This window comes from Calonectris borealis, chromosome 22, assembly GCF_964195595.1.
Source record: "Calonectris borealis chromosome 22, bCalBor7.hap1.2, whole genome shotgun sequence".
In the NCBI taxonomy this organism is placed as follows: domain Eukaryota; kingdom Metazoa; phylum Chordata; class Aves; order Procellariiformes; family Procellariidae; genus Calonectris; species Calonectris borealis.
This window is the reverse complement of record NC_134333.1, coordinates 7,847,691-7,989,113: the sequence shown is the minus strand read 5'-3', so window position 1 is coordinate 7,989,113 and position 141,423 is coordinate 7,847,691. Positions and strand designations below refer to the sequence as shown.

Genomic DNA, 141,423 nt, shown 5'->3' with positions numbered 1-141,423 from the left:
GCAACAACCAGAAGCAACCGTGGATCCCACGCAGCGATGGCAACCCCCGGAAAAACGAGAGTCCCTTCGGGATCGTTTGCTACCACCGACTAACTGAAGATCCTTAGAAGATGCGAGAAAGAAATCTATATTCTCCCAGCGCAGCATCCTCCCCATCCCTTCCCCCTTTGCCCTCTGGGCTTTGGTTTCCTCCATTATTCTGTTTGTTTGTTTTGCAGCCTCCCATAAGGGCCCCTGTGCGGGGACGGCGGTGGCTGGGATGTGGGAACCCAACCCCTCCATAGATCCAGCATCTGCTCCCGCTCCGGCACCTGGAACGCGCAAGGTTTATTCTAACGGGGGATAAAAGGGGCTAAAAAGGGATAAAAAAAAAAGACTGAGAAGCATTAAATGAGTGATAGGTTAATAACAAAAAAAGACAAATGTGACCCGTATCAGGGTGGGATCTTTCACATCATATCCTGGAAAAATATAATGATGTTAAAGGGTTTTTGGCACCCGGATCCCAAAAGCTTGGACCGAGCCGAAGTGGCTTTCTTAGAGCACTTTAGAAAGTGTTAAACAAGCCAGTGATTGCACACCAGCAGGGTCGTGTTTATACTCGGATTACAAGCACTTAACACCTTCTGGTTGTCTTTGCAAAGCGAGTCAAAGAGCAGAGCTCTGCTCCGGACCCCACGAAAGGCAGGGGAACCTGCCGGGAGAAAGCAGCTCGCAGGAGCTCTTTTCCCTTTATTTAATTCCCCCGGGGAAAGCAGGGCCAGGGCTTGCTGGAGAGGACGAGGAGATGCTGCTCTCCCCGAGCCGCCGGCCTCGCACCGAGAAGGCGTTGAGCCGAATCGATTCTGTCCCCGTATCCCGTTTGCGGCTCCCCCCGTCGTCGGGACAGCTGGAGGGGCTCTGCCACCCGAGCGGGGTCCGGTGGGCTCCTCTGCCCGCGAGCTGCTCCCACCTGCCCGCGTGGCATCGCAATTAGCTGCGGCGGTAACGGCTGTGATGTCAGAGTGGGAGGATTATGACTTCAAAAAGAAGAATAAGCAGGAGGAACAAATGACATCCTTCTCCCGACACGAGGGATGCCCAAATGTGTGGGTAACGCTGCTAATTAAGGAACAGAGAAGGCGCTGGCAGCGCTCCCGGCCACCGATGCTGCAGTCTGCCGGGGGCTGAGGTCACCCCAGCGACAGCCCCAGCTTTGGGCAAGGACCATCCAGTGCCGGGGCCTCCAGGCATCCCTCGGGATGCCCAGCCAGCCTCCGGGCATGGCTTCAGGCTGGATCCAACAACCAGCAGTTCTCACGGGGTCTCTGGAAGCAGAGAGCACCCAGAGACACCCAATTAACAGGGCAAAGTCATCAGCCGAGAGCCCCACAGCCCACCTTGCTCTATCAGCCACCAGCCCCACGTGTACCAAAGGGAAAATTCGCAGCCCCGCAGCCAAGGGCAGAGCCCAAACAACAGCCTCCTCTTAATTAACTTGAGCTCGGCCTCAGCCTCTCCTCCAGGAGCCTTTCCACAAGCGTGAAGCACAGCCAAGCCTCCGAGCACTCATGTAAACACTCGGTTCCTCCAGAAAAAGCCAGTAACTCATGTGACCCACACTATTTATTTTTGTAAGCCCATTTCTCCTACCCTGGCACTGCAGATTCTGCTTTTTAGACCGACTTTCTCTTGGAGACCAACAGGCACGAACCCTTGGTGCTTAACCTCGCCGGCTGGGGACAGTCTGCCTCTGCGGGTGAGATGCTGAACACGGAGGGATGGGAATCCTATAAATACCCTCAATTATTCCCTATTCCCTTGCTGCATCTTTCCAGCAGCCCTGCCTCCTGCATGCCTTCCCCTGCCCCGTTATTTGCTTCTCCCTCCGGGTCCCGACCTCCCGAAGGCGTTGGGGCTCCCATCCTCCCGCGGTCAGGAGACTCGGGGGGGCTTCGGAGGAGACCCGGGCGTTTCGCCGCCAAACGTGTGTTATTCTTGGCCCCGTCGGTGAAGGCAGGAGGGGAATCTGCCGCCCGCGGAGAGCGAGGCTTGGGGGCCAGGCTGATGGCAGGAGCAGACGCTGGGAACCAAACAGACTGAAATTACAGATCATCTGGCCGGGAGCAGCCGCAGCCACCCGGGCACGGTGGCCAAACGTCAGCCCGGCTTGCCCGAGCGCTCCCGCAACGCGCGCCGCTTCAGCGGGGCCAGAGCGGGACCCTGCAACCAAAATCCCTCCTACCTCCCCCATCTCGCTGGGTTTCCTCCGCACGTCCCCACCACCCCACGGAGCAGCTCAGCACCGGGGTGCGGGCACCTTTGCTCTCTCCCCCATCGCTCTCCGAATGGGCCATGAGACCGAAGCGGTCGCTGCCAGGTTGCTGGGAACAAGCTGGGTTCTGTCAGCAGAGCCTGGGGACGAGCAGGCTCTTCACCCCTCCTTCTCCTGGCAAACACTCGGCTCCCGTCAGGAATCATTCAGCAAAAAGGCAGGGCTGTCCCTGGACACTTCTCTTGTAAAATGATATCAAGAGGAACCTCACGCCCGTTATTCCGGGGTGGTGGCGTGTTCGACCCTGTAAACACCAGCGATCCCACTTTGCAAACCCTCCTTCTCCCAAACCCCCCCATCGCCTGGGGGGGGTCCGGGAAGCCGCAACGGCAGAAGTGTGGGGAGGGATCCGTCCCCACGTGGTCGGCATCACCCGGCTGCGGGCGATGCGGGGGCACTCGCCTTGGGGGGGGTATTTCCAGACCCACCTATTCCCAGACGCTCTGGGGAAGGGAAGAGTGGAAAGCACCTCTCTCTCCCCCTCATTTTTCGGCTGGGAAGGAAATGGTTGCATGTGCTCAGCCACAGCAGGAGCCAAGCCCTGATATTTGGCTCAGCGAGAAGGTCACGAGAGGCGACCCGCTCGCCTTCCCCCAGCCAAGGGAGGCTGAAAGCCCGGGCTCCAGCCAGACACACGCAGGGGGTCGAGCCATGCAAGACCCCCGCCCCCGAGCCGAGTTGCCCACCGAGCCCCACGCCGCACGTGGGGGCACACGGGGGGCCGGGGGAGCTGCCGGCGGTGGCCACGATCCTGAGCAACAAGGGGTGGCACCCCTCGGCCGGCCAAAACGCCAGGCATCTGGCTTCGCTTCCCGCTGAGGAGCTCCAGACTGAGCAAAGACAGAAAATAAAGGATAAAGCCATCAATTGAGGCGGGCAGCTCGCCCCGGCCCTCGCCCCTCGGCGCAGGGGCACGGCCAGCCCTTGACTCACATCTCCAAACGCTTCAAAGGGCTCTTTGTCTCCCACCAGGGAGGGGGGCAGAGGCGTTAGCCCACCCGTGGGGATGCTGCGAGCCCCGGGGATGCCACCAGCACCCAGGGATGCTCTGCTCTTCCCTCTGCAACGGGGTGGTGAAGCCTCGAGGCAGCTCCGCTTGCCCACACCAGCCTTAAACCCCTTCGGAGGGGGCTTGAGCCTGTTGCCCGTGCACGGGAAACACGTGCGCTCCCCGGCATTAAGCTAATATCGCAATCTTTTCGCCCCCCGCATTTGGGGCGCCAGCTGTGCAGCCCAGCCCCCCCCGAGCCAGCTCGCTCCAGCCGCAGACTTGGGAGCTGATCCCTCCAAAGGAACCTGCCGCTCTCACAGTCTCAGCCTGTGATTTATTTAATCGATCTTTGGATAAAGTCCTACATATATTTCCAGTTTCCCTGGGAGGTTTGGATTTTTTTTTTTTTTTTCCCCCTCCTTTTTCCCCCCCCCACTTTGGCATCAGCTGTGCTCTCCCTGCAGGGACCGAGAGGAGGGGGGAGCAGGGAATCGGATTGCAACCTTCACACATTTCCAGGCTTTTGGAGCCGTGTTTCCCACCAAGAAAGCTGGAAACCTCAAGCTGTCAGGCCACCTAAACAGAAACACATGGTCGCAGCTCAGCTTGCCAGCCAGCAACGTAAAAGCGAGGAATCAAAGCGAGGGAGGAATGCAAGGGGGGACCCGCGGGAGCGGGTTAGGCAGAGCCAGCGCGGGGCAGCCAGCCGGGGACACGGGCAATTGGGTGGTTCTCGCAAAGAAGAGGAGATGAAAGATGTTCAGAGCTGGAAAAGAGAAGAGGAATTTGAAACCTCCGGGCAGAGAGGATAGGGAGGCCGGACAAGCCTGGGGAGCCCTGCCCGAGGGGATGGGGAAGAGCGCGGCTGAGTTACACCCGCTGCGAGCAGGCGGAAATTCATTGAAATTTCCATCGAAACAGGAGCTCCGACTCGCATGTGGGCTGTGCAGCTAAACACGCCATTCCAGGGAAAAAAAAAAATCCCAGAGAAGCACTTAAAATATTTGCATTAAATACTCAACAAGCCTATCAGGATTAATAGCATTACAGTAAATTCCAGACAAATTAATAACCATTAGGCCATCACGTAAAAGCACTCCTGGAGCTCGCTGGCCTAAGCCTCACCGTAAATCACTTTGCTATCAGTAGCCAATCCTCCCTTCACAAACCAAGAGCTCCTTTTGCCAGCAGTGCCTCACGATACAAATAAAACCATCCAGACGGCATCATGTGTCGGCACCCCAGGACCCCACAGCCTGACAGCAAGGTGCACCTTCATGTTATCACAAATAAAAGCCACCAAGGCTCCCCCCAAAAATTGCACATCCCTTTTTTTGACTTATAGTATTTTTTGCCATCCAAAACCACCAGGGTAAAAGGTTTTCAGGAGCTCAGCTCTTACCTACTTGCTGTTACGTATAGGGCAAAGCTTTCAGAAAGGTGCCCAGGGAGGAAGGGGGATGCTTTGGGGTTAATGCAGCACGGGGGAGGATGCATCTGATTTCCAGCTGCCGTAAATTCGCTGCATGATCTTCCCCAATTAATCCAGCACCCTGGCTCAGTTCCCTCCTCTTTCCCACCCAGCAAAGCAATTTTGCATCCAGGGATTTGCAGCCGGGTTGTCCCGTCGGCTGCGCCCAGCTGGCCCCGGACCCCGTCTCACGCGCCCGCCCCAGCCCGTCAGGCGTGGAAAGGGAGAGGGAGGCATTGTCTGTACTGCTGCCATCGCCGGTACAAACCCCTTCAGCCTCAGCTCCCAAAAGTAGAAAAGATGAGAAAAAAGCTTCCCAAAACCATAAAAGATGAGCAGAAGTGGGTGCCGGGCGTGGATGGGGAGAATGAACATCTCCAAAGCAATTACATCAGCAGGTCTCCCAACCAGCTTTGAAAACGTTGACCTCTACCACATTCAATCCCTGAGATTAATTACCCGGGTTAATCACAGCTGTAATAACGGCCTTAGTCAGCATTACGACACTCTCTCATCCTGCGGGTCTGCTGCTTACCTGGAAAAATGATCCCTGGCTTTTCCCTGCCCATTCAACAGGACTGAAGTTCCTACCTTCCTGGAAGGCTTTTTTTTTCCAGCCAAGATTTATCTATTTTTTTCATGCAATCGTGGTTTTCACCCTGCCCTCCTGCTGCCGTTGGGTGCAAGGAGGCACCCGTGGGTAGCTCATCACCCGTGAAAACTGCCGCTATTCTCCCAAAAGGAGCTAGCGGAGGCTTTTTCTTTCGGCGGAGCTGGTGTTTCGCCCCGGCCGCGTGGAGCAAAGCAACCACCAAGCCCCTATTTCCCACCTAAGGGCTGGCCGACACTCAGACAGATGTTCTCTATAAATAACAAAATAAGGAGCACACACGCTGCAGAAATAGGGAAAGCAAATCCAATTAGGTTGGAAAAATTCTTCGCCAGGCTTGCAAAAGGTCTGTGGTTAATCATCTCGCAGGGTGCATCTCTATTAAAATAATAGACAGATTTGGGGTCCTAATTTACTCCTTCGGAGTAAAACCTGCCTGTGAGGACAGGGAAGTGCATCCCCATCCCTATTTCTTTGTCAGCTTTAGAAACAATAATGGGAAAATCTGAGCCAAAAAAAAAAGGATTTACCAAGGGAAGAAGGGAAAGAGAGCTTTGGAGTTTGCTTGATTTCCTATAATAATGATTGATTTTTCTCCCGCTGCTTTCTCAGATTTTGGCTCGGGATCTGGGGCTCCCCAGGGAACCAGACTGCGGGGTAGGTTTCACTTAAATGGACAATTTGTTGCTTTAACTTGCTAAAACCTCAAAAGCCACAACAGGGCTCGGCTGTACAAGCTGTTTCTTTCCTGTCTCAGGTCAAGCGACAGCCGGCAGCCCGGCCCCTGCCAGGTTAGCCGGGAAGCCACGATGCCGGCGGTGGCTTACGCTTTCAAAGAGCCCCCCGGTGATTTTCGGTGTTTGAGGTGGGCCAGCTCAAGACCTCTTGAAAGCAGCCCCAATTCCCCGGCACAAAAGCTTTTTAATCTGGCAGCAAAAGCCTAGCTGAGGTGCAGCGGTGGGATGCATAAGTGAAGAAAATTCAGCCTCCAGACATGGTTTTTGGTCCTAAATCAGAGCAAAAATTATCCAGCAACTGGTTGGAACGAAATTAAAAAAAAAATAATAAAAAAAAAAGACAAGAAATCTTCTCATGAAGTCATTCAACTGAGGCTGGAAATTGTCCTCAAGGGTCGGCTCTGCCGATGAGGACGACAAAGCCGAGCCGTGGGTTTCTGTCCCCACTCCAAGGGCTCCTTATGCATTTTGCATTAAGTAGTAATGGGATAAAATGCATAAACAGGCGCTGGCAGAGGAAGGAAAGCCAGGGCTCCCTCTCCCTGGGGTGCGCGGCTCCACCGGCCGGGGAGGCACCGTCTGCAACCGCAGCTTTCGGCAAGAGGTGGTCGCCGTGGGGAGCTGTGCCCTGACCCCCGGCACTCGCCCGCGGATGAAGGACACGTGTGAATCCTCCACCAGCAGGAAAGAGGACCGGGATTTGGTCTTCCCCAGCCCGGAGAAGGACCGTAAGCCACCTCCCAGGGACACCAATAGTCCCCACGACCTTTATACGCTCCAGTTTTGGGTGCTTCTCCCAAGGCTCTTGCCAGTCTGGGTTGTCACCCTTAAGCAAGCATCCCCCAACGCCCGCTGAGGCTCATCTTTGACATCGGTTAGTTGGGAGGAAAAAAACAATCTTGCATTCACTGGGAGACTTTCTGATCTAATAAATCCTCCTTCCTCCCTAGCTCCCATGAATCGCTGCCTTTGCTGCTGCTAGAGCTCGAGGCGATCGGACAGAGGCTGCTCGTCGCTTCGTCCCATGAATTAGAGCATCAATGGACCCAGAGCCTCAGCTGCTTCAAACTGGCCCTGATCCATGAGCTGCTCTATGCTGTCTGGGATCCGGCCATTGCAGTAATTAGGAAAGCCGCATCGTTATCCGAAGCACGGTTTTCCAAGAGCAAATCCATCTGGGTTATTCCCTGGGGAGTCTGAGCTTGTCAACACAAGCTCGCACAACGCGTCGCGCTCTGCCCCCTCCCGCGACAGCAAGCGCCAGGTTTGGCTGCGAGAAAGGGGTTCGGAGAGAGCAAACGGACTGGTTTGGGGGTAAAACGGGCAATATCAGACCAAAAAAGCAATGCTGAGAATGGTGCTGCAGCCTCTTTGCTCCTTAAAAGCCGCTTTTCCCCCCCCCCGACCTTCCAGCCTTCTCAAGCAGAGCAGGAAGGCTTAAAACCCAGTGAACTGAAAAGCAGAGCCTGAAGAAAGGCAGAAATTCCCCCAAAGCCCTTGAACAAGCAAAGCTGCGATGCCGCGGCCCCGGAGGGCAGGGAAGTCGCTCATCAATCACGGCCCCGTCCAGCCCCGTCCACCCCCCAGGAGCCGGGACCCGCTGCCCCCACGGCCCCGTCCCCTCCTCGGGGACAAGGCTGGGCTGGAAGTGCAGGTGTCGAGGGGGAGGTTTGCAGCTTTTTGGCTGGATTTGTTGCTTTTCGGCAGGGATAAGGCAGCTGGAGGGTCAGGGGGTGAGCGGAGCCGGGGGGGCGGTGGGGCACATGCAATCGCTGCGGTGTTTTCACTTGGGGTTCCAGGAGGTGCCTTATTTTGGGGAAGAAGCCAAGTGCAACCCTGGGCTACGTCTGAGGACACGGCTCTGGGTTGAACACACACATCCAAACCCATCTGCTCTCAGCCTGCGTCTCTCACAAGGACGAGTCCACAGGACCCTACTTTTGAACCGAAAACACTTTGTGCCCTGGGCTGATCCCCCCGGGAGCCCCCCGATGCCAGGTCACAGCAATGGCAAAGGGGACTGGGGGGGAAAGGCTCAGGTCAGCCTTTCCATCGCTGCTGAGACGGCTGGGGGATGAAGATCAGTGTCACGATGGAAAGAAGGGGCTGAGAAGGCAAAACCCCCCGGGAAAGCGCAGGGTCTCAGCCGCACGTCACCCCACGGGGAGCCCCCGAACGCAGAGGCGAGGGCAGGACCGGAGCCGATGCTGCTCCGGCCCCACAGCACGCAGAGAGCAGCACAGAGATGTCGCTTAAAAACAGACGTGCAATGCAACGCCTGGTCACCTCCTTTTTTTAAAGCACTGAGCACCTGCCCCATTTGCCCCCCTCCTCCTGCACGTCCCCCCAGCCCACGTGCTGCTCAACCCAACGGCCAAATCCCCCACAAATCCTCCGATCAAGCCCAAAACACCTGGCCCAGGCGTCTTTCTATGGGCAACCCGATCCCCGGGACGGAAAGCAGCTCCGCTCCCGAGCCCACCGGGACGGGAGGGCTGCGCTCAGCCAGCGCCGGCCGCCCCCGGCTTGGACCCGACCCAGGTTGCTGATGGAGTGCGAGCGCTGGAAACGCAGCCGCCGAATACCTGCCCTCCGCCTCGCCTGCTGGCCCTTCGCCACCCTCCCCTTCGCACGGGCTGCGAAAAAAATACATTTTTAATTATGACGAGGAAATTTTGGGGTCATTAGCCAAGTCTGCGAGAGAGCCCAGCCACCCCCCAGGACCGTCAGCTGCCACCGCGCGTCGCAAAAACGCATTTCCGTGTAATTAAGTTAGCGAAGCCATTTGAAGTCTCGCTGAGCGCCCAGGCAGAGCACGATCGATGCTGAACAGCAGCGGGGAGCCCCGGGAATGGGATGGGTGGCCCCGCTATGTGCAGCACCATGCACCCCACTGATGCTGGCAGAACAGGTACTCCCGGGTGGTGTATCCCCCCCCACGGCAGCGATGGGCAAGGTGGGATATAGAGGCAGGTATTTCTTCTCAGATCAGGCAATGCAGCTGAAAAAAATAATCAGATCAGGTTTAGGGCACGAGAGCCCTTTAGAGGAGCTGCCTCTGCCGGTCTCCTAGAAGAAATTACCTCTCCCAAGAAACCCCGCTGCGCTCGGGCAGATGTAAAACATTAGGAAAAGGGCCCCTCGCCTTGATTTTTTTCCTGCTCTGACATGAGGTGAAGCTGCAGCCCCGGAGCCAGCGGGTGGGCTGGGAGCCCTGCGGCGTCCCGGGCTCCCCGTCCTGGAGGGCTCGTCCCCCCCAAGAGCACGGAGAGTCTCAGCAAGGGAGAGGGGGGAAGAAGGGTTTTGAGATGAGGCTGGAAAAGTCCGGGGAGGGGGGGTTATGGCCCAGCCTGCAGGTGAGAAGCTCTGCGAGAAACAGTAATGGGGCAGCATGGAAAACGGGGCCGGTGCCGGAGCCCTGGTTGCCTGCTGGACTGCTCAGAGAGAGCAGCTTAAATATTTCCAGGAAAAGAAAAAGGAAAGGAAAAAAAAAAAAAACCCAAACTAAAAAAGAGAAGTTTTTTCCCTCCTTCTCTGAATTTTTCAGGGGAAAAAAAAAATAATCCCCTTTCCAATCCCTTTTCACCAGTTCTCATCCCAAAACACCCTCCCTGCTTCCTTATCCCTTATCCCTTTGTTATGACAACAAAGCAAAATTTTCCGTGGGGAAAAGAAACCCCACCACTTGTCCTGCCCACTCCCGCATTAAGAAATATTAATCATTAGTATTATTACACGGCTCCTAGACAGGGCTTATCTCCCCTCCGCAGCCAGCCCAGGGAAGCAGAGAGGCACCAACGCCCGACACAGGGACGAGCACGGGCAGCGCAGAGGGGGACAGGACCGAGCGGGGAAGGTTCGTCTAAAGCAGCTCTTATCCAGAGATGAGCTGCGGGGGGAAAGGGAGGTTTCGGAGGCGAGAGAAATGAGAATCCCTGCCTGCACGCGCTCGGGAAGAGGCAGCTGAGAAGTTCAACCATCTTCCTCCAAAACGTGCCTGAGAAATTAAGATTTTTCTAGCAAAGCTGTGTTAATTCAAGGGACCTGGCGGGGGCATCTCCTTCCCCCGCTGTTAGATACACACCGGTCGTCTTTCCAAACCTCTCCCTGCAAACGTCAGGTATTTACAGCACATTTAAAACGCGAGGTGAGATCCCGGAATAAATCCCTTGACTCCAGTAGCTACGACTTAAATATCAGCCGACATGCGAGGCCGGGGAAAAGCACCCATCCTAATGCAGCGGAGCTGCAGACAGTCGCTCTTTTGGGGCCAAAGCAGAGCTTTGAGCCTCTGAGATTTGCTGCTAAGAGGTTTTTTCTTCTCCTTGCAGCTCCAGCAACGAAGTGTAAAGATTTCGGCCTCTTCTCTGTCCAGACTAAAATAGCACGGAGGGCATTTTGCACGCGGAGATCTTTTTTTTCCTATCCTTTCAAAGGCATGCAAACAAGTCAGTCCCAGCCAGAGGCATCGCAGCATTTTTAGTGATCATTTTAATTTCATTCAGCGCTGCCCTGCTCCGAGAAACGGGGCAAGAAACCCTGACGGCTGCAAGCCGTGCAGTTTTTGTGCCAATAGATTGTATCGTGTTTATATTGCCTTTTCACAATGATAGGATGTAAATATGGGACATGACCCGGTAAAATGTTACTGGGACGTGAACCCTTTTCATCTCCAATTTATCATTTCACATCTGCCCTGGAAAGCCGGTGGCATTGCTGTTTGCTGAGCCCAGCAGAAATGAGCTGCTAATCCCCGTCCTGCTCTGAAGGAAGGAGATGCTGCCTGAGGTGCGAGCCATCACCTCCACCAGCGATGCATCCAGCAGAACGCCCTGCATCGCCTGAACGGGCAGGATAAATGACTTTTTTTTCCCCTGAGGTTTGTGGTTTGGAGGCACTGGGGTTGTATCGGCCGCCTGCACATGCTCTGCTGTCCTATGGGAGGATTTGCAGGTAAAATGAAAGCCTTGCTTTGAGAAAAATCCTGCGCTCTACACCCAAAACGCAGGGGAGGGCCGCTCGTGGCTCCAAACCCCATCTCCGCACAAACACTCCTTTGGCACGGCTTTGTTTTCCCCGGGATTATTTCTTTTCCCAGAGAGACTCCAGTTGCCTCTTCAGTTATTTTTAATGAAATGATATTCAGCCTCGGAGGGTGGGAAGGGAAATCGGAGCCACCCGTCCCCGGCAGGGGGGGAAACCCGCTGGGCCCCTCAGCACCCTCGGGGCAGCCAGCCGTAACGCCCCTCTCCCACACCCCGGACCAGCGGGGACCCTCTTCCAAACCCCCCCGGAGCAGAAGCAAACAATTTCTTTACTCTCCCCATTTGGCCTGAGAAAACCAAATGAGCCAAAACAGAGAAACCCGAAGGAGACTGGGATGAAAAATCATCAAAACCCTCCATAGCGCAGCAAAACAGGTCCCACTCGTCCTTGCCGGGTCCCCAACTTTCCCAGGATAAACATGATTTTTGCTTGCAGAACGGTGTTTTAAAGGTTTCCTAGGTTATTCAATTTTCACCCATGATCTGGGCCATAAATTACACCGTGATGGGGAAGGTGGGTTTGGGCAGCATCTGCCGCTCCCAGGCCAGCAGGTTTTGGGGTTCGCTGCCCTTGCAGCCCCGGCAGCGGTGGGTGCACCCAGAAAGCAGGCGATGCCCGGAGCGGCTCCCTGCTACCCTCTGCAGTCGCACGGCAGAAGGGCTCGCTCGGCTCGTAGCCTCCTCTGCCTCCCGCCTGGCCCCTTGCAAAGGCAGGAGTGACCCCCAGACCTTCCCCAGCCCATCCTCCTCCTCCCCACCGGGGCGTACCCCACATCGCATCACCCCCAGATGCAGCGGTGCATCCCCAATCGCATCCGTATCGCGAGATATTGGGCTCCAGCTTCACCTAAACCCCCAGGTTTGCTCTATTTTTAGGCAATGCCTTGCCAGACCGTCTCCCCTGGCACTTTAGGAAAACCCCGTTGCCTGCAGGTATCCGCAAGAGAAAAAGGAGATGGGGAGGGACCTTTTAATTTGTTTTCCCACTTAAAAATCCAAACAGGCTCCCGCAGCCTCAGCCAAGAGGTCTCGGCACTTGGCGAACGCGCTGCGATTAGGTGTCACCTTTTGGAAATTATTATTCTTCATTACTGGAAAAGGGAGGGGAAAGACCCGTGTGCAGGGCTGGGAACAGGGTGGGGAGCTGGAGCAGTGCAAGAAGCAGGATTTAGAGATAATTTTCCCAGGAGCAACATTATTTTATATTTTAGTATCCAACAAAGTAGCCTGATGTGTTCCAAAGGCAAAACCAACCTGCTCTTTGGAGGTACCCAGTTTACCAGCCCCAGCAAGACGGATCGTACCTGGCTGGGAGGGTTCAGCTGGATCCGGAGAAGGGCTGAGCACAGCCAGAGACGGGGCCGTCGGCTCCCAACCTCCCGGCTGGCAGCTGAATTCCGACGAGGGTTTTAGGAGAACTTTTCCCAGGACAGTGCTGGAGCCCAGAGCACGAACATCACTTTCACGTACATTTATAAAAAAAACGGAGCTGCATTATACATGAAGAGCAGCAGATGCATGCACACAGAGTGGTACTTTGTGAGGGGAAACCTGCTTGTCTTGCGTATGCAGCGGAGATATCAGCATAGACGCAGCTGACTGGCACCCAGGAACCTGCTTTCTCCCCCCAGCTTTCCTCCTGGGCCCCTAAACTCAAATCAATCTGGAATAATTATACTTACCAGCCTGGAGAAATCTTTTGCTACCTGCTAAGGAAAGGCTCTGTGAGAGCAAGGTACGAATTAACCACGTTTCATGTATTTCTGGGTGCCAACAGCATCCACCTGCTCCCTCCGCATGAGCCCAGCTGCGGAGGGCAGAGCTCATCCAGCAGCTCCTGGAGAGGAGGCAGGAGAGAGAGCACTGAACCGTGGCTCCGTGGAGCTGAGCTGAAATCTCACCGCTGTGGCCAACTAACCTTGGGGTGTTGGGCTGCAAAATAAAAATAAGGATGGCAGCCTCTTTCCCAGAGTAACTAGAAGGGGAAAGGGCTGCACCGGGGCATACACAGGCTGTGTATCCCTCTTAATCAACACCTGAATTAATTATCTTCCTCCCCTACAGCTGTCAGGCATTTGAAGGCTTGGGTTCCCACTCCCACTATGCTCCCTTGCTGCTTTTAAGTCTCTGCATAAGCCAGACTCCCTGACCTCTCGATCTCTGCTGTCTCTCCCAGAGCATCTTCACTCTCAGGGTTGTTGGGTTTTTTTTGGTCTTTGCCACTCATGTTCTTGACAGCGCCGCTTTACATGCGGCTGCTCCAGCTTTGCAAGAGCAGCACCGTGGGTTTAGGGGGGCATCGGACCCGCCGGGCAGCTCCATCCTGCCACATCCCTTCTCCTCCACAGCATGAGAGAGCCGAGCCCTTTCCCTTTGGCGATGAACGTTCCAGATGCCTGTCTGGCATCCTGCAAAAGCCACCGGGACCCCACAGCACGTGTCTCCCGTGTAGCTAAGCTGCCTCTGCGTACGTGGATGTTTGCAGCATGTTACCGGAGGAAGACGCCCAGCAGCACCCCGCCACAGACAACCGCAAACCCCTCTTCCTCGCCATTACTGCTAGTGATGCTGCCAACAGCCCGCTTCCCCCCCACCATCGCACACCTGCACCTCAGGTCACTGCAACCTTTCTGCTTAAAATATATTTCCCCCTCCCCGGCCTTTTTTGTCTTTCTAATCTCCTTCTAGCCTTCGTCCTGCTGAGGTTGATAACGCCTTGTTAAAAAATGCTTCCAAAAATAAGATCCGTTAATAGAAAGCTGCCTGGGTAAACGGGAGGTGCTGGCCGGAGCCTCTCCCCTCCCCATCTCACTCCCCCCCGTCCTTTCTGTGATTTCTCGGCAGAGCTGGGCCCCCCCAGCATCCCCAGGCTGAGCCCATCTTCCCAGCACAGGGTCCCACTAGAGGGCAATAGAAACCCAGGAAAGGAAACGCGGAGCTGGGCTGAGCAGCGCAGGGGAGAAAGGGCCTGGCAGCACCGCCGAGGCTTCCTTCGATTTAGCTTGCAGATAAATCACACCTAAAAAAAGAGGCCGCGTCCTCCGTCTCCCCCCAAATCAGCCCCTGCTCGCTGCAATGGCAAGAACATCCCCCCCAGAGAGCCGGATCCCCCGGACCTGGGAAAAAAGGTTTCCCAAAGCGCTCGAAACACCTGGGTAATGTTTGATTTTGGAAATCTGCACAATCTGAGGGTGCATTTTTGCAGCAGCCCCTGGAGCCCCGGCTGGGGTGGCCGGACCGTCATGCGAGGTGCTGCACAAAGACATGCAGCTGTAATGGCACCCCAGGAGCGTGTCTCGCCCACTGGGAGAAGCCTGGGCAGGACAAGGAGGAAGGAGCAATTTTGGTGACTGGATCTTCCATTATTGCAAAACCCAGCAGAATAAACTTGCAAAGCCCACTCTGGCACCCACCAGCTGGAGCTGCGGCTTCGGAGCAGCCAAGCCGAGCAAAGCCAGAGCCAAAAGCTCAGCACCAACTCACCCATCCTCATCAGCCGCCCAGCGAGAGGCCGGGACGCCCCTTCCAACCCCACCACCATCCCGGCCTGGGACCATCCCAGGGAAAAAGCAGCAGGGACAAGAGTTTTCTTTACATGTACTGAAAGTATCACCCCGTCTTTCCATTACCTCCTCCCACCCCAATCCCATCCAATTTTACAGCACCGGGAACATATTTGCCAGTGTTTAAAAGGAAACCTGTCCCTAAATGCCGGCCCAGGACTCGCCTGGATGGTTTTATTTCCACCATTTCTGCACGGGAGGTGCAGGAGCCCACTTTTACTGAGTGGGCCCCTCAGATGGGCCACGCGGGCTGGGACACATCCTTGGGCTGGACTGGGGGACACATCCCCACCGCTCTCCCGGGAAGGTGGAAGCACCAGCCCCATGCTCACCACGCACGGGCTATTTAAGTAGCTCTGGAGGGAGCCATCGCAGCACAAGACGAGCTAGAGCAGCTCCTAAATCAGTCCTTCTTTATGCCACTCCAGTCCCCAGCTCCCTCCAAACACCAGGAAACCCAGAAAGTCACATTAAATCATTTTTATCCCTTGTTCTTCTTCCTCGTCCTGAGCTGCGCTGACCTCAGTTCAGCCTCGCTGAGTTGCAAGGAGCCAAATCGGAGCCACAGAGCTGCTCCCTAAAAGCATTTCACCACCCAGAACCAGCATGGGAATAGGTGGGATGCATCCAGCACGGCGGGGGGGGTGGCATGGACCCGAGCCCACGCGGCACAGACACCCCTGGAAGGCTGTGCAGGAGATGCAGTGCTTGGAGTGATTGAAAAGCAGGTGATGGCACAGGCATTTGGAAGTTTTATGAAGATCTTTTATCGAAATCACAGTAGTTAGAGACGTGCAGCCTATTAAAGGTATCCAGCACGCCGCTGGGGCCAGGACAGCATTAGTGCCACCGTATATCCTCCAACGCTGTGTTCCTTCTGGTTTTAGGAGGCCCCAGGGTCCTTCCAGCACTGCTCTTTGGATGAATATTCTGGAGCTTAATAGCCCTGGCTACCAGGAAGCTTTTTTTGAGGGATTTGTCACTCCTTTGCTCCCTTCGGTGCAGGTCGGCCAGGGGAACCGGGCTCGCAGGGCTCCTCGCCCTCCCTTGGCATTAAGGAGGTGTCTTGTCTTCCCCTGCCCCAAAATGCCACCGCTCCAGGGGAGCAAGTGCCACCAACACCGAGCAGGTTGCTCAATAGCGAGTAAAAAGCGACTGAACCCCCGAGGTAACTCCCATGGCATCTGTCCGAGATGGTATTTCCAACCCGCTTCAGATTTCCAACAAACCCAGGAGGCGACAGGCACCTTCGATGCAGGCAGCGGGCAGCAGCCACCGCACCGATTTGTCACCCACCTTCCTCCCCTTCCCCAAAACTGCAAGAGAAACCTTTCTGTCCAGATCCCAGCACCGCAATCGCAGTCAAAAGCTGGACCAGTTTGCTGCGCAGATGGGAGCGCTAGCAGGGCATTCGGTGAGAGCATCCTGCATCTCACGACGTGCTCTTTCCCCCGTAGTTTGTTCATCTTTAGCATCGCTGCAAGATCTGGCTTTCCAAAGTGGCTCAGGAAAAGGGGGAATACAGAAAGGATACAGAGAGGAAGGTAAAGTGATGTAAAGAAGAGGAATCGTCGCCTAGGGGTTGAGAAAATACCGGGTTTAATTCTAATCCTGTCCCTGGCAAGTTACTTCTCGGTACTGCAACTTCTGCTGCTGAAAGATGGGAAGAGGACAACTGCTGCCTTCAGTGGGACAAAACCCACAACGAGCAAATCTGTCTTTCTGCAATAGCAAACCAGGGGTTTCTGTTTCCTTTTCAAGCGCAATGCTGCCTGCCATCCCTTTACTTCTTGATAATATAAAAATCAAACTGCCTGGCTTGGGGGAACAGGATCTGCATTTCCTTGTTCCTTTTATGATTTCCCAAGTTGAAGAGGAGCAATGCCCTGGCACAGCTACAATTCGCCATCTCCCCGCTCTGCCATGCAGAGGGAAGGGGGGAATGTTATTGCCTAGACTTACACACGCATGTCCATAAACACAAAATCACAAACAAATTCAAAATAAACTTCCTACCCGGCCTGCGCCTCTTGCAAAGGAGATGCTGGACCTTCCAGGGAGGAGGGAAATGCTCCACATCCATTTCAAGTAGGTAGAAGGGGCCACACGCAGACCCCGAAATCAAAAAAACCCTGGAAATATTACAATTCTCTCTATTTTTAATGATTTTAATGGTGGGGAGGGAAAGAAGACTGCACAGCCACACGGCCATGCAATGGGGGAGGAAGCATCACGGCAGCAGCCAGTATTAGAGGAACAAAAATTAAACCTCCCCAATAAATCCAGGCCCAAAGAGTCTCCCCTCGCCTCATCCATCCCCTCCCAAAGGGCACGTACCCGCAGACCGGCCCTGCAGCCCCCCGGGCGGGGACCAGTAGGAGAAGAAGCCTTTTGCCTTTTCCTGATGGCGGGACTGGAGGGAACAGGATGGGGAAGAGCTGAGCCCCGGGGCAGAGGGTAATGCCACGACCCTGCCTGTTCCCCCGGTGCGAGATAAAGCAGTTTATAAGGACAGAGCGGTGACCCCGGTGGCTCCCCCCACCCCAGTTCGCTCCCTTCGTGCCAGTTCTCCACCACCAGCCTGGGATGCTCCTCTCTGGGGATGGATGGGGACTCCTTTGCACCACGGCTCCCCAGCCCCCTCCTTCAGTGCACCCACACGCCCTGCCAGAGCCCGCTGAGTCCCCCCCGGACCCCCCATCAGTCCCTGGGGACCCCCCAGCCCGGGCTGGTTCGCCTGGGTTGCAGGCAGCAAAGGGTTACGCTCGGAGGTGCCGCTCTGCTCCCAGCACCTGGCGGGGGAGGGAGCGAGGAGGGGATGGAGCGGAGTTTCATTGAGTCTCCAACAAGGCAGCGAGGAGCAGGCAGGGGAGCAGGCAGAGGCAGAGGCAGCAGGCAGGGGGAGCAGGCAGCGAGGAGCGGGCAGGGGCAGCAGGCAGAGGCAGAGGCAGCAGGCAGGGGGAGCAGGCAGGGGGGAGCAGGCAGGGGGGAGCAGGCAGAGGCAGGGGGGAGCAGGCGGGGGGGGGGGGCAGGTGCAGCCGCTGCCGGTCCGGCAGAGCGGGGTGGGAGCTGCCGGAGCCACCATGGGCCGGGGGGGGCTCCTAGGAACCGGCTTATAAAGGGGGACCCCCCCTTCCCCTCGCTGAGGTCCCTCGCTTAAAAAGAAGGGAGGGAGAGAAAAAAAAACAAACCCAAAACAACAAACCCTGCCCAAACCCTCTCTAAATTTGAGATAACGGCGAAGGCGGGCGGCACCGGCTGGAAAATGCATCTTCCTCGGAGCTGCATCGTCTTCCTCATCCAGGGGAGCATCTCTCTGCTGGTGAGCGCTGGGGATGGGGAAGGGGGGGCTGCAGGGGACGGGGGTTGGGGGTCGGGCTGTCAAAGGGCCAGGGGGGGTTGACAGCCAGGAACATTTCCCACATCAATTTGTCCATCCCTCCCCCCACCCCCCATCCCCTGAAAAAATCAAGCATCCCAAAACTTCTCTTATTTTGCAGCAGGTAGCGGGTGGGCAGTGGGCAGGGTGGGCTCACGGGCAGGGCTGGTGATAAAGGTACCTCCTGATCACCCTAAAAATCTGCAGCCCCCCCACCCAAGCAGAGCAGTCCTGGTAGAGCTGCCAGGGGCAGCCCCCCGCACCCCCCGGCTGGGGCCGACCTCGACCTCCGCTTCCCCGCTGCCTTCTCTGCCAGGCACCCCAGGGATCACGGTGGGCGTTTGCTGGGCAGCCCAGCACCGAGGGCGATGGGGCTGCAGAATCCACCTCCCACCCGGGCACCCTCCCAGCCCGCTGGGTGCCCACAGCCTGGCAGCAAGCTTATTTTGGGGTCCACAGCTGGTGGCAGGCAGAGCCCGCCGTGCTGGCAGGAGGAGAGTTTGCAGAGGAGCCCGTGCATGGCTGTTAGAGGTGAAGGGCATCCCCCCGGGGTGAGAACTCACCTCTGCACTTTGCTCATCCCTCGTGCTGCCCCGCTGTTCCCAGCTCCGTGTCTCTACCGGACCATGGCACGGTTTGGAGGTCAGAAGAGGGGTCCGTGGGACGTGCTGTCAGCAGCGAGACCGGTGCAAAGGCGATGAGGCCGGCACCCTCGTCGCAGGTGTGCATCCCCCCCCGTAGCACCCTCTCCCTGGCATCTGCAGAGACCCCCGGGTGCAAGTGCTCTGCCCTGACAGAGGTGCCACTGCCAGGCTGCACCAGCAATGAGCAAAATGCACCCGTCCCGGCTCCTTTCACCCATTCCCTGAGCAACCATGAGAGGAGAATGAGAGCAGGGAAAAATTGCTACCAGAAGGGAAATACGGACTACAGAGAGAAATAGAGAGGAAGGGCAAGAGAAAAAGGAAATACGGAAAGCAAGGATGGGAAAGAGGATGGCTGGGTCACTTTTGGAGAAGTGGGGTGACTCTGGAAAGCAAGACTGGGCAAGGGGGGGCAGGCACCCATCACCCATCTCTCACTCTACCATCGCTATATTCAGGTGATCTGTGGCCAAGAAGAACCAGGGAAAGGTGCAGAGGAACGTGAACCCAAGACCCAGGAGAGCGCTCAAGTGCAGAAGACGAGAGGGCTGCTCTCTCCAAAGTCCCTGTTAACTCCAACCTTACTGCAGAACATGACCCTCCTGGAGCTGGTCAGCAGCTCACGGGAGTTATGGGATATCCTGGATAACCTGTCCGAGCAGCACCATGCTCCACACCCCAGAGGACAGAGGGACTTGGGGCCAGCCTCAGGCAAGCTTAAAAAAATTTTTGGCTGGGGAGATTTCTATTCCAATATCAAGACAGTGAAGTTGAACCTCTTGATCACCGGAAAGGTGGTTGATCACGGCAACGGCACAGTCAACGTCTTCTTCCGACACAACTCTACCGGGCAAGGGAACATCTCTGTCAGCCTCGTCCCCCCCACCAAGGCAGTGGAGTTTGACCTGGAGCAACAGATCTTCATCGAGGCCAAAGAATCCAAAATCTTCAACTGCCGTGTGGAGTACGAGAAAGTGGATCGAGCCAAGAAGACCACACTCTGCACTTACGACCCATCTAAGACCTGCTACCACGAGCACACCCAAAGTCACGTCTCCTGGGTCTGCTCGAAGCCCTTCAAAGTCATCTGCATCTACATCACCTTCTACAGCATAGACTACAGGCTGGTGCAGAAAGTGTGTCCCGACTACAACTATCACAGCGACGTACCCTACTACCCCTCGGGATGACGCGCTCTGCCCATCGCAGGATGCCCCGGTGACGAGCGGGTGCTGGGGGGGGGCGGGGGGAGGGACGGGGACGGTTTTGTTAGCGGGGGCGGGAGCACGGCGGTCCCTAGAAACCAGAAGCAAGGAAGGAAGAGGAGGATTTTCCATTTTCCCCAAAAGCGCCAATGTCAAGAGGAGGAATTTTAGGCTATGGGGTACCAGCATCGCTAAACCTGGCCTGGATCCGTGGTCTTTAGAGACTGGTACGTGAAGGCAGGGTCTGAATCTAGGCTACAGAAAATAGGACATAAACCACAATCAGGACTTGGGTTTCTCAGTGCAATAATGGATTTGCCTGGATCTGGGCCACATGGTCCTAAAAGGTTGGTGACCAGGCAAAGAGGACTCCAGAAGCAGGCTTACACAGCCTGGAGCCAGGGGAAGACCTCAGGGGGGAGAAAGGCACCCGATGCCCTCCATGGCTCTAAGACGTCCATGGGCAGCCACATCATCTCCTCCGCGTCAGAGTTCTGCAGCGGCGGGAGCTGGAGCTGAGTTTTCCCATGTCGGGATGCAAAGGGCTGCCAGGATGGAAACGGGGAGCCGGGATGGGTGGGAGGGCAGGGAGGGACCTTCCCAGGGAGCCACCCCACCGGGGCTCACAGCGGGCACCACGGCACAGGGGGGTTTCAGGGACTTGAAACTGTGGATCCGCAGGTAGAGAAATCCTGGTGGAATCTGTTGACACAATATACGATTCATGCGTTTCCTGACACGGTGCGATTCATGCGTTTCCCCTTCATCTCATCGTGCTTCGTATCGCTGCCGGCTCCCCAGCGCCCGCTCCCACCCTCGCCCAGCCACATTCAGCTCCAAGCGCTGCCGTTCCTCGGTGCAAAGGTGTGCGCCTGCGTGCCTACGTGCGGGTGAACTGGAGCTCTGACTGTAGCATTTAATTTACTTTGAAGGAAAAAAAAAAAAAACCACAACAACGCTGTCCTCGAGAGAGAATAAAGTTTTCACGGTGGCACTGAGGCAGGTCAAGTGTTTTTACTGAGAGCAGTCTCAGTCTCCTTAGGGGAGAAGGAAAATAAACTGGTGGGGTTGTGAAGGAGGCACAAGGCATCACCTCGCCCGGTGCCCAAATTCGGCTCCGATCAGATGCAGCTGAACTTGCCCCTTCCAGTAACCAGGCGTTGGGTCCAGCTTTGGGGTCTGCCGGGACTCGGACTTTCACCCAGATGCTTGGTTGCTACTGCTCGTGCACGGGCTCATTCTGCACCACTGATGGGTATTCCCAACCTCCTCCCCTTCCCCATACATCCATCCAAACTTCAGGCTCCCACTTATTGGGCACATTCCTACAGAGAAGATCAAAAAGCAGCTTCCCCCCTCCAGCCCTTCATTTTGCCCCAAAACTCCCCATATCCAGAGCACCAGGGCAGCTCCAAAAAATCCCCTTAGGCCAACAAAACCCCAGCAGAGTTACGCGGCAGGTATTACCATGAGAGCAGGTTTTACGCTTCAGCCTTCACAAGTCAAATTCCTGCTCTACAGCTTGGAGAGAGGTTTGCTGGCTGCTGGCGAAGTTTCATTACGTGCACTTTTACATCTAGATAGAGGCCAGTTCCAAAACACATCGAGCAAAGAAAGCCTTTTAGCGCAATAATCAATGGGAAGACTTTTACTCCGAGAACAGAAAGTTTAAAATGCTTTGAGAGCACAGTTTCAGAAAATAACAGGAGCAATATTTGATATTGGGGGGGGGGGAACCCCCACCACGAGCTATCTCACAAAAGTATGTTCCCCAAGGGTTCACGCTTGCTTGAAGGAAGAAACACAAAAAGACACGTTAAACCCCTTTCTGCCAGCACAGACAAACCAAACAAAACCACCACACACAGAAGTTGCTCATTTGGAGAAATTTCAGACAATTGCCATTTGAAGAAACAGAGCAGAGAGCGGGAGCAGAGAACCGGGCTACAAAGGATGCACCATTCTCAAAAGTGATGTGGCAGCCGCAGTTACTAGGAGACCAGGACGGGCCATTATTCGGGCTTGGGAGAAGAGGATTCCTGCTAGCGGAGTCACAACCCGTGCTCAGAAAAGAAGGATTTCACTGAGCTGGATGGCAAACAATACAAGAGAAAAAAAAAAAAAAATCCCCACACCCTAAATCCGCCTGCCCTTAACACCCCGCTCCCCCCCTGCTACGATGAGATGCAAGAGAGAGCCTTTGCACCAACTCATTTGGTAGAATTTCCCTCGTTAGAGACTAAGTCAAGGTGTGCTTGAATGCATTCACTTATAGTTATGATTATTTGCTTTGTGGGGTTGCTCAAGCTGTGTTGCACGGTGGAGGCTGGCCACGGAGCTGTTTCTGCTTCTTGAGCGGAGGAGTTAAATCCCTGCGACTGCCTCTGCTGCAATATTACACAAGGAACCAAGGTTTAATTTCTTTCCCCATTAGTAGATGGACATAAAATAGATTTGGGGGTGGGGGAAGCTAAAATTTATCCAAATGAAGTTCCATGAGTTGCAAACTTCATTACAAATGAAGCAGCGTGTAATGACTATGGAAAACAGACTTCAAAAATCCTCTGTGACACCAGGGCTCAGCAAAATGCCACAGAAGTATTCACAGGCATTTTTGCAATTAGAGCCTATCTCCATTTATAAAACGCAGCCCCTATCATCTCTGATAACTCAGTGGATGGCCAATCTCTTTGTCTCCAAAGCAGGGAAAGCCCTGATGGGAACTACTTACTGCTGTCATCTACAACTACACACTGAATGTCCTCCATCTCCAGTAATTAGCTCTCTTTAGTTTGTTAATATTTTTTCCTCTTCCCCACAAAATCCTCCTAATTTAAATTTCATGAGTCTCCCAGCCGAGCTAACCTGTGCTTCTGCACATTCAGACACCGGCTTCCCAGAACAGCCTGCTCCACCCTCCCACCAAAGTCAATCAGCAGCCCCCAGCCAGTAATTACACTCATTACGGCTGGTGGGGACCAGTTGATCCGGGCTCCCCAGCACCAGGATTAGATGAGTCAGAAAAAAATCAGGAGCCGATGGATTTGCTGCGGGAATACAACCACCCCAACATCTCCCCAGTCCTGACACCGCTCTCTGCCCCCGGGTGGTGGATCCCATCGCTTCTGCCTCCTCTGGTTTTAAGGACTGAAGTGATGAGACTTCTACCATCTTCCTTAAAATGCTCTTTAATGTTTGAGTAATCCTCCCGTTTTCTCAACTCTGCGCAGTCCAAGTGCTCCTTTGTTAATTTTGCCCTACATAGTAAAAAATAATTTGGTATAATCAACCTCAAATAAACCTAAATCTCTCTCTCTGTAGGTTACTGGGACCTCTTCTCCCTTTGTAATCTTCCAGTCAATCAGAATTTGTCTTTCTACTGATTCCTATTTACCATATCCACAAAAACCCAGCAGTGGCCTCAGATTCAAATGAGACTCTCACGGAGCTATCACCTCCAAAATGTGCTAATGCATTACTCCAGGATTTCGGAAAGGACAAATCTCACAGGAAGGTACGATTTCATGCAAGGATAGCACAACCGGGCCCTCCTCACCGCTATGACAGCTTCAAGGCATCAATTTTCCTCAACTTGGGGTCAATCAGGTTTTTTTCCAAACACAAACATTTGTAGCAAGTCCCAGCCAGATGCCAAGACATCGAACAAGAAGGAAATTTGTTCATGAAAAGCCTCCGGACAAACTAACGAGCAATAAAAGGTTATTGTCACAAGAGCCCTACTTGATGTAAGAACTTCTTTAAAGGTATCAACATTGCAGAGGTGCCAACCTTTGAGGTTTTCACCAGAATTTGGCAAGATTTGGAGCCGTTCCCAGAGCGGCAGCTATCAGAGCCACTTGGTTACTCACGAACTTCAGCTTCCAGAAAAACAAATAATCACAAAAAACCCCAAGAAAATGGGATTTCTAGAGGCTTAGGTGTCACAACGCTAATATAAACCTCAGTTTGTGTTAGATTTCACGATTTCTACACCAAGCTCACTTTACGGTCCACCTCAGGTTTTGTTTTCCCAAGTTTTTAGGCTGGCGATAGCGAAGTTCCTGCAGCTGGGCGAGTGTCTGATGTTTTGCTTGGAGGGCATTGGAAGCTCAAAGCATTTACATCGTTGTTGCTCCTGTTTTTTGCGTCCCCCCCGAGCTCCCCGGTCGCCGGCGATGTCGCAGCTCCCGTAACATCACTTGCCGGGACAAGCCTGGCCCTTTTGTTCCTAAACCAAACGGCCAAGGTTGAGCCTCACGGAGGGAATCCTGCCCCAAGTGCTTTCACAACACAAATAAACACATTTTACGGTTTCATGCCCAAACTATCAAATGGCCGATAGAGCCTTCGCTGAGCTTTAGCTCAGACGGGCTAGGGCTGCTGTGTATGTGCAATGCTGCATCTTCATAGAGATTATTAGACTTTAATGAGGTCTAGTGAGTCAGCCAAGCCTTTATGCTCGTAATCCCCCATTTCAATAGCCATAGGTAGCTCCTGGGTGCATTAATGTTGCTGGTTCTCCTGCTCTTCTGGGTGCGTAAAAGCAACTTTGGATCCGATTTTGTTGTTAGGGCTAGGGCCAGGCCAGGCTCACGCTGAACACAGAGCGACGGCGCTTGCCCGAGAGCTCAGGACGGGTCAATTGGCAAAGCCGGGGCAGCGCGGGTGCCCGGGGTCCCGCTCCAGCCCACGGCCCCCCCCACCTTCCCCGGGGAGCCGATGCGCCTTTCAAGTCATCTTGAAGTCTCTTCACCACCGCTCTGTCGTCTCTTCTTTTCTAAGGGAAGAGTTTTTCCTCTTCGCAGACCACGTTTCGCGGTGCCAACGCAAGCTGTGCTAAGGACAGACATCTCGTTCTCCAAGCGGTTCGAGAATCTTAATTCCTGGGCATAAATCCTGATTGTGCTATTGGCTTTTCTGATAAACTTAACCAAGTTATTCCAGGCCTTTGTCTAGTCTGCCTTATCTCTCTTTATAAAGATAATATTCATTTGCCTTCTGGGGATGGAGTGAGACTGCACAATCGTCAAGCACTCTGGAAATCCTCCACTGAAAGGGGAGGCAAGCAGAAATGATTATTCATGAAATCCCCAGTGTTATGACTTGTTATTACACGCAGTAGACTAAAAAGGCAAGTGGGCTGAATGCATCATGTATTTGATCTAAGAATTATTACAGTTTTGCCAATTAGACCCAGAACCCAAATACAACCGCTTCCCTCCTCCTCCTCCCGCTCCCCTGCCAGAGCTTAGCACCAGCTGCCGTTTCATAAACACCAACATTTCCCCATCTTCCTGTGCTTTCAACAAACTCCAAAAGCAGCAGGTCTCTGATTGTTTTCCCTCCAATTAATGGCAGAGTGCACTGCTCTCCCAGAAAGAAGCCGCAACGCGTAATGTCACATCATGGCAACAACCGCTCGCCCATCAGCGGCTTTTTCCTGCCCGAGAGGGAGCCGTGCCGAGCGGGTGGGTGAGGAAAGCACCCCTTGGCATCCCACCCCCCAAACCCTCACCTACCTGAGAGCATCAAACACCGCTTCGGCTGGAGGGACGGGGCTGGAGGGTTAAGCAACCGGGCTGCTTTGCTGTTCAGTGCACCGGTGGCAGGACGGCATCCAGCCAAGCGCCGGAGGAATAGGGCAATCTGCTCCCTTAGGGGAGCTCAGCTCGTACACGCTGTTCTGCAGAATAAGGCCTGAACCTCCTGGTGGGAAGGAAGGATTTACTTTTGCCTGAGAGGTTTCCAGACCTACCAGAGCACCCATCTGCTACCCAAATGTCTCGTTTCCTAAAGGCTTGTGCCCAAAGAGTAGGAGGGAGATGCGATGCAGTAACCCCTTCTCCTCCAGTCCCCCTAAGGTCACCGCTCACGGTGTGGTTTGGTGTTTGCTGTGCTGGAGCCTATCTGTTACCATCCAGATCGTGGTGAGGGTTTCCTCCCATGTCTTGTTAGATTGCAAACAAAGAGAAAAGAAGAGCTGAGTACCAGAATAGTGATTTTTTTAAAAATAGAAATACTCCCATTTAAGTGCTGTACGGGTAATTCAGACTCACTTGGGTTGCACAGAATTATCCAAGAGCGTTGGGGTGCGAGGGTGGCTGCAATCACAGCTCTCAGCTCCGTGTGTGCGCAAGGAGCAGGGTTGAATTAGCATTTGTCGCCCAAAGAGCCCTTCCCTGTGCCCCTGGGGCCAGGCAGAGCTGGGCCAGTTGGTGTCACAGAGTTGGAGTCACAGCCCTGAGCCTGGGCAGGAGCCCTCCCTACGAGCGGAGTCGGGCATTAACCAGCATCAAAGGCTGCAGGAAAAATCTGGGCGAGATGGGAGTTGAGCAGATCGTGGAGGAGAACAGTGTCTGTCTGATGCTCACACACAGACGGTCCCGAACGCCTGAACAAAACGGATGGGGGGAGGAAGAGATTTTAGGGGAACATTGGTCCAAAATCTCTCTGACATGGCTCCCAGCGGAGCTGCCCGAGCCATCGCTGCGTGTCCGTCCCTGTCCTCTCCCTTCAGGACGAAGGATATGCAACTTCAGCGCTCGCACAGCTTTGCAAACCACCCCCTGCCTTCTAAAAACAATAAAATAAAATTTTAAAAATCCTGAATAAACGCACCAAAACCCACAGAGGCACAAAGCAACCTCCCCCTAACAAAAGCACCTCAAAGCCAGCCCTCGCCTCCTGCCAAGCCTTTCGGGGAGCCTCGGCGGCTCCGTTCCCAGCTGAACTAGCATCTGGTTGCTCGCGAGGGTCTGAACCGCACTGTCAGTGTCTGCAGGAGACTGCCAAGTCCCCCGGGACGAGGGGCCGCATCGCCTCGTAGGCTGGTACGCGGCGTCAAGCACGCTGTCAGCGCTCAATAGATCGTTACAGCAGCATCCGCAGGCGCTTCAGCAGGTGAAGCGGCTAAATAAAGGGAGAGGGGGAAGTTACGGGGGATGGAAAGCACAAGAAAGAGAACAAGAATTCAGACCTTAAAAAAAAAAACAAACCACAAAAAAAAAAAGGCTGTCAAGAGGCAGCAAGAGGACAGGAATGGAAAACTTGTCCAGCTCTTTCAAATCCCACCAGACCCTAACTCCTCTGCAGAGAATTCCCAACTCAAACCGCTTCAAACCCCACACCTGCTTGCACTAAAAAATATGCTAAATAATTCAGTTTTTACTCGTGTGCTCTCGAGCTGCAGAATCCTCCCGGCTCCTGTAGCTTTGTGTGGTATTTTAGGGGGAAGGCACAAACCGGCTGGGATTGAGGGAGGGGAGGTCGGTGTGTCACCCCACCACCCCGATCTGGGACAGCAGAACTCTGGTTTCTGGTGCTGCTGCTCTTTGCGGAGCGGAGCCCGTGTCAGCGTGACGGCTGCGACACACGGGGAATAGAGATGTGCCACGTACAGGATAAAGGCAGGGAGAAGGGAGGGCTGGTGTGTTTTCCACCTGCCAGGCTTTTCTGATCTGTGGCAGATGTCTCTCCGCTTTCAAACTGCATCAAGAAGCGTCCGCTTTCATCTAGCCTCCTCATTGGGAAATTTTCCCGTAAGGGGAAAAAAAAAAATTAGCTTCTGCGGTCTACTCAAAGCACCGCGCCGTCAAGGACGCACGCCTGCATCTTTGGCATGTGTCTGTAGGACTTCACGCCGGACAAGCAGCTCTCCTGCTCCCCCCACTTCTGCTAATCCTTCTGGAGGACTGACGGCGTCACGCCTGCCCGGGTCCCCACGGTGCACTGAGAAGACCATGGGGTGATCACCGACGCCGTATGCTCCTCCTGAAAGCTCCCCACGCACTCAACAGGGACACGTACTACCTCCTACACTACCTCCCAATCCTTCCATCAAGGAAAATTGCTTTACGAGCAGCGAAAAATCCAGTTTTCTTGCTCCGAAACACATCTGGGGGAGAAAGACGAACGCCCAGGAGCAAGTCACCGCGGATGGGATGCAGCTGGCTCGGTCACCGCTGTCACCCCCCACAGTCACCCACCTCCTCTCCCCGCCTCCGTGTCACGTCTCAATCCAAGCTACGCGCGTTGGGTACCTGCTTCACGCGCTGCTGACACGGACTCGTCCCCCAGTTGCAAAAAGGCACCTACATTCACGTGCACGTTTTTCCGCCAGAATTTTAAAGCATCCTAACGCAGTTCCATGAGACTGAAGCTACTGGAGGAAAAGTAGAAAGACAATTATAAACTAAATGAGAATTTCAGCAGGTTCCTTGGCTGAAACCACCTCCTGGCAAGGGTCCCGTTCAGAGACCAGTGCTATGGGCACAGCAGCCCGAACTAGAAGGAAATCCTTAGTTTCAGACACAGGGGGTCTTAAATTTTAAGTTTTGTTCAGAAAACTACAATCCCAACAACAAAACCAGTGAAGATACGGCATCTGAAAGGAGATTCCTCAATGGACTCTCTGCATGCGTGTGGGACTGACGGTTAAATAAAGAAGTGAAGACAGCCCATGGTGGAGCAGCCCAGCAGCCTACCGTGTCTGCAAATCAGTTTGAGGATACACTGGTGCTTTATAAACCTTTCGAAATTGCAGCCTGAAGACACTGATTTTAACTACTATGTTCTCTCTTCTTGCCTTCAATATTAGACATCGTCCCACTGAGACGGTGATCAGATGCTGAGATACCCAATACAGTCTTTTCGTTACTGTTGCTGCCGTCTACCTCCAAGTGCTTAAAAATGTTTGCACCCAGCTCAAATTGGCATTTTTTTCAGCTATCAGAGGACGCATAACTATTCTTGCATTTATTGTTATCCCAAGAGCAAGTGCTGCTTACCTTGCAGATTTTGTTTTGATCTCCTCAGCCCACTGGATGCTTTGGCACTTTGTCATGGGAAGACAGATATTTGCTTATACCGTTGGTGGCCAGCTCTGTGTTTGCAGCCTCTGTTATAGCAAACATGGTATCTTAATTAAGGGACTTGTTGGCTTGCTGAACTCAGACAGATGGGATCTTAATTCAATTAGTATACTTTAATTACCTAATATAGTAGGGCTTTAAAAAAAATGGACACAAGCGAAAGGTTTTCTGAGCAGCTATCAATCGTATCATATACTTATCAATGACAGGCAGTAAATGCTGTTCAGTTGTTTCCTTCCACTACTCTTCTTCCTCACCCCTAAAACCAGCTGAATTTCATCTGCAGTTTTGGAAATTTTGCCTGATCTCTCCCCTTACGTATTGAAAATAAACAGAAGCAAGTTCTGAAGTGGCAACACACACGACTACATCAGTTGGAAAACAGGACACCTGCATGTTAACCCACATCCTCCCAACATCTCAAGCTACAGCAAGTAACCTGAAGAAGACCCACGTACTTTTGCTTTACAGATTATAATCTGCCAGTTAATGCCAGTAAAGAGGTCTGAACCCAATTTAAAAATAATCTTGTCTTGGGACACAAGGATGTGCCAGATTATTTCTTCTGGTCTCTTTAAAAGTCTTTTCTCTCCAAGAAAAGCCCTACATAAATAAATCATAGTTGGGGTCCAGTATCTATATATCTCTATGGCTGATCTGAGAAAACAAGGACAAACTCGTGGTTAACAGGTGCTGATGGAAGAAATCTCCCCACAGCTACTATTTTGTGAAAACTTCTCATTTTGAGGTCTGTTTCTATTACACAGGGTTGTTTGTGTCTAGGGATAGAATTGAATTTTGGAAAAACATCCCTCTTCATCTGGTTGGAAGAGGGCTAGTTCATCCCCAAAGCACCAGAAAAGCATAAGCAGGTCTCAGAAGACACAACTTCCCATTTACATTTTTATGAGCAAAAAGGTGGGCTTGGCATTCTCGTGAATTTTTAATTTCTATTTTGGGAATGAAGCTTGGAAAACAGGTGGAAACAGCACTTAAAATTGCTTAAAACTCTTTGACCACAAGATGTGACATTACAGCATGCTTGCAACATCCAATAAACCTTTGAAAACAAGGTACTGGCCCAATTTTTTCTTGGCAGCTCTCTAGCCATGCATCCATCGCCAAGAACAGCATGAGCAGAGGGAGTGGCAATGCAAGCGTCCCCAGATCTCCCATGCTAACAAACGAGGAATAAACATGAAGACCCAGTCTAGGCACGGCTGTCTGCTGAGACTGCCAACGGTGGGAGCCCTGAGTGTCAAAACTGACTGTGCTCTGAGACCCCTGTCTTTAATAGACCTCTGTCTAGCAAAGAAAAGCATTTCTGGTAAGATACCGAGAGCCAAAAGATAGCAAAGGTTGGCAGTTTTGGGCTGGTTTGTTGTTGGTTTTTTTTAAACAACTAAAGAGCTCTGAAAAGTAAGGTCTTACTGTACGCATTATCTATACTTAAACACAGCCTACCTATTTTCCAATGCATCAAGCTCTCCTCCCACCGTTTCTAAAGCCCATTCTCTCCTCCTTACATTGCCATTTTACAGAAGCACCCATACGCTTTTTGTATAGTGCCAATCCATAGCCAGAGGTTTAAAATACTAGGGGGAAGGTAATAACAGTATTTTAAGTATCTAGTGACTGCTCACCAACAGGAAGGGTCTGCTGACGTCAAAACCCTGCGAAGTTCCTCTCCACGTGCTGCAGGCAAAGAGCACGGTGCTGAGCAGCACGAGGCGCCAGCGCTGGGGGCAGGAGGGGAAACACGAATGGAGCCACCAGTCCAAACAGCTGCGGCTTTTAAATCCACAGCGTTTCGTCTCCGTGACGCTGCTCGTCAGCTGCTGCTGAACTGACACTGCAAATATCTACCCGCACCTATCAACCACTGTACCATCACAGCCGGCAGAGGAGTGCCAAAGAAGAGTAGTGCTGGTTCATGGGCATCAGGTAAAAGGCATTTGTTCAATTTAATTTTGGAAAACCACGCTGCCAAAGAATATACAGACAAGATTTAAAAAGCAAACTGCTCATCAGTATAACAAAAACACCACTTACATCCTACAGCCCAGCTCCACGCCACGCTAAAGCACCCGCAATTATAACCTCACAGAATTATGCGTTTTAGAAGTCCCAGCAGCCCTGGAATGAGATGGAGTTATTGCTGTGGTGCTGAAAGGAAGGAAAAGGCTTATCTAAACATTTACCGTATGTGAAATGCCCCTCTTTTTCCCTCGCCTTTTGAAGCTTCAGCACCTAGAAATAAATCTAGCTCATTAAAGAGTATTTCATAGTTCAGTTTTGTTTACAGGCTCCAGCTAAGTAATGCTTGCTACCTAATTCAGGTTTTACCATCTGGCACATCACATTAGAAATCAAATCTGCAAGGTGGTTTATTTTTTATTATTTCTTTTCTTTTCTTTTTTTTTTTTTAATTCAGGAGAATCTGAGTTAGGAGCGACATCACACTGGGCAGAGGAGAATAAAGAAAAGGCATTTTAATTTCACCTCCTCTAGACAGAGGAATTATTACAACCCATCAGAGTATCTCCTGCTCATTTATGTCTAAATGTTTTACAGTCGCAAGCGGTGACTGCAAGCGATGGAGTTACCGCCTGCCCCTCAGCAGAGCCATCGCAAAGGGCACGTTCAGCACGTGAACCCATTTCCCGGCAGCCCACATCGGCAGAAGCAAGCATGCAACGAATTACTTGTATCTCAGCTGCAGAGAGGTATAGCCAGTTGGACAAGATGATTGTTGTAGGTCCCTTCCAACTGAAAATATTCTATTCTATTCTATTCTGTCCTGTCCTGTCCTAAGACAGACTAACTTTGAGGTTGCTGTTGGGTGAACACACCATTACAGAACACCGTTATTTCAATAAGCACACCGAGACAGCGAGGCACAATAATTATCTTGCTCGAGTTTGCCGTCTCCTTGCTGTACAGCACACAGGATAAAAGCCAATCTCCCCAAATCCACAAACACAGACAATACAAAGAGAAAAATTCCAGTCTGCCAGCTCTCTCATCGCTGGCCACAAAAAGCACCGGCCAGTTGTCCTTGCAAGAGGGGTGAAACCCCTGACGAGCCTGCAACAGCCACCGGAGCTGGCTGCGAGCTGTAACCTGGCCACAGACTAAAAACTCAACATCCTGTTTAGCTATTTCTGTCGAGTGTTTTGTTGTTTGGCAAAAATTCAATAATAAGCAATAATTTTGCCAACACCACCCGCCTAGAGGAGTGAAAAAAGTTAGTGGGAAAGAAAGGAAGCGCGGACCAACTGCAATGCAGCAACAACCGGAATCAACAGTGGGAAACTCTCCTCCTAATGCAAAATAAAAAAGCAACCAAAACCTTGTAGTCCTACCGTAAGATTGAGGTAAGTAGGCGTGAACAGGCAAAAAGGACCCACCCCAGCTACCAGATGCAACAATCTTAAGAGTTATCACTTATACTGCTTCATCTTACCACGCTAAGATAAAAAAGCAGATAAAAAGCACTCCAGCTATCGCATTAGACGCGGCAGCGAGGAACACGTTTGCAGACATCCACGCAAAGACGTCACTCCGCAGGATGCCACGCTATTAAATAACAAGGACCAGCACACCCACCTCCCCCCGCCTTGGAACCAGATCCCTGTTTGACGAAGTGCTTTCTCTAGTAGGTTTTAAATGACTCAAAATGCTCAGGGATAACCTCCGCGTCTGCCGGGAGCCTTCCGGAAGAAATGGAATGACAGTTTGAAAATGGTTTTCATTTGTTCGTTTTCATCCCATTACTCCTAGATGCGCAACCTCTGGCTATTTCAAGGCTCAGAAAGCTTCATTAGCAGCTCGGTACAAACATCTGAAGAGTTCTTGTCCTCAACACTGCTCCCCAGTGGCAAGAGTCAACGATTTTCTCTTCAATCCCTGCTTGGTTTCCCAAAGAGCTCAAAGTAACCTTCCTGCATTCGGATTAGAGAAAAATAGTCCAGCATAACACAGGACATCATTTCTCTTCTGGAGGGCTGGGTAAAGTGTTCCAGTTCCCATCCCGTTTATCATCCACCATCTCGATTAACTACTTTTTTTTTTTTGGCCATTGATGCTTTTCAATTATTCAAAAGAGAAGCCCTACATTTTATACCTCTCCTGCCTGTGATTTTTCATAATTTGATGGAATAATTGCAATCCTCTCTCCATCCCTTCCCAATTTACTCCATCAATTAACACACTTCCTCAAGTGATTTTAATAATTCAGTCTTAGAGACAAAGTCTAATGTATCAAGTAGGAGCAAGATGCAAAATCCAAACCCAAACTTAACCCAAAACTCAGCTGATGTTTCTTGCCTGCGCTCTGCCCAAGAAACTTCAACTGGGTTAAAAGGCCACCTCCTACGCTGAACCGCTCCTACTTCATTTATCACATGTATTTTCCAAAAGCCTTCCAGGTCACTGCAATTTATCTCCCCAACTATTTCATGGGCTGTCATTTTTTTTTTCCCCCTGCTGTCTCCCAGCTTTTGCCCGTTGCCTTCCTGTGCAGCTCAAGCTGGCACTCGCCTGCTGTGCCCCCTCTTGCTGTGCACCCATCAGCACCACCAGCAGCAGTTTTAAAGTTAACTTTAAACGTAACATAGACAAGAAACTGGAATTGCCAAGGCAAAATTTGCTGCAGCATGAGTCTGGAATTGCAGCCAGAGATCCAAGTGGGCAGCAGGTCAGAAAAAAAAAATGCACCCTCTGTAATTAAATGTCTTTGTATTAGATTAACCAAAAAAAAGTCATTAGAAATAAATGAGTTAAGTAATTCTGCAACACAAGTTAATTGGCAGTCATGAGAGAAAGAAAAACTGCATGGACCAAGCTGACTGAACAAGATAATTATTTTAGCAAAGCCTTTTGCAAAATAAATGGCACGGAAGTTGAGAAACCTTCTGAAATGAAGTTTTTTAAAAAAAAAAATCTTTGGCTCCTTCAAGGAAGTGGAGGGGGAAAAAAAGAAGGGGAAAAAAAAAAAAAAAAAGAGAAAGGAGAGAGACGGTATTGTGTCCTTAACAGCAGTTTGAGAACCAGAACAAAGCCAGGGAGAGTTTCAAAGCACAGCAGCTCTTCCCACTCTGCTGTTTGTTCTGCTCATAAGCAGACAAGCTGTTTCCTTTCATCTGGAAAAACTCACGCAGTAAGAAAAATACCTCAATAGAATCGGAGTCTGTAATAACAAAGCCCAAGGGGCAGCCAGAAAGAAATCTTTTGGACAGTAAAAAATACGTGGTGTTCGGATCCTCAGAGAGAGATGACTGTGTCTGGGTGCAGGGCATATGTACATCCTACTGCTGCCGGAGGAGGTCAGGGGATTCACTGAGGTATTTCTCCTTCCCGTCTCTCCTCCCCACACCCAGATGAAGGCTGCAACCCTCGTAGGTCAGCAAAAAGCAAGCAGAGGAAGCAGGAGCAAGGAGGTAATAGGGAGAAGGAAGCACATGAAAGACTTCACACAGCGATGAAATGTCTCTCTGTACACCCTCGAGGAGGGGGAAGAGAAGGAATTAGAAGCACGAGCGCAGGGTCCAACCTAAATTCTGAATCTGGACCTGTGGTAGCTACGCTGTGGTTCAGAAGACCCAGTAAAAACGTCTCTCCGAAATACTGTTTTGATAAATATGCCATCTCCTTGTGGAATTCAAATCTCCAACTGTTCAACTGGCATGGACATCTCTGCAGTAACAACACATGCCACAGATTGTGAGTTAACTTGAATTACATTTCAGATCTGGGGAGGGGAGGATGTCAGTGGGAGGTTTATGAACAGTATGCTCTAGCTCTGATGTTGTTACAACCAGATGGCTTCAGCTGTATCATTTACAATAAAAAACAAACAACAAAAAAAAGTGAAGTTGACAAATAAATCATTAATTCACCTGCAACTGGAACAATCTGCACAAGTCGCCTCCTTCGCGGATCTCATTTCAGACTGTCCATGACAGCGTATTCTGCCACCGCGCCTGGCTCCGCAGGAAGGGCTGGGACAGACAAGCCCCAGAACAGATTATTTTCCTGCAGGTATCTCCCCATCCTCCGGGGAAAGAGGCTGCCAAATCTGTAAAGCTTTCCTGTAAGTACCTCCCCAAAAAAGGCCGAGGACAGGCGATGTGAACACCCGTTTACTTTTGTCTAGGCACCTCTGCTTCCTAGGGCAAGGCTGAGCCAGGGCCACTCCTCAAACAGTTGGTCACTCCAACGTGACAAGGATACAAGGTCTCGTTCAGGTTTCAGTATTTCAGTAAACAATGCAGTTACTGCAGTGTAATTAGACATCGCTGTGCCACACAGACAACTTCTGCAATTACCTGGCAATAAACTTTTCATGTCTGTAAGCAATTATAAGCTAGAAATGCTGGGTTTGAGTTCTGACAGGGTAGTGGGGAGAATCTCGTTATGACTAAATGCTTTGCTTACCTAAAAGAAACACACGCTAAATCCAATATAAAAGGAATTAGTGGCATTTGAGCAATAGATGTAATAAGGGAATTTGTGAACCACGTAAAAGGAAGGCTTTACTATACAGATGGTTGTGTGTTTATGATGAGAGCCTTGGTGGGGGAACACAAAAAGGGGCAGGGACCCTCTCATGAGTCACCATTTGATAAAAATAGACAGCAGATAGATTAAACACATGAGTGTATGAACGGAATTCGCCTTCACACAAGGGACAAGAGGCTGTGAGAGAAAGTATGATAACAGAATGAAAAATCGGAAACAACAGATACCTAATCTATTTTCTAGACAAAACACAGTTATTCCCCATAATCCGTTACGTGCCCTACATGACCATCTTAAGGTCAGACCAATTTGCCACTGCCCTGGCACTGCGTATTTCAATCTAACCTGCCCGGAGATTTGGGGCTAATGATGACATTAATGGATGGTGTCTATCCTACCCAGACATCCTGCGTTGCACCTTAATGTTGTAAAACAGATGGCTTATTACACTCTTCTCCCTTCCCACGTGGAAACAGGTAACAGGTAAAAGGAAGGACCACGGGTCAGCTTCACACAGCTATTATTAAAACCAATGCGCTCTAGTATTTTGGTAATACCTGCTATGAGAAATAACACAGGTTTGCATTGCAATTTTGTGTGCAACATTCCTTAATAAAGGAATCTGAGTTCCAAGAACAGCATGTCGCTATCAGTATATGGCAGCAGACTGAAACTGAACCTTTTGGGAGCCGGTTTCAAACTGGGAAGTCTTAAAAATGAAACAAACAAAAAGAAGACAACAGATACCACAAGTACAAAATAGTAATTATTTATATTTTCAAAAAGAAAAAAAAAAAGTTACCAGCTATTTTGAAACTTCTTCCCTGTAAGAAGAGTGACTAATAGAAAGGAACAGGACTGGCTCCTATACAGTCGGCAAGTCAGGTACAAACAGTTGTTAAGAATCATTTAGCAACTCAGGACAGGGACTTTTGACGCAGCGTTCATGAACAATAAAATTTCTCCTTTTTTTTTTTTTAAAAAAGGGGGAGGAGGGAAATAAAGCAGGGAAAAATGCCAAAAACATTTCCCACAATATCTAAAAACAGTAACCGTTGTTCTTATCAGACAGCACGCTCCAGATCAAGGATTTTCTAGTCCTTTCAAAACCAATACAGACTTGCCAAAGGCTGCCTTCAGTCTATTCACACCCTCTAGAACACACAGCCTTTCACTGTCCCCTTTCACTTCAACCTGTCATTTTATAAAAGGTGTTTTTTTTCTTTTTTTTTTTTTTTTTTTTTTCAATTAACATACAAGTGCTACTAACAGAGAAACTGATCTTCTTGTTGCTGGATGGCAATAAGGAGTTACACAAACGTCCAGTTTTTAGCTCAGCTGGAAGGACTTAAATTCTCTTTTTTTTGATATAAATACTACTGGAGCTCCCATCAGGTACTTCCTTTCCAGAACCTCACTGGAAATTCTTTTTAACCCTCCAACGCTCTCCAAAGCTAAAATGTCCTCTTGCTCCAGGCATCTGACGATTTGTTCTGTGCTGCCAGACGCAGAGACGTCATTTTCCCCAGTACCACTGCTGGGTTATTCCGACTTGGGTCGGTGCCTAAACCGAACCCTGTACTTAATTGACTCAGCCAAGTCGAAGGGAACACACAGACGATGCAGCGACAGGGATTCGTTAGGTTGAACAGCCCCAGAGCCCCAGGCCCACCCTCCCCCCTCTCCCCAAGTTACTTGGTGCTGTTTTAAAAAGTCTGGGTGTCACGAAGCAGTCTCTTCCCCCCAACAACAGAGTAAAAGCTCCACAGATTTCGCTGTCTACCTGGTGGTCAAGGTTACAGCAGCATCAGCTGATGCTGCTTCCAGAAAAACATGGGGTGGTGTGACAGACAGGACTTTAGGATTGCTTCAGTCGCTTACGTGGGGGTCCCAGAAAGGGACACTGTGCAGAGGCCAAAGAGCGATACGCCTCAGCCACCAAATGGGGATGCGATACTACCATAGACTTCCAGCCTGATGTCTCCATGACGTCAGAAGCATGACTAGAAATAAGAGAGAATAAATCTGAAGTTACCAGCTGGCGATAAAAAGGATTAACTAAACAGATTCTTTCCACATACCTGAGAAACCTGACATTTTTAATGCACTGTTTTAGGATCACTCTGGATGTATGTCAGATATCTTTTGTGAAGATTGCAAGCTTTGGCTCCACTGGCACTATTGTATGCTGGACAGTCCTTCAACTTAAGGATGAAAAGCTCAAACATACATGATCCTAGGTGGAGGACAGCAGGAACACAACGCTCATCTACCCTGACTACTCAGCACAGAAGCATTTTGAATCAATATAGAAAGTACCGAGAAAAACTGTATTAACTGACAAATAGGACTAAAAATGCTTCTAGACATCAAAGTAACTGGTAGTCATTTTACGTCTACTGAAAGATCTGTTGTATTACGAGTTGCAAGTAGTCCCTCACTATCAGGGACTACCTATATTCTACTACCTAAAAGTTCTTGTGATCTTAGGAAGAGATCCGTAATAGCTCAGAGAGACAGCCCTGCTGTACACTCTGAACAGTCCCAGCAGGACAAGACTAACCTGCCCTTAGGGCAATGCCACTTCTGGGATGCCAGATAAATGAAGGACCACAATGGGAGAACCAAAAAAAGAAAAAAAAAAAGAGGAGAATCTCCCCCGCATGCGATAGTTCACAAGTTGTGAACCCTATTGCTAATGAACAACAGTTTCCTCTAGATTTGTTGCATCCTGGAACAAAAGTAAACTCACTAGTTAATGAAGTCCACTGCTTGAGTTTTCAGTTGATCAGCACTATGTAGGTCAGCTAGAATGAGGATCTCAGCTGCATTTTCCACAGACAGGTTACTGCACAGGGCATCCTCACACATCACCTTCAGACGTTCTAGAGCATACTGCAAAATACAAGCCAAAGTACAGTTACAAAGAAGAAAACACCTCATCAGGCCTTACTTGTGCTCCTTCACTCTTCAGTAACAAACTACTCTATTATGCTGAACAGACCTCTTTACTTTGCTATACGCATCTGAACTGTACTCAAAGAAGTAGTGACCAGCAAAAAAAAGGAGAATCATGACGTGCCCACCCTGAGAAAAGCAATGGAGAGGAAACATACCCACCATAACTCTCATCCCGGCCTTCTTGTGTTACAGGCTTACTGGTGCTGTGTTCATGCTTTGAAATGAGAATTTCAGGTCACCTGTAATACTTACTATCTCAGTTACTTCAAGGCACAGAATGCTAAAGCCAAATCTTTATTCTCACTCTCTTACTGAGTGACAGTATTACCTGGGTTCAGTGGGAAGACCTATCTAACAGTGAATGCTCCATAGGTGTTCCAGTGATGTTTAGGCAGTTTTCACTCAATTTCTTTGCCATTAATGACCTGCACATTAAGATCAGCCTTGCTCAAGTACATGCTACTAGTTTAATACTACAAGGTTAAACAAATGCCCCTGACTTCTTGCGACTATCCAGCTGGAAATGAAACATCACAGCATGTCTGTAATGCCCTGGCAAAAGCCCTATTCTAACTTCACAATCTCAATCTAAGAGTTTCTACCATTCAATTGTGCATTTGCCTCAACATTTTTTAGATCCACATTGGGCCATGCCAATGGTTTGCAAAATTCAAAGGATATGCTTAGAAGAGTGCTGTCTAATAAATTTCACACCCTGCTTTCTGCAGCACTTCAGTCAGTATTGAAACGTGCAGACACAGCCAAGATTTTCAAAAGCAACACAGTGGTCTTGGGCAGACTTCAAAAAGGTCAATACTCAAAAAACTGTAAGCCGCTCGTTATCAAGAAATGAAACCAAACCCCAAACCTCAGTCTTTTAGAATATCATAGCTGGGAACTGTGAGACTGAGATACTTCTGCAAATCTTGGTATGTGTGATCTGATTATGGGGTTTGCGGCTCTTTGGATGAAACAAACAATATTTCTGAATAGTTCTGAACATTCTAGATCCCATGATTACGTTTCACAGGGATCAGGAGAGCAGTCAATTCTAATGCAGTTTGTATATGAGTAATAACATTAGCACTACATGAATTGTCCTAAAGATTAAACACAGTTAAGTTTTCTTCACATTATGACTTCAAATTGAGTGACATTTCTTTAAAAAAAAAAAAAAAATCTTTAAGATTGTTGATTTTTTTTTATCTGACAGATAACTGCATTTGAGAGTATCCTTCATATTGTTCATAACGCTTTTTGGGACAACTCAGAGACGACATGGTATGCAAGTTCTTCAGTATGTGAGGCCGCATTCGGAAAAGATACCAGGTTTGTAAGGACTGCTCTGTCAACCTGAACAGAGAGCTAGTAACAAGCTCATTTGCATGACGACGGGAGCACTTGCCAAATGATAAGCACTATTACTATAAATTGATTTTATATTCTGATTGAGATTTTCATCCCATTATGATTCAATTTAAATGAATAATTTCAGATTATAAAAACATTTTTTCACTTAAGATTCGGTGATAATAACTACTTCAATTGAGGCATGGCACTCATAACCAGGACAGTTTTCTCCCACCAGAACATCTGAGAAGGCAAATCAAATTTATTTGCTTAATCTGTATCAATAACTAAAACAGTTTCAAGTGAGGGGCAAGCCATTAGTTTATATTATTGTCTGTCAGTAGCTTAAAATGCAGCAAACGAAGCTTAAAATTATTCCTTTTGTAAATTGAATATTCTCCTCCACGCATGTACAATTTTTATTTTGATTTTCACTACAAATAGCTCAGCTTCTAATTACATAGTTGGGCAAAAGTAGCCATTCTGGTCTCTCAGGTACCAAGATTTCCCCTTCCCCCCTTTCTTAATTACACTTTAAAAAACTACCCTACCTAATAGCATACTTACCCAAGAGGCTGAAATAGTATCTCCTGGGTTGAGAAGACGTGCTTTGTTTTGGTTTTGGTCTAATTACATATTTTCCCCAAGAGACAGGAGGAACTCAGAAGAAGCTGTTTCAGTCTCTTGAGTAAATATTAGATGTTTTATGTGCTTTCATGAAAGATTTTTTATTTCTGCTTTTAAAAGACACACAATGAGTTTAAAAGGAAAAAAACCTACATTAAAAGCCAGGAAACTCAAAGTTAAAGCCTACTCTGTCCTTAATGTACTGCTTCTTACTTAGACTTGTCTCAGTTAAAGATGGTATGTGAGCTCTCAATCAATACTCTTTAAATATTGAATAAAATATGTGGCAATGATTATAATCAGGCCAAGAATCTCCTTGCATTATTTCCCATTTTAATTCTAGTTGCAGTGGCCTAATAATGGCATATGGAGCATTTCACCTCTAAAATCAGCATTTTTGATGAAGCCCAGGTCCGCAGCGACAGGGAATTTGATGGCCGTGTGGTGGTTGCGTGGAACAAGGTTACATGCATCCACATCTTAAAATCCACCACCCTAACTGGCACCCACAAGAGAATCCAAGGACTGAAGAAGCATGGAGACTGAACTACGCTCTCACCCCTAGAGGTGGTCCCTCCAGGTCAGAGTTGAGGCACATTGGCAGGGCAGTGTGGAGAATCTTGCACTGCTGCTACCCGTGCTGAACCTGTTCGATGGATAAATTCAGGACTTTAGTCTCCAGTGCTGTCAAACTGGCATCTTTCACCAGCACTAAGTTCACTTTTAAGAGAAAAAAGAAAAAGGAAATAAAATTTTGGTTATATATTACGAATTTTCACTGGTTAATACGGCTCACTGGCCAGCAGAGCACTCTCTTCTGTCCTTGGTGCTGCAAAGGGAAGGAGGCAGCGGCTGGCTGGCTGGCAAGGCCACAGCGCTGCGCCTGCTACACGGGGACTACCAGCAGCCTTCCAGTCAGACCATCCCCGACACCTCCCTGGCAAGGACCCTGCAAAACCACAGACGGGTTAGGCAATAGGGCTTCCTCCAGTGCACCCCTTCTCTCCATAAACGGCAGGGACTGCCACTGCAAAAAGAAAATAAACAACAGGACCTTCCCACTCTTGGCTATCCATCACTTTAGAGCATCTCTTGAGGCTGCTGCTACCAGGCAGACCAGAAGGAGAAGCAGGCCCTGTTTGCCAAGACAGAACGCTACTTTTGAGATCTGGTAATAATCACACTAAAAAAAAAATTATCGCCAGGTCCACCTTGAAATTTTCTTCTCTCCCCCAGCTCTTACGCTAGATTATGCTGAATAGAGATGTCTTCTGAAATTTTAAGAAAATGCTTAAAAATGTGCAGTAGAGACAGAAATTCCTGATTGTTATACGTTAAGATATGTATCTATACAGCTATAGGTATCTTATATGTATATCCTATCTTATAGGTATCTTATACCACATCCAGGTTTACCTATAAGCCACAACCAATTCAAAGAAACTGCCCAGCCACAACGATCACATGAAAAGCTTACTGCAGCAATCTCCGGGGAGCATTGTGTAAAGCAAGGCGCGTGTCATTCCCGGTTCTCTGAACACCCATAATTCCCCACTGTACCTTGTCAGCAGCTGCCAGCAAGTCATCAGCCATTTTGTCAAGATTTGGTGCCTTCCCCGTGTAAATAAAGCACATCATTTCCTTAAAAACTTCAGGCTCCACATCATTGATTTCAACCCGATTCTGTATCAGAAAAATGAAGCTTATTAAGATCCTGACAAGAGGCGAAAGGCTTCCTTCTACCCAAGCTCTTTCAGTATTCAGAAATTTGCTACAAACTATTTAGAATGTGTACTACTTGCAAAAAAAGAAAAAAAAAAAAAAAAGTAAAAGATGTGGATGGAGTAAGAGAAATTCTAAGTTGTATTTCACATTCTCTACTTCTCCCTATCCCACCCCAGACTCTTTCCCCAAGAGTAACAAAGGTAACAATTGCCTCCTTGATCCCTTTCTTCCTCCCTTCAGGACAGCTGAAGCAGAGACCTGCATCTAATGTGAGAAAAACAGTTAAAAGGTGACAATAGTCACAAACACTACCTAAGAAAGTTATCTGACCAGTGATGCTAAGAGTTGACTAGAGAGCTATTCACCTAGCGGAGAAGTTCTCCTTCCTTCAGGAACTTACCTTTTTACTCTCTTCCATCTCATGCTCAAACATGGCGCTGAAAACAGGGGAACGTGCTATGGCAGTGGGGAAAATAGAACATAGTTAGAGATGCTCTTTCACTCTTCATGAGGAGTTAAGCGTAGCCTGCCAACACCTGAAGAACTGTCCTGCCACTTAATGCAGGAAGAATTCTCCTATAGCGGATAGGGCAAATCGGGTACAACTGGTAAAGAAGTATAGGTTGTGACATAATATAATGTGTCCAACGTAGCTTCAAACTGGGTACGGGCGAATTTCTTACGTCCTTTCAACTGAGGCTGAAGAGTACATGGGTCGTAAGGTATGTTTCTTGACTTTACAAGAAAGTATTCCACTGGAAATGCGGTGGAATTACAAATGCTTTAGGAATACATTATAGTACACTACAGCCACAGAAGAATCCTCCTACCATCCTTGCCATGGCAGGAGGTAGGCAATAAAAAATGGAGCGGACACTTCCTCTCCCTGTCTCAGTTCACAAAACAGTCTTCTACTACAGCTCTGCAGTTGAAAGCGCTGCAGAAGCCTCCTTTAAAGACAAAGTAACTCAAAAAAACCCACTTGCCATCATGTTGTTGTCTCCTATCCCACTAAGGCCCATCCAACTCAATACCGACCTGCTAGTATGGCTTTGTGAGCCTGGAACTCCTGGCCTGCAACACACAGACAGCAGTCCGTGAAGCGCGAATTCTCCCAGAGTCCTCCCAACTCATCTGCCAAGCGGCACTCTGGTACCTTCACCATGTTCATAGTGTTCTGGCCGGAGATATTGACAGAGTCCTGTACCACACTCACCTGGAGGGGAAAAGAAAGCAAACAAAACTCAAAACCCCACACTGCAAAACTAATCTCCCTACTGGAATTTTTTATTTCCAGGGCAGGTGAAGGGAAATGCAAAGCAAAACCCACACCTCTCAAGCAGAACCCTGTTCTCTGCTCCTCCAGAGTGTCCATGCCAAGTCCTAAATCGCACCAGCCGATTTTCTTCTCGAGCCCATATTAACAGCACTTCCATGCAATTTAATTAACTTTATTAGACTGTTTCCTAAGGAAGTGGCACCTTATTCTTCTGCTTTTACAGACATCATACCTGACCTAGTTTTTTCCTTCTATCAACACTCTGAAACCCTCCCCAATCAATAATGCAATACAGACAGCAGTACAAATGAAAACGAAGTATACAGAGAGCTGCTATAACCAAGCACTGCATCCATGTGCAAGGGCAGTGTCTGACCCCTCAAATGTCTTGCTGCTTCTGGTCCTAAATTTCTTAGAGAGTTCAACGCTTCCGTCACACTACAAAATAAAATTAAAAAAACCCTAAACAGTAAGTTTAAAAAAGCAGCTTTATGTCAAGTAATTAGGAAGATTTGGGGAAGGCAGACAGATTCCTTACCACCTGCTCTAAAGCATACACGGTTAGGCAGGGACCATACGTAGCCATACTGGCTGATGAATAACCTACACAAAGGGAACCATTAAGAGCCTATTCAGCACCAAACCATTATTGTTAAACATGCAGTAAATCATACGCCTTCTACAGCAGACTCCAATTAGAAAACATCAGAGTGACTAATACTACCCCGCTATAACAAAGAATAAAGGAAGAAGCTGATTGACAGGAAAGCATATGTGAGACTATTTCCTGGATTTGCTGTCAAGTCCAAGTTAAATTTCAGTTCTATTAATAACCAATGGCCAAAGAAGAACAACGGACAGCAAAGGCAGCTTCACAGTTATGTAAAAGGAGAAGTAAATTATGAAGTGAGAGAGAGGACAGAAGCATCTTCTAAGGAAAAAACCTGCTGACAGCACATACCCCAACACTTGAGAAACCTCCAGTGGGTTTCTGATGGCAGACACATCTTGTATAAATTATACAACGCTCCAAGCCAAACAAATATCAGATGCTGCTTGCCAAAGGGCACTAATGATTAGCCAGAGCAAATGTGAGGAAGCTAATGTTCTTCATCGTTAATTTGACAGCTACATCACCTTTTTGCCCTGTGACATGTAGGCCAGCAACATGGACTCAAGGACGGATGAAAATTCATCAGATTAATTAAAAAGGAGTTCCTAGATGTAGATCCCTTGCTGGAGTCCAATACTGATTACAGACCAGCCAAAAAAGTCTTGTGAACTGTGTCTCAAATCAACAAACAGATCCTCTTCATATATGAAAGAAAGTCAGTTACTGGCATGAAAATCTATTACATGGCTTTTACATTAGACTGGTAGATTCCAAGTGGTGACGAGCCTTAGGGGTCAAAATAGCTAAGGTTTTGCTTAAGCTATTTTCAACATCTTAGCATGGGAACCAATGCTACCTAGGTCAGAAGAGAGCTATTACCACAACTTTGGGAACACCGTTCTTTTTGGAGATTTACCGGAACGTATGATGTTGGAATATAATTTAAACAGGAAAAAGTAATGGAGTTGGGATATGAACAATCAACCCCACCTGCAAAACAGAGGTTGCAAAATCCTCAAACCAACAACTAAATGAGGTCAGATTTGAAATGCTTGATAAGGAACATCGTTCTCTGCCTTAACAGCGTTTTCAGCAAGACATTATCTGTGTTCAGGACCGGACATGAGCAGAGCGCAAAAGGCTTTTTCCTTTTAACTTTAATAAAGCAATGAGAAGGTGCAGCAGAGGCACTTGGCAACCTTCTGATCTACAGAAAACTGGAACATATCCCCACATAACAAGCATCTCAACATGCAGTATTGCTAACTCCTTAGAGAGTTTCTACATACAAAACATGCTTGCTGAAAGTACAGATGTGAGCAGCATCACTCTGCACCTGTGGCCAGCAGGGGAGCATTAAGAGTATATGGCACACCAGTTTACATGCTAAGACACTTAGAAGCTCAGGGAAGAAAAAGTAAAAAAAAAGAAGAGGGGAAAAAAAACCAAACCCAAGCTGTTGAAAGTTCTCGCCAAACTGTTTCCAGACAGCAAAACCTTCCCCTCTCATATCACTAAACTTAAGATTTCTTACATGCTAGACTGTAGAACAAACTGAAAGAAAAACCAGAAGATATCAAGGCCAGGTGAAGCCAGCAGCAAGTTTTCTCTTCATCCACAACAAACAAAAACACTGAGCTGAAGCTTTTGAAGGGAGTAATTCAGTAAAGGAGTGGGGTGACTTGAATTAGTACTAGTTGCCAAGACTGCTGGTGGATCTCAGGTTTATCTACATGGCACCTCGCAAATTCCTCTCTCAGACATTAATTTTTGAGTTTCATTCCACAATTCTAAGTTTTCTGGCTCTTTTATCATGAAGGAAAGAATAATCGCCAGACCTACAGAGGTGTCATCCAAGACACTGTCTTCTTTTCCTCCCGTATTGCTACAAATGTTAAAGAAAGGGCTCCTTCCACGACAGAAATAATTTATGTTACTGATTGAATACAAATCCTTTAGGAGATGTTTGTTAATTTAAATATGTGCATGCTTATGATGGCCAAACAAAACTGAAAAAAAAAAACCCAAAACCCCCCCAAAAACCTCAAACCCAGCTGGTCAAACAACTTTGACTGAAGCATTTCTCCTGAAAGAAAACACAGCAAAAGAAAAGACTCCCATAAAAAACACTGCAGGAGATCCAAAGAGAGAACAACTTGTTCTACCTGTCCTCTGGAAAAAATCACAGCTACAGGAGGTATTTTGCAGTTAAAAAGATAATGGAAGTAAGACAGCAGAAGCTCTGAAGACACTAAATTAGAGAGTTTAAATTTGCTAATTAAGGTTTCTAAGCTTAAATATCTAGTTTTAGAAATAACTGTCTGCATCTTTGTCTGAAATTAGTATTAGTGAAATAATAATTTTGTAAGCAGTTGTAGAAAAATACAAACACAATGAACAGAAAATTGTGGTCACTATAAAATTCCTTTTTCTTAAATTTTTCTTAATTTTTTCTTTTTGTTGGCTGTATAGACACACTTTGGAAAATAAAGCAAACTCTTCTTTATTCAGTAGGCAAGTAATAGGCGGGCCAGTTTCCACTACAGAGCTAGTGTTGGTTATTATCCCAAGTGAGTTTCAAATTAAGGAGTACAAACAGATGGATGATAACACTAAACCAGAAGTGAAATGATAATCAAACATGCTTAATTCCTATCATCATCACAGGTGAAAGACAGAAACAAAGTAACAAAAAATAAATGGAAGTGAAATGCGATGAATCACACAGAGAAAAAGCCACCAGCCACACAGGCGCACGCACACACATACACGCACGCACAAATAAAATCTAAGTGCCATATAAACACCCAGTATTTCTCCTGATACCTCTGACTCCTTAAAAGCAATGATGAAAAATAAGGTCACATCTACCTTAAGCTAATGGAACTGCTATTCTTTCAGGCTGCACAGGAAGACTTACCTCACAGAAGAGAGTGAGTTTGTCATCTGGAAGAAGTCCATTGGCCTCATCCAAAAGAAAGTCTCTTCTAATAAATTTTTTGAATCCCCAGTCCTTGCCTTGTACAAATCGATACGCTCGCTGGCTCTCTGAAAGAAAGAGATGGTGCTTTAAACACCAGCTGAGTGACTTGCTTGATCAAACAGCAAAAGACAAACAACTGACCCCATCAGACACAAAGAGTTTTTACACACCCATTGCCTTTGTTTCTTCTCCTTTAGCATTCAGGATGGAGAATTTGAACTTTGCTCGAACTTCACTTTTTGGACAGCTCACCAGCAACAGATAGAGGGATAGATAATCTTTACTTTCTTCATCCAAGCCTTTAGGGTTCACACGTAAACACCTGTAGAAGCAGACATCTGAATGAGATGTCAGGAACGGTTTTTGGCAGGTCACTGTAGCTTTCAAAGAAAGGGCATTGTAGAATTTTCACAATGTACAGCAAACAAGTTCTGTTTAACAGCCACTGAACCACAAGAAAATAACAGACAGGCAAATAGAGTGGAACAGTGTGTTACAGTCAGCCTCATGCTACACCTCCAAGACAGATAACAATATACAGGCAGTAACTATGGGCAAACCAGTTAAAAAAAAAAAAACACGGGGGAAAAGAGGAGGGGGGTATGGTTTAAATTACTGAAAAGCACACTGGATATCAACTTTCACAAAAGGAAAGTGAAAGAAATAGTAGAAAGGAGGCAATGGATTCAAGGAACTTCAACAAATCCAGAGAAATAGTAGGTAAAATTCCACAGGAAGCAACTGAAAGGGAAAATGGATTTCTGGACGGTTGGTAGTTTCTCAAGAACATAATACTAGGGCAAAAAGAGAAGAATACTCCTGTTGAAGAAAAGGTAGTAAGTGCAGGAAGAGGCTAACTCATAAGCACTTCCATGACCTGAAACTTGCCACAGAATCTAACAAGAAGCAAAAACTAGGCCAAATGACTAACAGCTCGAATACACAAGGACAAAAAAAAAAATCAGAAAGATCTAGACATTAGAGTGAGATCTGACTAGCAAAGGTTATAAAGATAAGTAATTTAATAACAAAAAGCAGTCCAAGGAAAGCACAGGTCTGCCACCCAAAGGAAGGGAACACAAACTGTATCACACAAACACACACAAAATTATTTAGTGGTAATTTGCTGCAATCTATACTAAGGAGGTTTAAAGAAAAATGCTAAAACACTTAACATCACCAACAAGGGATAAAATAAGGAACCAGGTGTCCATGGATCTACTAGGTCAGACACGACTTGTAGTAGATACACATTCTGACCAAAGTCCACCCTGACTTACTGGAAATTACTTGAGAACTCAGGGAAAATAAGAAAGATTTTAAAGGAAAGGAAAAGGGTAAAAATAATGTCATCTTTAAGAAGCAGAAACTCCTGGGCAGAAGGAGTTATAGAACACAGAGATGATCGAAGTAACAATCTTAAGTCTCTGAATTCACAAAAAGCTGCCATAAAGAGAAAGGTAATGCAGCAGCAATAGTCTTAAATTGCAGGATTTAGAGTGCAGGCAAAACTTATCTTTTTAACAATGTGGAGTATTAGGGACTGAAACTGGGAGGCTGAAATAGAGTTTGAATACGCTGGCTGTGGACTCTCATTGGCTTATAAGAACTTGTTAAGATAAACATCAGTCAAAAAAAACCCAACTTAAGACATTAATAATCCTCCACGGCACGTGCCTGCTTCAAGGCAGGATGTAGTCTCCTTTCCAGTTATGGCTTCTATTACTTCTGACGTTTTCCATTACCAGAGAAACACTGCAAACAGCTCGATCCTCACATTTGTTTTGTGTGTCCAAACACTATGCTGAAGCAACAGTACTTTCTCCCTGTGCACATGTTGTACATCCAAGGAAGCAAGAACCCGTGTGCAGTACAAGTACTTCTTTTATATATTTCCTCTGTTATGGAAGTCCAAATTCTTTCACACAGTTGTACAAACAAGGTGAACCTCTCTGCTCTATTTCTTACCATTTGAGTTTATCATTGGCTCCAGATGAAAAGGTTGAGCTTTTGATGACCTCACCCATTTCTTCTCGGCAGAAGCTAAAGTTGTTTATGGTCCACATGTAGGAAAACTTCACCACCTTGATCTTAAAACAGAGGATAATAGGCGGTTTAGGGTCATGCCCATTCATCCTAGCCATCTTAAAGGCAAAAACTGAAAACCTGGAAGTTTTACCGCGTCACTTGTGTAACAAATAACCCCCAAACACAACGACAACAGAGCCTGGAAATGGCTGGCAGTGGCAGCTGGACCACTCCAACTTCTCCAACTGCCTCCTCCAAAGTTCCACCAAGGGCAGAGGGCAACATTCTGCTGTTGCCTTGGTGAATGCTTGTTGTTAGCAAGCATGACATCGTCTGAAAATCCAGACTCTAAACTTGTTTTGAATAAATTTCTTACCACAGGTTCTAACCGCGTTACGTCAAGAATATCTCAGCACAGTGTGGACTTACCTGAGTGTAGCACCAGCTCTCTGCTACGGGTCCACTCGACATTTCTGCCGGAGGAGGAGGACTCGGCACCCTTGACATCGCCAGTTTGAAGATTAAACAGAATTTCACAACTCAGCAGAAGAAATTTATAATTGATCTTCACCCTGTCAGTCCCCAAAAAAGAGAAAAAAACAAAACTAAGAACAAAGAAAAAAAGCCTCAGGAGTGCTGTTAAATCTCATGGGACAGAAGTTAAAGCCATCATGTTTTTTCCCTCCCCCTCTAGCACCTTCAAAGTATGGTGTTACATTTAAACATTTTCAAGTGTTACCATATGTTTTCTGAAGAAGGGATATACCACCTCCATTCATTCTTTCAATATGCAGCTCCTTATAGGAATAAGCCTATCATGTAATTTTCTTTAAGGAGTCCAAGACTCAAATAGGAGACTCCCCACTTGACTTGGGATTTACTACTTTACCTTGAGGCCACCATTTCAACTCACTACTTACTCCCTATTTTCATTTTGAGAATCTCAGACGATGAGGGATCAGATTTGATAAATGAAGTTCTCAATCTGAAAAAGCTACAGGTAGCAACATGCAACTCAAACTCAACAGCAAAACAAAACCCTAGGTTCAGAGTGACTCCGGTAACATCAACAGAATAATTTCCTATAGCTTAAAACTCCTCCTGAAGCCTTACTATTAGGAAAGGTGTTGGTAATGATTTCTCCACTTCAAACTGAATCCCTTTGGCCAGAGGGAAATTCTCATTGCCTTTATATGCTAGTGAAGTTCCCCACTTCTAAGGGCCAAGTCAAATTGTCATCTGCAGAGAACATACGGGGTTAAAACCACTGCAACACACCTGAATGAATACACAGGCACAACTGATAAAACAGGCATCTAGTTACCAGAAGGGAGGTTTTAAAACAAAATAGAATAAACAACCCATCTCTGACTTCTGAGTCCTGATCCCTAAGGCAGATACACAAAATGTCTTCAAAGATGAGCTCGGAAACTAGGATTCATAACTTTGGCAGATAAAAAAGCATCACATGCCTTACAGTTTAGCCTTCTGCTAAACACTTTCTGTTTCGCAGGTGGTATTTATCTGCCTTCCTCTTACCGCACAAGACAGCCAGTGAACCACAAGAACTCCATTGCTGTTAGTTTTGTCCTCAAAAGGATAAAAAAAGGGTGAGTAAAAGACACGAAGTTGTTATCTTGCGATACGAATTGCTTTAAATACAAATGCTGATATTGAGGTTTGTTGGGGGAGAAAGGTAAAGCACAGGCTCACGGTCTTGAGGAAGGCCGAGTCATTAGCTGTTGAAAGGAAAATGGTGGAAAGCATAGAGAATATATACCTAAAAATCCCACACCTCAGAACAACAGGAGAATATTCACAATAAGAACATAAATATATATGCACATAATTCCCCCCAAACTGCTATCGACATGGTTTGGAGTTGCAGGGCAGGCCTGGATTTGAGTGCAGGCTCCAGCTGCAGACCAGACCTCTCCCAAGCAAGGCTCGCATCAGCCTCCGCTCCAGTTTACGGCTGTGTACTCGGGTTTGGAGTTCTATGCACCTTCACAAAGTACCTGGAAATACCGGTACACAGGCATTATCTACTAGTAAAACAAGAATGGGGTTTTTTTCAGGTTTAATTTCCCTTAAAAAAGCACAAGTGAACCCACGTAAACACTGAAAAAGAGATACTGGCTATCAGAAGCTAAGAAATAAGTATTTAACCCTGCAGAGATGCACACTTTAACTTGATGGAAATTTATTTCCCAGAGCAAAGCTCAAGGGCAAACAACTAACTCCGTAAGACCTGAACTGCAGACAATTCGCACTGATGTAAAACCGAGTGCTCTCTGATCAAACTGCTTTACAAACTTCTTGCATTTGCAGTTTGTGCTGTGCATGTGGAATGAGGGAAAAAAAATCAACATTTTAAAAAGGGACATCAATATGCAGTTTAGGTAGTCGCTGCAGGTTTTATTACATTAAACTTAAAATTACCACAATTCCTGCAAAGAAATTCAATTAAAGCCCTCTGTGTCATTCAAATTAAGCCAAAATGAGCAGACACTAGTTTTGAATACTTAGCTAACTGCCCTTCCATGGGCAACATTCAGTCTTGCCTCCGAGGACATCATCGCTTCACTGTCTCCAGTCACAAGTCTTTGGGGGACACATAAAACCTGAAATTCCAGCACAAGCAGCAAGAAACACCTCCTCCTCACCACGGCTGGGGAAGGGATGCCTTTTTGCTGGTTTCAGTCCATGGGCAGGAGAGACCCAAGCTTTTCCCTTCCCCTCGGGGTTCACAGAAGCACCGCTCAACTCCACCCAAGCTGTTACATTGTTCTGTTCACAGCTATTTTTAATCTACATTATTCTAGCGATCTGTTTTACAGCACGGGCACAAACGACAGGACACAAACTCCTGAGAGGATAATAAGCAGCCAGGGAAAGGATGAAGTTTCTTAAGCTCACCTCCTCGCTGACGGCAACCTGTCTGCACACTGAGCAACAAGATGCTAAGCCTAACGGAAAGGTTTGACCAGAAGAAGGCACAACGCATAAATAAAATACAAGAGTCGGATGGGACATTAGATTTTTTTTTTTGTTAAAATTGTAGTTCGTGTCAGTGATTTTAGTTTTTAACTAATATCTTTTTACTCAAACTACTTGCAACATGGAAGTATTCAGGTCTCTCAAAATACTTCCTTATGCAGAGTGAGAAATAATGCAAATTTTATTTAAGAAGCGTTAGAGGGATGAAGGAAAGACGTAAAAACAACTTAGCTTAAAGTAACTTTTCAATTCTCTGAAACAGTGACATTATGGCCCTCCATACATCTCCCCACATACCTGGCCAAAACCGAGGTGTGAATTAAACCTCAACGTACTCGGCCTTCCTCCTAAGAGGGATTTTGGGCACAGCCCATCACTGCGAGACACCCTAAAGCTCCATGTGAAGAACGGCCAGAGAGCCAGCAGCAGTGTCCATCAGCATCTTCCCGGTGGCTCTGTGAGGCCACAATGCTGTTCTCCTTGCCTGGCTTAGAATAATTACAAGGAACAGATCCAAAACAGTTCTGTTTTGGAACCAATTTCCACGTAAGGTATTTATCAGCAATAAGCAGTTTTTTATAAGACCACTTCTACTTCCAGGTAAACTGAAGCAATTAAGTATCTCTACACACACATTAGAGAAGTGGTTTAACACGAAAGGTAATTACACAGTTAAAAGACTCCAGCGGGTCCTTCTTGAAGACAAATTGGTAAATTTAGTGGTAACACCTCCCTTTATGGCATGAAAATAAGGGATTAATGAGGAGGAAAAGAGGAGACAACAACAACTTTTTATGTTACAATGGCACATTCATCAAGCCTGCTGGAACACACTGAGAAGTTGAAGGGTTTCCTGGATGGAGGGCAGAAGTTAATCCTAAATTCCTGTACCTTTCGCTGGTCTCCAAGGAGCAAACTCCAGAAGACTGAAGCCATCAACCATATAACTGGGGAAGGAAATAGATATTCGTGTAATGCAAAAATCAAAACTTTAACAACTACTTTCTCTATTTCAACAGGATTTTAACATGTACCTAAATACTACCTCCATTTTACATATGCAAAGAAGTTTTAGAAAGCTTCTGTGGTATAAAGACAAGACAATGTATGAGCTTCAGATACACAGGACTATTTAATTTCCTCTGAGTAACTGTCACTTCTGTATCTTATATCCTTTCCTCCCAGATGGCTTGGATAGGCAGGTGGTAATAAAAGTTATGACAACATGCTAATAGAATTGCTGCATGCCAGCGCGTCATTCGTTATGCTTTTAAAATGGCCCGAAGGGGACTAAGGTTCTAGATTTTAAAGATTTTCTAGTATTTGGAAAATATTTTCAGTCTAGTATGTCAAAGCTTTCTACAGATGCTTTGCGAGGCAGTTAAATACTGTTAAAAAAAAACACGTTAAACTCCAACATACCCCTACCTCAATACGGCAATCAAACATCAAATACTTGTCATCAAATGACATCACTGGTCCTTTTACTGCTGCAGCAAGTCATAATGGAAATAAAGAGGTAATATCCATCATTGCCTTTTGCAAAAATTACCAGTAAGGAAAAACTTGCCACTTGCCCTGCTTAGCAAGCACACGAACAGGGGAAGCACATAAAACGTCACTGAAAAATATCCTTAGAAGTGTGCCGTAGAAACTGCCATGTGTTCTTCCACCTTCAAATGCTGAATCACTCTTCTGGCATGGACCAATATTAAATGCATTTTAAAAGGAACCACAGCTGACTTAAGGTAAAGTTAAGTTTCTGAAATCAGCAGGGCACTCCCGGTGTTTATTTGCTCATGAACACTTAATACTTCGCCAGTTCACACTTCTTCACTAACGATGCTGGCACCTCTGAACTAGGAGTGAATTAAAAAGCGCTGCAGGCAGAGGTTTTAGGAAAACATTTTGTAAATAGTTTAGGTATCAAAATTCTTTCTGGCCAGGAAAGGCAGGGACAAACTTGAAGGTACAGGGGTAAGTATCAAGCCACAGGAAACAAAATACAAAATATTATGTTACGGACCCCTGTGAGCCCATGTACAGTCTGCAAGTCTCTTACTTCCTTGGATATAAATAACAAACAGCACCTGTCTCTGGACATAGTTAAGGTTACAGTTAAGGAAAAGAATAATTCTCACCTCATTCACAACCACTTCCAGATGAAGACATTTTATCTAAGAACCAGAGCCTGATCAGACCTTTTTGAAGGAAATGTTCCCTTGCCACCCTGTCCTACTAATTACCTCCTGACTTAGGAGCTGTACCGAGGCATCTTTGCTCAAAACTTCACCTACTGTAGGACTCAACAGTCAAAACTATTCTGTGAGCATCAGAGACTTGACCTGAAAGAGGTGGGGAATCTCAACTCAACAAATAATTCTAGAAAAGGCCTCAAAATTACTAGACTTTTGCTGAACAGCCTGCCAATTTCTACTTCTTCTCCAGATAAACCAATTACCTTTTAGGAAACCAGTAGTTTTCTCCAGAAATTTCCAAGTATATTCATTTTCAGTAAGTTTTATCCAGCAAAAGATAACTTACAGAAGTCTGTAAAAGAAGTATATTTTTAATTAAGTGTTTCAAAAACTGGGGTGGTCGCTTCTTGGACCAGCAACGTATCAAAGACTATCCAAGAACAGCACAAAGCACAGAGAAAAGGAGCAGGACAAAGATAATTGGAGCAATAAAAAAAGGGGATGAGATATGGAAGCACAGGAAAAGACCATTATCTTCCTGCATTCTTCAAAGCCTTGGAAAGGACAATGGAAGGTCCGAATTCGCTGCCATAAAGAAAAAAGGAGAAAAAAAAGGGCAAGTTAACTGAAAGAGCAAAGTGGGATGCTATCTAACTAGTGGATGAATAAAATTAGTAAGTTTTCAGATTTTAATGTATACACTAAACAGGGCGTCATACCACTCTTCCTACTTGGCGTACCACTGAAGAAAGCAACGATGGGCAAAGCATTCGCATAGCCCGTGCTAACGACTGCCAAGGGATACTGACTGCAACGTCTCCTGTGTGGCAGGAAATCTCGTCTAGCCACAAATGCAGGTTGAAAGTCAGGCACAATGAATTACAGAGGTTACACAAAGTTGCCTAATTATTAACATGGTGGTGTAGAAAAGACTGCACCAAGGTAGCAAACAACCTGTACCAATAAAAATAGACTTCAGATTAGAAATCAACACTTATGAAAGATCAAAGTGAGCCATACCAAAAAGCTACGTCTTAAAAGGAAGCCTGGTTTACACAAGCGAGAGGCTTATCTTTCTGGAACAAAAAAAATGTGAATAGTTCTACAACAAGAAGCCAATCACCGCCCACAAAAAACAAACTATAAAGGACTAACAGGAATGGGATATATACAGACTTAACCATACCTGAATTAGAGGGAAGAATAATTTATGCCAAAAAAAAAGGTTGGTGAATTAATCTTGAACACTTTCTAAAAGTCAAGATTGTATGCATTACACCTTCCTCTACCTTCTGTGCTCTTAAATCCAAAAAAAAGATCTTACTTAACCTGTATCTGTTGAGTGCCACAAAAACTGCTGAGCTCAAAATGACACATGGAGTTTCATTTATAATCTTCAGTCATAAGAGAACAGACTGGAAAATCAACACAATCATAGCAGAGAGATAAAAGGAAAGAACTGGCATCCAGTTAAAGATGCATACCAGGCTAAAGGACCTACAACTTCTCATTTGGGAGACAGAAACAACAGAGGTAACCTGGTTTCCTTAAAATACAATGCAAATGATCACTCTCAACAGTTGAGAGCGCCCGTGCTTTTCTCTTGATTCCACAGCACTATGTATCAGTCCTAATTCAGTTTGTAAGTTGTCCCCATTATACCATCAGTAGCATTCAGGAACTTGGATGGGTACCTTCTTTTTATTAAAATACTCCAAAGTTGCCAAATACATTAGAGAAGGCCAAATTCCTGAGGTCACAACAGGGCCCTCTCGACACTGCACAGAAGGAAGATTTTAATTAAGGCAGACACATACACCTTAATTCAGTTTATTTCAGAAAACTCATTATCAAGTCGGACCATCCAGAATTACTTTTTTTTTTTGGAGATGACAGATCATGGAAAAGTAAAGAGGAGTTACCTAGAAAAATAATTTTCAACACAGTTAATAAGACAGAGAAATAGAGTTATCTCAAAACGCACTGAATATTGGCAGCCCACTAGAATTCAGTAACTAAAATTCCACTTTGAGAAATATTCCAAAACTAAGGGTTTCTTTTCGATTCTTGGAATGTTTTTAATTTTTTTCCCTTAAGCCAATTCTCCAGTTATAAAACACAGGGGGGGAAAAAAAAAAAAGAGAAGGCTTGATCACCTACAACAATCCTAATTTGTAGGAAACTATTAAGGCATGGGACAACCGTCAGTGAAACATCAGCACTGTAAGGAGAATTACATGTTTTATATGTATTTTGTAAGAAAAGAAACACCATCATTCTTTAGCTGTAGACCATCTACCATCCCTTCCCTCTCCTCCCCAAATATCACCAGATAAAAGAGCAAACAGCTAAAACTAAACCAAGGAAAGAGAGAGGAAGTTGGTGGTAAGAAGCAGCCAAGAGTTCTCTAAATAACCTTCTGCTTTTATAAACAAAACCTCCACTGAAAATTTCAGCTCTTCAGTCATTAAGTCAAGTTGTATTTTTGATATTCTTCTAAGACTGCTTCATGCCGGCGTTTGAACAGATGCAGAAAACTGTACCCCCTTTAATCACATCCAACCCTAACTATAAATTACCCAAAGTATATTAGAATTATATCCACACCAGTAAATATAAAAAGTAATCAAATTCTTAAAAGCAAACAAAACTTTTTTTTTATTTTAGAGTTACTGTTGCATTTAAGTCACCACTCCTATTTTCACCAGATGTTTCCCTCTTCTTTAACTCTTTCTACTTCCATCTTCAATCCTCTTGAGGTACGTCCTGAGATGCTTAAAGCTTGAATCTTCAAAACTGTTTTTTCTCAAAGTTAATCTTCCTCATAATTTTGTTTATTCAGCTCATAACCATGTTAAAAAGAAATAAATCTCTTACTTCTTTTTCTCCAAATTCTCTTTTTCACCTCTTTTCTCTTCCCTCCTGCCAATCCATTCCTGCTCATTTCCCTCCTCTCACAAGGGAAAGTGTTATTCAAACACACCAGCTTAGGTCTTACAGAAACAATGAGCCTGAGCAGACTTCTGTCTTCGGTAAGAAACCTGATCTTATTTTTGAAAAGAAGAGTTTTGTTATTGCCCATGAACTCTTTTATTTTAGATTCTCCCTCACAGGCAAATCGTAAAAAGTGTTTTACAGCTTCAGTTTCTACTTGTAGGGTAAATTGTTACCTGTCACTTGTCAGGTAACTCCGTTGCCATTGTAGCAATTTTTTTTTAAAGTAAAACATTTGCACTTTCATAGCATGTAAGTCATCTTCCAAATTAAAAGATAAAGCCATGAAAACTACTCTTTCCCAGAAAACTTCCCAACATGCCAGAGAAGCCTCTCACTCTGAAAGCAGGCTGGCAGCAGCAGGAGTTTTTCTCCCCTCTGTAGATTGTTCTTCTCTCGCAAGAGCGACACACCGCTAGAAGTACCTCACACTTCTAAAATCCCAACAGATTCCTGGGGAGTTGAAAATAACTGGAAGAAAATGCTTAAGTGGTAAAATGTCTCATCAGAGAACAAGCAAAAACTGAAAATTAAGCAGGACTGAATTTTTCAATCTACTGTGCCGAGACCTGGTACCAAACACTGCTAAAGCACTCAAATGGGATTGCAGATCTGACCTCTAGCAAACCACCAAGACTATAATCCCCTCTGGAGCCTTTTATTTATATCAACTTTCCAGTAATACAAACATCTGGTAGTCCTCACATAACATTCTGCAGTTGCCATCTTGTGTTACTATTTCTAAGAGCTTACCAAAATCAACCTGAGCTGAAATACAGTTTCTGCCATTATTATTCTGGAAATTAAGCTTTCAAATAATCAATTTAGAGATTACAATGCGTGGCTAAAACTAGACATCAAACTACTGGATTCTTTCACCTATTTGCAATTGCAGCATGACTTCAAAATGGCTATGAGAATTATTTTAACCTGCTAAATGTAAAGATCGTATGATTGCAAAATAAAAGCACTCCTACAATCAGCATGCAAACCCGGGTTTCTGGAAAAGCATGAAAAGAAATCAACCACTTGCTTCATTCCAACAGAAAGCTCACTCCAGGACTTACTTCTAACAGATAATAAATAGCAATTACAAGCACTCGAAAAGACTGCTGTTTGCAGCCTATCCTTCCAGGTAATACTTCTCCAACACTTCTGGTTTTATAGGCAGGAAGAGTCCTTAATTTTCAAAGTTAATTTGTTTAGTCTTTTCTCTGATCTTATCAGGCATCAACATGAGAAGGAATAAGGAGAGCAAGGAGATGGGAATCAAATTCCAACCAACTTCCATTTCCAAACCATCTATATTTTCCTCAAAAATCAGCAGCCGTGTTTTCCATAAAATATATCACACTGACTTCAATAAGGTGTGATGGTTTTGCTAGCATAATTTTAATAATCTTACTCACATTAACATAAAAAAAAAAAATCACATCTTACCATAAATCACACTCTGAAAATAACACAATTATGGCATTCACCTACACCCATATTTGAATATCCTAACCATTCAAGACCAAGATTATCGAATTAATAAGACAAAGAGCAAAGAAAAATTTTGGTAGCTTAGATGTTCTATATTTCATATGTTTTTAGTCAATAGGAAAAAAGACTGGGCCAGAGGCATTTTTATATGTCTGTTTATATTAGCGACACTTCGGAAGCAGGGCAGCAAGGTGCATTCTTTTCACTGCTTTCGGCATTAATGTTGTAACTTGTGTTAAAAGTGGAAAAAATCCCAAAGGAAGTATCTTGGACGCAGGAAGCCAATTGGCTGACTTTTAATTTTAATTATACATTCTACGCTGTTGTTGGCATAAGCCATTTATTGAATCTTTAAAAAACAGAGGGATATGTAAAAGTACATGAAAATAAATTCCCAGGAGATATGTAAATTTATTTCCCTTTTTATACCAACAAGCACATCCATAAACCGTGTCCAGCCTCAAAGAAGAAACCAGTTCTTGTTGCTTTTGTTTTCTTCCTGTTACTCCTTCTGTTCTTATAAAAACACTTTAAAAAGTCTTCCTACTATTTTCCCCATCAATAGTAAAACTCAGTAAGCTACTGAGCAATATTATCTAAAGCGAAATATCAATTATCTGCTAGCCAAGAACAAACTTCAAATCACACAAGTTATAAATCTTTACTACTGAGTAACACTAGGACTTTTATCATACTTGTAGGTTTGGTAAGGTTGGCACCGATCTAAAGCAAGGATGTTGCAGAACGTTTCCAGGATACAGATGAATATAATCTACTGTAATGCTTGTGCTTGTGCTCCCTGATTAAAATTATAGTATATAAAATTTAAACAATAGTCATTTTACTGTAATCTTACTTGCTAGAAAGCAGAGGCCTGTAAGGCAGAACACGACACGTGACGGCAATTTTCAAAACTCCTGGCCTCAAACATGCACACCAACACACTGTTGTTCTCTCCGGGAACAAAATCACAAGCTAACGGGAAATCTTAAGAAAACGGTCTGTCTCCCAAATGCAGTAGTGAAATACTGTTCTCCAAATTTCACTTACCGCCCACAAGTGCTTCTACGAAACTAATCAAACTGATACATGTAGTTTTGAAGCACAACTTATTGAGGTTGCACACTTCTACAAAAAAGCAGCTGAGGAAATGAAGGCACCAATATGGTGGTGTCATTTAATATGGTTTTGAAATTACAAAGACAGATCTATAAGGTCAGGATACCCAGCCTACAATAGCCTGCCTTCTATGCATCCGAGAAAGGTATTGTATGATGTCTTCACCATAAGATAATGGATTCTTGGGGGGGGTGGGTGGGATATGACAACATTCTTTAACAGTCAACATAGTTAATTTGTAGGCACGATTCTAGTCATGTTAACGGAAAACTTCTCCATCAATGTAGTCAGCGTCTGTTCTAGCCTCTTTATGCAGCAACACTTGGGAGGCAGCCAGGCAGCTTCTCTGCATTGCTATACAGCAGCTCCAGACGACTTAGTGTGTTTGTCTCCACCTGCTCTCCAGTCTCACTGCTATAAGCATGTCTCTCAAACCAGGGCTGTCATCTGAGCTTTTTTCAGACACTATTTTAAATAAAAAAGTAAAAACTAAAAAGGATTTATTTTTAAGAGAAGATAAGCGAGGCCTCACTAGCTTTAAAATCTAAGCTGAAGAAATAAAACTTAATAATCTTGGGAAGTCTCCCACTAGCAAACCACTGCTATTAGAGAAAAGTTGCCATACACAATTATGATCTGATTTATGATTTGTAAAACAAATTTCTGCAGCGATGAGCAAAGAATGTGAGCAGAACACTTAAAAAAAATACACATATTCTTAAATTAAATTACTTCGTCATCTGATCAAGTCCCGTAAGCAAACTTCTGCTTCTTGTTTGGCTCTACGATCAGTAAGTTCTTCTAGACCATCTTCTCTGCCCATGCAATTCTGCTTAAGTATGAGTTCTTGTCACAGCCCTAACAGAGATATTCACGTGTTATACTCATTTTGGAGACAGCTGTTTATTGGTAAATATGAGGACTTAGAATTCACGGAAAGGAGGAAAAACACCTGAACAACTACACATCACTGTTTAAGTCTCAAAAATCGTTTTGTGAACCTCTACAAGTACCATTCCTGCATATTCATAGTTAAAAAAGTGTAATTCTTTAAATTCTGTTTGACATCAGAAGATACAGTTTTCATTTTTAAAGCATCACATCAGTCTTTTCAGATTGACGCTGTATAGATGTCACTGGCATGTCTGATGTCACACATATGAAAGTGTTCCAACTGTACCTCTGTTAACTCAAAGGGTGGCACATTAACTCCAAAGAAAAAGTAGTGATTCAGAGTATCTTAAACTATCAGTCAGCAATTTAAGTATCCTCATGTCCAACTATACCCTATAAGTTTACACATCATGCAACATGAAATGTTTCTGAATATGTAATAAGTGTTTAGAGTCCTAAACCTTCCAGTGTATTTTCAGAAACAGTATTACTGTACTTACGAGATTCCTAAATATTTAAATGCTTAAAAATTCGCATATTTTCAAATTAATATTCTTACTTTTTCTGTATGCGAGTCTCTTAAAGGTGTGCACAAGGGCATCCTTTTTTGCTTGAAAATTATTTCTGTTATCAGAAGTTGGATCAATTTTTTAAAAGCATTAACATTACTGTATATGATTCACAGCTTAAGTATTACATCACACCCTATTTAAAATGCACAACATACATGCTATATTTCTAGTGAAAGCCATTTTTGAAGTCCACAGTCATACAATATAACCTATTGAATAAGACCTACAACACAGGCTAAGAAAAGCTGAACTGAGATCTCAATATGAAAATTTTAGTATTATTTTCTCTAGTCACCAGTATCCTATTGGCTTCTACTATATCAATGGCCAAAATAGTATCTTCCAGTTGTGAATTTAGTGTTTAGTTTAATCCCTCCCATGGTCCTGACTTTATAAACTCTATGGATGTCTAAAAATCCATGGAGTTGTAAGGGCCAGCTACACCTCACAGAATGCAATGGTGCAACTCCTGCCTGTAGCCAAAGAATTTACTCACAGTATAAAAATGAACTCCCAAGTCTTTTCCGGGCATTTGCTACACAGTCAGTGGTTCTGCATCTTTTCGGTCCTAAAAATGTGGAGAAAAAAAAAACAAACAAAAAACCCACAAATTACATTTCATGTGTGCTATGTATTGTCTTGAATTCTCAGCTCTGCACATCAGCAAAGAGACTTCCAGAATCCCTCAACTTCTTCCTTCCAAAACACTGCTACCGAGTTCCATAAAGGGATGCTTAACAACGTGAAACCAAGAAAAGAAGTTCTAATATATTTACAGATACAGTTCCTGAAAAACAGCAGCTTCTTTGCCTCCTCAAGGGTACGAATACTTTAATCTCATGCTAGTTTCCTGTATCATCATGTGTTTCTAGAACTTGGGACACATGCTTTATTTAAGAGTTCTCTACAAAGTACAAGACAGAATGCAGTAGCAGCTTATCGACTGAGAATCAAGAAGCAACACTCTCAATTAAGGTTTTTTGGTTGGGGGGCTTTTTGTTTGGTTTTGGTTGGGTTTTTTTTAACACATTTTTGTCGTATTTCCTCTCTGTGCTGAGTAGGAAACACTAGCAGTCAGAGGTTGGAGGAATACAGCAAGACCTTACATAATACTTCGATCGTGCAGAAAATCGAGCCAAAGCTGGGAGGATAGAAGGAATTTTACAAAATTACAGTGGATATTTCCAAGCGTGGAACTATGAATGCAATCAATAACACAGCAGTAGCTCCTGATCGTACAAGAAATAGATACCTTTCCCAGCTTTATGCCCAATTTGGCAGAAATAACGTCCAGGAAAAAATGAAGCAAATGATTTCAAGTTTACAGGTCCACAGTGAGGCAGGCAGTGGAACGGCGAGCCCCACGAGTAAAACGCTGAACAGAAGGGTGTGCCAAGAATAAAGCTGGTAAGTCCCTCTTATTGTAAACTGGATTGGTATCCAGAAAAATCACACAGGCCAACAAACTCAGTCCACAGTACATACCTAACACTAGGTCCGACTAGAGGCTCAGTTACAGTTCAGAGATTAACCCTAAACCTCCCCCTGCGCTGGTCAAGCTGGCTCAGTGGAAACTAACAGAAGCCTCTGGTGAATTGAATTGTTTTTAACATTTATCAGGTCTAATCAACCTAATACTATCGCCAGTACTGGTACCTTCTCCGTGTTAAAACATCAGCAAATTGTAAAATCAATTACACAAGAAATAGTGTTTCTTTAAGCACTCCACTGTGATTTGTGCAATCAGTGATGGTACGGCTCACTGAGACCATGTGTCAAACCAAAACCCCTTCCATTTTAACTTGCTCCCCAGCCTGCAAATCCTGGAGGCTTTGGGGAGGAAACACAATTAGTTTTATAATAGTGGTAACTACACTCAAGTAAATCAGGATATTAGATTCAATAGTAGCTTCTACGATCTTATGGTAGGTACCGTTTTGTATTACTGTCCTCTACTGATACAGTGACAGGATGACAGCTTAGCGATGTACTTCTGCTAGCATGCTGTCTTGAGCTCGATACACATCCATGACAAAGTACCATTAAGAAAAAAAATCTGTTTTTTCTTCAGGTCACAGTGAAACAAATGACATAATGAAACCAAATGACTCTGGGCATCTGGTTAGAAAATGTCACTGAAAAAGAAGCAAGCCAGTTATATGTTTTACTTAACTAATTTAGTTTGTTGGGTTTTTTTTTTTAATAACCAATGACTTCTATTTTATAAAGCATAAATAATAGTGAAATTCTTCGGACTTTTATAGGGCTTCACATCAAGCCGCCCCAAACATAACCATTTAGAACTCTAAAGACAAAGAAAAAAAAAAAGGAAACCACAAAAAAGGATTCCTTTTCATTATGTCACGATGGTGCTCTACAGTCACAAATGTAAACACATCTAATAATGCTGAGTTACAGAAAACCGACAACAAATAACATTACATTCCATATTTTTCTCCCCCCAAAAACCTCCTGTCAGAAAAACACTATTCCATTTCACAGGCTGCTTTGCAAATACAACGAGAATAATATTTTACCTTTATAATACCATCTATCACTAATCAAGACAGTGCTTGCTACAAGCATTAGCACTCTCCTATCATATCGTATTAGTGACACATTTAACTGTGAAAGGGAATTCTTTTGCCTTTCCATACTGCATGATGATGCACCATTTCCTTTAAACACCACCACAGGCCTGAGACACAGCTCAGAAATACCAGTTCTGATCCCAGACACCCTGGGGTCTAATTCGTAGGAAGACCAAGTTCCCTCCAGATTTAGAAACGTGCCTCACAGTCCTCAGTGGCAAAGCTACGACCTGTCATCCCTTACTTGGTTATGCTGTTAGTCATCTCGGTTCTTCCACTCTAGCCCTTATTTCCTTTCTCCCACTCGTGTTTCCTTACTCAGTTCCTGGCACTGAACCTCTGTCCCTGCTGGGGATCTCGAGGAATCCCCTAACCAGGCCTCCCCCCAACTTTTCCCAGCCGCACCTCTCCCCCCCTCAGGCCCTGCTCCCTCGCTCTCCCCAGCCGAGCTACCGATCCCTCTCTCAACTCCTGCCCCCTTCCCCACAGCTCTTACCTCCTGGCCCTACGAGTGACTCCTACCGCCGGAAGCCCTGCTCCGAGGCAGGCTGGGAAGCCCGAGAAGCCCTGTCCCAAGCAGGTGAGGCGGGTGGGGAGTCTGCGGGCGCGCCCCCGGAGTCTGCCCCCCACTCGGCAGCCAGCCCCCCTAGGAGAACACCAGCAGCTGGAGCTCACTATTTGGCAGCATGTCTTCCCCCTCCGATTCCCCCCAAGCAGATGCAGAGGCTCATTATTCCGCAAGTCCCCGCAGCAGCCTTCTGCGCAGGCGCCGAGTTGACGAACAAGCAGGATATGGCTGTTCCCAGCGCTCCCCTCCCGGCCGCGCATGCGCACTGCACGAATGACACCGCCTCCCCAGCCCCCCGCTCATGCCCACTGCGCATGCGCACACCCCCTCGCACAAGACCCAGCCGCCCGCCCTCAGCTTCCTCCTGCGCATGCGCCTTCTGCCGCCAGTCCGGCTTCCGCGCATGCGCCGGCGCCTCCGAAGACGCCCCCCCGCCCCTCCCCTGCGCATGCGCGCTCAGCCCCGCACCCCTGCTTCCCGGCTCACATTCTGGCAGCGCGGTGGAGCATGCGCTGTGTGCCTTGGGGGCCCCTCAAGTGTGACAGCTCACTATTTGGCAAGGCGCTACTCCTGTCGCAGTGCCATTTAAACAGCCGGCGGAGGAGGGGGCCAGGCCGGTGCGGGTCTCTCACTTCCCAGTCGTGCGGCAGGGCCGCCGTAGGAACAGAGGAGAGCTGCCCCACATACACCTCGCAGAGGCAAGCGGTGGGGGGAACGACGACACTACCTTCCCCCCGTCCCTGTGGAGGTTTCCAGTCCTCGCCCGATTCCTTTTGCTTCTTTCCCCCGCACGGCCCCTCCCACCTCACCTGAGAAGGATACAGCTGCCTGCTGTCCCCTTGCGGTCTCCTCACACTGCCCTAAACTGACACATCCGGGCTCCCCACAACACCCGCCTCGGCGACGCGACAGCGGGGCGGGGGAGGCGGACTGCGCTTGCGCGGGGACGTGCGGGGCGCAAGGGAGGCGGGGGAAAAGGCGGGAAAGGCGTCGAGGGAGGTGGCGCGCGCCGCCTGCCCGTTCCTCACAGCTGCCTGAGGTAACGGCGTGCCGCTCTTCCCCCTTCTGCCTTGGAGAGCTCTTCTGGTGCGGTGTGAGGGTTGAGGGCTCTGCTTGGAGCTGCCGTAGGGTTTTATTTTAAATCTCTTCACCCAAGGAGAAAGTGTTAGGGGAGATGGGAGGCTGTACATTTCTCTTGCTGTTGTGGTGTGGCTTGGTTTCACCTTTCCTCCCCATTCCTTTGAGGGTTGGGCTTAGTGTTGTGTAGTGAAAATACAAACAGTTCTTTCCCCTTCTCTCACTTCAGGCTGAGCCGTGGGTCGGTGTGTGGGTGAAGTGCTTGTGAAGAATGGCTCCCCACACTGTACGTTGAGAATTTCTTGCCAAGTTTGAAGATGATTGGTGAGGCTTTTTTCAAGGTAGAGCATTTATTTTAACCTTTTGAGAAAAGGATTATAAAGCAAACATGCTTTATGTCTGTCATTCAGTGGTCTAGATCAAGAGCTTAAAGCAGACCTTACAGACCTTCCAGTACCTACAAGGGGGTTATCAAGCAAATGGAGCCAGGCACTTCATAGTGATACATGGCAGGAGGAGCAACAAAAGTAAAAACGAGAGATTTAGACTGGATATAAGAAATTTTTTCATCATGACCACAGATAAGCATTTGGACAGGTTGCCCAGCGAGACTATGCAGTCTCTGTTGGAGGGTTTCAAGGCCTGATAAATAAAGCCCTGAGCAATCTTGTCAGAGCTCATAAGTGACCCTGCTTTGAGCAGGTTGGACCAGATGACGTCCTGAAGTCCCTTCCACCCAAATTATCCTGTGATCCTAAGATCTCTTTTATATATGGGTCTTCTCTTGTTCTAATTTGTAATGGTTTGCAACCAGGGGAAGCAAAATTTTCATTGTTAATAGTCCTTAATTATGTAAATGTTTGTAGAGAAGTTTATCCAGAGCTAGCCTTTCTTTCCTGCCAGTTTCAGTCTCATGTTATAGTGAATTAATACAATTACACGCAAAGCACCTCAATAACCAAATTAGCCAGGTTACATAATACATATCACAGCTGCACTTATTTAAACGGAAGATCCAAAGTCTTTTTATCTCATATCTCATTCTCTCAGATGAAAAATGCTGCTTCTCATAGCACAATTGGTCCTATACACTAGGCTGTCACATTTGTCCACTACTGACTCAGAGAATATTGCTTGTTTTACTGCTAACATTTTCTGCAGTGTCCTGGGTTTTCTTGGCAAGTATCTCATCCAAGACATGTCCAATTCTTGGACCCTGCTTCATTCCTTCATTTCACAAACTGCTGCCCATGGTGACAAAACAGCAGGTAATGCTGCATTGTAATGAAAAAATGCCATAAAACTGCCTCTTGGGAAGTACAGAATTGGTATTAGCATTCCTATTCTGACTACACATTTCTCTTAGAAACTTATTTTCATACCCTATCCATTATCCTCGATTTTATATTCCCAGTATAAACTCTGGATTTTTACTGATGTATTTATTCTCTTGAAGTACAAAAGGAAATTCCAGCACCAGTTTTAGAAAAAACAAAGAGATTCCCCCCTCCCCTCCTGCATTAGAGCGCCTAGGCTGCAGAGTCTTCATACAGGGGCTTTCTAGATAGAACAAACAGAAATGTGTTCTTTAATTCAACACTGGCCATGTGTCACTTAGTGGTAGAGGGGTCAACCTCTTTTGCAGTTTATGACATTCTCCTGATCAAAATTCTCTTGTTCTCAGGAAGTGGAAAATTAAATTGGGTATCTGTGAAAATGAAGATTGAATTTCACCTCTCCTCCATATGAAAAAGTTATTTAGGGTCAATTCTGTCTTCCTTGGTGGCAGATAGAAGTGAAATACTGTCACTGACTCCTCACAAACCTACCTTCTGTCTTTAATGCAATTCTGTAATAAAATGACTGGACAATTCCTAGGTGCAGGTACTGCTTGAACCTTGAAAATTTGCATGGGGATACGCTGATGTGTGTGTGTTTTGACACTAGCGTGCATGTGAGAGTACCAAATTATCAAATGTATTCATTTTGGGTATAATTCTCAGTATCATCTGAATGATACAAGACAGGTTGTTTTTTCTGCATGAAAAGAACCAGTAAATGCTACTGTACATACGGGTTTGGAGGTGTTACTTTTGTGTATAGGTAAGTTTGATTTTTACGTGAAGCTGATTAAACTGATGTCCGTGGAAGAGTTGTGTGCAAGAATTTTAAATAGCTCCTGCTTTTTAATATTCACTTCCTCTTTGGTTTTAATTATTTTGTTCCTACGTTTTCCCTTTCAATTTACTAAAAATCTAGAAATGTAATTAGACAGAGGCTGAACTCAGAGAAAGCTGCCAGCATTTCTACATCATGATTAAATATATCAGCCATCCCTTTAGTGAGAGACTGAAAAACAGGATTCTCATAATTATCTCCCTGTTATCCAGGAAAGAATCTGCAACACGTACAGATACAGAGTTATTGAAAATGCAGCACTAATTAAAATCTCATATAGGCTCCTGATGATTGGGAGAGTACGAAAACACAGTTATTTAATTATTTCCTGTATTTGCTATCTTTGTTAGAAAAACAAACAAAACCATTCTAAACAAAACCCATCTCCAATCACTGGGGAGACTTAATGAGGCTTTTATATATGCAACAGTCACACAAACATTGCAACTTACTTGATTCACCTCTGCTTATACCAGTGAGACATCTATATAACTCATTTTCCATATGTAATGCAAAAGGAATGCTGTGGTATGTTCACAAACAGTAAGGGAATCATTGCTTTGCTTAGGATATGGTTACTGTTTGTTTGTTTGTTTGTTTTAAATTTAAGACATAAAAAGAATCCTGATATTATAGGCTTTTATGGTTTAATTGTGAAATAGTAATATTTGTGTCATAGCCAATTAAAAATCTAGTGTCTAATAGGTTATCCTTCCACTCTGACTTCTGCTAGAGTATCTCCATCCTCTTGAAAATGTCATGCTCTCACCTAGCCCAGTACAGAGCCTACACTATTATTTATCTTGTCAAAGGAGTCTAAGCTTTGGCACTAGCAGAGCACACTAGAGGACAGTAAGTGCTGATATGGTTTGTGATGAAAGGAAAAAGCTTCTGAGATATTGGCTTCTTTGAACTATGTAAGTCTGAGGATCCTCCAGGGAAAGGAAACTGGTGAGCTTTTTCTTTTGCAACCCTTGCCTCAAAATTTAATTTGCAACAGAATAGCAAGTACTAAGCTAGAGTCCAGTATCCCCACTTTTCCTTCACTATAAATTAGCTAATCTTCAGTGTTGCATGGAGTAGCAGGATAAGTTGAATATACCCATCTTTTAAAACTTTTAAAAGTGTAGAGAAGTTAAGTAGCTTATTCCTATTAAAAAAAAAAAAAAAGACAAAGTTGGGAAACTGGTTGCTTCCGGTTTCAAAGCAGAAGTCCAGAGGAGTATAGGAATTACATGGGTTTCAGGCATCTAGATTCAAAACTATGACTGAAAACAATTCTTTTTCAACAGATGTGTAAAATCACAGGTACCTAAATTTTTCAGGTACTATCCTTTCTGACTGAAAGTTCACTTAAGTGTTGCCAGTTTCTGTTAATGCATGTGCTCAAAACTGTCATTGCCTGAGCACTTACGCAATTAGCTCCTATTTTCATTACATTTGGATCCAGTAGCATGTATGTCCCTTGGAGCATGAAAGGATAAATTTGCTCTAGCACAGTGACCACATACATACAGTGTTAAATTCAGTACAAAACACAGTAACAATCAGCACTTCTATGAGCAAGTGCCTGCTGGTAGTGGTGGGACAGTCTCCTTTTTCACATACAAACCATTCTGAGATCTGAGTTTACTGCTATGCATATTTCTTGTCAGAATTTGCTTTCCTGACTTCAAAATACTGTAAGATAACTTAACTCAGTCATTGCTGCTGTGATTAAAAACTACTTTATTCGTGAAAAAACAAACATTGTTTAAAAAATCTTGACCTCCTTTGGAAAAACTCTGACTTGGAGATTTTAATTGCAGGGAATCTGTTCATAGTGCTATTTTTACATGTATTGGAAAAGTATCAAAGCTAATTTTTTAGAAGAGGAAATTATACTTTAAAATGCACTATTGTGAGAAAGTGACTCCCTAATGTCTTTGAGTTGATGCTTTGTTTCTCGTTAGAAGCATCTCCTGTCTTCCCTGATGAGCCTGCTCTTGTTTTCAGTGCTGGTTTGCTTTAAGATGCTTTTGATCCTGTATTCATTAAAACCTGATCCTGCTGCTTCCCACCAGCCCTAATGGTCTGTGAAATTATTTTCCTTTCTCCAAGATGCTGTTAACTCTGCTAGCACCTGCAGAGTAGAGGAGCTCAGAACATTGTCAAAAGTCCTCCGATTTATTCAAACCAGCTTTTCTCCACAAACAAGAATTAATCTTCAATGTTATCACAGCAATCTTCCTTAGTGGAGAAGTGGGAACAGACTGCAACAGAGTCTAAAGGTTTTTATCACCGCTGTTTTCCCCTTCTATAGGTACAGAGAGATAATTGGACAAAAGACATGAAAATCGAGGATAAGATTCACTCTGTATAACAAAGCATGAAAGTATGAATGAGCATAAAGGGCTCAAACAGCTGCAAAAAAACAAAAGAGGAACTAAATCCAGTAAGAAAAAAGTAGGGAACAATGAAGCGAAGTGATGTAGTAAAGGGAAAACATAAAACTGCATTTGCAGTCTGGACCTTGCAGGGAATAACAACAGTTAAGGAAAAGGCAGGATTTTTAAGATATCCACAAACTAAGAATTTTTCAGTTATGTAGCATCAGGATTCATAACTAGATGACAGTTTAGTCTTGTTCTATTTTTTAATGCAGGTGGAAGAGAGGAGAGCTCTCTAAATTTGTGCTTTTGACACAATGATAAAGATTAATATTAGCTGTCAATATGTACTTTATTGCACAAATTCTAGCAAGTGTTGTGACTTAAACATTGCTACTCTAGAACATTCTTACAGAACTGAACAGCTTAATGTGGAGCTAATCGGTTCTTTGCTTTTGCCTTCTCATTAGCAATGTCCTGCAATGACTATTATGGCATTAAGTTACTGCAAGCAAAATGGCAGTAATGAGTATTCAGATGTTTGATTTCATTTGAAGAATGCACTCAGTTATTGCATAGAAAATTGTTTTCTAGAGCAGTGATTTCAAAACCAAGCATTCAGAAGCCATGAAGACCAACCAAAAGTAAGGTTGTCCATGCAATATTTTGGTCCTATTGTAGAGATCTGTATGCTACAGTCTTTAATTTTATGATCACATTATCTTTAACCTGATTTCCTAAGGAGACAAAGCTCATGTTGTTTGATGTTCCTATCTTCTTACCCCATCCCTCAATAACTTCTAATTCAGCATTTTTTTCCAACCAAGTTAAAAAAAAAAGAAGTAGGGGCCTCAAGGATCATTGCATTCTACCATGTTCCATTGAAGCAGGGGTTGCTAATTCCAGCATTTACAGAACTACTTTTTTCACTGGACTGTGCTATCCCTTTCTGTGATTGGGTAAGTTTATAGATAATGAAATGAAATGTTGCATCCTGTATGGGTTCCCAAGATTTATGTAACTCATGCTTCCTATAATATTTACTGACTGAAAAAATAATTAATTTCTTCCTGGGCATTTCATCAATTATCAGGTAACGGTGTCTTGCTGCTTAGAAATATTAATGAAGCTATCTTAACCAGTACCTCTGTGATTTTAAGTGATAATATGCTTCATGCAATACAGACAGAGGGGAAGAAAAAGACATCTTAGAAATCAAACCAGAGAAAATAAAGCTTATGTCAAAACTATGCACTAATTTAAAGTGCCCAACTTGATACATCTCAGGCCTTGTTACTCAGTTGTGCTTTGTGTGTTCAGATCAGAGTTTTACATCTCTCCAGGTGTGGCTGTGAACACTCCGATTTTGCAGATCTAGCCCAGCTGTTCATACAAAAATAGAAAAACCTTAGTAATCAGTTAAACACTTCAGTTTATGGGGTTGCCACACAGGTCCTAAGGCAGGGGCAGAATCTGCTAATCCAAATTGGTGTTGTTTCCTAATCCTGAGACCAGGATTTTGTTTTTCTTGCCACATTCACTGTAAAACTAATTAACAAATTATAGCCTATGACGTTCACTGAATGAGATCTCTCAAGACCTTGGGAGAAAGTGACACTACAATTCTGAGAATAGGCTAAATCAGAGCAGGCTGCAAATTTGTCTGGAAAGCAGACTCAGCTCCTCAAAGCTGATAAGGAATAGGAGAGGTAGCCTTTGCGTAGAAAGCAGTCTGTGTTGTTCTGAGAAGTGATTTTTAGAAGTTTAGCTAATGCACGTCAAGCAATCATGCTGCCAGAGGACACAAACTCAACTGTCCATTTTTTCCACTACCAGAGAAACTGGAGACAATGATCCCTACTGTTTGTACTTGAGAGGGCTGAGATTTCGATTGCCTTGTAATGTTTAATTTTAGGTGGGAAATAGTCCTTTGGAGGACAGTTTTCTGCTGTCAGTGGGAAGAGGCCATTACAGATGGGCCTAGTATGGCCTCTATTCATGTTCCAGGGCCACTGCAAGATTTCTTAGTGTTGTCTTTAAACAGTGGCTATTATAAAGGGGAAACTGTAACAACATTTGATTAAAAAGTGTGGGGTGCTAGTCCCACCTACAGAAAAGCAAATCACTATCGTACAAGCACCATTACGGAAATCTTTCCTTGCTGTCCCCAAGATCATGTATGCCTACCAAAATATTTCACTTCATTCCCTTTTTCAAGTTTCAGGCAAGCAAAAGACTTAGTCCTCATTCCAAGTGATGGAAGGTTTCCATGACTGACCTGGCTGGATTTTAACTTTTATGGATTCTTCAGCATCTGGTCCGTGCTAATAGAACTGCTCTTGGGAATGCCTAATGCTGCACTTTTGTGCTGCTCTTGGAGTAGCTGAAGACCCAGTAAAGGACCCGAGCCTACTTCCAGGAAAAAACACACCACCATCCCTGACTCTGGCAGTCTTTTTTTGCATTCTCCTAGCAAAACACCTCTATTGAATGAGTCAGTATTTCAACAAGTACAGTGTATGCTGTCTTCTGAACGTTTTTTTTTTCTTTAAAACAGGTTAATTGCTCATAAAAACTTTGGAAATAGGCTGTGAGCTTACCAAACTAACTGAACTGTGATGATGAAAAAAAGTATTAAAAGCCTTCAGGATCCTAGATGTTCATAAACATACAAAAAGGATGAAAGTGACATGGCAAGCACTGCAGAAAAGCATAGCAAGAGAAAGGAAAAAAGCCATATGACCATTTTTGCTAATTTAATTCTGAAGCCTTAAATGCACTTTTCATCTTAATTTTTTCCTTAAAATATTTTAAACCTTAAATACCTCATTCCAGTGTGACATCCAGCTGTCTCGATTTCAGCCTGAGGCAATTACTGTTTTTCCTGTTCTCTAGATGCATTCCTGGCTCACTGTTGCTGAAATTCTATTATTTATGAACTGTAAATCTAAGTATGAAACTCTTTATTATAAGAGTATATATTTCAAATGCATATCCCATCCCTATCGGCCTTACAAACTTCTTCCTACTACTAGTCAGCATAAACTTACTGCGTGCTAAAGTGGGACTCTAAAGCTAGCACGTATGTTCCCCGATGGGAGCTATTTTGATTCTCGTGCTTTTCAGTCCATGAAATCTGACAGGAATTCGCATTTCCTTTGCAAGAGTGTGTGGAATCCTGCAGGATACGCTCACATAATCACCGACTCTTAACTGAGTGGCACAGCACAAATCCTAGTTGTTCTTGAAGAATGACTGTTAGGGTTGGTTTTTTTTTTTAAGTGGTATCTTCAAGATTGGCAATTCATTGATTTCAAAGCAGCAACGATAACTTCCTTATCCCTTAAACTGTTGTCATTTGAGCACGAGTCCTTACTATCCTGTGACCAGAAAATGATCAGTGTTATACAATTATATCCACCTCTACAAAATATATGCACATGCAGTATCATCTACCTTATTCTATGTGCTCTCTAAACATTTGGGAGTTTTAAAACATCTGCTGATGGAGTTGCAGGAGCTCGTAAAAACAAGGAAGATGAAAGGAAAAGGAACGCAGCTGCTAAGTTTTCCCCCCTGTGGATGCCATGTCTCAGTTAGCTATGAAATAAAACTTCACCTTTCTTCAAGGAGTTCCTCCTGGAGGGACAACAGGCACAAACACTGCAGCAATATAATCTGCTGTTTATTCTCAGTATGTGCGTGACTCTTCTCATCTCCCTGGAACCACCAAGCACTGACAAGGTTCCTAGGAGAATTCTGGCAGAAATGTTTTCAAAAACATTTGTGATGTTTTTGTGATGCCAATGGCTGCTGCTGCGCAGGAAGCCAGCTGTTTGCATTACATGAGGACAAGAGGACATGCAGGTGTGCACGTACTTATTTATACTCATTTGTAATGAAGGCCATTCTGCAGAAGAGATGGTGATTGTCTTAAAGCTTCTAATGATTTAGCTTTAATGTAGTCTCTGCTGATGGTCAGAAAGAATTAAGCAGATTAAAAATGGAGGAAGACCTTGATTTCCACATTATGTTTTTACTGTAAGCACAAAGACTCCAGAAGTACAGTTATATTGCTAATTAAAGAGGAACTGCTTTTTTGTTGTTTTTCTCCTTGCATTTCTTGAAAACGATTGAAATAAGAGTTCCCCCTGCTGGTAACTGGCTGAGTCATAAATAGACTCAGGGTTGGGACTCTGGAGCCAACAAAAAGTAGAAGAGAGGAAGATGGAACCTCTTCATAACTTCTCAGTTTGACCTCCATGTTTTGTACTTGCAGGGCTTTGTCTAAGGCACTTACTAAATTAATCTCCTACTCAACTGATTTCCCTTCCTCTTCTACTCAGAGAAAGAAGTCACATCTGCTAAGGAAGGAGCAAACCACAAGCATTCCCCTTAGTAACTCCTGGCCAGTCGGCCCACAGCGGGTGTTCAAAGCACCTACCATCTTGGCTGCAAAGGGTGATGTTCTACACTTTACAAAAACTTCCTTTTGGAAAATATGTCATTACCCAAAACTATTGCTTGCTTACAGCTGGGGAAAGACAGGCAGATCAAGCAGGACTAAAAAGAACCAGGTAGTCTTTTTTTATTTAACTAGCTTTGCACCCTTCTAATAAACTGAAGAATGTCTAAAAAAAGCAGAGAGACAAACTCAGTCATAGCAGAACTGGTGAAGCCCAGATTGTTGGTAGAGAACCTGGGCACTCTGCTTTAATTCCTTGAAACCTCTAAACTGCTTATAAGTGCACATGCTACCACAGAACGCTTCCTTCTTTGAATAAGCAAAATGTAGCTTGCCAGCAGTAGTTTAAAGATTCCTTTGCACAGCCGTACCCTAGATGTTACGCAGCATCTAGATAAACTACAGTAAGTTCTGTCAACACTTTGTACATTACTAGTCTCTTACTTGAAGACAGAAAGCCTTTCCTGACACTCCACCAGAAATTCAAGCATTACCTCTGAAGACACTTGCGCTGTTTATAAAAAAAGAACAAAGCTAAAAAAATATTAAACATAGTTATCCTCAAAGAGGAGCTACCATTTCTAGTAGGAAAAAGTAACACGGAGGATGAAAACTTTATTGGATCCTAACCCAGTTCCTTTGGAGTTTACCTGTCTTTAAATAAAGAGACAGCTAAACTCAAGCAAGAACATAAGCAAGAACATACACCAAAAGCCACCAGGCAGGCTTCTCAAAATGTGGTAACCAGTCCGTCACTGGGGAGAGGTATTACAGCAATCCTCCTGGCAGCTCAAAGCTGGGGACTTGTTTTGTGGCAGTGTTGTTAAAACTGTCCAAGAAGAAAAGCCAGTGCTGATTTGAAAATAGCTTCTTGAATTGCTTTTGTAGCCTCCTCTGGGATCTCACAGTACGTGAGGTCTGGAGAGAAGACAGCAAGCTGTCCAAGGAAATCCAAAGGATTCAGACTCAAGGTAGGTACAAGAGCTGCCTTTGTTTTAAGAAATTCTTATTGACTAAGAGTCGGAGGTGCAGCAAGGACCAAGCTGGAGCAATACCAGGAATAGGCTTTAGAGCTAAAGTGGGTCAAGGGAGCCTGCAGACATCAGGAGAGAGAAAATCTCCTTTATTTTCTTTCTTCTTGGCAGACTGATCTTTAAATCTGTGCTCTGAATACAGACAAGTTGAAGATATTGGTAAAGACAGATCTTGGCTTAGAAAATAGACCCTAGGAAGCTCCCAGCTTCATTTTTTCTGCTGGTTGTCTAGGCTGCTGCATTGTGGGGACAGGGACAGACCTGTGGGTTTGAGCAAAAGTTCCCTTGAAACTATGGTGACTTTTTTCCAATGGTTAAGGAAAAAATTAGCCATGAAGTCTTTGTTTCATTTTTAAGACACTGTTTCTCCTAAAGCTACATCTAGACTTGGGGCAAAAGGGGGAGAAGAGTTCAAGGAAGAGCAGTCTTCCTAGCATGTACACAGAAGAGGCAATTTGGCTTGAGATGCTGTAAATAAAAAGGAGATCGCCAATAACAGACTGACAGCACAGTGGAGAAAGGCTGCTGCTATCTCAGTCCCTCAACTTCTGAGCATATACCTTCTCAAGAGCTTTAGTCGGTACAGAATTATCACTAATAAGCAATTATGCTTTGTGGAATCAAAATAAGAGTTATTTCCCTTTGATTTTGTAGCACACGCTCTAGAATAGAGTAGTGGTTTGTAACAGTAATGACTCAAATATCCTTAACAGGCAACATGTTTGAACAGAAATTCCAAGATTATCATGAGGAAGTGGATGGTTGAGGGAGTAAGTGATTTATAATGGATTTTGCAGGTGTTTGTATTTGCACAGTGACAGCAGAGCTGGGTCTATTCCCACGTTAGTTTACTAATTTAATAGAAGGGAAAACAAGTCTGCAAAACTAATAGTATTGAGAGCTCGCCTGGAATCTTTTTGCTGCTTTTGGTTGCTGAGTTTGAGAATTGGTTAAATTTAAGATAGTGCTAAGAGATCGAGGAGCTCAAGTCCTATAAACACGAGAAAAGATAGTTTTATGATTAAGACGCACAAAATATAATTAATTCTTATCTCTGCCACAGTGTTCATGAACAAGTCATGCAATTTCTCTGCTCCCTTTTATAAAATGGAAATAGCATTCATTACCTTAGAGATACCGGGAAGCGTAACTGTCTTCGGGGAAGCCAGAATCACCATACAGTAGCAGATGCCAGCACATGGTGTTCTTCAGGCAGTATTCATGGAGTTAAGTCACAGAAGCTTTTACTTCAGGATTCTCTACTAGTGAGAACATGTTTGTTTGTTTGTTACTTATCACTTGACCTTTAAGACAATGTAAGTTAGCAAAGAGGTGAAGGTGACAGAGAAAAACCCTTCAATAGGCTAGGGTTTGATTTTGCAAGAAATGTGTTGTTTGAGTAGAACTATAGGATAGTAAGACAGATTAAATGAAAACCAAATTTGAGGCCAAAAATGTTGTGAGAAACACTGGAGGGGTGGGGGAAGCAGGGGATGGAGAGAGAGAGAGACTTACAACAGCCGCTCAGGAAGGAGATCAAGATCCCATCTGGAGGGGCAAAAGGCCAAAGCCACAGAACAGATGGAGACCAAGTGACAGCTGGTAGAAACATGCTTTCATGTGTAAAGTTTGCTCTTTGGAGAATTTTGCTCTCCAACTCTGAAGGCATCATTATGATAATAACTCCTCCCCATACAACACTGGGGAGCTAGCCTGTGCTCAGGAGCGGGTGTTCGAAAGCTCAGCGTGATGGTGGTTAATTAACAAGGGCCCTTTCAACATTTAGAAGCCGTTGTCACACACCCTTGGCATGGTTTTAGCAGCAGAGGGTCCTGTTTCTTCATCAGCAGGGGGGGATGAAAAGAATTAATTTGGGCCCCACTGGTTAAACAGGTTTCCTGTAAACTTTTATACATGCCAAGAGTTGCTTCTGTTTTAGAATGGCTTGGATGAAGGATATAATATGTGTAAACATTGAGATGCATTATCTAAATGGAAGAGTGTCCAGCTGGCTGCTCCACCAACTCAGTCATGGAAAAATCATACAATCAATCAGAAGAGGGGGTTGTCTTCAACACAGGCCTTTAATCCAGGGATCTTTCCAGGCCACACCAAAGAACTAACATAATTCCAAGACTAGTCCTCTCCTTGGAGAGAGGTGTGCTGTTTCTCCCCAAGATCAGCCAACGATACTGAAATTAAAGTTCTGGAAAAGTGGCCATTGTCTCTTTTTCTTTAATAAAGATATGAAGTTTTTTTCCTGTTAAGGCAAGAATTTCATCCTGCTGCTAGGATCTAGTAATGCAGCTTTGATTACAGAAAAAAAAAAAGCGCTTAATTACAGTTAAAACTAAAGTGTTACACTTTTAAGACAATTTAGAATTAAAAAAACTATAACAAAAAAATCCAAACACTCCCCTTCTGATTACCTATCCTGAGTCCAGTTTCATAACAGATTTTGAGGTACTAGACAATAAATTAAAAGTTCATTCCAACTGCAGAGATCAACCATTTCCTCAGTGCGATGTCTTCTTTACTCCCTTTCCAAATTTGGCATCAAGTCCAAGACCTGCAAAGAGATAAAATAATCTATGTGCATAGAAAATCGCTTCCCATTCTTCAAACAAACATAACACAAGGAACTTGGTGAAAAACCAGCTTAACAGCACCAGCTTACTAACGGTCACTCAGAGGCAGTGACTTACCCAGTGTGGGGAGTGAAAAGAGACCAAATAGATCTGCTAGAAGTCACGTTCCTCTTTTCCTGCACTGGTGAGGCTACTAACACACTCTTCCGTCGAGTGTTCTAATACAATTAGATTTTTTTTTTGACCAGCATCTTTTGTTAGCCCTCCCCTCGCTATACGTCTCTACTTAAGCTAATAGCGGAAAGACCTCAGGTGTTTGCTTCCCAGACTTACCCAAGAACACCAGGACTGTCCCCACCCACTGCATTGTACTGATGGGATTGGCAAATAGAATGACGGACGCTAAAATGGTGAAGAACTTGCGGGTTGTGGTGATGATGGAACAAGTCAGAGGTCCGAAGTATACCACAGTCATGAAAATAAAACTCTGTAAAAAAACAAATAGACGCCTTTTGTCACTCCGACTGGAAAAAGTACAGCACGGATCATACTTTCAGATGAAAAGCCATCGAGCCAGAGCCGAAAGAATCTTATTTCAAATCCTGATTATTTGCATACAAACTTAAACCAGTTTTACTCTGAAGGTAGCCTGTACAGAAAGCAAGCAACAACCAAAGCAACGGAAGGTGAGGCAGCCTTACTTGGCCGTCTCCAACTGGGCAAACACATCCCAGAGAAGCCCGCAGAACAAGGGAAGCGTATTTACCTGACCCAGCGCGCTTGTCAGGCCAAACAGTAGGATATTGTAGATGATGCTGGGGTAGCGTTCCGTAAAACTCAAGAACTCCCAGAGCTCTCCAGTGAACAGTATCCCTGGAAGAAAGACCAAGACGAAAAGATAAATTGCAGGCCCAGAGGCAGCCCGAGCAGCCACTGCCTACGTAGAATAATTTCAGTTTACGCACATAACCCAACAGGAGCTACTAAAAGCAAAGACTAAATTCCACACAGTGGAATACAAAGAGAACAGTAGAAAAAGTGATCACCTTCCTAGTCAATTAATGAAAGAAGTAATCATTAACTGCAGATCCAATTCTGACAAAACAGTCCCTAGCAATTAATTGGAAGCGCTACTCCCTAATTGGAGCAGAAAGCTACACTGATACGGTTTGTTTCTCTGTTGGCGCAAGAGAGCCATCAGGTAGGAACCCAGGCAGTTGGGGCAGGAGCAGGGAGCTGGGCTGCAGGGAGGACTTCTCAGAAGAGAACAAGCGTTGGGCAGCTATGCTCTGCGTGGAGCGGTGTCCTCTAGTGGGCATGAGAAGAGCTACACCGAAGAACCCCGACTTTTTATATGCAAACAAAAAAACCCCCAAAACAAAACAAAGTTATTTGCAGAAAGTGTTCCAGGCCCTTTTTTGGAGCAGGACACAACGCCTCTTCCCACGGGGCGTCCCAGGGCAGTCTCTGGGCGTGGTGGCTGTGTTTTTTTCAGGGTGTTCCTTACCAGCCCCCAGGAACAAGGTGGACCATAGATTAACGTTCAGCATCATGTGATTGGAACCCGTTTGGTAGTGAGCTCTCATGTGGTCCTGAGATACACCAGTCAGCCCGTCCAAGGTCAGCGACAGCAGCTAAGAAAAGAGGAGACACAGATAAGAGAAAGCAAAGAAAACCTTCATTCTTTATTTCTTCTCTGTGGGGAAAATCTTCAGCATTCTCCCCCTTTTTTTACACCCCAATCACCTATTCAGTAGCCATTATGTGGCCTCAAAACGTGTGCCAAGAGGCATGCACTGGTCTCACACCACAGCTTAAGAGTGCACCCCAGGTGTCCTCCCGTGGAAGCGGTTCCACGCCAGCTTTAGGGTACGCTTGAGGTACAAAGGACACGGCCTTATCTGCGTTGTAACTGCTTGTCCTTGTGCACTCCTGCCGGGGTTATTTGTGCGTTGGCAGTACTCACCAGGAGGAGTTCTCCATAGCCAAAGACGTGGTCGTCGCTCCCAGCCCCCTTTTTAGGTTTGTACAGAAACAGGGCCACGCCTGCGACTATCAAGAGGACGCAGAGATACTTGGCCGGGGGATACTTCTTCCGCAGCAAAGTCACTCCTAAAAGCATGACTGTAAAGAAGCAACATCACAAACCACTCCCAAAACCCTCTCATGGGAATTTAACTTGCCCCAACAGAACACCGCACGGACAAAACACCTCTTGCACTTCCCGTGGCAGAGCGGACAGAAGGGGGGAGGCACTGTTTTGACAGCTCAGGTCCTCGTTGAGGGCACGAGAAATCCACACAAATACACAAGAAGAAACGTGAAATGTGCTTACCTGGAATGGGCTTACAAGATTTGCCTAGGACCTATAAAAGAGAGACTGCATTAACTATCCGCATACCATCACCTGCCTGCAACGAGAGAGATCCTGGCAACTCACGGGTGACCCTACGGGATCAGCCCCTCCAGTAAAACACGCCAGATACTTCAACAAAAGAAGACAAAAAACCCCACCACAGGGCAACTGCTAAACGAAGGTTTCAGAAATCACCTCACGCCCTCCAACATTAGCACCAACTCCCAATTAGCAAATTCCCATAATTTCTAGGGATTGCTATTCCCTTTCTGGAACAGTCTGAGCTCTCTTAACGCCTCTCTAGACACACGGCGCTGACTGAACCACAGTGATACAGCCCTGCAAAAACGGTTACAGAGAAATAAGTGTCAAAAATCAGTTTCTCTCCACGTCATTTCACCAGCTGGTTCTTCCACAGCATTCGCTTCCTCAGCCCAGTGCCCGTTTTTGGGGTAACCCGAGCATTAGGGGTGCTAATTGTACGTTAACGCCGCCTCCCCTCGCCCCCCGCGGCAGAGCCTGCCCGCTCCACCTGAGTCGGGTAGCTGACGAACTGCAGAGCCGAGTTGCTGGAAACCATAGCGCCCAGATAGGAGAGCGAGCAGGCGGCGTACAGCCAGTTCTGCGTGCGATCCGCTTTGACAGCGTCGAAAAAACGGATCACTGGAAGGAAGACAAAGAAGGGGAAAGTCAGGAGAGCTGCCAACAGCCACCACCATCACGAAGCACCTTAAGAACGTCTCCAGAGACGCGAGGCACGATCAACGCCGATGCTCTGCCTCAAGAGCGGCGGCAAGTGTCCCCTCCGAGGGGTAGAAAACCCTGACTGGCGACTCGCGGCCGAGATTCCCCAGCAGCGGAGCCCCCGGGCGCCCAGACCCGACTTACGGAGCTTGGCGAAGGCGGCGTTGATCACGCACTGGATGAACACCAGGGTCAGGGCGTACTTGAACTTCTCCTGCTTCGCGCCTTCGCCGTACCGTCCCCGCGTGCTGCAAGACGGGGCACGGTGAGACACCGGCGGGGCCGGGGAGGGGAAGGCTCCCCCGGGGCGCGGCGAGACACCGGCGGGGCCCGGGGAGGGGAAGGCTCCCCCGGGGCGCGGCGAGACACCGGCGGGGCCGGGGAGGGGAAGGCTGCCCCGGGGCGCGGCGAGACACCGGCGGGGCCGGGGAGGGGAAGGCTCCCCCGGGGCGCGGCGAGACACCGGCGGGGCCCGGGGAGGGGAAGGCTCCCCCGGGGCGCGGCGAGACACCGGCGGGGCCCGGGGAGGGGAAGGCTCCCCCGCGCCGGGGCCCGCAGGGAGGCGGCCGCCCGCGGAGCCCCCCCGTTCCCCGCTCACATGCTCTCCTGCAGGATGCCGTAGTAGAAGTAGCAGGCGAAGACGCCCAGGAAGCAGACGGGCAGGCGGAGGCGCTCGGGCAGCGCGGCGCTGTTGGCGCTCGCTCCCATGGCGGCGGCGGCGCGGCCGCTCAGCGCCGGGGCCACGTCCAGCACCACATCCCGCAGCGCGGCCGGCGGCGGCGGCGGAGCGGGCTGCCTCATACGCCCGGCCTGCGCCCGCCCGCCGTCCAGGGCCCGCCCGGCCCAGCCGCGCCCGCCCGCCGCGCTGCCGGGCCCGCCGCGGGGCGGAGGCGGGCGGGTAGCACTGGGGAACGGGTGGGCCCGGCCGGGAGGGGCGCGCCGAGACCCCCCGCGGCCACCCCGGGGCGGCGCCCGCCGCGGCTCGGCGGCGCTCACGGCCGCGGGGCGCCCCTCGGGGCAGGCAGCGCCCGGGCCAGCCCCGGTTTGGGGACCTTCGCTGAGAGCGGCCCTTGCGGTGACGCAACCCGATGTGGAGCGCGTGGATTGGCTGCCCCACCGTGGGCGGAGCTAACGTACGGTACCTGGTTGGCCTTCCCGCCGTCGCCTGAGAGTTGTACGCATGCGCAGCGGGCGGGGCGGCCCCACCCTCCGGCAGCGCCGCGCAGCTCCCGCCGCCAGAGGCCCTGAGGGCGGGCGGGCCCGGGGGCGCTGCGGGACCCCCCCGCAACCCCGGGGCCCTGCGGCTGCTCTTTCGGGAACAGCAACCGGGGGCTCCGAGCCCAGCCCCCCCGAGCGGGACAGCGGCGGCCCGGCCCCTCCTCGCACCCGATGAACCCCCGGGGAAAGACGGGGGCTGTGGCCTGAGGCGCTCCCGCGCTCAACCCCCCTCCCCGGCTGCCGGGGCACCCCGGGAGCTGCCCGAGCCCGCACGGGAGGGTTCGCGTCCGGAGGCGGCGTCCCTCAGCCGGCTGCGCGTCCTTGCACGGCCTCGCGTAGCAGCTGCCCCCGTGCTGAGCTTTAACGTTGCAGGGGGGTTTTCACTCGGCTCCAGCTGAGGAACAGCGCGTCCCGCGCGCCCTGCGGGGCCACCCCGAGGCGCGGCACCCCCCCGGCGAGCCGCGGCCGGGCAGGATGAAGCCCCTCGGGGGCAGCGCGGCAGCCCCAGCGCACAGCCCCAGCAGAAAACGGGCTTCAACATCTGTCCGCTAAACCCTCCAGGGACTCCAGTTTAGACTCTCTATTAATTCCCACAGGAGTCCTCTGGATGCCTGAAATATTTATTTTGTTTCCTTTTAACTGGCAATACCAGCATCTGCAAAAAACCCCTCTAAACACAAGAACTCCAAAGCTAACATTCCTCCTTTAAGCTTTGCAATACGTACATAAAATACAAACTTCAAACAGCTGCAAAAATAGTGTCTTTGGAAGAAAATAGACTTTCTACATCAGATAGAAGAAAACAGGCTTCTTCAACACAACCCAGAGCCTTTGCAACAGAAGACAAAATCAAATACTTTTGTTGTCAAGAGGCTTTACGATCAATGTTTCCGTGTTACCGCTTCACCCTCTAAGGCATCGTGTCGGGACAGCGCTGCTGGACGCGGCAGCGCTTCGGACTCCTGCCCAGCCGCGGGCGCAGCTCCATGCACAAAGTCCGGCCCTCAGCGAGGCAGAGGGCTCCCGGACCCCCCCTCCATCCATCCCGCCCCAGCCAGGCCGCCCGGGCTCACGGCTGGGAAGCAGCAGCAACCACCCCCCCGGAGCAGGGACCTTTCTGTACTGCCGGTTTTCACTCCCATCCCCTCTTACAGCCGCGGCACCGGGAAAACCTCTGCCCACAAGGAGACCAGACAGGCGGCTCGCGCCTCAAATGCCTCCTTCACCCTCGGTCACGCAGGCTTTCCAGAGCACAGATCTGTGGAAGCCTGCGCTCAGTCGCCTGCGCTCGTCCCCGTTTAGCCTGGCGTTCTTACAGCTCCAGGCTTGTTTCGAGGGGTGAAGGTGTCCAGGGGAGGCACCGTCAGGGATCCGCTGCTCTCCAGCCCTCCCTGTGCTCTGAGGGAGATGAGCTCTCTTCATACACAACATTTCCTGCTCCAGCACATCCAAGGGCAGCCGTCCTACGGGCCCCTTCTCCCCCCTGCCCACCCCCCAGGGTTCAGCAATCCCAGCCAGCCACAGGGGCGAGGGGTGCTAGGGAAGCCCCACCCGAATTTTCAGCCTCGCTCACAGAGCCACGGAGCACGCGTTTGCCTCTGCTCGCCGCAGCGGTGCCTGGCTGCTCTTCACCAGCAAAACAATCACACAGGAAACAAAGACAATTCAACACAGGAAAGTGCTTTGAACAGGGGAGGCTCGGAGAAACAAGCCTCTCCAGCAGCGAGGAGTCCATTTCCCAGTCCCTATCATCCTTGGAGGAAGCCTGCTGTGGTTCTCGATGCCAGGGCCGCCTCTTGGCTGTCACGTCCCACCTTCAAGGCACTGGTCTCCACAGGCTGGCAGAGACGCGCGAGGAGCCAGAGCTGCTGTTGCTGGCTAGCTTTCCCAAAGGCTTCACACCACGAGCGAGCTGTGGAAGACGACGCTCTCCTCTGGCTGGCCGCGCTTCCAGTGTTCGTAATTCAGTGAAGGAGACTTGGACACCTCGCTGAAGCTGTCTACTGCAGCGTCCTTCCGCACCCCAAGGAACGGGGCGGGGGCTGTGGGCTGGCAGGATGTAAACGTGCCCGTGCCAGGGCTGGAAGGAGCTGGAAAGCCCCTGAAGAGGAAACCCACGTTTGGGAAGAGGGGCTTCACCAGGCTGACAGGGCAGAAGGCAGAACCGGTGGGGTTGAAGTGCACTTTGTTCTTATCTGGGCAGGAAGGCTGAAAAGTCTGATCGGGGCTGGGGGAGCTGAAGGAGAGAGACAGAGTGGGCACGATTAGGGACAGACACTGCCAAGGGCACCGAGCAGCCACAGGGAGAACGCGGGGAGTTGTGCACTCTTCAAAGAGCCTGACCAAAAGCTGAACTGCCTCTGTGAGCTGGACCGCTCTTCAGGTACAGAGCGGCATGAAGAGCCTGCTTTGTTTTGAAAGCACGCTTATTTTTAGAGGAACCACCTCTTCTCCTCAAGAGGCTCTGCGGGCTGAGGAACCCACTGCCTGGGAAGGGCAAGGAATCACAAGATCCCTCCGAGCGTGCCCGAGGGTTGCAATTCAGCTTTCAGCTCTTCCCACCAGGACCTGAGCAGCCACGTTTTTGTCGGGAGCATTTTCCGAGAGGCTGCTCCCTACTTTTAGAACAGGGTAGGGGTGGAAATTGCAGCAACAGAAGCCTCAGCTGCCCCCACCCCAGCATCCTCCCACAGGACCAACCTCACACGAGTTCTCTTCTGCCAACAACTCCTCATACTTACGAAGCTTCTTCAAAGGCCCGGACCTTCTCACATCCCTCAGGAGGTTCCCGTTTAAACATGTAGCTGTGGTTGGGCCGAGGAGAAGAAGCAAAGGCCAGGACTGGTGAAGGGCTGCCCTCCTCTAGCAGGGAAGAAAAGATAAGATTTTGAGAAATTTTTAAAAGAATCCAATAGCGCTCTCTAACTCAACCCCAGACGTGCTCTTCTAGACCCTGGGGCTGCAGGCTACAACACCCCAAAGCTGCAGCATTTTATCTGTGTAGTTCCCAGCTCACATCCTCCACTTAGTACTGGAAACCACCCACATGGAGGGTAATTACTGGAGCTTTAAAAGTCCACCACAGTTTAGCCAAATTGGCTGAGACCCTCTCTCCCATCTCAGCTGCAGCTTCCGACCCAGCGCGCAGACAGGGAGGAGCTGCTGCGCCGAGGTTTTGTAGCACCGGCCCCCTTTGTCTCCCAGCCCCTCTGCTCTCAGCGTTCACCTTTCTCCTTCGGATCTGGCTGCACCTCGTCTGCCGCAGAGGAGGGCTCTTCCGCTGCCAGTCTCACCGGGGTGTGTGGAGAAAGGCGGAGAGGCACGGAAGGGGAAGGAGAAAGAGAGAGGCTGCTGCAGCTGCCACTGCTGGGCTCCAGAGTCAGGGACGCATCTCCAGAGCCTCTCTGGGCAGGCGCTGGCGCCCTGTGGCCGTCTGGGACATCCAGTATCTAGGGAAGAAGCAGAGTCTTAGAGGAGCAAGAAACCCGTCACCAGTGAAGAGGTTCAACGGCAGTTGCAGCGACAGATAGCAGCTACTCGGGGTGCTGGAACCAGGTACAGGCAGAGCCTCCACTCCAGGGAGCGCGGCAGCCTTCTGCGACCAGAAGGACATCGGCCCTTCTGCATCCTGTAACGCCACTGAGTTCGAGAGCTGTCTGGGATCACCTCTCCCACATCTGCACAGTACAAAGTAGCCTCTGGATGCCAGTCTAAGATAGCGTCTTAGAGCTGTCGGTGCGGTGTCGTCTCTCTGGCTGATCTCTCAGCACCAGCAAGTTTTAAGGAGGGAAGCCGGCAGCCACTTGACCCAGTTCAGACAGTTACGTGCCTAGAACAAACTCAAACTAGGCACGGAGGCCGTCCCCATGGCCAAGGAACAGATACGGGCAGTGTCTTTAGAGGAAAGGATTTCCAAGACCACCCAGAAGATTCAGGGCAACCTCGTGACCTTCACTTACCCGCAAAAGCTCTTCATCTCCCTGTTCCTTCACAAACACTTCCTCCAGTTCCTGGTTTAGCCCTTCCAGGCTCCTATGCAAGCAGGGGCTGAGCCTCAAAATGGGAGATGGAGAAAGGAAGCCTGAAGGAGAGTCCTGAAACAATCCAGAATCAAAGAAGTTAGTTATATCTGCACAAACTCAGCAGTTACATCCTGTCCCCACAGCTCTCCAGGGCTCAGGCAAAGCCTTCCAGGAGGCTGACGGGAGAAGACTGACAGCAGAGTCATGTAAACTCACTAACTGCAGATCAAAGCACAGGGACGCGTTGAAGAAGTGGGAGAAGAGGAGGAAAAAAATTCTCCCTTCTCAGGCGTGAGAGCAGAAGTCTGAGAACAGCTTGGACACCTGCCCAAAGGAGTTTGCTCTCCACCTCACTGGGACATACGGTGACAGCAGAGCAGGGGGAGACGTGAACGTACCCTGAGCGATCCAAGGACAGCATGGTCCCCCTGGAGTGGGGAGCTCTTCTCCTTTTCTTTGCCACTTCTGCCATTTAGCTTTGTTCGCTGGAGCTGTTGCTTCAGTTTGGCAATCTAGCAAACAAAGTTTCAGCTACAGAACCAGACGAGCCAACACACCTCCACCAAAAAGTATCATGCCTTGTCTCTCTCCTCCCCCTCTCTTCCAACCCACAAGGAAGTGCCAAAATAGAGACGGTTTCAATCACACAAGCAGCAGCTCTGGCCATCTCTCAAAGGATGGACCAGAAGTACTCGCAAGGCCTCGTCACCAACTCCCCCACTGCCATGTGGCCAGTGCCGTTCCTCTAGCGGATCTGGGTTATCTTCCACCTACAGATCGTTAGGAACCAGGCCCCGCTGGGACCCACATACGCCACGACACGAGGAGCAATGCACTGAGTTTCAGTGGAGCTACTTTACAACAGCTGCCTGCTAGAGGAAGCCAACAAGATCAGTCTTTGGTTGAATCACAGAGCGCTGGGGATGAGAACAAGGGCTAAGGTCTCATCTTCAACAGTATCCTGTCCTCCCACTCCCCTCCCATGCACGCAGGAGCCTCCTATACGTTAGCAACCAACGCAGATCTTGCTCAAGCACTGGGAGTGGTCTATTTTACCTCTCTGCGGTGATCTGTGCTACCCCAAGAAGCAGAACGCTTGTGAGCACTGGAGCTGGCTTTCCCCGCTTCCGCGTCATGCCAGGACACCGGAGTCTGAAGTGATGAGAAACACGGCTGAGAACAATCACAACATTTACTGGTTCAGAGACTGGGGTCCTAAGAATAAGTGATCAACTACTGCCCGTTCACAGTCCTATTCCAGTCTCCCCCCATTAATACAATACCCAGTAACGTGCATTAAGAGAGCGCCATCTATTTATATTTGCCAAAACAAAGTCATTTTGGCCAGATTTGTGCCTGTCGGGAAACCGGACCTCACAGACCTACATGGCGAGGGACCTGCCCAGAAGTCAGTGGCTTAACCACCACAAGTACCTGGCGAGATAAAGGGCACCAAGCCACCAGAGAAACAACCGCAGCCGCCCCCTGCACTGCTTGCACAGGCTCCCGTCCGATGAACGGTGACGTACAGTTTCAGGCACTCATTGTACGAAGAAGCATTACCGAGAGGAAAAGCCTCACCCAACTGTGAGAACACACAACTTGCTTCTGAGACCTCAGGCTCCTGTATCGGAGTTCAAAGGCGTAACCAAAACCAGAGCTTGGCCTGCAGACTGACTGCTGCTGCCGCCGGAGCACTGGAAGAACCCAGCTGCCTCTCCAGCTCACATCCCTCCACCTGCAGGGCTGGCAGTTCTCAGCTGACTCTCTTCGTGCAGAAAAACAGCCTCAGCACAGCGTTACACAGCTGTTTTCCAAGCAACAGCTACACTTTTGAGTATCAATGGAAATCAGAAAGGGCTGTTAATCTGATCAGCAAAGGGTGTGAACTTCCTTCCACTGAACTCAGCCCTCCCAGCGGAGACTCCAGGATCGGAACAGTCCCAAGGCACATCATTTTCAAGACCAGCCATCATTTTTTCCCCAACATCACATTTCAGTGCCTCTCAAAACGCTCACCCTGTGTCACTGCTGCCTGCCATTTCTGTGGGAGGCTTTGGATGATACTTTCCTCCTCCATCCTCAGCGACAGGCTGCCAGAAGGTGCAAGGGCCTGAGAACAGTTCCCCTCCAAGCAGCTTAACTGATCTCCCCAGAGGCTACGGCAAGAATAGCAGCTGTTTTAAACAACCCTGTTGAGTCACAAGGATGACAGAAGCCTCTTCCCTCAGAACAGGTTTTAAAATCTATTTAAACCAAAGGAACAAGGCAAGTTACCTAGAGAGGTACCTGGTTTCCCTTCTGTAAAGAGACACAGGTGATTTCCAGGCAGAAATCCAGCCCTCTCCTGACTTAAGAGGCTCTGAATGGAAACCCCTCTTTACACACGCTGCAGAGCACGCTGCGTTCCCTACGGCTAAAACCATTTGTCGTCTCGGTCTCCATTTTGCAATGCCTGTAAGCAGCGGACGTCATGGCACAGACGTTTCTATGCCATTTACAGTGTTCAGTTTGGTTTGAGAGGAGAAATCTGTTCAGCCTGAACCACTGCTCTGAGGTCCTGCTAAGCTCAGAGCAGTTGGCCGCAGCCATCCCCCTGCTACCCCTCACCCGCGCCAGGCAGAGCCGAGGAACGGACCAAGGCAAAGGAAATCCTACGGCAAAGACCAACCTTGCCGTTTCAGCACATGGCACGTCTGATCTCATTTCCTACCTCAAATATTCTCTCCTCAACAACTCAAACATCATTAGTTGGCCGTTATCCCAAAACACTGTGTCATTTTATATCCCAGTAGATCACGCACATACGAAAGCTAAGGAGAAGAGGCAAAGGTCTCAGAGACAAGACTGCAGCCCTATCCCCCATAACTGCAGGAGGCAAGTCTGTGGGAGGCTGAACTCCAGCTGCCAAGAACAGGCCAGCTTTGCAGGACGTGACAGAAACTCTCCTCAGGTCACTGGAGGCCTCCTGAGCCCTGTTTGAGAAGTCACTTATTGCAGCCTATTGCCGTGATACCCACAGCACTGAGCGCTGCGCCGGTGCTCACAAAAAACTAGGGCCGAAAAAGGAAGAAAAGACGCTGTTTGCAATAGGAAGGCCTGAAAATGAAGAGCGCATACGCGTCCCACCTCTCGCAGGCAGACTGTCGAGGCAGAAGGAAATTACAGAACCTTTTGTACTAACTGTGGCAAAACCGCTTCCTCAGAAAAAGGAGAGGAAAAAAAATGCTTTGCACAGCAAGATAAAGCCACAAGCTCCAATCATGTACAGTGCTGCCATCCTCACCCCCACACTGAGCACCTGCAGTTGTATCTCTCACTTAACCACCTGATGATAGCAAATCTACAGAGCTCTGCAAAACAGCTGATCAGTAGCTGAATAAGGAAGGAAGTAAACATGTACTGGCTAGCAGAGAAAGTCCCAAGTTTGATAACTATTAAGCCTGAAAACATGGAAGGAGTGGCAAAGTCCTGGAGGTTACGCTGAGGAACATTTTGTTAATGCACAGGGCAGTCTAGAACCGAGGACTTTATTCCCTTTATTTCAACAGACAAGTCGTTTGACACACGGAGGTTTGCGTGTGAAACAGTGCAGATCACTGCTCATTTCACAGGCATGTTGCAAGGTAAAATTAGCATTTGCAAGACACTTGCAGATAACTGATGAAAGACTGCGGCACACCTGGCCTATTCACTGCAGAGAGGAGTGATCAGCTCCATGCTCAGCAGAGTCTGAATTAAGAGAGTGGTATCCTCCATTGCGGGAAGAAGGAGGCGCCCCTCTTCTCCAACCCTTCCCCCAAAAGGGCCACACGCAAGAAAAACTGATCAGCCCCCAGACACTGGGGTTAAGTGCTCCCACCATTGCTGAAGACAGAAAGGAAAGAGTGTGCCTCCCTGACTCCGAAATAAAGTTAGACGAATTCTTTCCCTTCCTTTCCAGCATGCCCTCTGCCCTCAGCAGCGCTCTTGGGGCACTAGAACTGAAACAAAAGCAGGCAAGAACACTTTGGAAAAGGACAATGGAAGTTGGAATCCAATTGAGAATTTCCTGCAAACAGCCCAGTAATAAATTGCTGAACAGCACAGATCAAACAGCAAGTTAACAGAGATTGAATGTGCTAAATAAACGACTTGTTAAGCAAACGGATGCTCTTATCCTTCTAAATTCTTTCACCTCTGCAGATAGGCAAGCACTATTTGCTGCCATACAGTAATATTTACAGGTTGCTAAGAGTTCCTCGAGGTCTGGAGCTTTTCCATCCTACAGTAGAGCGCTGCGCCGTTTGTGCTGGTGAGCCCTTTTGTGGGAGCACCCTTGACTTCTCGCAGCCTGTGGCACGCAGCCCGCGAGTGTTATATAAGGACTTGGCCCACAACTGCAAGCCAGAAAAAAAAAAGAAGTAGCACTGAGCCAGTACTGGAGCAGAAAGCCAGAGGCCATCTACCTCCAAACAAGGCCAAGGAAATTCTAACTCTGCACCAAAGTGGAATCAATTAAAGCTGAGAAGCAAAAAGGGAAAAAAAGCCTTCCTAGAAAGTTGCAGCTGGACGGATGGAAATCTAATGCTTTCTCTAATCACCCCCAGCTTACACAGCTCGTTTCAGTTCTGCAACCCTCTCCTGGCCCAGAGACTTCAAGGGCAGTCTGCAGGTGTTTATACCTGGGTAGCTTTGTCATTCATACACGAAGTGGAAGCTCCTTCAGCGTCCCGTGGCCACTGTCCCAACAGGTACGAGCCCACGATGGTGTCTAGCGAAGAGGTGCGCCGCACACGGGGCTGCCGGGGACGGCAGGTCTTCTCAGCAGCAGCAGCACAGGGAACGCTAGCTAGACAAGGGGGAAAAGAAAAGAAAATTAGACTTCCAAACCCAAGATTCAGCAACAGCTATGACAGTTAATAAGCCCATGTCCATTGCAAACATCACAAGAAGGGAACTAGCACATACAGCCTGGAGAAGTCCGTTTACTTTTTGGAAACCAGAGTACCTACTGCTTCTAACGTGCCCAGCGAATTCCCCCTCTCACAACAGCCGCAGCTCTTCCCTGCCAAGGCCATGCTGCTGCCCAGCCTCAGCGCAGGCAGTTTTGCTGCTCAAAGTCAGCTATCGAAAACAAGCAGCAACAGAACCACCACTTCAGTAGCGTGGGCTCGCAAGGGCTGGTGGATTGACTGCCCAATCTGCCCTCCTACTCACTCCTGCGCTCCGCTGCAAAGAGCCGTATTCACGCTTATCACCAAGAGATTGCTTCGCTAGAAACAGAGTTTTTATTGCAGTCCTTAAGTGGCTGCTTGAAGCCATTGATTAGACATTCCAGTCGAAGTCGAGGGAGCTGCTACACAACCGAGTGAAATACTTGGCATGTCCACATTGCTTTTGCATGAGCGCTGTAGGAAAAAACCCCACTACGCTGTCTGTGAGGCCATATTTCTTACTGCTGGAGCACAATGCTTGATCAGAGAAGCCAGGCTCCTACCCGTGGTAGGACCCAACAGCGAAAGGGAGCCTGTGTGCCTCAGTTTCCCCCAAGGAAGCATGCTATTGCTCGCTTCCAGTTTCAAGGAGGCCAAAAGAAAGTCTGCAAAGTTTTGGATCCTCCAGTGGGACTACACAAGTGCTCGGTGTCATTAGTAGGCGTGTGTATTCATTCAGCAAAGACCAGACAGGGAGATGAGCAACCTGTTCGCTGTCATAACCCATTGCTGGCAGGGCCCGAGCTCAAATCCAGGAGCTCTGGGTCTTCCCAGCTTCCATGGGACGGCCACACTGCCTGTTCAGACATTACTTTTGTAACGGTGGCTAGAAACACGATTAATAGGAAAGCTTTGTAAATAAGACCAGTTTAAGTTTGTGTGTCAGCAATGATGCACACCAGTGCAATCCCATCGCCAAGCATCTCTCTTGGCAGGCTACGGCAAGGGGAGACATGGAACACGCGCTTTGCTCGCCTTCCCCGTCTCCTCCATCGCATCCTGGCCAGCTCCAAACTAGATGTGATCAACACGCAGCCCGCAGGCAGACAGCACAGCCGCCCTCTTCTGCAGCCCTGTCGTCACCCTTGCAGCTGAAAAAAGGTGTTATCGCCAAAACCAAAAAGGTAGCAAGAAAGAGGCAAGTTCAAGCCAGCAGGAAAGTTTGTTTGCATTTCGTTTTGATTAGACATGCAAATTACCACGCATATTAGAACCAGCCCTGTGGCCTCCTGGCAAGATATTAAGGCCATGCACAGCGCTCTGTTCCAGGTGCTTTGTGTACAGACGTTCTCTCCTTCCTCCCCAAAATGAGGGCATGGCAGGCAGGTAGCGAGTTAACCACACTAAAACTGTTAAGCACCATGTTGTGTTTGCCAAATACCTCTGTATACAAAGGTACTGCAGCACCCACTGCAGCCTCAAGGCTGAGACTGTTCCAGGGACATGGCCTGTTAAATACATCTTTTTATCAGCTAAAATACCATTTGAGGAGTGGAATTCGAGTTCTAGGTGAGAAAAGGGTAGGAACAAAAAGCCACGTGGGAGGGCGAGAGAAACATTAGTCCTTGCATGACAGCCACACCTCGTAAGGTCCACACTGGATTAAAGGCTTATTGTCTTGGGTCCAGCTGGCATTTCAAGGCACACTCCCCGCTCCCAACAGTTAACAGTAAGACAGCTACCACTAACTCTAATTTAGAAACTCGTTAGTATTTGCAGCTTCCTCTTCAGTGCCTCATTGCCCCCACAGGCTATGTTACTTGCATCTCCATTACGTATGACTTCAGCTGTCTCTTCCTCTCATGCTGCTCTCCCCGACTAGGCTGGTGGCAGAAGAACTGAACGCTACTGCGGCAGGGCAGCCCCTCTCCCACACTGCTTTGACAGCACACGTCCCCCGTAAAGCTCTCCAAGAGGCCCCCTTTGATGTAATCATCGCATCCAGAGCAACTGGGGTCACCTTCGTACTCCAAACCTTCAACAGGGCAACACAGTCAAAACCAGCCCGAAAGGACCTCGAGAGCAGACGTGACCGAGAGCAGGAGACCTGGCCCCCTACGGCGACAACTGCATCAATTGTGTACGATGGCTGACAAACACCTAAAGCTATTAATGTATGAACAGCAAGAACTGCCGTTCCTTTTCACGAAGTACCGCTCTGCTACCGAACAATTCAGTTTGTTTTTAAGCAGCACCGAGAAGCCCGAAGGGCAGGGGGCAGCTGGGAGACACAGGGCAGGGTGCTGCTGGAAGCAGGCTGCCCCTCCTTACGGCGCAAAGGCTGCGTGCACAGCGCAGCGTTTCGGGCACAAGGAGGAGGGCGCGTGAGAGGCGCCGAGGCAGGGTGGAGCGTCCTGTTTACAGCTCCGTGCTATTATCATCCCTCCGCACCGAGCCTGCACAGCTGCCACCTGGCCACGAGCTCTGGAGCTGGTCCAAGCCAGCTCCACAGCTGAGAAGTGTCAGGTTGTGGCGCTTTTACTTTTCATGTGACAGTGAAGCTGCTGCAGATAACAGAACCGTCGCCGTATCTCCAGGAGCCATTTGGCTGCCTCCGATTGCTGCATGAGGCTTTCATGCAGCCACAAGTTAGAGACTGGTGCAATGCATGCGTTTAAAAGTAGAAAGTTTTCAGTACTGGAGTCCTAGACTTGCAGCGTCCCTAGTCTTTCCCAACCACATCAACATCAGTGAGCTCAGAGCTTCCTAAACAGTCTCTCTAGGCCAGCCAATCTCTGTATCCATCTAAAAAGAGAAAATAAAAGTCTTCAGTAAACTTTTAAAAATTTCCAGGGTCACTTTTCAATAAAGAATACTTACAGCTGAATCGAAAAACGATGGCAAGCAAAAATAAAGTTCCCATTACTGCTTTCTTTGGAGTTGTAAAATTTTCTTCCTTCCCTCTCCAGATTTCCCCCTGGGGAAACTGACCCTTTAATATCAGAATAATTTTTAGAAATTTAGGGACATGCTGTTCAGACCCTGACATTTTTGGAACATGCCCCTGCAAAAGTCTATCTTAAAGTGATGAAGCAGAAAATAACAGTCCATTTTTAAGTATAATCAGCTTTCAAGTTAACCGAGGAACGACGGGCTGTCTGAGGCTTCACCACGCAGGGAAGCTTTCCCTGCACTCTGTAAAATCAAAGCGTACCTAATGGCTTCGGATGCAGTTTTCAGTTCATTGGCTCAAGCAAGAGTTGTAAGCTTTCGCGAGAGAATCTGTCAGGGAGAGTTTAGCTGAGATGGAACCTAAGCAACTCTGTCAATAACTAACTTATGCAAATATCTTCCACCCCAGTGTAACAGAAATTACTGCTAATTATTTAAGTTCTGTATCAGCTTCCCCCACCTACACCTCTTAATGGTCTTTACAACACATCATCTTATTCAGATGATGCTCCTGGTTTGGGGGATGGGGGCAGTAAGATAACATAAATGCCTAGGTTGAATTTCTCATGGGCCTGTCAAACCACAGCAGGACCCTGTGACACAGGAACATCTCTTTTAGACAAAATATTCACACCAAACCAGGCTGCTGGATGCGTACCAGTGTCCTCTACTGCATCCCAGCACCACTTCCTTCATCTTTAACATCCTCCTAGACAATCTAGCTGGGAGATCTCTCTACGAAACATTTTTTTTTGCACAACAGCTACTCGGACACAGTTCAAGTGCACAAGCAGAAGGGACACAACGCTGGCATTGCTGTGGTGGTTGCCAGGGCAGGAGCTCCTACAGCAGAAAGGAAATAAGCTATCCTACCACGCCAGAGCACTAAAAGAGTACCTTACGTTCACCTTAAGGACAGTACTGCTTAATGAGTTGCAGCTCTAACCAACAGGTTTGGGGTGGAGCAGGTCTTGGCCATAGCATCACCCCGAGCTCGCTGGCTCCGATCCGACAGAGCCGGAGGTGAGGCTGGTACACAGCAAGAAATCCAGCGTCTTCCCTTCTCTTCTCCTTGTTTTAAAATGTAACCGGACAAGAGACATGCGCAGGACTTCTAGGGGATGTTAAGAACAGTGATCCACAAACCACGTCACGGAACTGCACTTCATCTAACCTCACTCTGCAAGATGGTACTTGATCAGAAAACATATCTCCTCCGAGGACCAAAAACACTTTTAACCGAGCATGTCCAGTGCAGTGGTAAGCAGCGGAAGTGTTAGTGAAATAACAATCAAAACTGAAGCTTCAACATTATAACCCGTTTAAATCTCATTTCAATTTCTCTGCAGTTTCATCACGGTGAATCAAGTTACCTGACAGGTTGTTGCCAAATAAGACAAAAAATTCTCAGCAGCAAGCAAGCTTCAGAAATATATCCTCAGTCTTTATTTTTTTTTTTTTTTTCCAGATGGAGCAGGTAAAGGAAATAGTGTGTGCTGACTGCTGCACTGAGGAACTGCAACAGAATCAGTTATTTTTGAACAGTCCCAATCTTTAACATAGCAAAGACTAAAAATCTTTACAGGGAAAAAATTGCCTTTTCCCAGCATTGCGCCCTTACTGCACTCTCTCCGCATTCAGAAGAAATGCGAAGGTTTAAGAAACAATGCTTGCCACCATCGCAGTCAGCCCAGGCACTTCCCTGTGGCACACCAAAGTGCTGCTATCGCTTGCTGCTTCTGCAAAAGCACTCCCGGAGAGGGCCTTAATCTGTCACACAATCTGAAAGCAATGCAGGATTATGCAAGGAATAAATGCTTTTGCTCTGGGAATCCCAGAAAGCCTAAAAGGAGATGAACAGGCAGTTTTACTTGTTCTTAATGAAATTTAAAATCCCGTGCTTAGTATACTACAGAAAACTGCACACGTGCTAGAAAATCAAAGCATTTCACAGGAATTCACAGCATGGTCAGAGCTCGCTACCAAGACGGGAGTGAAGGCAAGATCAAGAGCTGGAGAGGTGCTGGGATAAAGTTCACAGAAGCTGGAGGGAAAAAGAATACCCTCTCCACAAAGACAGCTACAGACAGGTCTTTTTAAGTGGAGGAGACAAGGGGAAGACCTCAAGCTTTAACCAGAAATGGAGTACGAGATCCTGAGAAGCCTGCCAGAACATGCTTACTCGAGGTACAAAAAGACAAGCGAGGCTATAAATCCACACCATCTGAGGGGTCTCCACAAAAACCCCATCAGAAAAAGCCAAGCAGGGATGCAGAGAAGATCTCCAGTTCAGGACAGGCAGGACGATGACTACAAGCAACCTTTGAAGGCTGGACACAGTCTGCATTTTCTAGGAAAAGAAAAATCTCATTTTTTCCCAAAAGCAAGAAAGTTATGCTCAGTAGTAATGCAACAGGGAAGAAGAATGCAGTAAGACAACCAGTTGCAATTGATATGTTTGGGTAAAGAAAAAGAACAATTTGAATGTTAAGGGGCTTCAAAGAGGGGAATGAACCTGGAATTTATAGGCAGATTAAAATGTGATGATATACACAACCTTCCTGCAAAAAGGAGTTAACATGTCCACAGCAGTAACTTCCGGCCCCAAGTCTTTTCACCTCAAGTCTCTGCAAAGGAAGTACGTTACATTGCTCGCTCTCAATATTTTAAAATTATAAGCCCTTTGCCTTTAAAGATGATTTACAACTGAAGGGAAATTCACACCCATGCCAGGATGGGATTTCATAGCTCTTTGCTCATTTCAGTAAATATTAATACAGAAATACAAAACCCTCAGAGCACTGAAATCCATTGCATCTTCCGGTGAAGAGGCAGAAGCTGTGGTTAAACCACACTGCCCCTCATGACTCTTGCTCAAACTGTAGGCACACAGCCCAAGACACCCAAAAAAGTACCTGCTGTTCCCAAAGCACAGCCCTCTAAGAAACCCCGCAAGAACCTTTCTCTGCTTCAGCGCTTGACCGACACAGGAGCAACCCACCAAGGGGGCCATCAGGAAAGCAAAAAACCCAAGAGCAAAGAGGGTCCTACACCAGGCCGGGGAGCTGGATTCCCATCTGATACAGCCCAGCAATGACTTGCCCCACAGGCTTTGCTGAACCGGCCCCGAGGGCTTTACAACTGGCCTGGAGCACAAGGGAAGAAATTCCAGGCTTTGTAATCACTCCCCTGGTTACAAGCTGCGTTTAAAAGTACAGCTGGAGAGAGCTGTGCCCAAAGGACACAGCATCTGCAGATATCATTGAAGGAAATTAATAAGGGACACTAGCAGTTCAAGCTGTCTTTTTTTTTTTTTTTGGATGCACACATTGTTAAACAGCAACTCCCTCCAACACGGCTCAAGGCCTGAAACTGAAGCTGAACACTCCGTTGATGGAGGAAAAGAACTGAACTCTTCACCTTTAACTTCGTTCTCGCAAAGTTTGTTTTTCAAATGATACAACAATCTGAAGAATTTCAACATCCTCGAAGTCTTTGGTTGAGTGCACATTTCCTGAATCTAGCCTGATGCAAGGCGCCACTTTGGTGGGACCTTCTAGCAAGTCCATCTCTTACCCACTGATACAGGTTGGGAGTGCTTCTGGACTGGCTTTAATCTCTGAAATTTAAGAAAGAACTAGGAAAAAAACAGATGGGCAGGCAGCCTCTCATGAACAATAAGAGTCATTTAGAAACAAGCAAAAACTTGTTCAAACATTAGATCTTTAGGACTTGTTCACTCTGATCCTGCAGAATACAGATGACTAAGGAGCTACCAGGATCATCCATGTCACCCATCAGAAGAGTGAAACCCAAGCAATGAAGATAGAGCTGTGGGTTTGGGTTTTTTCCCTTTTTTGTAACCCTATGTAAATCAACTCCTGATAAGCATCTAGGAATCAGGATCACTGCAAAAGGCAGGGCTCTCACTCTCAAGATGAGAAACCTTTGATTCTCAAGCCCATGGAAGTCTTCCAGTAGAGATAAAGTAAAATGAAAACAGAGTAAGACATCCTTGATATTTCTACAGTTACAAACAAGGTGAAAAACAAGGAAAAAGAAGGTTTCCTGTCCTTTATATACATATAACTACATAAATCACATCAACACTTTATGACAAGCCCTCCTCCCATACTCACAGTCACCTTTACGGCTAGTTGCAGTTAAGCCATCTGCCTGGAGGGCCCAACATGAAGCTACTGAAACAACTTTTCAGCAAGGGAAAAAAAAAAAATAAATCACAACATCTGATATACCTTCTCATTACCTTCCTAGTGCCTTTTCCAACTGGGAAGCAGGATACCAAAGCTAATATTCAGCTAGCCTGAACAGTGTAAGCACAGCAGCATTATGCATACAACAGTTGCACACAGCAGCCTCAGGCTCAAGCATACCAGGAACCGTACAAACTCTGTAATTCCTGTTCCTGAATGCTTCCAGCCTGAAAGGACGGCACACAAACTATGAGAAACTGAGGCACGGGGAGGAGAAGCAGCTTGCCCAGAGTCATGCAGCAGGTTCCAGGCAAGCATGGAAACAATTATCTCCCGTTATTTTCAAAGAATGGACTAACCACACAACCTTCTTTGATATTTTCCTCATTTCCTGTACAGTCAACACTGCATTATCAGGTGGTTTGAATGGCAGCACCACAAGCTTAATTTTTAATGCAAAAAAGGCTGTTTAATATAAATTCCAAGAGGGAATATTTTTACAGGCTCAACACTATTGGTCTTTCTTGGAGTTTTTTCTTGTACAACTGTGAATCCCACTAAATCAGTATTGTCATCTTAAACTGCAGGAGCCATGAGGGAAGTGCCAAGATCAGCTTGGTGTAGTCAACACTGCCATTTACGCAGTATTTCAACATCCAAGCTTTGCATAAAGAGAACTCATTGCACTTTGGTGCTCGACATTATTTTTCTCACAGGGTTAGACCAAGTACTTGTTTTTCATTTTGCACCGTGCAGTCAGACAGTAAAACGTTCACCACATCTGGAACAGAACTGCTTCTTCTCTGCACAAATAAGTGCCCAGGTTCCTTCAGTTCTCTACTCACCCAACAAATGTTGAAAACTTTGCTATGGTCCATGCAATTGTGTTAGATAAGCCCCAGCTGAAAGAAAGATTCACAAATAAAAACCCATCCAGGGCAAATGACCTGAGAGCTTCCCAGTTCCTCTGGAGCATTCTGCTATAGAAGGGACGGATCAGACTGACTCCACAGTCCCATCCCTTCCCCCTGCAAATTTGTTTTTAAATGTCATCTCCAGCATTTTAAAGCAAGGAAAAACTTGTTTCACCCACAGAATGTCAACACAAGTCAAGATTAGTTATAGATGTGTCCTTTGTTTCCCCTTTCCCACACCCGTATCCAGAGGCTAACAAACTGGGAGCAGCAAGTTTAGATTGAAGGTATGATCTGTATCAGCTGAGGACTGCAATACCATGAATGGGCTCCAATTACTGTGCGAGAAACTTGTTCTACATTAAACAAAGCCACCTGCAATGCTTTGCCTCCAAACCTGAGCCACATATTGTATTCAGCTGTGTTTTGCACAAAGACTGATTTCATTCCATAGGACAGAGGCAGGATTCTTCCTGGCTAGTGCAACAGCAGGACATCTTCAGGATTTTCCCATCCCTCAACCAGTCCCTACATGACTATTTTTCCCCACTACAGGTCCCTAGCTGTGCTTAACCCTTTAATTCTATCAGCCTGCTTACCCACAGCAAAACCCTAAAGGCAAAGGCAGAATTACTTAAGAGTGAATCCCAAAATTTGGAAATGCAAAGCTTGTTGAAGCAGCTGTTTGCACAGTGCAGCAGCACAATTTTCCCATGACAGTGCTCTGCAGCCTCACTTGGGGGTTTTTGTTTCTCATTTGGAGAGTTAATACCAACCGAGCTGCTACTTCTACTGCGATATCCCTTCTCTAAGACAAATTTTTCACTTTCAAGTTGGGTACAGGATGTAACCATTATGAACCTGTGTGTCCCTTGTTCATTTGCTCAAGCACCCTCTGAAAAACTACAGGTGTTAAACAGCATAAAAGAAAACTCAAGAGCAGACACCACAAACATCTGGACCACTATTTCAGTAACGAAAGCCTTTATACCCATCCCTCAGGACACAAAACCCCATCAGATACCAACTGCTCAAGCAAACACAGTAAGGCCTGAAGCACTTAAGATATTCAACTAATAAGACTGAGGGGGCGAGGAGACCCCCCACACTCATTACATGATGCCTGCAGCAAAGGAAAGAAGCGGAGAAAGATACTGAGAACAGCTCTGCTGTATCACTACCATGTAGGCAGCAATCCCACAGCACTTTCAAGTGGTAAACAGACATTTTTATTCCTAAAGAAACATTTTCATTTTGCTAAACATACGCTCAGACAGTATTGCCTATGAATAGTGTCCCACTCGTCTGCCTCTATAATATACACCAGGCACGGGTTTAATTCAGATACCAAATAAAGATATTTGGCAGTCTGCTCACTTAGTCTCTCTAGCAGGATCCACACAGCAAAAACAACTAGACATCTCAAAACCAGGCAAGTTCAGCAGGCAAGCAACAAAATCCCATCTAGATGAGTCAGCTCAGCCAACAGTAACTTCCTGAAACGCTAAAAGGCACCACATAATTCTGGGGTTGTAGGGAGGTGGTGGTGAAAATGGTACATTTCCCTCAATTCTGGTGAAGAGAGATTATCAATAAAGCTTTGGTTTCACGGAGGGTTAATGTGAAATACATGAAGAGCAAGACACAGGTCTTGTCAAAGCCATTCATGAAACCCCCGTATCAACCATACAGGTGATTGCTGGTGAAGACTTGCATCTCTGCACCTCACTGTTGTTCCCCTCCTACGTCACACTGATAAACAGGTAGTGTTTGGAAGGCAGACAGGCAGCCACCCTTTCTCCTCCCAAGAAGTCTACTCCAGCACTACTCAGAAGAGCAGTTGGTAGGTAACTCCCGGTGCAGCTATTCATCCCATCTCACCCCCTACGCATTTAATAAGGAGTGCACTGAAGGAGTCTGCTCAAACATGACATGACTTTGCTTTTCCACCGTATTCCATCTTCTCCCTCTCTGTGCGTGAACCTATTTAGGTGACTAAGACTACTTACCAGCTCATGTTCACAAAATGCTATGTTCACCAATGGGTCTGCAAATTAAAATTCGAGCTGCCATTTAAATAATCCTTTTTTTTTTCTAGTGTCATACTGAAAAAAAGAGGCTTAAAGACTTCTCGGTGTCTTGCTTGAGAAAATCAGGTTTCAGATCTGCAATGCTTGATGAGGACTGGGGTTACACCCAGGCAGTGGATTCACGAGTGCGAAGGCACAGGTCTCAGGGAGGCTGAAGTCTGGATGCAAGCATGGAAACTCCAACCAGCACGTGCTTCCGTGCGGGCTTTGGAGGAAACAACTGAGGCCACAAACAGCACGAGCATTGCCGTTAACTGATTTAAACTTCAAAGTCTCCACAAAGCTCATCCCACCCCAGAGAACGCGTCACCTGCAGAGCTCCGACTACCCCAGCAGCCACCTCTGAGCCGCCTCACCTGGCACAAACGGATGCAACAGGGATGGGTCTGGCCTGCACCTGAAGAGGATCAAACACTAACACATTACCTGCTTCACCACCAGAAGCCACATCACTGAAGAGATAAGGAATTTAAAAAAACACATTGACCCCCAACGACACACATCAGATTCGTCACTAGAAGTCCTGACATCTTGGATTTCTAAACAGCAAGCCAAGTCTTTTTAAAATATTCTTAGACCTCCTTCCTGGCATCCCCCAGCTCTAGCTCTTCCTTTTAACAGAAGCCCTTTGAGAGACTCAGCAGCTGCTCCTCATCTCAATGGGATCCTCTATTATCAGAGCAGCTGCAGGATCAGACCCCAGATCACCCCACACCTCTTCTTCTAAAATCCGAAGCCAGAGACCCCCAGCAGCCAGCCACACAGCTCAAGAGCAATTCAGAAAGTCACCAGAGTCAGATGAGGAAAGATGTGATAAAGCAATAGGTTTCCATGCTGAGCTCCCAAAAGGTAGGAGCAAAAGTGTTAGATTATGAATCACCAGGATACCCCTTTTTGGTTAAACCCTGCCAGTTTACCGCTACAGCTCCCACACATGCAGGGAGCAAATTGAAGCTTACGAAGAGCGATGAGGCAGAAAGCAACGGAAATTTCAACACTTCCAAAACTGTAGATGAAATGACTATGATCAAGAGGAAAAATTCAAGCTCCTAGAGCCCAAACAGTGAGGCACAGAGCCAGGAAGAAATGAAGACCAGCAATTCTGGTTCATGTCAGTGGAGCTCCAGCCGTTCTGCCCTCGGAAAGCTGCGTGGTATTCACCACGCTTTGGAGTAGGTACAGTACACAACCAGGAGATCACAGCCAGCTCGGCTCTCCTTTCTTTCAGATTTGCTTTATTTTTGTTGTAACATCTGAAGCTACTGAGTAATTGCCCTATTAACAGCAACTTCACCTCGACTTCAGCATACTGCTGAGGGAAGCAGAGACTAGCACTCAAAGGAATTTATTTCATTAACTTGTTTCAAGTGTAAATTGAGCAAAAAGCTTTTTAATAGCTTCTCTGATCAATACCAACCCTGCCAGTGGCAGGAATGACTGTAAGGCTCAAGTAGTGAAATGCAGGACACTTCAGGAAGGGCCATTAATTCTCAATGTAGGATGGGCTGCAGCACGCTCCTCTGCAAAGCAGATTAAGTAGCTGCTGCATTAAACAAGAGACCAGCACTCTGAACAGATGCCACCAAGATCAGCTGGCCCAAAGCTTGACAAATATTTCTCTCTGTTCCAGAAGTCTGTTTAAACTTACATTTAACCCAAAAAGTGTTTTGTTGCTATTTTAATACTTCCTGAGATAATGAACAGCCAAGCAAGAACCCAACATCCCAAAGCAGTCCCCAGAACAGCCAGAAGTAACACGTACATCAAGAAAAGCCAAAGACTATTATTAGGTCACCGAAAAGTTATATTTAAATAAGCATTCCTGAAGCGGTCAGAAAAATCTCAGTAATGCAATTAGGGACAAATTGCCATTAGCGCAAATCAAATTATTGCTTCTTTATCAAGCCAGATCAGCTGCACAAAACACAGGGCTCAGTTTTTTTGTGAAACCACCTCCAAACAGGCAACTCATTGTCATGGAAGACCGCAAGCAGTGACACGTCCTGCCTGCGGGGAGGCCAGCACAGAGGGGAGATCTGCTGACCCCACGGGGCCGGGGATCAAAGCTCACACCTCGCGTGTGTGATCGCAGCCCACGGGCAGCACTTTAAATGGCTCGGCTGTTTTCCTTCGTTCATTGCCTTTGGTGCCGTTTCCCCCTCCCCCGTTTTGTTTTCCTCTCTCCTCTGCCCTCGGTTCTCTCATTTCTCTTTCACTTCCACCCACGCAGCATCAATTAGGAGAAGCCTCCCGAGCACACGGTAGCTTTCGCTAATCCCGGTACTGCCTCCGTGGCCCCGGGCGGGACGGAAGGTGTCGGCGCGCACAGCACCGGGACGCCCCGCTGCAGGGGCCGAGCCCGGCTCCGCCTCGGGCCCATCTCAGCTGCCGGGGCCCGCGGCGAAGAGGCGCTCCCCTCGCGGGGGCACGCCGCGGAGCAGTTCGGACCAGGACCGGCCGCCCCGCGCCCCCGGCAGGTGCCGCTGGGGACCGGCGCCGTTTCGGAACCCCAACCCCGGTGCAAGGGACACGCGGGCTCCCCCGCCGCAGCCCCGAGGCTGCCCGTGCACCCGGCTGCACACCGGGGGTGCCCACCTCCTCCCACCGTTACCTGCCCAGCCCCCGTCTCCGCGGCGCTGCTGGAGCTGGAAGGGGACGGTGGCGCGGAGCGGCTGGAGCCCCCCCGCCCCGCCGCGGCAGCAGGAGCCACCGCCCGCCCCCGCCATGCCCGACCCGCCCGCCGCACTGACCCCCCAGCGCCGCCACCGCCGCTTATCATCGCTCCGGGGGCGGTGCCGGCGGGAGGAGCCCGGCCACCATTGGGTGTCCGCAGCCAACCGATCCGCCCTCGTTAAGGGAAGCCAATGAGAGCTCTCTGCAAACTCCTCCCCCGCACGCGCTGTAACGGTACCCAATCAGAAACGCGGTCACCCTTAACAGGCGTCACCTCTCGCGCCAGAGCCAATCAAAGAAGGAGGAGATGCTCAAGCCCTGCCCTCTCTCCCTCCCCGCAGCGGCGCTATTAACCAATCGCAACACTCGACAGCCACGTAAAACCCACCCTACTGCGCGGACCAATCGCAGGCCTCGCATCACGCCCCGCCCCTTCCCCGCGAAGACTAATCAGAGAGGCCCGGCAGTGTTTGTGTTCTGCGTCCGGCGGCGGGTCACGTGGGCGGGCGGTTTCTCTTTCACCTTGGGCGGGAGGGCCCGGCCCGGCCCCGCCCCGGCGGCAGCCGGAAGCACAAGGCCCAGCCGTCCCGGGCCCTCGCAAGCCCCAGGGAGGCGGCGAGCCGGGTTCCCCCCCGCAGCGGGGGCCACGCTGGACGCAGAGACAAAGGAGAAAGGCAGAAAGAAGCAAAAAAAGCTTAAAAGTAGGCAGGATTACAGCGCGGGCTCCGGCAGGACAGGCTGCCGAGCTCCCGGGGCCCCCGATCCACACGGCCTCTCCCTCTTTGAAAGAAGCTGAGGCTTTTATAAGCTTTTAGGGTTCCCCCCCGCCCCCACTGGCGCCCTGCTCCAAGCACAGCGAACATGGCCGCTGTTTGCCTTCAAACGAGAAAAACCTGTTGCGGAAAATTCTAATACAAGTTTTACTGCTGAGTGAACTTCCAATTTTGTGTTCCCCTCAGCCATCTGAAATTCAAGATCTCTCACTGCAGCCCCTCCCAGGCTGAATTAAGAGTTTATAAAAATATATAGCTGGAAAAAAGGGGAACAGAAATAAGTGTGTTGGGTTTTTTTGTGCTGGTCATAGAGCATGACTAGTTCCGTCAGGCACAGGTCTGGGCTGGCAGATGTGGCTTCGAGGGGCCGGGGCAGCTGGAGGGGTGCAGTCCCGCGCAGAGGCTGGGCAGGATCAGGGCATGCCGCCCCGCTCCTCGTGTTCCGCATTGTGTACCAAGGACGTGACTCACTTCCCAGCCTGCTCACAGGATCCGACCCTTGCGAACACCGGCTTCAACGGGAGTTGGATGAGGACCCTTCTCCTTTGGTTCCCTGTCTTTCCCACCGCCGCATGCCCTGGGCTCGAGAGAGCTGTGCTGAGCTCTTATTTCCAGAGAACTTCTGTTCCTTCCGCTGTCTGCCATCTCACATCACCCGCAGGAATCAACTGCTGCTTAAACGAGCGGGATAAAGACCTGAGAACACGGACCCAGAGAGGAGGCGGCGGGGGAACATCGCCTCAGGAGCGACAGTCAAAGCTTTGGATAGCGCTTAGGAAGAATGGAATGCTCAGGATTTGGGGTGCCAAGGATTTTGGGGGAGGCAAAGTGGAAGCTATAAGTACTAAAGATAGTTTTTCCAGTGCTAAGCATTTGGGAATCTGGCCCCCCAGCTTTTTTCAAGATTAGGCTCCTCCATGGTGCCTCACCCCCACTTGTCCCTGTAGGTGCAGAGAAAGAGGTCCTTCCACCTGCCCAGGGCTCTCAGCAGCTGGTCATTCACCATCCTCTGACCTTCTGTCCCTCAAGTATCACTTCTGATCACGTCTTCCATCTAAACCTCATAATTATACAGTGTTGTTTGACTTCTTGAAAAGACATCGTGACATGCAGGCTTTTTTCCCTTGTTCCAGTCCCCTAAATTGTATTTTTAGTCTAACTAGTCCTCAAATAAAGGACTTTTCGCCCGCCATACCTCTACCAAACCTACAAGCAGACTCTACCTGCTACGGGTCCAGGCCTATATTCTGCCTCCAGACGGAGGCAGTTATGTGGGTTTAGGGAAAGGAAGCATCTATCCAAGAGAAAAGGGTGGGGCTGATCTATCTAACCCAGGAGCCTGGGAAGCTGTGGCATGGCTAGATAAAAAGAGGGGGAAAGGCATGAGGTGGCAAAGCAGCCCGGGCTTCATGCCAACCTCTCTGGAGAGGCGAGGTTGCGACAGCAGCAGACAGTTGGTCTCTCCCTGTGGCTATCGCAGCAGAGCAGCGCTCCTCATCTTCTTCCTGTATCTCTCTGCTCACAAGCCGGCTGTTTCTATTTGCATGTAATCAGGCAACAGATGGGAAACCAGACAGTGCCATCTTCCCGCTTCTAGAAAACCCTGCGGGGCGGGGGGAAGAGGTGGCGTATATTGCAATACTGCAGTTACTGAAGGAAAAGACAGAACGTACCTCCTGATGGAAGCAAAGATGAGACAAACCACAGCTTTGGTTATTAGATCTTAGTAAACAAACAAAATGCCACCCATCAAACTAATCATCCCTATCTCTTCTAGCAAAGAGTGCTGCGAGATCTCTGATAAGGTGGAAACTGGAGAACCCCAGTCACACAAGCAGCCACAATGATCTCTGCTCAGGACTGTCCCAAGGGTAGGGGAACATTCCAGAACAGCGGTAGTGTTAGGGGGCATTTCTGAGAGTTAACAGCACTCACCAGAAGACAGTTCAAGTATTTGTCTGTTCACTTAACCTTTCAACCTAAAATTTTTAAACTAAACAAGGGTCCTCAAGTGTCTGTTCTCCTAACAGTTCTTCCTATTCCAGCTCCCACTGCAGAAACAAGGTAAAACCATATCTAGCTGATCTTTGAAACCTTGCTGCTACTCTGTACACAGACATTCCTTCAAGTCAAAGACATTCTTCCTAAAAATATTTCCTTCCCAAGGTCCATAGTAGCTATTAGCAAAGAAACAGGAAATTGAATGTAAGAAAAAGAAATGGAGAGGGAACTACCAAAGCACAGGTGTTCAAAAGAGCATAAATCTGCAATGAAAAAATAGTTATAAATGCCAAATAGAGGAGTTTTGACCATATTCTTTTTTCACTGACGGACTGTTAGCTCAACTTTTTCTAGGAACCCTTCAGAGTCAATCCTTCCAACATAGAAATTCAAATTCACCTTTCAGTTTCTCTGCCACACTGTCTTTTTAAGGCACTGCGATTTGAACCCAATACCCACAGCTGGAACAAACTAAAAATATTCACTCCTCTGTGCTGTTTTGTTTTAGCATAAAGGAGGTGACACAGCTGTGCCTCTAATTGTTCCCACCATATCTCATGCTATAAATACAGCAAAGAATACTGCAAAAAAAAAAAAATTAAAGTGGTTCAGCACAACTAAGCTAAGCACCACTCCGTCTCAAGTCCAAGTTTTGCTTTCACCAAATGCTTCTCTCAAGGTTTAAAACCCCACATTTTGTTTTAATATGTAGGAAGAGACAAGAAAGCACCAGCTGTTACCTATCAAATGGGCTACAGCCATTCTAGCTCAGATGCATTGCACATATCAGCCAGCCAAGTTTGTTTCATTTGCAACAAGAACTGGCCTTTCTGTGTCCTTCCCCAACAAAGACACACACCATAGAGTAAGTGTTATAAAATTAAAGTTCCTACATTCCTGCAGGCTACGCTCTAGCCTACGCAATGCAGTCATCTCCCCGTAATTAAGGTTCCTAATGACGTGCTGCATAGTAGCAGAAGTAACACAATCTTTTACAATTGCTCAAGGGCTGCAGGACAAGGATCCAACTTCTCATCGTACTCTGCCTGCTCGTTTCCATTGCTTCTGCCACAGCAGTTTCTGTACCCTGCTCTCCTTGCACGGAAGGAGAGCTGACCTACCACACCACCAGTTAACTATTCTCAGTTTGCAGAGCCTCAGAAAGCCAGTCATTTCATCCCAATTAGCAAACACCACAAAGCTTCAGAATTATCAAATGCATCTCATGGCTACGGACTGACCTATTCAGTGTGTTCCAGAAAGTCACCTTCTAACACTACAGCACTGCCCAGTTCCTCAGTATTTACAGGCATGCAGGAGAATATTTTTGTGTAACAGGCCTGGCCTTTCCTTCCCCGTTGGACCCCTTGGAGTGCACCCAACTACACATCCCAGAACTGCTACCCACCGTTCTTCAGCTTTATGTCAGCGTCACTTGAGGAGGTGACAGGCAAATAGGAAACATGTAAGGCTGAACAGTTGCCACCGCAGTCCTGTCATTCTGGTCCAGCGCTCAAGTCCTAAATGAGATTATATTTCTGGCTGTTTGCTATGGGTAGGAGGGAGACAGAGCTTAGATTTAAAGTCCTGATCAGCTGAGCATGAACGTGGAAGATCAAAGGGTCATTCAGCATACACGCTAAGCTTTCCCTCATTGTCCTTGAACAAAATTCCTCTCACTCTAAACTGTGGAGTAAATGCCTGCCTGTCTGCCTCCCACTCTATCCCCAAGAGAGATGGCTGCATTTCACTACCGGACAGTTTCTGCACTCAAATGTTTTGAGATGAAAAGCTCTAAAGAGCAGCAAGATAAATAAAACTGCAGTTTATTAAAAGAGACTAACAGATTATTCACCAGACCAGCCAAGCTATTTCACAGTCTGGCCATGCTTGCAGTGAAAACAGTGGGAGTTTTGGGAACAGAGCACAAGCCCTGCTAAGAGTAAGGAGACATTATGAAACAGATCATTTTCACTAAGTCATGGAAAGGCAGGAAGCCTCTCCTAATAGTATGAATCATCAATATACCAGAAAGAAAGAGTGCACTTAAAAGTAATCACTGATGTCCAGCACTGCCAACATCATAATAGAGCATGTAAATGAATACAAGGAGACCAAGGAGAGCAAGTCAGTCAAGTACCGGCAAATCAATTCAAAACAGGCAAGGGACTCAAAACTATAGCCATAATAAAGCATGCCTCATACCTGCTGCTGCAACATCCTCCGCTGCTGCTTGGGTTCCTTCTACCCACTACAAGAGCCATCTGATCACCCCATTGCTGTGACCCTGCGGCTTCTCCTGCTGGAAAACAGACACAGCAGGGATGAAGTTTATTATATTCTTTGGGATCCTTTCATCATACACTTGCAGAAGTTTCGGTAAATGATTTCCAATTTTCTTTTAAAATTCTTAGTGCTGACGGCATTCAGAGCAATCCCCTGCTTTGTGCCAGGCTGTGCATCTATGCAGGAGCTGGCATTTGAAAGGTCAAAGTGACACACAAAGGTTGCCTGCAGCAGGACACAGCGCATCTAGGGGACACCAGGACTTGTGATCTATGCTGGTAGATCCCACTTATCTCATCCTAAGAGAAGATCTTGTTTCTCCTCCCATGCCCAACAACATGGATTCAGGAGTTAGCCAACATCAGAGATTTAGTAAGATTTCCCAGAATAATATCGGCTGCATTAGATGTAAAACATTCACCATTAAGGAATGACAGCTTGCTTAGGAGAATGTGTGTTAAAGGAAGCTTTATGTTTTTAGGATAGGCAAACCTGTGGTTTCTCAATTTGCACAGAAGAGTGTCAGCAATTAAAGCTCTAGTTCACCCATCAGCGACTGTCTGGCAAAGCATGGCAGCTCAGTCGCACAGACTACCTTTCTATTTCCCGAAACCAAATCAGATTAGAAAGTGTTTGAAACATGATATAGAAAAAAAGTTTACATAAAAGGTTGTATTTGGCACAAGAATATTATTCCCTCATAGATACAAGGCAGTCCCAAGACAAGCTCCCCAAGAAGTGCTGCTGAACTTTTCCAGAACATGGAACTTAAGAATTTGGAAGCACAGGTAAATAAAACTTTGTGGTAACAACTGGCACAATGTAATTAGGAAAAAATGCAGACGCTGAAGAAAATAACCTACTTGGCTCACCTCAGAGCTCAGCAAGCCAGAAGTTCATATGGGAAGAAACTTTTTTTTTTTGCCATGAATAATTACAAAAACAGGAGTTTCAAAGGAAATCAGCAGTTCCAGCTGGCACATAGACCTTATCCTAGGAACAGCCATTTTGCAGCAGCACACTTCTAATGGGACACAAGCCCCCAAAAGCAGTAACGTTGCTCACCCCAATCTTTACTTATCTGACAAATTTCTCCAAGACAATATGTTTTTTTCTAATTAGAGGTATAAAGGACACTGATCATATCACATAATACAAACTGGTGTAAGAGCTACTGCTCCCATCTTGTGATATGCTTCCTCCAGATATATCCTCCCATTCTCCATCCATTCTGTATTAGCAATTTGCATTCAATTTGGTGTTTCTTTGGCTCCTTCAGTTTTAAGGCACGGAGCTAATCGGTCTCCTAGGAAACTAAGGGAAAGATAACCCGCCTAAACAGAGGAGAAGCCAAATTGATGCATATTTGATATCAGGGTAAGTCAGACCATCCCAGCAATGGTGTTGCTCAGTGTACCAAACTGGCAGTAGTTTGTTGTTCTCAAAATCGTTTTGCCTAGCTCTGGTTCTTACTTCCACCTTGTCTTACTACAATCCTCTCTTACTCCTTGTCTTAAGGTTCCTTAGCTTCTTGACCTTTGGCTGAGCCTCCAAGTATACTTCACACTTTAGTTTGGGGTGACAGTTGGTTTCTCTGTTACCTGCCTTCTATTTTCACTCTGGATCTAAACAGTAGGCACATCCTAAATTATCCCTCTACCTCCACTACTGCAGGCAACTACCTGAGGCACAGAATATGGTGATTAGGGACCACTGTCTAATTAGTGGAGCAAGCAAACAAATTCTGTCTCTGCTATACTCACATATAACCTGTTCTTAATATCCCCAAAATTCTTACTACAATCAAGATATTCATGTCAGTTGGAAACTGAGCTACAAAGTCTGTGGCTAGTTGCCACAGTCAGTTTTCTGAAAAAGAACTGCCCACAGGATGGGCTCAGAAATGCCAAACAGGATAAAGTTTCGCCTTTACTTCCCACATCAATGTCATTTTTGGTGACAAATGTTTCTTACACCTGTGAAAGTTTGTGTCTTTGGGCTGAACAACATGAGCAGAGTTTTCCTTTAAGGAAGCATGCAGTGGACTTGATTGATTAGGAAGCAAGGCATTAACATCAGTGCCAGGCAGTTGGAGAGCACTGCCTAGACTGGAAGGAATGTATTAAAGGAGCAGATCACAAATCCAAAAGCAGACCAGAGAATCCAAAAAATAACCCGTTTTGGCAGGAACAGGACGAGGATGGCATAAAAATATCTGGCCTATTAATAGAGTTTAGTCCTGCCAGGGCAAAATGTACTTTATTGCAACTATTCAATAATTAGATTATACTATGAGACCCAGGGGAGGGTGGGAGGGAACCAGGAAGTGTGGCTATATTCAGCTGTAACTAAGTGAAAAACTTCTGCTTTCTACAAAACTCAGACTGAATCTTTTTTCCGTTACAATAAAAAAAAACCTAAAACCCAAGCCCAAAAAGAGATGTAGGCCAAACTGGATTGACCCTGCTCCTGATACCAGAAAACACAGGCTCCACTCAGATGTCTGCATGCCAGAGCCCCAGGGAAAGAGCAAGTGCATGGATTGTGTTCAAGTTTACTGAAGCACCCCTATCCATCTACAGCTAGTTGTGTTCTGCAAGACCTTCAGCTCAATGCATGGTACATGGCCACGGTTCTCTGTACAGGGGTTTCTGTTACTATTTATACTACAAGACAGTATCCATTCAAATCTAAGCCAGCTTCAAGCTTTAAAAAAATAAACACCCCCTCCAACCTGTTTGCTGAACTGTCTGCAGACACATCCTCTCAAAACTGGAGTTCTGATGTGCAACAGCTGATGAATTTTTTTTTTTAATGTGAAAGTAAAAAAATACTATGCCAATCTGCAAATAAATCCCACAGCCCAGACTAGCTTCAGCACCACGATTGTCTGAATTAAATACATTTGTTGCTCTTGGGTTTGCTTCTGAAATGTACCAAGACCCACTAGAGAGCTGGCTTCTTCAGCTATAAACACAAGTCAAGACTCAAAAATACGCAGGGCCGAGCTCGTTGCTAGCCCAGGTTCCACAGCAGATTTTCTACCACATTCAATTCTGTGCCTTGCACCTTCTACCTTTTGTATACACATATCTGCATTTAACCTGTTTGCACATCGCTGACTATACTTTGGCAAGAACCAAGTTCAAGCTTCTCAGCTAGTGACAGTCAGAATAACTTAGGCTCCAACCCCCACTCAGAGCCAGGCCAATGTAGATCAGGTTGCTCAGGCCCTGTCCAAAAATACAGCCAGCAAACAGCAGCTAGCCCTCAGTTATTCCATAGTAAAAGTGCCCTTGTGAGAGAGTGTGACCCACTCCCATACAGGTCTTTAAGACACATCAAATTGGATCAGGAATTCTTCAGGCTTTACGTGCTTGGGTCAAGAGGTTCTCTGATGCTGCTCCTATTGCCAGACCTACCACACCTAAACACCAAACATTTAAAAATATTAAGCTGGAACCCAAACAGAGGGAAGCCTCCTCTACTCACCTTGTGAAGACGTGAAAGTAAAAGCAGCAGCCAGCCTGGATCTTCATATCTGTATAAGTGCTCTGGATTTTTGCAGCAGTTTATCATTATCCTAGTCTTTCTGTAACTCTAGCCCCCAGAGCTGGACTGAGATGATACCTAAAAGCAAGTAAGATTAATTCAAGTATAGCACTTCAGATATTTTTATAGTGTATTTTCAATATATAGTGTTTCTCTCACTTGTTTTAAAACACGCTTAAGTAGGTAAAGTAGCCCTGCAGGAATGCATCCTAGCAAGTAACACACAAAGCAATTAAAGTGAGTGCTTTAACATTTATAAAGCACTTAGCAACTGAAAAACCTGAAGTACTTTACAAGCATTTCTTCTGCTTCATAACAATTCCTACATAAGCAAGCCTACTTTATATTATCACTAACATAAGTGATGGCTATATTAAGATCCTGCAGGCAGCTCCCTCAATGCCATGTCTCCAGAGCAAGTGGGAACCAAGGCAAGAGATTAGTTTTAAACCTAATTTCAACCTATTGATGCCTGTACCTGTTTATGGAGATTGGTTTTGGTGAAAATTCCCTTTTCATTGCCTATATTTTCTAAGATTCAGCAAGAGATACTTTTTTTTTTTTAAATACAACAGTGAATGTACCTAAGCCTAAGTTCCAAAGAGTTTTAGCGAGGCTGAAGGCCTAGAGAGATTTCAACAGATTCAGTGAGATCTTCAGGGCCAAGAGATTTCAGGTAGCTAACTCCCTGACGTCAGTGGCCATCTGGCACCTACATATATTCAATAACCGAGGATTTAAAAACCAAAAATCACTTTTGTGCGATTTAAAATGAAATTTCAAGTCATCAAGCACTTGCTAAACCTTCTTCTGGTATAGCATCAAGAAATTCCTAATTTCCTACTTGGAAAATTCTGACAGTTAAGAGACTGCAAGTCTGTCTCAAGAACCTTATTAAAGGGAGCTTAAACCCAGTGGAGATCCTTGTAAGCAGAAGCTACACCAGTTTTGCACCCTGAAGAAATTGCTCCCTCTCTTCCCAAGCCGATTCCCAATTTCGCTAGCTCGCTCAGGGTGAAGAAGTGGTTTCATGCACTGACATCTAGTGGTGATGCCAATATGGAAGGCACCTGTCGGCATACGCAGCCTCTCGAGTTCCACGTCCCTTTGTGTTTTTCCATAGAACAGACCTGCACTTTCAGCTCCAACAAATGCCAGGGCTGGAGCTTCTTCAGTACCGACCACTGGCACATGGCCAAGGACTGTTTGCATCCTTCACACACAAATTAATGAAAAAAATAGATTTTTATTTCTGCCAGAAGCCTCACAAGTTTGGGCTGGATTTTGAACTGAAGTGTAGTAGCAGTAAGTTAAATCCCTACAGTCTGTACTGCTGGTAGATACATACATACAGAAAAGTTCTTGCAAGCTCTGCTTTGGTCATAACACTATCTGATCGCTCTCTTCTGAGAGCTTGAGACAGCTTAGCAAATGTAAGGCCATCTCCCCTTCTCATTGCCCCCTTCCTCTACACACAGTGGATACTCCAGAGTTATGCATTACCATTTTAATTATCAGGAAATGATAAGACAGCATGGGGAACTGGATTCCTGGCTTCTGTTCAAGTACTGCCACCTCTAGGAAAGTTATTAAACACCACCCACTTCTGTTTGCTTTGTTTTTCCAATAACATCCTGTTGGTGGTGATAAGTCCTGCTAATATGCATTAACATAAACAACTTATTTCAGACATAAGCTTCAGTAACACCTAGAAGCTCTAATTAATATTTTGTTTATCTGATACAATTAAGCACTATAGCTCTCACATAATGCAGAGTTTTTGAAAGAGGAATCCTTTAGCTACCATCAACAGGCAACTATTTCAATGGGATGTAGTAATGTGCAACTTTTCACATGGTCACGGTATTCTTTAGTCTTTTTCATTCAAGCAAATCTGCAATTGAATTTGGATATTTGCAAGGTCCAAATATGTTATGTTAGAACCAGTCTTTAAGCTAATTGTCATTTTTCTACCACAGGCAGATTCCATTTAATGCAAGAAGAGATAAAAGATGAAGAATTTGCAATCTACAAGCTCTTTGAAATCTTTTTTTTATTGTTCCTAACTGCCTCACATTTCCATTAGAGCCCTTCATCAGTTTGCAACATTAGACACATTCACTCTTGTGAGGCCTGAGCTTCGTCTCACAGAAAATACATGGAAGACGAGCAACTACAAAGTGTTCAGAACAACTCCTCCCTTTTCTTTCCATTAAGGAATAGTGCACTACTTTGTTCCCATTCCTCTTGCCCTTTGAGGCGATGCTTTAGTTCACCCCAAATTTATCTTAAATTAAACATTTCAAGTCAGTCTAGTAACTTGAGAGGGTAATGTTTGTTAGCCTAGTACTAGATTTTGGCTCAACTGCAATTTGAAATTCTATCAAATTCCAGGCAGTCTTTTCTTTTTCTAATAAAGTAGGAAGAATTCATGCATTTGTGCAGCAGTGTTTCCTCCTGCAGCCACCTTTCAGCAGGTTGGCTAATTGGTTTACTGAAATAACCAGATTGACTAATGAGTTGTTCACGCACCCATAGTTTTCCTGGGCTTAACGTGTACAATTTTTAGATCAAATGTATGCTTATTTGCAATCAATACATACACTCGCACTTCACATACCACACATACTGCATCCCATTCCTCTCTGCTTGGGCAAAAGCAGAGGTATTTCATCTTGACTTCTTCAGAAGGTTTGCCTTTCAACATTTCACAGGAGATTGGATACACCTAGGAGAATAACAATTTGGAATGAGAGAAATGGTATTACTTGCATGACTAAGGATGACATGCACTCACGAGGATTATAGGATTAGGCCCTAAGAATTTCATAATCCCTAAAGATAACCATAGTTGGAAAGAAATCATGTGTTCGACTAAATACCCTTATTTTTCCCCAGGTCTCTACATAAAGCAATACATTGTTGCTCATAGTGTTATCACATTAACGTTACTGTTACGATTAACCAGCTATCAGCTTAATCACAACCAGGGAAACAGCTCCCGCACAGCCCTCGGCCTATGCAGGGGACCACACAGGGGTGAACTTGCTGCCTCTCTGCTCCAAGCCAGCCAGAGGCCCGAGTTAGCGAGAGCCACCTCCGGGGAACTACCAGGTGCCTCATCACCTCAGGGCAGAAACACCACCAGCTCACATTCGCCCGTAAGAGAACTACACAGGCAAAGCTTCACCAAAAAAATCCCCCCCAGACGGTATTTTGAGAGCGGAAAGATTAATTAACAACAGCCTTTCCGAATGAGAGCCCAAAGCAGCACAGCCCTGCGAGGCCCGCCCAGGCCCGCTAGGCCCCTGCGACGGCCCGCCCCGGGCCGGCCCAGCGCGGAGCCAGGGCCCGGGAAAGGCCTCTCCCTCCAGCAGGCCACACGCAGGGCAGGCGGCGGCACCCCCCTCAGCAGGAGGGGGGCCGGCAGCCGGAGGCGCGGCGCTCCCCGCCTCCGCCTCAAGAGCAACGGGGACTCACCGCCTTCCTCCACCCAATCACTCCATGGACCCGGCGGCGCGCCTCTGCCCGGCCCCAAGATGGCCCCAGCGGGAGGGCTCAGGCTGCCCGAACCCAACATGGCTCCCTGGGGAAAAACACCCGCTCCGGTCCCCGGGCGTCGCTGGGAGCCCGCTGACTTCACACCCGGATCCAAGATGGCCGCCACGCCAGACCCCGCTAAGAGCCCTCAGCCCGAACCCAAGATGGCCGCCCGTAGCTTCACTATCAGCAGCGCCGCCGGGATACCTGTCCGAATCCAAGATGGCAGCCCCCGCTGGCGTGAGGCTGGCTCGGGGTCACGTGACGGGGGGGTGTGGACCGTGTCCCGGCGGAAGCGTGAGGGACCGAGCAGGGAACAGGGACTGGCGGCGGCGGGAGCGGGCTGGCGCCGCCGGAGCAGACGTGCCGCAGGACGGGAGACACGGCTGTCACCACGGAGCCCGCCAGCGCTAACACGGCGGCGACCGCCGCTTCGCGGGCCGGGGGCGCCGGGGACCAGCCAACCTCGCTGCCCCCGCCCCCGCCGAGGATGCCGCGCAGGAAGGTGAGCGCGGCCGGGGAACTGGGGAGGCGCCCGGCGAGGGAACCGGCGAGCTCAGGCCGCAGCTTTCCCCCCTTCCCCACCCCCTCCGCTACCTCTCACGGGCACAAAACCGAGGGGAAAATAGCGGCCTTCAGCCCCCAGCGCCCGCCCCGCTCTCTCCCTGAGTGGCTCCCGCCCGGGCACGCTGGGCGCTGATTGGCCGTCTTGCTCGTCACTCATCGCCCCCAACGGTTACCGTTTCCCCTCCCCCGCGCCTGCAGCGCGGTCCGCCTCTTCGCTTTTCCTATTGGGCAGGTAGTTGAAGAACTGGTCACGTATTGGTCGGACTGCTGTGCCGGGCTGGGCGCTGATTGGCTTCCGCGGCTGCCCATCTACGCCCCCAACGGTCACCTCCCCGCGCGTGCCTTGTTTCTCCCTCTCTCCCTTCCCCCATCCCACCCCGCCCCCCTGGGTTGATGTTTCTGTGGGAGCGAGGCTTGCACTGATAGGCTGACGGCTGCCGTCAGTCACGCGCGGCGGCCACGCCTTTTTGCTCTCCAAGCTGACATTGGCGGGCTCTCCTTTTCGGCCACTCCCACTCGCGTTGTGATTGGCCGGGACCGGCGAGTCTCCGCTGGGCGCAAAACAAAGCGGCGCGGGGGCCGCGCTCGCGCCACCGTGCGCGCGGGACCTCGGCAGCCGCCCCCGCCCTTTTCCTCAGGCGGGCGCCGGCACCTGCCTCGGCCTCGTCACCGTCCCCTCAGGGCCGGCGGCAGCTCGGGGGTACCTCCGCCCCCTCTCCGCGGGTCCGGCCGCCCTGACCAGACCTACGGACGCCCCCATACCCTGGCTGTCCAGTCAGGGCTGCCGGGCAGGGGAGGGATCATCGGAGGCCTGGTGGCTGCCCGCCAAATCCTGAGGCCTCCTTCCCTCAGAGAGCCGCCCAATCCACTGCGTGGTGCGGGGGGCCGCTCCGGTGGTCCCAAGACGAGGTGAATACAACTGCATTCGCAGCCTCTTTTGGCCTAGCTCCTTCGCTGAGAGCCTTCGTTTTCTCTGCCTTGCTTCCACCGGGGAGCCCTGAGGCTGGTCTGAATTGCTGAGTGGTGAAGAGTCAGTTTGGCCGTTGCTGGAGCCCATCTGTTTTCTCCACCACCTGCTCCCGTGGTGCCCTGTGCTTTGCTGGGCTGCCTCTGCTGTTTTGAGCAGGCAGATGGTGTGGGAGCGCTGTTGGCTTGGCAGGGTGAACCGAGAATGGTCAGCTCAGGGCATATCCTGTCCAGCCTTGAAACTTCATTTACCTTTTGCTTTAAATAAAACTGGGTGCTACTGTGATCTTTCGTAGTGGATCACTTTGCAGAAACTTTTTACTATTGAAGGCACTGTCTGATGCTGCATATTTTTTAAACTAGATATCTTCTCCTGAGTAATACACTTGATATTTTTTAGTTTGCATATGTCATTGTGTCAGCTTGAATTTATCTGTCTAGCATCAAATATTTTCTCTCTTTTTTTTTATAGTATAAATACGATATGCAAGTTTAAGTGCTCCTGTGCTAATGTATGGCTCTGTGGTGTTGCAGAGGAATGCGGGCAGTAGCTCAGATGGAACAGAAGACTCTGATTTCTCTACCGATCCTGAGCATACGGACAGCTCTGAAAGCGATGGCACATCACGACGATCCGCCCGTGTGACCCGTTCCTCAGCCAGACTCAGTCAAAGCTCTCAAGGTAAATGCTTTATTTTCTTAAACAATGAAAAGAAAAGCAGCCTCTTAAGCAACAAGAGGCTCAAGGTACTCCATATTCCTGACCTTTAGAACTTCAGTGTGTGGAGTTTATACCTAAATAAAAATACTTAACATTTTTCATTGGCTATTGATGTACCACAGCAAAAAGCAGTCCTTTTATGTGCATATTGCACAAATGAGGTAATATAATCTAAAGATTACACCAGTGGTGGAAGTCAAAACTTGCATATCCTCTGTTCAAAAAGTAAAGTTGTCTACTTGTTAAAGAAAGTAGGAATCAAACACCGTGATTCTGCTGCCAGCTTTGCCTAATTTTTGTGAGAACTCTAAAAATTTGCTTTCTGTCTAGACAGTTATATTGGTATCGGAGCCAAGCTAGAGAAAGTTGGTTTTGTTTTCTTTGTTTGTTTGTTTGGGATTTTCTGTACTGCAAGGGAAGATGTATTTTCATGACTTGCTGATGCTGACCCTACCCTACAATAAATGTAATCAACATATTGCCAGTTATTTTGTATGCTTCTAGATTGTAAGAGGAAACATTGAATGTGTCCACCTCCTCATTTTTAGTGTTAGCGTAGTCATTTCTTGGCTGTTAGTTAATAAGCTGCCATCTGGCATCAAGGGGAGGAAAAGACAGTAGATAATAACTTCTTTCAGTTCATGTATACACTTTGATAAAGAATCTGTTTTGCGACAAATTTTATTGCAGGTAAGAAATACACGTGCAAGATCATCTGGTAATTAGGTCTTAAAGACAAGAGGAAAAAAGGTGGTTTGGATGTGTATGGGATGCCTGTGATACTCCTCGGTTATGAAAGCATTATTTTCATGCAAAATAGTTGTTTTATAGTCTTATGAACAGTATAGGATCACAAAACCACACACAGATATAGCTCCACACCAGAAGCAGTCTTGCTATTCCGAAGGGTTTTCTAAACACTGATAATTCTTATCTAAACTAACGGTTCTTTAGCTTTCCAAATGGGAGCTGGTTTGTAATTACTAGTTAATTAAGTAATTAAGTCCAGAGAAAGCTGATCTAATTCCAGATTCCTCAGTGTTGGTAAAAGTGTCAGAAGATTTAAGCTTAGAAGAACAGAGCGTATCTTTGTGATGACGTGCAGCGGTGAGCGGTAGGACAGAACTCGGTGTTCATACCCAGCTATCAGATGTTGGTATTACAGACTTCAGAGCACGTGTGAGGCAAGTCTCTGACTTACAGTGGTTATTGTGGGTGTAATTATGGTGTTTCTATGGAATTAGATTCCAGCCCAGTTCGTAATCCGCCATCGTTTGGAGCAGAAGAGCCTGTCTATTCTACGAGGAGGGTAACCCGCAGCCAACAGCAGCCTACTCCTGTGACTCCAAAGAAATACCCGCTCCGGCAGACTCGCTCATCTGGGTCAGAGACTGAGCAAGTGGTTGACTTTTCTGATAGAGGTACGTGAGGTGCGGTGAGGTGTTGAAAGTTTGCCAAATGCTGTTGGAAAGAGTATGTGACTCCATTCTCTCAGGGCACAGTATAATGTCCTGAGGATAGAGAGTTTGAGACAGCTGTCTGGTGTTGCTTTACATATTTTTTTGAAAGCTTTCTTTCAGGCAAATTTGTAACATCTTGATCCTTATTCAGACACTAAAAATGCAGCGGACCACGATGAGTCTCCACCTCGTACCCCCACCGGGAATGCCCCTTCCTCAGAGTCTGATATTGATATCTCCAGTCCAAATGTATCCCATGATGAGAGCATTGCCAAGGACATGTCCATGAAGGATTCTGGAAGTGACCTGTCTCACCGCCCTAAGCGCCGCCGCTTCCATGAAAGCTACAATTTCAACATGAAATGTCCCACTCCTGGTTGTAACTCTTTAGGTAATTTCAGCTCCAGGATTAATCTGTTGGTTTTTGCCTTCCTGCTGTGATATTCAAAGTCCCGCTCAGTTGAGTTATACATCTCAACAATATGCACTTAATTAGGACCAGAAGTATTATTGAGAAGTGGGTATAGAGAAGGGATATGAAGCATATCTGCAGGTATATTCTTCCTGGAGGTGTTTTCTGGCTAGGAGCGTTTGGGGGATGATAGGGTAAAGGACAAGTTAGGAGTATGAGCACAAGCGTGGGAGAAAAATGCAGAGTCTTGCAGGTAGGGTACTGGTCTCTGCCAGAAGCAGGTTTTCGGAAACTAATTATTGCAGACCTCTAATATACCTGGTTGCTGGCATGGAGTGCAGCTTTTGAGTTAGCATGAAAAAGATTTTCCTTCTTTGTTCTTAAAGCTTGTGCCATGAACATGAAGTGTCCTCCTTCTGTCACACTGGTAATAAACTGAGCAAGCTCCTTGAGAAGCTCATATGAGGTATCTGCCCATCTAGGATACTTTTTAAACCTCTTTATGATCATATGTTAAAAGTGGGGTTTTTTCCTGATCCTTCGCAGGACACCTGACTGGAAAACATGAGCGACACTTCTCCATATCGGGATGCCCACTATATCATAATCTCTCAGCAGATGAGTGCAAGGTAGAGGAGTCTTCTGTTTTTATCTTCCTTATGGCCAAGACCTATCATTTGTGAGCAGAAAATAGAGTTAACGTGTTTCAGCTGATGTCTTTAGCTATAAGACAGCAGCATTTGTTTGTCAAATCATCTGTGAATTACAGTTCAGAAAATTCACCTAAATGAGAAATGGAAAAGATTAAGGCTTTGATAGGCGTTTGCCGTTGCATTGACAGATGAGTTTTGGCTTCCAGGTGCGAGCACAGAGCCGGGATAAGCAAATTGAGGAGAGAATGCTGGCCCATCGGCAGGATGACAACAACAGGCACGCCACCAGACACCAGGTAGACATAATGGAGTGGCTGCTCAGTTAAAAGTGGAAAAACCTCAGCTTGTGGTTTCCAGCAACAATGATTTTAACTCGATCTCCCTTCTTCACTTCTCGGATAAGCTATTGTGCTGAGTCCTGACACTCCCCATTTGTCATCTCCAATTTGTTTCAGCAAGGGCAATTCATTGTATCCCTTAAATGAGAGAAGCAGCTAGTGAGAGCAGAGAGGTTGGCATTGGTCAGTAATACTACAAAGGAGGCTGGAGCTGTTCTCAGGATGATCTTTTCTGTGTGCTTTGATGTGCAGGACAAGAGAATTCCTGCAGAACTGTAAACTACAAATTTACTCTGACTAAACAGAAAAGAATAAAACCAGGGGAATTACATTTTTCAGCTCATGAGTCTTGGACTTGAGTCAAGATGACTTAATGAGTCAGCTCTGAGCTTGTCCACGTGATTAAGCAGTGTATAAGGAGTGCACGCTGTCTTGTGGGACTGAGGTACAATGGTGAAGGCAAGCTGCGGTTGGAAGAAAAATTTCCTATTTTACATACCTGTGTGGTACCTGCAGTGCCCTCTTATTAGCACAGGATTTGGTTCAGAGGCAACAAACATCATAAAATGAAAGCCAGGACAGAGGTCCTTTAGAGTGGGAAGGTGAAGAAAAATGTTTGAAGTAGATGAAGCCTAGTGAAGGTTTCCACCTCTGGTTTCTTTCAGGCACCAACAGAGAGACAGCTGCGATACAAAGAGAAAGTAGCTGAGCTCAGGAAAAAGAGGAACTCAGGACTAAGCAAGGAGCAAAAAGAAAAATACATGGTAAAAGCGGTAATTTTATTCTTTCATTCCCTCTGTCTGGAATGAGACCACTAAGCGGGAGTTTGGCCTTCCCAGTCATCCTGCCACATTCTCAGCTAAAAAAGCTGCAAGATCCAACAGCTTAGTAGCAGCAAGGCAGCGAAACCTCCTGTTATTTTATTGTTCTAGGAGCACAGACAAACCTACGGCAATACTAGGGAACCTCTACTTGAAAACCTGACGAGCGAGTATGACCTTGAGCTTTTCCGAAGAGCACAAGCACGGGCATCTGAAGACCTGGTGAGACTTCTAACTCATAATATATCTCATAGCAAATATCTTTGTTAGAAACGTGAGTGCATTCTGGGTTTGTTGTACCTGTGCAGGTAGAATCAGAGTTTGTAAGAAGAGCAGCTACAGCCCAACCAAGTCAGCAACATTACACTAAGGATAACATTTAAGTGCGAGTTATTCGGAGGGTTTGCTGAAAGTACAGCTGGAGCTAAGCATTTGCAGTCATGAATGCTGCAGTGCCTGCAAGAGGAATAATTAGTAACAGTCCCATTTAATAGCTGTTTGTTTTCAGTGAAAGAATGGACAGTTTCACCTGCTGAAAGAATGGCTAAGGAGTGATAATAACAAAAGACAAAAGCCATCTTGACAGTAGCCGGTGACTGGGAATGGAGTTCAAAACCTTATATTGCTGAGGCTTCTGTAGGTGCTTTCCAAAGCTGCCTTCCAGCTCCAGAGATGAACCAAGAGATACTTCGATGCTTACCAGTGACAACTGCATCTGGGATATCTAAGGCAGAACACTAGGCTGTATCCTCTCCCTGCAGATTAGGAAAGAAGCATGAAGTGGCAAGGAGCTTATATTGCTTTCATGGCAGAAAGAGTATGATCCTAGTGTTAGCACACTGCTAAGTGCTGATTCACAAGACATTTCCTGATGAAAGGAACAGTCAGTAACAGTCCTGCTTGTGGACAGGGCTCAGGCTGAGTTTGATTGAGGAGAGGTCTGTAGGAAGGGTCATGAGACGTGGTCACACTGAAAGATGAATTTAGAAGACTTGAGGTAAATTATTTCCTTGAGGGAAATAAATAGGGCCCTCTTCCGCTCTACCTACTTTTAAGTTTTTTTTCAAATAATCATCTATTTTTTTAATTCATAGGAAAAGTTGCGGCTCCAGGGCCAGATCACAGAAGGCAGCAATATGATTAAAACAATTGCTTTTGGCCGTTATGAGCTGGATACCTGGTATCATTCTCCCTACCCAGAGGAGTATGCTCGTCTGGGACGTCTCTACATGTGTGAGTTCTGTCTCAAATATATGAAGAGCCAGACAATACTGCGCAGACACATGGTAAGGGGTAGGGCAGAGCTGATTCCTGAGTTTTAAATCTGATGTCAGCATGTAAACATTTTAAAACATTACGGTTGTTAGCTCAGTTGCTCGCTTTAGGAGATGAGAAGACTGCATGTTTCCTGGTACATCCAGTAGCTGTTGTAACCTTTTCCGCCCATAAAACAGTAGTGTCACCCTAACTTTGTTTTCCTGTCATAGGCAAAATGTGTTTGGAAACATCCACCGGGCGATGAAATCTACCGCAAAGGCTCCATTTCGGTGTTTGAAGTGGATGGGAAAAAGAACAAGGTAGCTAACTGCCATCATTAGGCCAGTCTTAAGTGTGGAGTCTGTCTTTCAAATGTGCCGCGCACTGCTTTTCCTGTAGAGATACAGGATGCAAATGGCCCTTTCTCCCTCTAGAGTCTGACCTGTCCATTCTTGCAATTCTGGCAGTAGTTTTGTCTGCGTTTTCTTTGTGGTTATTCCTCAGCCCTGTTGTGCTCCAGCAGTTCCATCTGTTGTCTCATACTGTGCTTGGAGATGTGTGTCAAGATCCCTTTCTGAAAGTTAGTGGGGAGATTTCTGTGCTTGGTCTCAGCAGATTGCTACTGCCCATCTCCCATTCACTCTGAATACTCAGTCAAATTTGGGTTAGAGTGGGAAGCAGCCTAATGTTATTGAGGGTGATCTCCTTAACCCTGAATTGAAGGGTGGAACATGAATCTGCAACTGCAGATTCAGTGCTAGGTAGTAGCACCATGCTTGTGCCCTGTCTCTAGTTGTGTCCAGTCTTGAAGGCTTCAGAGGAAAGAACAAAGAAACAATTTCAAAAGCTAAATTCTGCACTGCCGGAAGCTGGGAGGAGTCTTTTCTAGTTACCAGAGATAATCTTGAAGCACGGGATTAATACAATACAGTGCAAGCAAGCAGAGATCCAACCTTCTGGTCCCCTTCAATGAGGATGTGATGTTTTGGGCATTTAGAGATTGATATCGCAAACGTCAGTTCCTACCCTTAGGAGGCTAGGCTTATCAAGTTTCATCAAAATGGAATTGTTTCCTGGCCCAGCTGCTCTGTTTGAAAGACTGTACGTAATTTCTTAGATGATTCAGAATTTTCTTGTCATTTCCCATGCATGCCTGTTTTTGTCCACTCTTGGGATGTTCCACTGTTATAAACAGGTGTATCCTATTCTCCTTTTGCTTCTAGATCTACTGTCAAAACCTGTGTCTGCTGGCAAAACTTTTCTTGGACCATAAAACACTGTATTATGATGTTGAACCCTTCCTCTTCTATGTCATGACAGAAGCTGACAACACTGGCTGTCACCTGATAGGATATTTCTCCAAGGTTAGTTGAAAATACATAATATACGCATTACTACCTCACTAGAATGAGATTTAGGACACCAATTATCAGTGCTGAATCTCCCCTCCAAGTTTTTGCAGTCTCAGGATTTGTTGCTTTTAGGAGTAGGTAAAGTTCCAAACCTGATCTGCATGAATTGTTCTTACTGTTTGCTGCAGGGATTGCAGGTGCTTTGCTGTAAGCATCTTTCCTCATCACTAGCCAAATCAGCTCAAATGAACTATTGTTGCTAGAAAGCATAGTGGTGTCTTAAATGTAGGTAAAAGTAATGATACAAAAAAGTAAAGAAATGTAGAGAAAAGTACATTAAAATAAGTCACCATGATTTTTTTTTTTTAATAAACTACTTGAAGGAATAAAAATTCTTAGGTGGAGAAGCTGAAACATAACTCAAGTAACTTAAGCAGATCCCACTGGCCAAGTAAGTCACTGGCCATGCTTAGAGTAGGAGCCAGTTTTCTCAACTGTTTTCTCAGACATGTTGCCTACCTAAAAATAGCCAATCTGTTTGTTTAACCTCTGCTACACATTGGTGAAATACATTTCCTGTTCTTACTTCAATACAGAAAAAGTGATTACCCTTCCGGACATGGTGATATCATGCAATGCAGTTATCAGTTTAGATATTTCAGTCAGTGAAATTCTATATGTAGGAGAATACTCTCCCAAATAAAGTGCAGGAAATTATATTCCTTAAATCACTTGAGTTAAAACTGAATAAATATCTAAAAAAAAAACTGCTCTAAAGAAAAATCTGCATTGATCTGAGGATAAGTGTGTCCGAGTCTCTTCTTTGTCTGAACATTTCAATATACACCATGTGCTTATAATGCTGCTGTTATGTTGCTTTCTTGTTGCATGTAAACCTGGTAGATGACAGAGGTGGTAGTGAGAGTGTTACTGGCTCCTTCTCAGGTACGACTCCATGGCCAGCCGTCCTAGGCTTAAAATTTGCACCAAACTCCCAATTGAGTGGCTAATGAAGTAAGACACTGAGCCAGGCTGGTAGCTGAAGGATGATCGTGTTACTTGTTGTTAGGCAGGTTTTTCTGCTGTTGCTCCTTTCACCTTGTATTGTATCAGTTGCACAGGCTTGTTCAGTCTGTTGGGATTATGATATACCCATTGTTTGTACAGATCTAGACCTGTTAATCTATGCTTTCTGTTCTTGTTTTTAGGAGAAGAATTCTTTTCTCAACTACAATGTTTCATGTATCCTGACAATGCCTCAATATATGAGGCAAGGTTATGGCAAAATGCTCATTGACTTCAGTAAGTAGAGAGAGAGAGATTCTGGAAACATATTCTGTCCAACATGACAATTTCACCAAGAAATCTAACATATCTATGGTGGTGGTTGAGCAGTTTTCATTATAGCTGATTTCTGCATGTGCTAAAGAGGGTAACAGTAAGGAGGGAGTAGTTTAGGAAGGATAAATAGGTTTTCTTTCCTTTACAGGCTATTTGCTTTCTAAAGTAGAAGAAAAAGTTGGCTCTCCGGAACGCCCTCTGTCTGATTTAGGTCTCATCAGTTACCGCAGTTACTGGAAGGAAGTTCTCCTTCGTTACCTGCATAATTTCCAAGGAAAAGAGATCTCTATAAAAGGTATGTTTTCAAGCTAAATAAGCTTGTAGTGAATTGGTTCAGGAACATACCTATGCACCTCATTCACTCCTTTTCCTCAAATATTGAGGCAGATCATGCTTGACTCATATGAATGAGTGTTTGTGTAGCAGCACAGTTAGTGGAATATTCCTGTAGTTGGGTATGGCTCCTTTCCAGTCCTGCCACCATTAAAGATAAGCCAGCTTGCAGAGTTTTGAAAGTATGTACTGGCGCCTTCTTTTAAAAAATACATTTTTTTTAAAAAGATTCAGCAAATAACTTTATCCGTCTGTAGATTAGAATGTTAATTTTAAAAAGAAAAATGGCTCCACTGAGAGGCTTTTAAATGCTTTGGAAAAATACTAAGACTATTTGGACTTCTTTTTAGTAGCATTTTTATGTTTATGGCACCTAGTAGTATGCAGCATTTTGTAGAGATATCAAGGTAGTTCTGAAGAAGCGGCTACATCTTCTTTCAGAGCATTACACCTTACTAACTTGGATCCTAAAATTAGTATCACTAAATCATTGTGATGTCTAGGCTGTCTTTCAGTGAGCTGGGCAGTTTCTGTACAGCTCTGCATGGCTTGCATCCCTTGCCTGTGGTTCTTCAAGCTATTTGCGATCAGTCAGCCCTCAAGAGTGAAATGAGCAAAGGCAAGTTGTGTAGCAGCGCTACAGATAACGAGGGTGGTGAAAGGGTACAAGTCATGCAGCAACAGTAGTACTGCATGTGCCTTCTTTAATATCTGTAACGCATTTTGTGTATATCACTTCAAAAGGAGTTGCATAAAAGTTGTAGGTGAAAACTAACAATTATAGGCTATTGAGGAGGAATTTGTTTCTATTCTAACATCAACTGATACTGGTTTGCAGAAATCAGCCAGGAGACTGCAGTAAACCCTGTCGACATTGTTAGCACATTGCAGGCGCTTCAGATGCTCAAGTACTGGAAGGGAAAACACCTGGTCCTAAAAAGACAGGTAAGATTTGTGATGGCTATTTCTGCATTTTTGTTTCCTCATATTTAGCTGTTAGATTCATATGAACTTGCTGAAATCAGTATTTCCTTTGCATTGTGCTGGGTTTTCCAGCCTTGTCATTCTAGTCGGGAGCACTGTAATTTTCAAATGCAGTAACTGATAAAATACGACATAGGCATCCAACCTGATTCTTCAGTAGTGTAGAAATACGCTGTATTGACCTTCCTTTTCTGATGTGTGGAATAACGCTGCTCATTGCAAGCGGCTTTTTAGGGGAGCAACAGATCAACATTCCCATCATGCTCCTCATCATGCCTGCCCTTTATTGGGCAAATGGATGACATAGAAGTGAACTGAATTAACGGAATCCTGAATGAGTCCTGTTTGTATCCTCATCAGATATAAGACAAGTGGTTTATAAATCCCCAAATGTGACAGCTTCTCTCTCTTGTTTTCCCCTCCCTGAGACTTCACTCTGTAGCTAAAAGTAGCCTTATCAGTGTGATTGGAAGGGCTTCTAGAGAGCACTGTGGAGGAAATGTTATTTTTGTCATGCTAAGCAGTTAGTAGGCTAGTCATCTCCAGATCTGTGGACTTAGATGTGTGGTGTTGTACCATGGATAATTCTCCATCGTGGATCATTTGTTTTAACCTGCCCTTTCATGCTCTTTTCCTTAGGATCTGATTGATGAATGGATAGCCAAAGAGGCAAAAAGATCCAACAGCAATAAGATAATGGATCCCAGCTGTTTGAAATGGACCCCTCCTAAGGGAACTTAACTGTCTATCACTCCTGAAGCCAGTGAACCCCAGCAGTAGGAAGTACCCTAGGGATCTCTGTTGTATCTGTTGCTGTTGTGATTGGCTGGTACAGTACCCTCCCAAAAGATCAGTTCCCCTTGGTACTGTTCTGGCCCAGATCTTTTGTGCACACCACAGACGCTAGTTCTGAGGAACTTTATGTTTCGGCCTCAATGAGGTTGCAAGGATTGGATCTGTATAGGACCCAAACGAAGCTCCTAGCAGCACTGGCCCAAGGAGTTCTGATATCTGGTACTGTACCTGTCCAGTCACTGGTCTTACCCTCATGTTCTTATTCCGATGAGGTTGTGTTGTGTCCTATAATCTGGTTGTTTCTTCCTTCAGGTTCCTTGCGTTCTAAGTAATGGAGATAACTTCTGTGGCTTTTGAACAAGGTCTAATAATGCTTGTTTGGGGAAAGTCTGGTTTTCCAACAAGCTGCCGTTACACTGACTTCAGCATTTTTATCTAGTCCTGTCTGATGGACTGTTCCATTCCATGTATCAAATAGTTTTAGTAAGATAACATGCCACCTCTTTCAGCAGTGTTTTCCATATAATATAGCAGGTCTTCACATAGTTAATATTGTACAGTCAGAAACTTGCATATCTTGTAACTGAGTGGTGTGATTGTTAGTGTTACCCTGGAGGAGTCAAGGCTAAGTGTGTGAGAACATCACGGTCTGAGATGTTTCACTGAGTTGCTCTTGGTATATGCTCCTGGAGCTACTATAGTACCACGTCTGTTGGAGAGACCTCTTTGATTATAAGTTACTGGTTTTGCCTGTTTATCTCTTGGAGTTAGTGGGTTCCTTTACACAGAAACAGCCTGTTCAGTATATTTCACTGGAGATATTTTTCCCAGAGCGGTCTTCCTTGAATTGTAGGTCTCTTTGTATTGGAGAGGATTTTTTTTCTCTAGACTGAAGAAATAAAAACTTTAGACAGATTTTTGCTAGCCTTGTCCAAACAGCCACAGAAACTCTACAATGCAAATATCGTCAGTTGTTGGATTGCCTACAGTGTACGTTCTGTGCATCAGTGGCAGCTCCAGTTAGCTGTGTGGATGGTTTGCTTCTCCGACAGTGCATTCCTGTTTGTCCCTGTAAAACAAAAAAGCTTTTACTTCCTCTCTTCCATCAGCACCACTGGAAGAAACTATCGTACAATGGCTTTCAAGTATAACCACTGTCCTTGTGCCACAAGTTACCTATATGGCTCCAGTGTGATTAAAAGGGGGGACAATCTTGGGGTAGACGATGGCAGCATCGTATAGTGCCGATTTCATTTAAACCTTCCAATGCTTCCATACTGAATGGTGTCTGAAATGAAGCACTTGCAATGTACCAGTAGGTAGGAGCCGTCTCCTGTTAACCACTGACCCATCCTAATGTGGAAAAGTTCTCTATTGCTCTTCTGATGGTTGTCTGCCTTTCTCTGCCTCCTTAAAAAAAGAAAAAGAAAAAAGATCATCAGTACATGGTGTATACCTTGTGGGCATTACTGAATTTTGCTGTCTCATGCCCTTTGCTCCTGTATTGTAACTAACTACAGATACTCACGGAACTATCCAACAAAGTAGATCTCTTGTGGAGTAGGGAAGAAGGCCATTCTTGTGCAGAAGCTAAACCCTGTTCCCATGATGTGGTAGAATGTGCTATTCTTGTATCTACTTCTCAATAAAGCATGTTCTCTGCTCAAGTTTGTGCCTTCTTTTTATTTTTTCAGTCAGATGCTATTCTGCATCTCCAGTTAAGTAAAGCTGCTGCTTTATGTTGCAAGGGACTAATTTTGAACCTGTCTTTGTGCCTGGTGTATTAAGGATTGTGACTAGAGCGACCTTTAGGTTGAACCTTTCGGAAATAGCCTGTATTGTGTATTCACTCTAGAACTTCCTGTGCACAGGAGGCTACCATGAGGAATATATGCATGTTGCCAGATACTGGCAACTTAAGTATGTGATGCAGAACTGGGATAGCATCTGTCAACCTGAAGTTCATTGAAGAAGGAAGGAGTTATCCCAGAAGTGATGGCCCTAGATTTTTAGCCTTTCCTTCTGTGTTTCCATGACCAGACCTTCTTGCTTCTTGTACTGTGAGAGGACTTGGGGCAGTGAAGTCTCTGATCTTCAAAAAACAGTGTTTGAAGTTCAGCACATCTCTCAAACATTTTGAGTCTTTGATATAATCTCTGATATAAAACGGTTAATTACACAACTGCTCCAGCTCCCTCCAGAGATCCTGCTTTTCTACATAACTCTATGGGATTTCAAAGAGAGTAGGGAATGTTTTTGGACTCTGGGCTCTAAGCTGCAGAGGGGCCAGGGTGCTTTTAATAGTAAGGCTGACATGTCAGTGATTGTGGCCTGGGACTTGAAACGCTCAGCTTACGAAGAAAGAGAGCAAACTAATTGAGATGGAATACCTTAGTAGTCTTGATCAAAATCAAGAACACTTCCCTGAACCATGATGTTTGTTTACTCAAGTCACATCAAGGCTCTTCCTAATTCTGTCTGGTTTTCCTTAATAAGACAGTTTTTTAAGCATTTGATTTGGGAGCATTGCTTTTACTTATTTGTGCACAGCTTTGTACAATACCAGTTGCCTTTTTTTGCCTTCTTTTTTTTGTTTGGTTTGTTTTGTTTTTCCTGCAAGTAGAGAGATGCAGTGTGATTTAGTTTGCAGATGACTGGACCAAAAGACAAGAGGATAAGGGTTTTATTCCCCACACTGCTCTGCTGTGTGAGAGCCACCCCCTTTCTAAGCTTTTGTTTCCCTCCAGTCCTTATTCTGTCAAGTCTGTTTATGTTGTGACTTCTCTGAGGCAGTGACTGTCTCTGTATATGTACAGTATTTCACACTATGGGGTCCCACGCTTGACTGAGACCTCTGGGTGCTTTGGTAATGCAAACACCAATTAAGTAGTGAGTCATACAGATAGCCATAAACATCTCTGGGTAACCAAAGGATGAGGCATGCTCACAGTTTCACCCACAGTTTATTCATAGCAACTGCAAACTTGCAGATGTTGTATTCTGTACGGGCAGTTTGAAGCCCACCTAGAAATTACAATGCTACCAAAAAGCAGCCGGTGCTTTCAGTAAATTTTCCTAGATTGATGCTTTCTTGCCCTCTTCTTTTCTCATTTATTAAAAAAACACTTGTATTTAGCCTTGACCTAACATAGGAATAAATAATGTATGTAATTTTAAGCACACTGGTAACCCTACAGAGTTCTTTGCTGTGATAGACCCAATAGCACAAATGCAAATTCAATGCAAGACTGAATGAGACCACCTCACCTCTACGTTCCAGAAACAAGAACTGACTGTGGAACTGAAAGTCATATACATCAAATAAGATTTTGAATGCCAGTAAAGGTGAACAGCTGGAGCAGATACAACCTCATAAGGAATTTGCTGGTTTTGAAAGCCTCAGGTTATGTGCCCAAAACCAGAGGGGTATCCTATCACAGAACGAGACAGAAACCCAGGTCTTCCAATGCTCAGTCCTGACGCTTTAACATCAAACTCATCCTTTTTTCCATGGGCCAACAATGAAGTTTGTTTGGTTTGGATGTCATCTGGTGCACTTCTATATTTCCAAAAAGACTGTAATTCAGCAGAGCCAAGGTTAAAAAACCTTTATGTCTCTCTGCTGTCAGTAAATGAGAAATAGCCCTTTGAAAGCTTTATGGGCGCAGTAGTAGCCAGTGTGTGTACTTCTATAACAGTATTGTTTCCTGTTGAGTTTGTTTCCCAGAGAACTTTCCATGACTTCTGCCCCTTTGCTTAAACTCCAGCTACCCTGTAGCCGTTTTACTGACAGTCCCTCTAGTCTGCGACTTTTTCCCTGTTTATTTTGCTGTTACTGGCTTTCCAGATGTCATAGTTAAAGCAGCTTGACTTTCTACTTTAGCCTCCGTATTAAAGTACAGGTGTGATAGCACAAACTGCAGACAAGTGTAACATGGGCATACACTTTCCAGAGGATTTCTCCCACACTTCTCTGCTTTGGATCATGCACTGCTATTCCAGGGTTAAAGCTTCACTACACACAGTTACTGTATTTCAGGCTGGACATAGACAAACAGCATGGACATATCCTCTGCTCTTGAGCTGGACTCACAGATGTTTCAGCTTTAGGAAGCTGAACTGAAGAGAAGTTAATTGATCTAGTTAGTGCACAACTTGTTGTATTTAAGAATCCCCAAAAACCACTCCCAAGTTCTTCCATGTAGTTTACGATTTCATAGCAAGAGGGATTCTTAGCTCTTGTGCCAACTGGTGTAGGAACTGCTTGTCTGGATCAAATCTAAGATCAGTTGAACCCAATAATGTGTCTGACAGGAGTCAGAGGTTAATGTTCAAGGTTAATGACTGCCTCAACAATGTATGTCATCATTAATTATGATATCCACATACCTCTTTAAAGAGATACATCTCTATAAATTATGTATCCTCCTCAAGTGTTCAATTATGGTTTACCGGCGCATTCTGAAGCCATCCAGGGCCCTGCTTTATCCTCTGCTCATCCCAGTGTATATCAGAGCAGCCTCAGGGCTGCTTTAATAGTATGCTATCCCAAAACTTCCATCAGCCTTGGGAAACAGAGAATAGTTAAAACACATAATACTTCAGCCTCTCCCCAACCTCGTCCTTGAATCCACACTCTGGAAGCACAATGGCTATGAAGACCTCGGATGTGCTGATCCTAGCAAAGAACAAGCCCTGCAAAGGGCTTTCTCAGGAGCAGTCACACACATTAACTGTTTCTCCAGCCTAGCGTGAGCGAGGCCAGGACTTTCTCAGAATCTGCCACTGGAAAATGCTCTTTTGACCTTGGACATAGCTAAATTATTTTTTCCTCTGAGTTTCTTCAAAAGACAGGGAAAGTAAAGCTATTCCAGCATGGAAGCTTTCCAAATGGAACTTCTGCCCAGGGCAAGGCAAGTTTTTATGGTTAAAACCCCAAAAATGAGAATTTAGAATGGGTATGACGACAGACTCTGAACTACTGCCTTATATGGGGAATGGTCTTATTTGCTCATCATACTCTTTGTGCTTTGGAGATCCAGTTTTTGTTAATGAGCAGGGGAGCTCTCTGAGTCCTTTGGGGCCTGCTGTTGCACGAACTTTCATTTTGCAGCGTGGAAAACTGAGACAAAGGCAACAGGCATGGGGATCCCACTGCCACTGTTCTCTCACCACCAGCTGCTTAGCGTTAAGCCCGCACTTCATTGTGCTGCCCTCAGTTGTGTCAGCACAGTGTTTGCAGGCACCGCGCTGAACCAGATCTCTAACGTGATCCAAACCTCTCCATCTTTCACTCGTTCTGCCCCGGCACCATTTCATTTGGCAGACCACAAGGCCCCTCCTTCCCACAGTTTTTTCCCAGACCCCTGCAATATTGGTACAATAAGAGTTTTCACCGCAATGAGGCAAACTGCTGCTTCTTTTTCTTCACTGAAAAGATCTGTGTGTATCTCCAGGAATTGGTCCGTCGCTGCTGTTCTTTTCCCCAGCTCAGCACTGGTAGTTCTGCTGGCTTTTCCTTTTTGATGTAATTGTCTGGGGCAGGATGTGGTCATGTTGTGGCCACACTGAGGATCTGCAGGGAAGGAATAGGTGGTTGATATTCCTATAAAGAACACTAGAGGAAAAGAGACAGCAGGGAAGCAGGAAGGAAAGGAAGCTAAATATGTAAAATTACTTCAGTTGTTTCTATTGTGATGGCTGTGTAACTCTGAGCTTAGTTTAAACCCATGTAAGACAGTCTATCTGCCAGTAACTCCGCCCTCCTGTTGTTCCAAAACTATGGAAGGAACTAGAACACCTACCTCTCACACCAGCTCACAGACCAGGGGAAAAGCAACTCTATTTTTGAGAGCATCCCCTGTAATTAGGTCTGCTTTTTCCCCCCTCCCCTGGGCTCCTGCCCACACACCACAAGAAAACACCCAGACCCGAGTCTGGGATGACAGCAGAGGTGTAGCAAAAAGGGAGAAAACAAAAGGAAAAGAAAACATCCCCAGGAAGCGAACGGATCTCAAAGGCTCTTGTGAGTTTTCTGCAGTAAGAGAGCTGTTAAACTGGATTTGACACCCTTCTCCAGTGTCACAATTAACTCATGCGCTGAACAGTGGTAAAATACTTCTTAATTTGTGCCTACTTTGTACACGTATCCACAAGATCCACAAATTACAATAATCCCACATCATATACTAGTAGTAGGAAGTAAAAAAAAGATAGGCTTCTGGAGCTAGATTACATATTCTGTTATTTGTAGAAATTAATCAGTAAAAGAATGAACATGCTGAGCTGTATAAGGCACTAAACAACTGACAATCTTTAGAAGCAAATATGCTTTAGCACTACTCAGTTCAGTGGGGGTGGTTAAAAGGGAGCTGTCTGAACAGAGGGAAATGACGATGACTTTCATTTTCTTTGTATTCAATTCCCTTGGTGCTTGGGTAGGTGATCGTACATCAGGCTCTTCCATAGCTAGTGTTTTTAGGTGGAGATTAATGAGGAGTCTGAGTTAGGGCTTATAACTGAGATCAATCTTTAACATAATAACAGGTATGCTAACAAGTGCAGGAAGAGATCGTGTGGGAGGTCAAGGGATCTGTATGTTTGTCAGCCACTATCACCCACTCTTACCCATCAATTGGTCTGGAGAAGGAAGTTCAGTGGTTTTACTTTTCAGCCTAAGCGTTGTCTGAAAGGATGTTACCTGTACAGCTCTTGGTTTTCACATCTAGCACAAAAAGGAGATCAGTAGGTTTCAGCTCTGCTGGGCGTTATTTAACTGAAGTAACAGAAACTCACTACTGCAAATTCTGTTGAGAGATTATGAGACCATTTCTATTCATATGAAAAAAACCCTCTGAGATGCTCCTCACTGCTTCTCCTGAGACGAACATTACCAGAACTGCAGCTCAGGGAAAAACAAGTGGCAAAGGTGGCCTGAAATCCCATTTTTGTGTGAGATGGGCAAAACGGTTCTAACTTAATACAGTTTTCTGTGGGCTACTGAGCAAATTGCTGGCACAATCCAACCTCCTATAACTTCTCATCTCTCCTCTGCAGTAGAAGAATGGTCTGATTTTTTTTTTGTATCAATAGCACTGGTGTTGATTTTATTTACAGAGCTCTGCTATTTTGTCAATGCTGAGTCCTGGATCCCTTCTCAGTGAATTAACCTCAGCTGCATGTCTCTCCTGTTTCTACTGTCCTCTTAACGTCAGGTTAGAGATTAATACTGCACTGGGAAGTCTTTGCTACCCAGTATAGTGGGCTGTGTCAGGCTAACATTTAGAAACTAATTACTAGTCACTTGGTCTTGTGATGACTCAGAGAAAGAGAAGGAGCCTCCCCCCAGAACTCAAGTTAAAATGGAGAAACAATGCCCTCTGATGTGAGACACTTGGGGTGTCTCACACATCTCAGTGTGATGTAGCTCCCTTGCTGCGAGCTCCTGGTTAGCAATTACAAATCCCACCTCCCTTGTAGTTTCTACAGTGGGGCACCAGCTGCTTTCCACTGGAAAACCAAAAACTCAAACCCACTTTCATTTCACTCCAGGCGTTCTTCTCCTAGCTCAGCCATTGATTGATGATCTAATTCTGGCAACTGCTGAGTCTTCTGTAGAGGAATCAATGCAGTACGGACTCATCTGTAGAGGGGTGTATCTCAGCAGAGGTGTTTGAGATATAAATGAAGTTAATCACAGCCTTGCTTAGACCAGGGATCAATTGCACAGCCATGCAACTGCAGCTCCGTAGTGCAGCATAGTACATGCCACACTAGGCAGGGCTAAAGAAGACGAAGAGGCACCGTCTACTCTTCCCAGGGTTCCCCCAGTTAATGCACATCTGGGACATCTTCATCTGGCTGTGCATCCTTTCACTACTCTGACCTGAGGACGGTTTCTTGGGCAGAGAAGTGGAAACAGGAAGCTTCAGTCGTGTTTCTTCCACCTCTGGAGATGCAGACTGACCCCTTGGAGCAGCCGGAGAGAAACAGGATGTCAGTAAACCATGTTTGTTGGCAACTTCAGTGTGTTCCTGATGAGCCAATACACTGGATCAAGATACTTGTTTGCTTTACATCCCACTAGGGAGTTTTCCGTGCAGACCAATTACTCTCCTTCCAGTAAGATAAATCACTTGCTGCTTGAGCCATTCTGTTTATTACTTAATGCTGGCATTGGAAACCGGCAATCAGAAGTCTATAAGCAATCTTTCTTTGACAGACTAGTCCCTGTGTGAGAAAAACAGAAATCAGATGGGGAACGACAAGAAAATTCAGTGACTAAGTTTAATATTGGCCAAGACTACTCTTCTTCTGACTGATTTTAACATCTTGGGAGCTGCTGTTTTAGAGAATGGCTTTGCTATATTTCGCTTCCAGAAACATGCAGAGATATGGCTTGTAGCCAGTAGGCAATAAATTTGTATCATCTAGCTTACTACTTTCTTGTAGTTAGGTTTTCAGTAGTCCTTTTGCAGACAGGTATTTGTGTCTTTCTAGGGTAGGAAAAAGGCCAAGTTGAGGTTGTCTTATCCAATCCTGTGTCCACTTTGCAAGGACAAACCTTAGACACACAAGGACACTTTCAACATTGTCCTGGACAACATCTAGTCGTTTACACCAATGCCAGGCAGAGGTAGCAGGCTACCTGCTCGTCTAAGAGGAGCTTGGTATTCACACTGCCCTGTTGCATAAAGACACCGTGTATTAAAATCACTGGAAATCAGAACAGATATGCCTGTTAGAAAACAAGAAGCAGGTGAAGCTGGGTTTACTTTGTGTATGTTTGTTAACCTTTAGCAAGCTCTTCTTTGATCAGATAATGCTGTTGTCTAACATTAAGAAGGTGTTATACACAGGTCCTAACTACTTCTTTCTTCTTTTCTTCATTTTTCATATTTTGTTAATTTGGCTAATTCAACCACATATGGATAAGGAATTCCATAATTCCAAGAAAATCTGTAGAGTTGAAAGCAGAATAGTTTTGCTGTTTCGTGAAAATTTTGCAATTTAAGTTCACCTGTTTAAGCTCACCGTGACAGTTAATTCCTCTCAAGTTTTCCATTAAAAAGCAGACACTTGCTTGGTGAGGCTGTGAGAAATCCATTTCCCAGATGAGTTTGATTCAGATCACATTTAAGAATCCTAAAATCTGCTTCCCACCCACCAGATGAGGGCTGTATTTATTAGAGTATTACATTGCCAGCCCAGGAGTTCCACTCCGATCACGCACTGCCTTGTTTTCTAGAATCACAAGCAGTTGATTAAAAGGGTTTTAAAAGTTACTGGTTTTTTTTGTTTTCTCAGTTAAATTTGATAATTCATCATGCTTACCCTACTAGAAGAGGCATTGCATACGTGACTGAATCCAAGCAACTGCAAAACTCCTTGGAAATCCCCAGCAAAATGTCAGCGAAGTCCAGGAGGTTTTATAGCAAGGTCTGGTTTGCTCTGAGAGGGCAGCAGAGGGTGCTGCCTTCCCAGGGCAGGGAAGGTCGCTGTGCAAAGGCCCTGCCAAACCAGCAAGGAAGCCCATCTACGCTTCTCCTGGGAGCTCAGTTTTACTTCTCTTTTATCTATCCATCTATCTATATTTTCTGGGCAAAAATAACCATTCACGTTCAGGGATATTTGGTTTGCAGGAAGGGCGTGGTGAGAGTAATCACTTCTGCACTGTCCAGTGCATGTTTTTAACTACCAGCTTTAGAGGACACCAGTATAGGATCATGCTTTAGGAAAGGTGCAAACTTACTCTTAGAGCATTGACTGGTGCTTGGGAGAATTCTTCCCAGGTTTGGCACAGGCAGGTGGCTGAATGTGACAGATGACTTCACCACTGTGTGCCTTAGTTGCTCTGTTTTCACAACAGATACCGCTCTCCTTGTCCTGTGCTATGAGTTTGGGGGTGCCTGCTGCCCCCATAACTCTCAGGGACGGGACATCTCTTTTTCTTCCATCGAGGAGGTTTCCATATCATCCTAGACACTTCAAGTGGAAGCCAGTCTGCCAGATGGGAACCCAGGCGGGTGCCTCTGCTGCAGGGGGACGTGAGCCCTCTCTTTTCCCATCACCACAAGTGACAGCTTCTCTGCTAGCATGGTCCGAACCCACCTAGCTGGGCACTCTCTCTTTGCATGCAACAGTTTTCCCTCTTCCTAGCTGACTGATGACAGCTCAGAGCAGCAGTCCCTTGAGCCAGACCCGTCCCCACTCCTGTCCCTTGTCCCAGACCAGCACGGAGAGCAGCCAAAGCGGGATACGGCCCGTAGATGGCACTGGCCTTCCACCATCAGTGTCCCGGGGCAGAGCATCTGCCCCTGGCCCTGCCCGGACATGACTAACCCAGCTTAACCCTTGTCTGCCAGCAACACCTACGGCCCCGCAGTTCTGATGTCACCGTTTGGCAGTGGAAGTGGGTGGCTAAAGATGTCACCAGTAGGCTGCAAATTTTTATTTATTTATTTTAATATTGAGCACTTAATGAGGGAGCGCTTTAATAATCTGCTGCCTGCAATATATGCAGCCAGCAACAGGAGGCTCTCTGCCTCCTACACCAAAAGGCATTTTGAGGTTGATCAGTTCAAGTCAAGCTCCTTTGGTTTTGCAGTTTTTACTAAAATCGACTAGACCTGCCCCGGAGCTCTGCAAGTGTATGAAAACAATGCTCAGGATTTTCCCCCTTTGGAGAAGGACTCTCAGTCTGAATGTAGGATCTGTTACAGCTCAAGAAGTCATGGTTTTCTTTTTTTATTTCCATTATGTTAGCACCTTGGTGCCTTAATTAAGATACAGACTTCATTGTACTGCTATATGAACAAGCAGTGAAACGTGCTGTGGGATATGAAGGTGTCTGTGCATTGGTGTCGGGAGGTGGGAGAGAGTTGACGTATTTTCCGAAGGACCTACGTCTTATCTCCTCCCTGAAGGAATAGATGGCTTTTTTGTTGTGACCAGCTCATGTGCTGCATGTTGTTGAAAATCTGGTTCTGACTGTGGGCAGTAAACCCTGTGGAAAATTTTAGCCTTCCGGCCGGAAGATGACCACTGACAGAGTTCAGAGGACAGTAGTAAACTGGTCCGGAGCTTGAGGGACTGGTTTGTGACAAAAGACTGAATCAGATGGTGGGGAGGGGCTGATACACGTTCTTGGAAGATGCCCAAGGAGGGAGAAAGATTTTTTTAGGGGACATAGAGAGGTAAATAACTGGAACTAAAGGGATGAAAGAGAGGGGAAATAGAGGATGACTGTCACAAAAAACACGAGCCGTCTGAGCCTTTGGTATGTTCCTGTAGCCCTGGGAGAAACCCCGTCACCAGGGTCCCTAGGAAAAGACCTGAGGAGACTGCCTTCTGTTGACCCTAGAGAGATGAGCTGGATAGGACTCCAAGAGTCTTCTCCTTCACTGCCTTTCCTGTGATTATTTCTGTCATCTGGGGACAGAGTGGGGTCTGCTTTAGAGTAGCAATGCTAACCTGCTGCTTTCGAAAAACAAGTGTTGAGACTGCACTGATGGGAGTGGGAACTACATGAAGTCAGGGTTTGGTCTCATCACTTGCATCAACCACAACCTGCTGGAGTCAGGGGGCTTTGCCTGAGGTAGCTTAGACCCCTGGGGTTGAGGCAGATGGGCTACAGCCGTCGTAGCCTAAGAGCAATAACTCCTCAACCGGCCTTGTGAGGAACAAAGTATCAAGCCCCTACCTACTGATTCAATCTTCTACCTACTATTAATCATTCAACTACTAAAATTCCTTAATCCCTTGTCTCAAGTGGTCTGCAGATCAGTGGTAAGCCCAGCATTTTCAGTCCACAAGTTTCAATTTACACATTAATGAGAAAGGTGCAAGGTGAGCCACGAAGAGTTCAGCCATGACTTTGGCCAGCTCCAAAGGAGGACAGGTCACTGGCTGGACCATCAGCTGAGATTTCATTGACTTGCATTTGTCTCTCCACAGATTACCTATACCCCACCTTGGCCATATCATTCTCTCTGTTTCAATTTCCCTGCATAGTACATGGCCTTACACAGGAATTAGGGGGTGCTCTGTATGGTAGTGAGGACTGTGCGAGATGTCCTTCATCGGTAACCGTCAAATCAGACTTTTTTCTAGTGCAATGTTTTTTATTTTTCTATTTTTCCTACCCAACCCAACCCAACATTGGAAAGCATGGTGGCAAATGCCTGCCCTAGAGCACTCATTGGAGAAAAGAGCTGGATAAAAAGGGGGGGGATCTTATTCTGAAAGTCATCATTGGGGCATATACCTTTCTTACTGACAAAGGGCCCCCTTAATGTTGCCTGCATCTAGTAAAGCCATAATATTACTGCAAAACAAGTTTGCCACTTGAAGTTGCAAGCTTTCTCCCACTTTGCATCATTTGATCCAGGCTCACAATCCATATTGTTGTTGGTTTTGACTGGCCCCACTTCTGGCATGTGCAGATTTACCTCGGTCTGAGGGAGAGAGAGGGTAGCACTGGAGATATTATCCCTGCCTGGTTTTGCAAATCTGCATTCATGTTGCGTGATGTGGTCACAGCTGCACGAGTGCCCGAGTCTCCAGCCAGGGGTTGTGCCTGCCCCTGCTCCTGGGCCAGGCAGGTTCTCCACCTCCCATGGCTGGGTAAGGGTGCTGCAGCATCCGGTTTGTGTCGTGTTAAACTCTGAGCTCTTCCCTTATTCCACCACCTCCTCCCACACACGGAGAGATGCTGCCAGAACGCCAGAGGCACGGCAGCGGGGAGCCAGGCTTGCTCTCCTGAGCGGGGAGACAGGCAGACAGAGACAGTGCTGGGAGCAGTCAATGGAACAAGGGAGAGCCAAGGCTGCCAGACAGACGCAGACAATGTGCAGTCAACAGGCAGAGCTTCTGTCCTGCCCAGACGGACAGACAGAGACTATCAGGCTGAGGAGACGAGATAACCAAGCCTCCTCAGGCAAAGGGAAAGGATGTGGCATGGGGGAAGCACTGCCTGTCCCATCTTGTTCCTACTGTGAAACCACCGATGGGTTGCAGTGGGAGCAGGAGTGCACCTTGAATGCCCAGCATGGCAGAATTCAGCTGGAGGCTGTAATGTCTGCGGGATTGAACACAGGCCTGGAGACGGGCGACGTGGGGAGGT

At 46.6% G+C, this 141,423-nt stretch overlaps 5 protein-coding genes across 24 annotated transcripts; 2 read left to right on the top strand and 3 right to left on the bottom strand.

Moving 5' to 3' along the window:
- The first annotated feature begins 17,935 nt into the window (after positions 1–17,935).
- On the top strand, positions 17,936–19,969 carry NXPH3 (neurexophilin 3). The gene is made up of 2 exons (XM_075171858.1): positions 17,936–18,053; positions 19,213–19,969. Exons 1-2 carry the CDS (start codon positions 17,997–17,999, stop codon positions 19,942–19,944), a joined length of 789 nt encoding a protein of 262 aa, XP_075027959.1. The 5' UTR covers positions 17,936–17,996; the 3' UTR covers positions 19,945–19,969.
- A 16,135-nt stretch (positions 19,970–36,104) lies between these two features.
- SPOP (speckle type BTB/POZ protein) lies at positions 36,105–65,251 on the bottom strand. 7 transcript variants are annotated; one of them, XM_075171441.1, is made up of 12 exons: positions 64,825–65,240; positions 64,267–64,416; positions 61,676–61,747; positions 49,347–49,489; positions 48,858–48,979; positions 47,060–47,211; positions 46,827–46,954; positions 43,053–43,230; positions 42,415–42,470; positions 41,850–41,972; positions 38,104–38,246; positions 36,105–37,354 (listed from the first exon to the last, which is right to left on the bottom strand). In XM_075171441.1, the coding sequence occupies exons 4-12, from the start codon at positions 49,422–49,424 to the stop codon at positions 37,210–37,212; spliced, it is 1,125 nt and encodes a 374-aa protein (XP_075027542.1). In that variant the 5' UTR covers positions 49,425–49,489; positions 61,676–61,747; positions 64,267–64,416; positions 64,825–65,240; the 3' UTR covers positions 36,105–37,209. The 7 variants fall into 7 exon arrangements, with proteins under 7 accessions (XP_075027542.1, XP_075027543.1, XP_075027541.1 ...); XM_075171442.1 differs by lacking the exon at positions 64,267–64,416 and having other exon boundaries at positions 65,148–65,251; XM_075171440.1 differs by lacking the exon at positions 64,825–65,240 and having other exon boundaries at positions 64,267–64,602.
- Positions 65,252–77,526: 12,275 nt separating this feature from the next.
- SLC35B1 (solute carrier family 35 member B1) lies at positions 77,527–81,984 on the bottom strand. Its single transcript, XM_075171439.1, has 9 exons — positions 81,748–81,984; positions 81,294–81,397; positions 80,938–81,068; positions 80,385–80,415; positions 80,016–80,173; positions 79,557–79,683; positions 78,816–78,922; positions 78,383–78,536; positions 77,527–78,030 (listed from the first exon to the last, which is right to left on the bottom strand). Exons 1-9 carry the CDS (start codon positions 81,948–81,950, stop codon positions 77,978–77,980), a joined length of 1,068 nt encoding a protein of 355 aa, XP_075027540.1. The 5' UTR covers positions 81,951–81,984; the 3' UTR covers positions 77,527–77,977.
- A 984-nt stretch (positions 81,985–82,968) lies between these two features.
- FAM117A (family with sequence similarity 117 member A) lies at positions 82,969–116,597 on the bottom strand. 11 transcript variants are annotated; one of them, XM_075171433.1, is made up of 11 exons: positions 116,508–116,597; positions 115,381–115,488; positions 112,701–112,838; positions 109,128–109,224; positions 91,054–91,220; positions 87,446–87,562; positions 86,788–86,901; positions 86,327–86,461; positions 85,594–85,816; positions 85,109–85,229; positions 82,969–84,603 (listed from the first exon to the last, which is right to left on the bottom strand). In XM_075171433.1, exons 5-11 carry the CDS (start codon positions 91,072–91,074, stop codon positions 84,264–84,266), a joined length of 1,071 nt encoding a protein of 356 aa, XP_075027534.1. In that variant the 5' UTR covers positions 91,075–91,220; positions 109,128–109,224; positions 112,701–112,838; positions 115,381–115,488; positions 116,508–116,597; the 3' UTR covers positions 82,969–84,263. The 11 variants fall into 11 exon arrangements, with proteins under 11 accessions (XP_075027534.1, XP_075027533.1, XP_075027536.1 ...); XM_075171432.1 differs by lacking the exon at positions 116,508–116,597 and adding an exon at positions 116,241–116,471; XM_075171435.1 differs by lacking the exon at positions 116,508–116,597 and adding an exon at positions 116,241–116,471 and having other exon boundaries at positions 87,446–87,541.
- KAT7 (lysine acetyltransferase 7) lies at positions 116,593–129,967 on the top strand. Of its 4 annotated transcripts, none has more exons than XM_075171422.1 (16): positions 116,720–116,805; positions 117,720–117,776; positions 118,368–118,515; positions 119,799–119,975; positions 120,166–120,405; positions 120,973–121,055; positions 121,286–121,375; positions 122,083–122,181; positions 122,350–122,460; positions 123,333–123,524; positions 123,726–123,815; positions 124,719–124,859; positions 126,056–126,149; positions 126,337–126,483; positions 127,360–127,466; positions 128,145–129,967. In XM_075171422.1, exons 1-16 carry the CDS (start codon positions 116,791–116,793, stop codon positions 128,244–128,246), a joined length of 1,893 nt encoding a protein of 630 aa, XP_075027523.1. In that variant the 5' UTR covers positions 116,720–116,790; the 3' UTR covers positions 128,247–129,967. The 4 variants fall into 4 exon arrangements, with proteins under 4 accessions (XP_075027524.1, XP_075027525.1, XP_075027523.1 ...); XM_075171425.1 differs by lacking the exon at positions 128,145–129,967 and adding an exon at positions 127,025–127,140 and having other exon boundaries at positions 127,360–127,448; XM_075171423.1 differs by lacking the exon at positions 117,720–117,776 and having other exon boundaries at positions 116,593–116,805; positions 118,306–118,515.
- The last annotated feature ends 11,456 nt before the right edge of the window (positions 129,968–141,423 follow it).

Coding starts and splice junctions, on each gene's coding strand:
- FAM117A (XM_075171426.1), bottom strand. CDS start 104,201: ATGGCGGGGGCGGGCGGTGGCTCCTGCTGCCGCGGCGGGGCGGGGGGG. Junction 91,221..104,086: donor CGGAGACGGGGGCTGGGCAG/GTAACGGTGGGA, acceptor CCCCTTGTCTAG/CTAGCGTTCCCTGTGCTGCT. Junction 86,462..86,787: donor CTGTCCTTGGATCGCTCAGG/GTACGTTCACGT, acceptor GGATTGTTTCAG/GACTCTCCTTCAGGCTTCCT.
- NXPH3 (XM_075171858.1), top strand. CDS start 17,997: ATGCATCTTCCTCGGAGCTGCATCGTCTTCCTCATCCAGGGGAGCATC. Junction 18,054..19,212: donor AGGGGAGCATCTCTCTGCTG/GTGAGCGCTGGG, acceptor CGCTATATTCAG/GTGATCTGTGGCCAAGAAGA.
- KAT7 (XM_075171422.1), top strand. Junction 126,150..126,336: donor CAAAATGCTCATTGACTTCA/GTAAGTAGAGAG, acceptor TTTCCTTTACAG/GCTATTTGCTTTCTAAAGTA. Junction 127,467..128,144: donor ACCTGGTCCTAAAAAGACAG/GTAAGATTTGTG, acceptor TCTTTTCCTTAG/GATCTGATTGATGAATGGAT.
- SPOP (XM_075171442.1), bottom strand. CDS start 49,424: ATGTCAAGGGTGCCGAGTCCTCCTCCTCCGGCAGAAATGTCGAGTGGA. Junction 43,231..46,826: donor AACTCACTCTCTTCTGTGAG/GTAAGTCTTCCT, acceptor TTTCCCCTCCAG/GTGAGTGTGGTACAGGACTC. Junction 41,973..42,414: donor AGATGGAAGAGAGTAAAAAG/GTAAGTTCCTGA, acceptor TTTCTGATACAG/AATCGGGTTGAAATCAATGA.
- SLC35B1 (XM_075171439.1), bottom strand. CDS start 81,950: ATGAGGCAGCCCGCTCCGCCGCCGCCGCCGGCCGCGCTGCGGGATGTG. Junction 80,174..80,384: donor ATCTTGTAAGCCCATTCCAG/GTAAGCACATTT, acceptor GCTTCTTTACAG/TCATGCTTTTAGGAGTGACT. Junction 79,684..80,015: donor GCTATGGAGAACTCCTCCTG/GTGAGTACTGCC, acceptor CTCTTTTCTTAG/CTGCTGTCGCTGACCTTGGA.